This window comes from Xiphophorus maculatus, chromosome 12 (assembly GCF_002775205.1).
Source record: "Xiphophorus maculatus strain JP 163 A chromosome 12, X_maculatus-5.0-male, whole genome shotgun sequence".
Lineage (NCBI taxonomy): Eukaryota > Metazoa > Chordata > Actinopteri > Cyprinodontiformes > Poeciliidae > Xiphophorus > Xiphophorus maculatus.
Window position 1 is genome coordinate 9,120,697 of NC_036454.1, and position 115,546 is coordinate 9,236,242.

Genomic DNA, 115,546 nt, shown 5'->3' on the forward strand with positions numbered 1-115,546 from the left:
GGGGACAAAGAAGGAGAGGATAAACCAGGATGTCATTGACTAAGAATTGTCTCCAACTATGCGATTTAAGCTTGCAGCCAGGTGTACCTTAAGACGTAGATGTGCCCTTTAGACAGGAATGAGTAAGCTTTTAACTGACAAAGACCAGAAAGCATAATTCTTGATATTCTTTGACAGTTTCAACTGCTTCTCATGTCACAAAGCAACATTATTCTGCAAACAGATGACAACACAACTGTGGTGGGTATTCATCCTGAAAAAAGATCTGAGCAGTCACAAATTAAAAAGGGCAGATAAGAGCAGACACATACCTGTCGCCATGCTGAATGACTACACTGTCTGGTGGGTTTGTGTTTGTCCAGGTGGGTGAATATAAAGTCTAGGTGTGTGTGTGTTTAGTCTCTGGGTCAATATCAATGTCAATCCTTATCCCTGTGTAATCCAGGTCTCCTGATAACGTTTTTTTTCTTCTTTGCGTGTGCGTGTATGAATGTGAAAATGTGAACAACACACACACTTTATCCTCGTGTAATCCTCTGACCCTGATCAACAGAAATAGAAAGGGAAACTACAAGTGAGCCTGTGTGCACAAAACGTTTATTTTCACCTGTTGTATCTCTCTGTGAATGTGTTTCTGCAGTCAAGGACACAGATCAATCCAGATAAAAGACCTGACCGTGGGAAAAATCACTATGATACAATTAATGAACAGAAATCACAGACTTACTGGATCATTCGTAAGTAGTGGAAGCCGTCTTGATTGGCTTAGTTTTTTTTTCTCTCAGAAACCTAGGTAAGAAGAAGCTCTCTCTTTGGGTTTAATCTTTTTTGTTTATTTTCGTAAGTGGGATATTGAGCTCAGCAGAGCAGATTAAACTTTAATTCTCTTTCTTGCTTCATTTACTCCACTCTAATATGCTTTAAAATACAGCTCAATATCTTCTGCATTCACAGCAGAATAATCAAAAGTTCCCACTTTAAACTTCCCATACTATCTCGTTCTGTCTTCTCTCTCTCTCTCTCTCTCTCTCTCTCTTTCTTTCTTTTTAACAATTCTTTTATTATTTAAATAGTTTACAGTCATTTTTGCATGGAGCACTTTCACTTTATCATGTTAGACTCACCACTTTAAAACTCTTCCCAACATACCCAGCATCAAATCTGATCATATCTGGGTTTCTTCTGTGACATATTTAAGTTTTTAACTCAGCTTTGAGCTTTTTTCATTGTGATTTGATCCACTTTGTCATGACCTCCTTAAATGAAAATGTGAGTAAAGAAAGTAACATATTATATGTTTAAGGACTTCTTGCGTCTTTTATTAGGCACACCTTTCTAATAAAAGGTAGAACTGACCATTTCAAATCAAAGATTTTAGTCCATATTGATAAGATAGCTTCATATTGTCTCTGATTTGTCTCCTCTGCCTTCATGATGATCATCTCTGTCAACATGCCATCTGAAAGATAAACTATTTGATTGAGATCTGACTGTGGGGCCATTAGAGTACTGTGAGCTCAATGTCAAATTTAAGAAGTTGGAGATGATTTGAGCTTTGGGACATTGCATCGTCCTACTGGAAATAGCCAGAAGACGAACTGATTAAAGGGAGGATGTGGCTTTTAAAAGATGCTTAATTTGTACCAAGAGCTCCAAACTGTGCCAAGATAATATTCTCGACAACATTATGACACCAACATCATCCTGACATGTTGATAAAAGCCAGCATTATCCATATGTTCATGTTGCTTATGCCAGACTCTGAGCCTCCCAGTGACAACCAAGACTCATTAGAACAAGCAAAGTTTTTTTATTATTATTATTTGTCATTGTTCAATTTCACAGATCCTGTGTGAATTACAGCATCAGTTTCATGTCCTTAGCTGGGATGAAGGGCACCCAGTGTCCTCAATGTTTCACATGTTTTGTGTACGTAGATGTTACTTTTGACCACCTAATAGTTTCTCACTGGATATTTTCTCCTTTTCAAATCATTTTCTGTAAACCCAAGAGATGTTTGTTCATCACAATCCCAGCAGATTAATAGTTTGTGAAATATTCATACTGCCCATCTGGCACCATGTCTTGTTGAAAGTCACTTAAATCCTTCGTCTTCCATGTTCTAATGTTCAATTTAAAACCCAGTCATGTCTGGATGCCAAATGCATTTAGTTACTGCCATCTGATTGGCTGATTTGTTTATGTTAACATAACAGGCATTTAAACAGGTGGATCTAACTAAGTGGCCTGTGAGTGTATAATTTCTTTAGTGTGTCCCTTATTGTACATTACAAATAAAAAAAAATGACTGTCATTAAATTTCAAGACACATTTGTAAAAGTTGAAAAGCTGTATTTAATGTTTTCTTTTTACATTTAGTTTCATTTTAGTTGCTTACAAGGAACTGATGTCAACAGAACTCAGTTTTTCCGCCTTTCTGTAGCAGTTAGCTCAGAAAGCCATTTCAGTGGTGAGTTTCTGCAACACTGCCTTCTGTCCTTCCCCACCCTGCCAGTTCTTTTCCCATCTCATGTTCCTCTCAATCATCGATCCATCCGTGTTTCCATCTGTCTGCGTCAAACGCATCCAGCTGTATCTGTCTCACAATCAAACAGTAAATCTCTGAAGCCAGTGATCCGATTCTGACAAAACTCAAACTGCACCATATTTCTGTACTGAAATTTCAGGTGTACAAACTCAAAGCAGCTGTTGAGATACAAAGCTTTGCTTGATCACCCGAACCACACGGATTAAAAACTTCTTTGGAAAGTACAGTTCAAAGGTGCTTTTTGTGATGGTTGATGTTTTTGGTATCAGTTAGCCATTTTATGCATTAATAACTCTCTGATCTTTTATAGTATGTGTGTCTAAAAGCAGATTTAACCCTGCTATTTGCATTTTCTTCCTAAATATTTGTTTTATGGTTAGGGAACATTTCTTTGCAGGATTGTGCTAAAAATTTGGGGTAAGTACCTCCTTCAGTAACATTCATACAGATGAATTCTATGAAATATGACAGAATTTGACCCCACTGATCCAACCAAATTAGGTCTGAACAACCTCCTGCTGGTAGGTATTATTACAGTCATTTAATCACACAGTCTTGTGTTAGATTATGAGTAGATTGTGGGAAACAGGAGGGAAGTGAATCCAAATGGGCAAAATGCAGAATCTTCTACCTGAAAAGGGCATGAATTAATCAAAATACCAAAGGCAGGAAATAGCAAAAAAAAATAAATAAATAAACGAGCAGCTTCCTTGATATAACACAACAAGTTTAAAAAATAGCCAACTGTAATTGAATTTTAAAAAATAGTTTAAAGATACTGGACTTACTAAGTTGTTAAGTTTGAGAATCATGTTTTTTAGAGACTGTTTGTATGAATCATATATAAAATGACAAATGCTTCCACTTTAAATGATCTCTTTAAAATTTTGAGATAATTTTTGAGCTTTTCTTGAACCTAACTCCATTGGTAACTTTTAAACTGATGCCACTTCCGTGAGCAAGGAGGAAATTACACATTTGTGGCTGACATGTTCATACAATTCTTCAAGCTATTGCTTTTTCCAAACAGACACATTTTACTTTCACTGAGCTAATCCCAGCATGTGATGAAACTGCACGACAGCTTCTCCAGCACCTTTCAGCTGATGCATCTCCTGGCTTTCGTCTGCGAAAGACCAAATGCCTCAAGCGATTTAATTGGAAACATTAGAAAGTCAATAATGTCTCCTGGAGCTGAACCAGAGAATTTGTGCAAAGACACATATTTTACTCAAGTAATAAAAATCATGCTTCAGTAGTGAAGAGAAGAGAATTGGTTGTGTGGACAAAGAAAGAAGCCACCTACATTTGAGCAATCCCGCAGGAAGAAACAGCAGAGCAAAGAGAGCGAGACTGATTGACGGGTAGAATTGGAGGACTATAAAAATGTTCATGGCATTCAGCCTGGGTGGCTTACATGTGTGACTTCAGAAAAAAGCTTTATCTCTGTCAGTTTCAATTCTCTCTCTTCTTTGCCTTCTGTTTGGTTTGACTTCTAGTTTCTAAGCTCCTTGCCTTACCTGTCTCTAGCTGATTATTAGGAGTCCTTTCTTCCTCTATTGCACCCAATTTTCTTTTCTATCCCCCTTCGAAGTTTTCTGTTGCCCTCTGTTTTCCCTTTGTGGCAGTTTGATAAAGGAAGACAACCATGGAGGTGTTTGCATGTATTTGTTTATTTTTAGCTATTAAAACTCCTTCTGTTTCAGGCTGGAAATAGTGACACCCAACGTCCTGAGAACAGTTTCATTAAGAAGAAAATTGTATTTTGCGTTTATGTGGGGTATCAACGTTGTCTTCCACATGACATAAAAACTACAACAATGCCTTTATGAAGGCCCGAAGAACAATTTTTAATTTTTTTAAAAGTTAGATGTTAACGTTCATATGAAAAATCTACATGCTTTTGTCACAATCACTAATACTACCCACTTCTGTTTTTATGCAGAAAAGCAGGCATAAATATTTGGGGTCTTGCAAAGACCATAACTTAAACTCTGTGAAAATTTGTCTCGCTAAAACTCCAAACTTTAATGTACGTTAGTTGAATTTTAAAAAACAGATAAACACAAGTAGCAGATCATTTTTAAGGATATATACTTTATACATTTCTGAATTTTTGGTGGTGGCAGCATCATGCTGTATGGATGCAATTTTTCAGTAGCCTTCTAGCATGACAAGTCCCTGAACATACAGTCCAGTCAAAGCTACAGCGAAATTATTCTCATTAAAAGATAGCTGCATGTTAGGCTGACAAAGTCTAAATCTGTTCCTAAATCTAATTGTCTTTGGTGAGGCTTTAAGCATTAGTACTGGCAGTAAATCTTATTTCAGTCTCAGTTTGAGCCATTTTGCAGCTCGTTTATACCTCTGGATACTCAGACATTTAAATAATACATTTTTGCAACGCTGACTTCCCGAATCATTTTATGCAATTAAAGGCAAAACAGTGTGTAGAGGAAACAACTGCCCATTTTGCCCAAGCCGCGTCTTTGCAAAGTGGATTTTTTTGAAATCCTCCAAGATATTGCTCTGCAATCGATTTCAGGGTCAAGGGTTGAATGAAAAAGAGAGGAGAGAAGAGGAGGCAAAAAACAGGGTTTTAAGAAAGGCCTCAGGAGCAAACACAAAGGCTGCAGAGAAGAGACAAAAGGTAATGATGCTGGGAACTGGGGAGCGAGGAGTAAAGGCACTGGATGCAGACAGTCTAGTACATAACCAACACAAGCAAAACGTTATGTGGATCATTAAAACAGGCGTGTCATTAATCTGAGTGGTTTCAGTTTATTTTTGAAATTAGTACCATCTAAACTGAATGATCAGTCAAGTACAAAATTAAGCCATTATTGTATTTTTCTGCTTTTTTATGCCCTCTGGTTTAACCAATGAATATGACTGAGAGAAAAACAGCTTAAAAGGTTCTTATCACTGATGGTTATTTGTGAATTTGGCAAACACTTTAGCTTGTCACCAGTCGTTTTCACAAAGCACTCAACTCTGAAATCCAGACCCCCCGTCATTCTCTCTTTCTGCACTCCTTTTTTCTACAAAATGATAGCAACCAAGACTTCCAAATCCTTTCTATTTTTGTCTTTTTCTTTCCAAATCATATTGACTGACAGGTCTGAGCGTTCACACTTCCCTATAAAGGTTACAGGGATCTTCAAAACTGCCTAGTTTACTTTTTAAAGAGCCATCGATCAAAATGAGTGGCTTCCACGAGAAAGGACTCAACACTCACGCAGAGAAAACTTTTCCTGGATCAATCCACCTGTCTTTTATCTTCATCCCAAAGTTTCATCATGAACTGCAAACTTGAACAACACCAATCAGCCGGTATCAGTGTGAAGAGCACGGATTTGCTGATGTGTTAAAGGGATACTCCATTTACCATAAACTGGAACCAAACTGAAAATATTGATACAAACAGTTAAGAAAGTCTTGGTTAAAACTTCAAAACTAGCATTAATTAGCAAATACACAGGGAAGGAACTCCTAAGTCAAACTAGACCTCTACATATTCCTCAATTACAGAAAAATGTGTGTTTGGGGTTTAGCTTAAGGTGCAAAAACAAGAAGAAAGTTCTGCATGCCTTGGACCTTTTCTTCCTTTTTTGTCCTTGACATCATAGTAAGACGTCAAGTTTAGAGCTCCTTCAAAGTCAGCATAGAAACCAAATCTTCAAATTTCTGACCGATATTTCTGTTGTGATGTCTAAGATGGTTTAATGTCTGTTTTTACTTATTCTCTTGTTGTACAGCACTTTGATCAATCCCTCCCTTTTTTAGTATTCTTTATAAATACATATGATTTGATTAGGCTAAAACAAATTATCCAAATACTAATCCAGTTTATTTTCATTTAACCCAGAAAACTGTAGCCAATCAGTTAACTAAACGTGAGCTTACAATGGAATAGAAGTATTATACAGTATATAGATTATATATAATATAAAGAACAATAATTTTAATCTTTTTGCTTTCAGTTTTATAAGTCCTGTCTTAAACACCAATGCATGTAGTAACATGGGAACCTCCAACCTATGATCCTTTTGTTCATAAAAGAACCAATATTTATTTATTTAAACAGAACAAAATAACATCACGCATACTGTCAATGAAACATTGGTATGGGGATACGGTTTCATTTTACAGGACTCCTGTGAAAAATGTAATTAATTTGAAAATATGTTAGTGATGAACAGCAGAAAATCAGAAAATATTTGCATTCAAGCCACCTACCACAGAGTACTGTGACAATCAGAAAACAAGTGAATGCTATAAAATGCTCCCTGTATGTGAAATGTCAAAAATTCACATTTAAGTCAGGCACATTTCCAGTGACTGCCAGTTTTTTCTACTTTATACTAACCAATAATGTGGCAAACAAGCAAACCTGTTTCAGTTCATTCATCGGATCTCCAACCCATACCAAAAAAAAGGCTTTGAATAAATACATTTTCCTAGTGTAAAAAAATTAAACATCTATTAAAGAGAAACAACATTTAAAAAGCTATGACACATGTGATGTTGTAGATAATCACTAACAAAAACATTTACATGTACAGAAAAGCAGATCAATTTTGATCAAAACCATAGTGTCTTAAAAACATAGTCGTACCCATTAAAGTTTCACATTTGGTCACAATCTGACCATATCTTGATTCGGATGCGCTAAATCAAGAGAAAGTACCTTGTCATTCTGAAGTTCAAGAGAATACAGATGGTTTAAGTTATAGGACGATTCCCAAACCCACATGGCGGACAGTAAACAGGATGGAGCTAAAAACCCAACAATTCTGGAAGGAAATCTTAGGGGCAGCAAAATAGTGGCCTAGTCAAAGCACCAAACCTACATCCATTTGAGAATATGACAAGATTTCCATCAATTATGACCAAACTTCTGCTATTTTGTACATAACTGGTAATAAAGGTGCTAAACTGGTAGAAACGCACAACAAAAGGAGAACTTCCATATCAACATTGTAAAACAGGACAGTATTCAAGTAGGAAGAAACACTGAACCAACCGAGGTTAGCTATTAAAAATTAAATTAAAACAGATTTCAATGTAACCATATAAAGAGATGTGAAAAACAGGCAGTGCTGTGAGTGCATCCAGGATTCCTAATTATCTTTAGTAAACTTTGACATTTCATGCAAGATCCAAATAGAATCCCAACCTTTGGTTATGTTTAGACGGTTATATTTGAACGCATAATTATAAGCACAAGTTCATCTTCCAAAAATATACATTAGTCGTCTCATTAATATGCATATATACGCACAGACATACATCAATAAAGCAACGCACACCATACAACAATGATCTGCTGGCATGAAATGAAGCTTTATGAGTATTTTTCTGCACACCTTCCCAGATTGTATTCCTAAAGCTTCTCTGAAGCAGCATCAGGGGTAGAGATGAGAACTGCAGAGAGATGAGATTCTTTAAAGGATGATGAAAATCAAACTGTGAACGCAAACACTTAATGGTGCGCTTAAAAGTTTTCATAGCAAGCTTTACAGGATAAGCCGACTCACAAGCACTGCTGTGCACATCACATTACACCCAGAGTTTAATTTTGTTAACATTTATTTAAACAGCTTGACACACTATGAGCAGCAGCATAAAGACAGTATTTAAAGCTTGCCTATCAACCAGTGTACCTCACGGTGTAAAGTCTCCCTGCATTGTACCATCAGCTTATTACGCAATGATGTAATTCCCTATTATTTTAAAAACACTTGTTCCCATTTCTGCTAACCATAAATCCCAGAGTACCTCCATTTTCCACCATCCCTCCCTTTACCCAAGACAGTTTTATTAAAATTGATGTTTGTAGAGTCTCTCCTCAGTCATGTATGCTTAATAGTTTTGCAGCTCAGGAATGTTCTTGTAGAGGTCCAGTGAGTCAGGGTTGGAGAACGCTCCTCTCTGTGCAACCTCCCGACCAGCAATGATCTGCTTCACAGCAACCTCCACCTTCTTCCCGCTGATGGTGTACTGCCAAGAGGGGAAACAAAGGCTGTCATTCCAGCTGCAGCTGACTCCTGCTGTCTTTAAGACGATCTGATAGTTTTATACATATCTGACTGATATTCAAGATCTCTTACGGGAATGTCTTTTGTCTCCAGGAGCAAGGCGGGGATGTGTCGGGCAGACAAAGCTTTTCTGATGGCTCCTTTAATCTTTGTCACCAGCTCCGGATAGAAGGGCTTTCCAGGAGCCATCTTTAAGAACAAAATAACTCTTTCCTCTCCATCTGCATTGTACTGGGGCACACAAAGACTGTCTGACACTTCCTCGAAAGCCTCCACTGCAAGAAAGGAAAGCCAAGAAGAAGACGGAAAAACAAAAATGAGAAGAGCATATGCGAGACAGGAGGTGGGAAGAATTTCATTTTTAGACAATTGTTTTCTTTTGCTCCTAAGAACTAAAAGAGCATCTAAGCTAAATTATTATCATAACAATGATTTTGCCCTCCTTTTTGCCTCCGTCCTTAAAACTCACCGATGTTGTAGATCTCTGAGCTCCCAAAGCGAACTCCGTTGGGATTCAGTGTGCCATCGCTGCAGTACAATCACAGGTTTACTATGTGTACTATACATATACTACTACCAGAAAGAACAAAAAGTGAAATATGCAAAGCTAAAAGAAATTTTTTTCCACTAGCTTTATCTATATATAATTCAAAATAGTGCATTTTTCTAGTTATTTCCATAGCAGTAATGTCTCATAAAAAGTTAGAAATGGATAATTGCAGTGTTGATTATTGATAACGAAAAACTGTAATTGTTTTTTTTATAAAACATTGTAGTTTGAAATTTTTTCCTCACTGTTGGTTCCATGTGAGCACCAATAAACATCAATGAATTTAAAAATAATATTGAATGTGACTACAGTGACATTACACCAAATATGTCCTTCAATATGAATTAGAAATGTTGCCTTGTATTTGCTGTGAATTGGTTCTATTTAAATAACTTGAGTTGAATACAAACTAGTTGGAAAAGCATCAAAACCTGACTTTTTTCTCTGTAATTGATATAATACAAATAAAAACCTCTTCAGCTGCATTGCTTAAAAAAGAAATTAAGTAAAACTACAATGATAAAAAAAATTACTTGGTTTCAATATTTATTATAACTGATCTTCTGTGAGCAAAATGGTGAAACAGCTGACCTTCTCCCAAGCATGACGATGCCTCCTGTCTTTGGGTTGATTTTGCAATAATCTCCATGGGCCCACACACCTAATGCACAGCAACAATCAAAACCATTACTTTTACTATTACTTACTCTAAATTGTACATAAAAACTGATTATCTGACGTGGGTTTTCTTATTTGAATGTTTACTGTGCGTTTACCAGGAAATGTAGAAAAGTAAGCTTTGTGGTATTTGCTCCCATTCTCATCATTCCAGAAGTGAGTGGGTTGGCAGGGGATTGGCTTCAGGCAGACAAGTTCACCGCTCTCGCCCCAAACTGGCTTACCTGGTTATAACCAACACACGCAAAATCACATTTTTCATCAATAACATTTTATAGCTTATACTGCAGCAAACACTAAAGATAAATTTAACTGAGCAGTAATTAATAGTTGTGCACAGCAGCAGAATATGTCCAATACACCGCCTAGAACACTGTGTGATTCTACACAGCCCTAACCGCTCTGCAGGAGAGGGTTAAAGCCTTAAACACTGAGTGAAATAATCCCAGGCTGAACGGCTTCAAATGATCCCTCAGTCCACTTTCCTTTGAGGTGGCAGAAACAGCCTGCAGAAGGGAGCTGGGGAATGATGGGCTAAAATCAATGAAAAAATATAAAGGACTTTCAAAACTCCCAACAAACTACTACAAGAAAGAAAAAAAACTTGTTTTTGATACATTGCTATTAGAAATACTGTTTCCCAGTTATGTGTAATGGCATTTCTTCAGGGAAAGTTGATTTCACACTGCCTTATCTTTTATTAGTTGACATATACTTTCATAACTTATTAATCTATAATGAACATAAGGTTCTCCTCAAATTAAATCTTCTTAAAAATTTAGTTTGTTGTTGGGCTTCAAAAGCAAATTAGAAGTTCAAGGGCATCTCATGGGCAATAAATGTGCTTACTATTAATTTTTATCAATATTGCAGCTTTCCTACAATTTAACAGCTGCTAAACTTAGACTGAAGACTAAAAGAAAGGCATTAATTTACTGGGAGATTCTCCCACACCAAACACGTTCACATCGTCTTACCCTCAGGACTCCAGGCTTCCACAGCCATGCCGAGGTTTCTTGACTGGATCTCGCCCCGGTACACTGGAACCGTTGGGTTTTGGCCCATGAAACACGAAACTATATCAGTCCCACCTGGGGAGAATATAAGGACAAACAGCTGTTAATGAAAATTGCCACAACTTGTGTTTATTTTGTATTGGCAGATTCATTTCACTACTCGCCTTCTCAGTTTACACAGAATATTCTTCATATATGTTTTTTGACTGAACACAACTGTTTTATTGAGGCTCGGATTTAGGAAAGTCAAACTCTTGACCTTTCTTTATTGAAAGTTTTATGTTTTCTTAGCCATTATAATACCAACCTATCAGAGTTATTTCAAATCCAGTTCAAAGAGGCATGGAAGTGTATAAGTTGCTAATGGTCTGGAAATACTGAGTAAAAATTGCATAGTTTCACATGTTTGAAGTTTTTACAATGCAATTTCTATCCAATATGTGTACTGTGATCAAATTGCTTTGACTTAAAACAAAAGCTGAGGTTATTTCTAATCTCACAACACGGATTAGTAAACTATTAAAAGTGTTAGTGATAACATCATTAATTGGTATTTAGATTTAAATCATTAAATCATACATTTTCTATGTTTAGCTGGTGCTTCAAAGTGTACTCCACAGTAAATTATACCTTCTGCTCATCAAAGAGAAACAGAAGTCTAACAAGCTGATGGTAGCTGGTTAATTAGCTAAGCTTCCTGTAACCCCACCATAAGCTGCTTTATGGATATGCTGCTTGTAGCTTACAGGCTGCTTTAAAACAGGTTTACCTTAAGTTGCTATGTTATGATGATGGTGTTTTTGGAAATATTTTTTTTTAAATAATTTATGCAAGCAAGAAAAAAAAGCTTTCGTTCAGCCAGCTGACCGGCAATGTGTAGCAAGAGTGACCTGCTTGTGTCACTATATGCCTCAAGCAGGAATGAGAGAAAAAAAATCTTTCTCTGACATCTCCTCCCAGTAGCTTTGACTACAATTTTTTAGCACTTTTGAAACTAACTTTTTTTTTAGATTTTGGTGTAACTTGACACCAGTGACCGTCCCACAAACATCAAGTTAAATTAGTAATTTCATTTTTGAACTTTTGCTCCTGTTTGCAGCTCTGTTTCACACAAGCTACTGTACCTGAAACGCTCAGTGCTGCAGCTTACAGCAGCATCCCTGTGTCTCCAGAGACCACTGGGCCGTGGACATTACTTCAATTTGTCGTAGCATCTGTCTGGAACTGCTACCGCAAACTGGCGGTGTTAGCGCACTGCTCCACCTCCGCTGACCTATTTAGGAGTTCTCCTTTCCAACACCTTCCTAAGACTGTCATGATGACACACACACTCACATACATACACGTACCTATTTATCTCTTTCTACCCTCCAATCATCAACTATTCCTGACACACTCTATTCATCTCCCCTCCCATTGTTCGCTCTCTACCTCCCTGCGTCGCTCCTCTCTGTATCACAGGCTACATCCATCCATCTTGTACCCTCGCTCTCTGCCCTTCTACTGCTCCTCCCTCTCTTTCTCTTTCTCTTCCTTTTCTATCTGTTCTTTACACTCAGTCTCTGTGTCTGTCTGCCAGGTTCTTTATTGAGCTTTAATTGGCTCCCTGGAGAAAGAGGAAACATTGTCTTCTGATTACACACAAACACACTTAAAGTGGGAAGATAGACAATTATCTTATTGTTACTCTCATCTGCATAGGTGGGCACAAACATGCAAGCAAATACACAGAGAAGTATATTTAAAAGCAAAAGTCGCTGTGGCTTTCTTGGGATGCTTTCCGTGCCATTCCTTGTGCAAAGACCGTGCGTATCAACAAGAAGCTAGCTTGTCACATTGATCTTATGCTCCAAGCAGCACTCTTCAGTTGGTGTTTTTTCCACTATGAATGTGTGTGTATGTGGAGGTGTAAAGGCTTTGAACATCCTCTGGGACATTTCAGGGCCAGACAAAGCCGCCAACTGCCACAAACTAACGCATCAACCACCATATTTAATCTTCGGCTGCATTCATGGTTTTTTTTAAGTAGATTGTACAAAGAAAGCATATTGTGAAAGTCAGAGATTCAAACAACTTGCAGAAGCACGTAGTCCCCAAAGGAGATGGAGTAAGAGGGGAGCATAGAGGAGACATATGGACAGTCAGACGGAGGTACATTAGAATCCAGGGAATCCAGCAGTGACAGTGTTAAAACCACCTGGTGAGGAGAAAGCCACGTTCATGCTGGCATGGACACACACAAACACCCTAAAAAACACAGCATCTTTGAGGAAATGGTTCATAATGCAAATAAAATCTCCATAACCTTTAAACAACTGCGTGGAAAGTTTGTATATATATTCTGGAGTCGACACAGTGGCACAGGGTGAAATCTACACAGTGGCCCTTCACATATGCCACCAGGCAGTGGTCACAGTGGCACATATGCTGTGATAAGTCCTATCACACATGCGCACACACACACACACCAACGGAGTTGATGACCTCGGGGGTCAAGGTTAGGGCGGTTGGCAGCCAAGAGGGCTGCAGCCTGCTGATGCCCTTGGCGACAAGGGGACCAGCTTTTCCGACTAACAAACACACATTAACACAGAGAACAAAATCTCACTCTAAAATGATGAATCCACAATATTAATTGCCAGCATAACAATGTAGGTTGTGAAAAAATATTAAAACACTTTGATAAGAGCGGAAGTTTAGTCAAACAGGTCATTTTTCTAAGATAGCTTTAGGTCAAAAGACTGAACAGGCAGTTCAATTTCAGTTTAACCCTCTGTGTATAAAATGATTATGCATAATCAGACCTTTTTCATAAAACATAATTCATAACACCTTGCAAGTACTTTTTCAAGAAGGTTATCACATTTTACTGTTACAATGTCAAACAACAATATACATGTTTTGGTTCTCATGTGGTAGATCAACAGAAAGTCATAAATAATAGTTAAGTGGAAAGAAAGTGACTGTTTTTAAATAAAAAATCCTTAAAATCTTGTGTGGATTCCACCTTTTTTTTTCACCCTATTAACTATAAATATGTACAATTGAAACTGTCAAACTGTCTTTAGAAGCTGCTTAATTAGTAACATAAGGCCCATCATGAACACCAGTAGTTCACAAACGCATACTCTTACATTATTTACAGTGAAAATGAAGCATGAAGTAAGTAAAAAAAATCCATGTATAAACATGCTCCTTTCTCAATAATTACAAAATAAATATCATGGTCTATTTGTAAATTACTTAGAGTTAAATTTCAAGCAGGACTGTATCAAAAAACTTTCAACATCTCTTAGAGCACTTTTCAAATAATCAGGACAAAATGGAAAGAGCATGGCACTACTTGCAAACATACCATGACATGGTTGTCCATCTAAAATGACAGCAATAGGAGCATTATTTGCAGAAAAACAGCCAAAAAGCCCAATGCAACTTTAGAGAAGCTGATCTGCTCCTCAGGTTATAAGGCATCTAGTATTTGTCCATTTCACAAATCTGGTCTTCATGCAAGAGTGGTGAGATTGCTGGAAAGCTATAATAAATCTTATTTGCAGTTTGGCACAAGCCACGTCAGAGACACCAAACGAGGTGCTCTGGTTACACGAGAACAAATTTGAACTTTTTGGCTTAAAGGCAAAACAGCATGTGCTGCAGAGACACCCTGAACACACCACACTGTGAGGATGCTTTTCTTTAAACAGGACAGCATATTGAAAATGGTCGGATAAATACGTAGGCACACCAACAATTTTTTTTTTCTCAAATCTAGAAAAATATCCTTTACCTTTTACATTTCATCTACAGTTTATGTTTATTTCTTTTATTGAAACAGTTGAAGGAACCAAACCACAAAGTTTGCAAACCCAGCTTTAAAAAAGTGCTATTTTACCTGTGCCACTGAGAAGTCCAAATGTCTCAGGATTTTCCTCAAAAACAGTTAATAAATTACATAATAATTTAGCAAAATGGCTGCACAGTGGCGCAGTTAGTAGTACTGTTGCCTTGCAGCAAGAAGGTCCTGGGTTCGATTCCAGGCCGGGGTCTTTCTGCATGGAGTTTGCATGTTCTCTCTGCCAATCCTCAACATGATGTTGGTTTAGCAAGCTTGTGTAATGCATACTATATAACAAATGTGAATGTAAACAGTATGTAAAAAAAGTTGTGAAAAATAACTCCAGTCATTCTTGTTGTGTACAGTTCTGCTCTTTGCCTTTCAACATTTCCGTTTAATGATTGGCACTCAGGTCGACGCCCATGTCCACTCTCTCGTCTTGCATGTCAACGGGAGCTTGTGTGTTCGTCCGGGTGCATGTGAATATGTGCGTACATAAGTGTGGGTGTATATGCTGATGTGCATTCGATGTCAGTCACCCAGCCTCTGCTAAATGTTAAACGTTTCAGGACTAACTGAAACAGACAGATAGCATTCTATTGACCTGTCAAAATCACAAAGGAGGCTGAGAGAGGCTGTGTGTGAGTTTTTGGTGCATGACTATGCTGTGACGAAGACGCAGCTATATATATATTATCTTGCTGAAATTTTCTTTGTTTGCGCCAGCCCTTTGTGTTAGTGTCACATATGCTTTGTTGCTAATTTTGCATCACAAAAGAATGCTGAGCAGTGCTACAAACCAGTTTTTAGTTTTGAAACTGAGTTTATAACTTGAGATCAATCAGCTTCTTAAAGAAGGGAAATCTACGCCACCTTTAATCTGACCATCCTTCCTATTTAACAGTTCTTTAGAAGAATTCCACATTTTATTCTGACTACTTGCTTTGCTGCAGCTTTACAACTCACTTGAAAAAAAGTGGTGAATAAGCCGTATCCAACATATCAGCTTAATAAATTCTGATCCTGGAGGTTTCGCAAAAGCCCAAATTACTGAACATTAGAAATCTCTCAAGTGGAAGGTTTGAAATTAGGGGATGTTTTAATTCAACTTTTCTAAATTTTTCATTTCTGCCTAATGTTGGTTCTCGTCCAATGCCTCTGCAACACTTATTGAGACTCCTCACCAAAAGTCTAGCTCCTTATTTTCTGCTCGACAAGGCAGAAAAGGGGGTGAACCGGGTCTTTTGTGAGATTTTCACCTGCAATATACCTAAATCTTTGAATATTTGGCTGCAGTTATTAGAACTTGATAACCATTTCTTCTGTAGATCCTCAGAAGTTAATTTCTAATTTTCTTTCAGAGGCTTACAAATTATAGCCTATTACTCTTGTCAAATTGTATTTCAGTGCATGTTTGTCATATAAATGGCTGTTAAGAGATTCCAAACCAGAAGAATTCATGAATCTTTTTGTTCTCTTCAAGTTCAGCTTTTACTCATTACAGAAAGATGCCCACATCTTTATATGGTAACATACAGCTTGAATATTTTTAAACTGTATTTCAGCTATTTCACAGGTTTCAGTATCAGTGCCATCTGTGCCTTTTTGTTTATCTCTACAGATCCTGATACTCTGACCATGAAGAAAGATTTTACTGAACATGAAAGAATCTGACCCCATATGAAGACAGAAAGAGAAGTAGAGAGATGAGAAAAAGTAAAGAGGAGATGATTGAAAGACCACAGCTTGTTTTCTTTTTTGTGGAAAACTCAAATCTTCATATGTCTAACGTTAACATAGTTTGTTTACCTGAGATGGAGCCCAGCAGCACGGTGCTCTTGATGCAGCGATAGACGTAGTCGTAGCTCTGAGGTTTGAGTGGCGATCCAGTGGACAGTATGGTATGAAGAGACTGAAGGTCGTGCGATTCCGCTGAGCGAGAGGAAGGTTAAGTAAAAGAAAAAAGTAAGAAAACATTTTAATAACTGCTTCCGAATTAGTTGCTCTTTTAATTTTCAAACAGAATGAACACATTGGTACATTGTTTCCAAAATGTATGAGATTTGTAAGGTAATTTTACAGCATGTTAAGTAATGTGCAAAAGTTACATCACCTCATTTCTTCTCTTTCCAAAGACCCAAACTTTTGGTAACCTTTTAAAGTGGTGTTAATCAATAGATGTCCATACTTTCTGTAGGTCTTCTAAAACTTTCTGAATAACCCTTCTCAAGTTTTGTACCTGAATTATACAGTATATTCTTTGCTGCTGATACAGATTTTATAGATGGTATTCTGCATATCTTGGTTGTGACTAATGTTGTCCTTCTACCATGTTATCTATGTTAAAAAGTGGTAAAACAGCCTGATATTAGTAATCTTTAAACAATAATTTGTCTGTAATTTCTGCAATTAGCCGCCCTGAAGTTTAAATCTCAGCATCAGTCACACAACAATCTTCATCAGTTGGTCACTAAAAGATCACAAGTAGGTATTCAACCTTATACGGTAATTGATGGTGATGCTGTAAATGGGAGGTTATCAACTGCACATGATCACAGCAGGTGCAGTAAAATGTGTTTAGGTATGTAGTAATCGTAATTTCCAAATTAACCTGATTACAGCTTTGTAAAATTTCTTCTTTTTCACCCGTTACATTAAACCCCACCTACAGACTAATTTGCGTTTTTTGCAAAAAAAAAAAAACAAACAAAGGAAATTGAAATACTATTGTTGTGATGACAAAACAACTCCCAACTTCTGCTAACAATTTTCTGAAATAATTCTATGCTTTGTCTTGTGATCACTGCTGTAATTCACTTATCACAGTAGCAGCTGGATCAAAAAAGCAGATACAGTTGCAGGCGGCAATAATTTCAACCAAATTAGGAATCGGCACACAAAAAAGTGGGCAAGCACCTGCGAACAGCTGTGGCTCCTGGCACCCCAACATGTTGTGTTATTGCAGTTAGCCACCCTGCTGTGACAGAGCCTACAAGCCCCTATTTACTGAAACACACATGCACACACACTTTAGGTGTCATCCCCAGGATCTATGCACATGCTCTATGTCACCCACAGATGCCCAAACCACATGCCAATAACACCCTGTGAACCGAGAGGCTTCCAGCAACCGACCCTCACCCCACAAGTGTACACACACACACACACACACGCCTAGACACAGTGGGAACTTCTGCAACCCCCCACCATGCCTCCAGGTGTCCAGTCCAAATGTCAGCTCAGGAAAAAGGGCTTCTCCACTGGGGCAGTCAGTGAAGACGCTTCCTAAATCGAGCCCAGTCAAGTCATGCTTGCAAGCTACAAACACACACATACCCAATCTTAAACTCACACAGCTAGAAACATCTCCCTTTGCTTCCGTCTCTTACTAATAAGAATCCAAACACACACACTTGCATACACACCCCACACACATAAACAATGCCAGCTGGATCAAGTGGCTTGGGAAGGAGAAGGCAAAAAAAAAAGAAAGATTATGTCTTTCGGGACTTTAACACTTAAGTGCAAGACCAGTTCTGTAGCTCAAGCTACGTTAACCGGTTTCATTCGAAAAGATCTGAAGCTCCCTGTGTTTTGTCTCAGTTTTCTTCATTAGTCTGAAGTGAGGGTAGACAGTTTATCTACACAAATGACAGAGTCTGTTTCATGGATCAAAGAAAAACAAAGAAAAGTCTAATTAATAAACACTATTTATAACAACAGTTGCTATTTTTGAATACATAGAATCGTGACTAGAAAAAAAAAAGAGCCACAAAGATCAGTCACATTCTGAACTCTGAACAGCATTTAAATGAAAGGAGTTGAACTTCCCTGTTTTATTGAGGATTTATAAATATCAACTGCTCATATTAAAATCCCTGCTAATGTTCAGACAAATATTTTGAAATTGTGTTTTTCCGTTCAGTTAAAAATCTGTGAATGCAGCCCAAGTTTCGACGCTGCACCATTAAAACAAAATTCAATTCAATGAGTTTGAATAACTTTCTAACATTGCTATTTCCTCATATATTTCACAAATATCAAACTCCAGTGAAATTCTGTTGAGGTTTCATACATGAAGATCACCACAATATAGGGTGTAATTGTAATCTGGAAGGATAATAATACCGAGCTTTCTAACTTTTGACAAATGAAAATCTGGAAAATTTGTCAGTTTTTGTAGAATCACTTCTCTCTGCCATTACTGTTTTTCTTTAGGTCAACATTAGGAAGAATGGATTGAAAGAATCTCCGAACAGTAATAATTATTACTAGATATTGTATATTGGATTTAGGTCAAGACACTGGGCCATTCTAATCAACACTTATTCGTACAACATTCACAGACAAATCTGTTTTTGCATTTTTCTGTGTAACATAAATCCAAATTATTCCTGGAAATTCACCTACTTGCGGATTCAGGATGGATATTAAGACAATGTCCAGTGTTTATTTTTCCAGAACACATAAAACTTTCCATGGCTTAAGTACTGAAACTGTACTCTGATCTCACCACAGTGCTGTTTTTCCCATGGTTGACAGATGCTCTACACCCATTAGGTGACTTCTGAAAACAATTTGTTGTAATGGATTTTATTACAAATGCACAACACATTAGTCACATTAAATTAAAAGAAAATATACTGGAGTGAGTGGATTTAATGACTAAGAAAATGTGTAAAAGTTCAAGGGAATTCACATTTTTCCTAGCTACTCTTGGTAACTACTGCATTGGAACCGTTTTAGTCGACAAAAATAAACATAAATAAAATGTTCATTTTTCTCATAGTCATTTCATATTTCATTCTCTAAGAGTACATAAGTGGTTTTTTCTTAGAAGCTCTTTGGTATATCTATGTTTGTGTTTTCCCCTCAAAGTTAATGCATGTGTGTGTGCTGTGGATGGGTTACTCACAAGGTTTGAGGTTCTTCTCCTGCACCAAAGACAGCCACTTAGCCCCGGTGCCAAAGATGGTGATGCTAGAAATGAGAAAAGTGGACACAGACATGAATTGTTTGGGAAAAAAAGACAGAAAAATGAATAATTCCTCAATAGGTCATTGTAAAACACAGAAGATTAGTTTTCTGGGAAAAGAATAGATTCGCATCAGAGGTTTCAAGAATCTTCGTAACCATTTATAGCCTCCTAAATACATGTATTGTACTCTAAATTGTGAAGCACACATTGCTGGATAAATGAAGAACATTCCAGATGTTTTTCTGGAACCTTCTGCAAGAAAAAAAATGTACACACTCTCCTTTTTTGGACCATGCAATAACATGCCCAAAAAATTTAACACTCTCATATTATTATCTATTAACACCATTGAACACTTAAAAAAAACATTAGTAAAAGAAATTCAATTTATTTAAGATTTTGCACAAATTTTGGTTACAAATTTTATAATGGTAAAGAAATAGATAAATTAACCATTTTTAAAATAAAAGGAGCCAATGCCAGACCGCTGGAGTGACTGTGACATTGCTGCTTAGCCAAAACCGTGGTCCATTTATTGGTTCACTGAATCTGAGCTGAATGTAAATAAAAGCCTAAAAGGAGCAGAAGTTACTGAGCAGCCTTTGCCCTTAATCCCATCTGCTCCAATGGAGCTGCTCAGTTGCCTGTTGTACTTGGAAGCTCCCAGTGGAGAAGAATGAGTCACTGTGTAAATGTAAAGCAAGGTGATGCAGAAACACAACCCGTGTGCTCAGTTAAGCCTTGATAAAAAATGAGGAAAAGGGTGACTGGGAATTGACTTTCACCTGAGCAAACACAAAAAGACTTACAGAGTATTGGCCAGACAAGGAGGACAAAATGTCTCAATTTTAGATGCTCCGCTAGGAAAAGTATCGACAAAATGTTTGCACTTAACAATCGTGAAATTGAATGATTTCAGAAGTTTCCTTCTCGGTGAATGGAAGTCACCCTGGCAGCTGACAACAGTTGCACAACATGTGGAAGGCATGAGGAGGCGAAACGTCACTTTTCATTACAGGCGGTTTTAATTTTGGAACCAAACAAAAGGGCCTTTAAATGTCCCTGTGAATGGGAATATCTGCATTCTTGTCCTTTCAAGTTATTTTTGAAGTCTTAATCAATCAACTTGCCTCTTATCATTGTAATAGACAATTCTTCCAATGAAAAATAAACCCAAATTCTATCTGTATGTGGAAGACACAATCCTTTGGTGCTTTATTGATCAAATGGCCAAGAATCAGTTTGTGATGAAAGCTGTTATTTGTTCCATTTGTGGTTAATAGATGTGGCTGATGGGGTGAATGACCGGGGTGGGGGTGAGATGGGGTGAAGTGGTAAAGGTCCCAAGAAGAAACGTGTTGGATGGAATGAAGCCAGTGATGCGTCCACGTGTCTGATGCATTTACTCCTTGGTCATGTTGATTCTGATTAACTTCTCTATTGGCTACAGCCACAGGATGCCATTCTGAGCAATAATGCAGAAAATCTGGAGTAAAGTTCTTAAAAACTGAGAATTTGGAGACATTTTGCCAATTTGTATAACACCGTATACATGAAAGTTTGTAAATTTGCATAGTATTAACCCTTTTGATTTTTGTTTTCTTCTTTCAAGATAACAATAAGTTGTATAGTTAGGTTTCTGTTTGCTGTATGTGATTATCTGAATCAATTCCACTTCATTACAATTTTAATACATCTGAGTTAAATAAAACATAATGTACTTTCTGGTCTGAAGTTATACATATTCAAAAGGACAAAGGCCGACACTTACCATAATTCACTGATGTTTTTGAACAGTTTTGTGGTGGAGGGATTTTAAAACTTATTGAGAATGTATGTTGTGAGTGAATAAACTTGAATTTACTGAGTATTAATTATACATACTGGCCAAAATTTAACCATACACCCCAAATATACACATACATATTTTCAGATTAAACTTCATGAAATTAATCCAATTAATAAGGCATGATCCCTTTAGGACAGTTAGTACCTGATCTCCACATTTAGTTACAGCCATCTGATTCCACAGATGACGCTCCTCACCCAAATCTGTTTGTCATCTGCACACAAAGTCCATCTCTCTTTTATCCGTCATCCCTGACCCCCTATCTGCATCTGGATTTGTTCGTTGCTTGCTGCCATGGAAACAGCCCCGCCGCTCTGATTGGAGGCAGGTGGCCAGGTGCGGCTGCTAATTGGGTGTTTAAGATGGAGGGAGGAGGAGAAGCTGTGAGTCTTTGCCTCTGAGGGTTGTGTGACAGCATGACCCGACGTGTGCATTTCAAGAGGGACGTGTAACTGGAAGCTGCTAAATCAATAAGAGATGCTCAAAAGCAATCAGACACAAAAACACCTCAGAGCAATTATTGCATTATACGTCCCCGCTCCATGTCGTGATGCAGCAGCCGAAGCTCCACTTTTCATTGCGTCTATTCTAGACTACCTTTCTATTTGTTCTCTGGCAAGTAAGTCACTGGGGTATAAACAAGAGCCTTTGCTCTCTTTACAGGTGTCCCGGACAAAAAGGAACCACGCAAAACTGCTGCTTGGAGGAATACAGTTTTAAGATTAGCAAATATTTAAGCTGTTCTGAAAGCTAGAAAAAGTGTATCTTTTCATAATTTTAACACATGTTAATACTAATACAAATTTTAACCTAGTGGCAAATAGGCCAATTAGAGCCTTGCAATTATAGTGTCCTATTTTTAAGAAATTAGACATTTCGTTTAGATATTGCACACATTTATTTTTTCATTTTTCTTCCCAGTGTGGGTATACTGAACTCTATGACACAATAACTTAAACTTTACTAGTTCTTTGTCCTAAAGAAGAGCAATTGACATTTTACACTGTCAATAACTGAACAATGAATAAACTGTAGTTTCAGTCTTGTTAAAAATAATCTACTGCCACATCAGGATTTGACACAAATGGACAAGAGATTGAAGAGACAAGAAGATCCTCTGAGAACACAGAAGCTTCAAGAGGCACATTCACACATGGAACCTGTCAGAAATTAAATGCTGTAACCTTTTCTTTGCTACACACAGGAATACATTCAATTCTGTTTCCACTTTGGTCCAGCGGGATAGTTTCACTAAAATCTTTCCTATGTACACCTTGCTCATGGGAAGTTGTCAGTGCATTCAGATGTTCTATGCTTCACACTGTATCAAGAGATTGCACTCTCTGTCAGAGCATGGAGTGCCCTTCAAAATTACTGGCATCCCTGGAAGAGGTGTGTAAAACACCCTTAAAAATACTTTTTCATTGTAGTATTCCTAAAAATGTAAAAGACAGAAAATATGCCATTCAAGTAATGTTTTTTTTATCTTGTGGATGGCAAGGAAATCTCCAAAGCTCACTGTTAGAAAATTGCAGCACAGAGTGGTACTGAGGTCAACTAGCACAAATGGAAACATGTAAATATATTAATTAATGGGACCTTATGAGGAGCTGTATGCTTTAGTTTGATGAGACAAAAGTTGCAACAGATACTCCATAACAAATTATGAAATGTTTAAGGTGGCTTTTGGTTGTTTCATAATGTCTCCTGGGATTTTAACTGAAACTAAGAGCTTTTTTCTGACAAGTACTCCAGGTGAGTTGAAGAGACAGAGGCTCATGATGCCGTGATCCTGCATGGCATTGTAACCACTTTGAAGTGTCTCAAACATTTAAAATAAAAAACATGATGAACTCATCTTGTAAAGAAATTATGGATTGTCACTGGGTCTTTCAGCAGGATAATGATCAACACAGAAATCACCATAAAAATCTTTTATGGCTGCAAATAACTGTAGTTTTGACAGTGGCACAGGTGGAAAAAATAATAACTTAATTTGTTTTCTTAATTTAAAAAGTAAAATTACTTCAACCATAAGTTTGTACAAAAATTCTATGAGAAAAAACTGGAGATTACCAGGAATTTATTTGTAGATGATAGAACTTGAACTTTATGGCGTTCCTTGGTTAGGCTCTTTAGAGCTTCATTTCATGTAGTGATCAAAAATACCACCAATGCCAACCTTTCACTATGACTATTCTTTAACATTCTAACACAATACTGCATGAATCATTATCAATTTTTAGTCCGAAAAATATTTTAAAAGTAGCATTAAAAGTCAATAGCTCAAAAAATTGAGGCACGGGAGCAATTAAATTATTAGCATCACGCAAATGACTAACAAAATCCAAGGTGAGAGGCAAAGCCTAACAGTAGGTTTTACATTTTCCAGGTCTTTGACAGTTTCAGCTCCAATTAAAAAGTCCGACATCAGTTCAGAAGGAAAAACTGTAAAATTTATGGCAGTCTTCCCAGAGGGTTTTATTTTCCCCCCACTGCCTTCAGGTTCTAAAGAATATGTCTAAGGTAGCAATATCAGCACCTAATTGGTTCAGGTTTCTCACAATTTAAGGTATTATCCATCTTTCTGTCATACGAGTTGTTTTTTATTAAGCACTTCTGTATGGGCACTTTTGCTTAGTATATTCCAATCTGTTCATTCAAGTTTCCCCATTAAAAAAATTAAATGACATCATATTATAAATGCTCAACTCACTAAGAACATTTAAACAGACATCAGTAACTTTGGAATTTACTAATAGTTCCTGTCAAAGAATTTTGCAGGAGCAGTCTTTCTTTGCAGTTTTGAAACTTCCAGGGTGTCAAAATGTCCTTTCTATTATTCCCTTCCTTGCTGAAGGCAATGTGTCATCTGTAAAGATGTTTCACACAGGTATCACTGCGTTTAAGTCTCACTTTTGCTGACTGTGGTACTTTTTTGTAACATCTGCCTGACAGAGTGTGGACAGCAATGCACAGTCACAGTCATGGACTAAAATGACAAAATTCATTTTGTCATTTTAGTCATTTTGCTGCAAATATATGCTTCAGATATATTTGCTTAAGGACAAACCAAGTGCAGAAAGGAGTAAGGGCTGACAAGGCTTGCCGTGGACTTAATAATATTGGTTTGTTTTTATGAATTACTACTATCTCTAAAAAACTTTGTTCTTAAATATTGAATCTTTGGTTTTTCATTAGTCGAAGGAGCTGTTTTTTTTGTTGTAGAATGAATTGAAAACAACAATTAGGCTATATTATTGGTTTTTAAAATGCACAAAAAAATCTATTCATAATCCTTTTGTCACATTCCAACCAAATCTCATTGTATTTTATTGAGATTTTAAATGATAGACACAAACAAAGTGGTGCACAATTGTAAAGTGGAAGGAAAAAATAACACCCCCTCTTTGATACCCGAGAATCCCTAAACTGAATACCTTCAGCTGTAACTAAATTACTAAAGTGAGTCCACCTGCACGTAATTCAACCTTATTATAAACACAGTTTGTCTATTATGACCTGCTACTTGTTGGAAAATACAAGTGAATGGTAAATTAACCCTCACATTACCTTTAACACAACATTCTCATATGGTGATGGGTGGGATTGGAAAATCTAAGTTTGCTTTTGCTGAAAATTGCGATGTTGATACTAATTATGATTTTCAGATTATTTTCTTTCTTATCAATATCACAATTTCCTACTCCACTCTCTGATATTTGGTATCCAAGCTACTCAAAAGCAACATCAGGTGTCGGCACAAATAGCATACGGAATCCGTCAAACAGGCCATATTTATTACCAAAATGCACCACAGTTGAAATATATGACCTACCAAATATTGAATCCAAGCTCTCATTTGCAACTGGGACATTGTACACAAGACCAAAAACATACAACCAGAGCAAAACAGAAGGACTTATCCGAAAGTATATTCATGTTATAGAATGAGCCAGTCAAAGTCTAGACCTAAATTAAACTGAGAATCTGTAAAAAAATTTTTTTAAAAAAAGATGATGTTTATGAATGCTAACAATCCAATCAGAATAAGCTTGAGACATTTAGAATTAAACAAGAATTGTCATGTTACTTTGTAATTATGTACTGATTTGTGTTGGAGTTTGACATAAAACTGTAATAAAATACATTGAAGTTTATGGTAATAATGTGATAAAATGATAAAAAGTTATTCTGTGAGGCGCTATATTTAGGCAGTTAGATCACTGTGTCCCTCAGCAGCTTGAAGGAACAGGATACAACATAATCAGACTGACAATTTCACTAAATAAAAAAAACAAGAAGTTATCTTAAAAACTGCTCAGGGGCTTCATTTCACGAAGACAATTAAAAACACGGCTGCTAAAAGTATTTTGGCAGCAATCATCCAACTCCTTTACGACTTACATAAACCTTTCTAAAGTTTTAATTGGAAATGCTTAGAATGTACTCTGACAAAGCACACAATCTTAAAAACCCATAGTGAAGGAAAACATATGTTCATACTATTTGTCGTATACAAATTAAACCCATCATAGCACATTTCATCCAGCTCACACATCTACACACTTTAATAATTTTGCTCTTACAGATTGATGAATAGGATTTATAAAGTAGAGTTTATGGTATTGAAAGTGGGAATGGGAACAGCAAAAGGACATTTAGCAAAGACAAGATCTGTTGTAAATATTGTATGTGTTTTATTAAGGAAGGTGGTGTGTGAGAATATTTCTTTAGGAATGGAAAAAAGACTTAGACTTAGACTGACTTTATTGTCATTTTGCATGCACAGGGTGTATACAGAACGAAATTTCGTTGCATACGGCTCAGGACAGTGTTTTGAGGTTCCAATGTTGTGAGGTTACTCCAGAATAAAATAAAATAGCACTCCGAGATCACGTAAACACTCCAGAGTAGTCGTATTTATGAGTCCAAAATCACTTGATGATCGTAATTCCAGCAGACGCTGGCGATCATATACTAACTTACTGAGTGGATGCAAAGTTTGTAGCGTTTTAGGCGACGTATTTTGCTCAAATACTCGCAAGTTGTCGAGAGCCCACGCAGCCGCAGCCATTTTGGGCGCCGCCATCTTTATTATTAAAAAAAGGGGGGTTGTAAAGAAACTAGAGTTATTACAAATGTTTTTATACTGATCAGCAGAAGATTTGGCAACCAAACTTGCAGCCACATCTATTTTAAAAGTGGACCAAATCCATAATACATAAAGCTGAGCTCACTTAACTGAAGCATAGACATGATTTGGTTATTATGGTGTAACCTGGATGTTTTAAACTGCTAAACATCAAACTGTGGTTCCAACAGCTTAAGGACTCTTTAATGACAGAGTAGAAAGAGCGGAGATGACTGGGGTTATCTGCAGCTGTATGAAGCATGAAGTAATGCAGCACTGCTCTCCCACACCTGTTGCTATGCAGTGATGCTCAGCTGTCTGAATAAAGATCTCCACATTTAACCAGAGACAAATTTTACTATTTTTCAGTGGTGAAAAGCATGAACAGTCATGAACAGTTGCAGTGTGAAAGCAGAGTGAGCGGAACCCAGCACTGCTATAAAGGTATCACTGCTTTAAAAGTAGAGTTGAAAAAATGTGATTTGCATTTTCTGTTAAGCAACAGACTGCAGGCTAGTTTTCTGAGAAGATTTACTAACTAAAAGGCTAATATTTGCTTGTTATTGTAACACTCTGGAAGACTAGAGTAGCAAAAGAAGAAAAGATTCTGCACAGAATAAAAAGTACTACTAAATTCGGGTGTTTTGTCTATGTTTTTGATGTTGTCTGTATTTCAAAAACACACTAATGATGCCTAAACTGTCCTGTTCTTTACATTTAATTTTCAATACCCTCTTTCCTCCTATGTTCTTTTCCAATAAATGCTGAGTCAGTAAATGGAAAACAAAAGCTTACTAAGTAAATTTGATCTGCCATCTAAAAACCCATTAAACCCTGAAATCTTTATTCATGACCATCCTCCTGCATGCATGCGTGTACAAGTTCTCAATTAGATAAGCAGTTCATTGATTCTGTGGGTTTTTTTTTTTAAAAAAAAGCTCTCTCTATTTGTATATCTACATTTTCCTGCATCTCATTAATCAATAAACAGACATACTAATGTTTCAGACACTCTTTTATTAATCTTCACTTTCAACTTTTAGACATGACAGTGTTTTTAAAATGAAGAAAACAAGTTAATCACATTTAGGTGTTTATACCATCAAGCAAAGTCGGTATTACATTGACTGTATTGAATTTTCTCTTAAACTGCAGGAAAATTTTAATTTTAATTTGTTTGAAGACTCCAAGATTCTAACTGAAAAATAAAATCTAGCTTAAATGAACAATAATAGATTGTTATAGGACTATTTGATCAACTTAAGAACATATATATATATATTTTAATTATATAGAGTTGAAATTTAGGTATTAAGGAGTTTTATTTGTCTCAGCGCTTCAACACACATCTGTCTTTCTTTAATGCCATGGTCTCTTCTCTTTCCCATTTTGAAGAGTGGCTAAGGAAGAGAAATGGATCTGTGTGTTGTTGAAATAAGTATATTACAAGGAAAAAGGAAGTGCATGACATAAGATTAATTGACACTCCAACTTTAAAATATAAAGAATAAGTTAAATTTTAAACTATTTCATTTTTATTTATTTTTATAGGAATGTCAATTTCTATGTACTGATAATTTTGACACAGTGGGGTTTATTCCCCCCATCTGAAATAATGCACATAAATTAGAAGTTGTATTTTTTTAACTATTTATATTTGTAAGAATGTACGGTGACATTATTTTAAACCTGTTCATGTAATGTATGTTTACCAGGGACAGTAATAACTGTGGAGGATTGTTCTGTAGCAGGAATGAAAAACAACTATTGTTTTCCTCATTTGAAATCCATTTGCTTAATATTTTCACCAATAACATTCCCAAACCTCGCAGGGGACCGAAAACATTCAAATTACAATTTCAAAAGGAAACTTTATTTCTTTTCAATGTCAAACTCCTCTGTGTCCCTAAATGAAAAGGTAGCCCATTTGGAAAAAATCTGCAATAAAAAAAAACTCTCATCACTCCTAAGATGATTTCCTTCCCATAAACAACACAACATTCCTGGAACCTTGTTTTTCCTGAAGTCACTCTATCCATTTTGTATGTTTTTGTGCATGTGTGCGTTGCTAACTCACCCCAGCTTGTCCGTCAGGTTCCACAGCACATTGGCTGTTGGCATTAGCGGTGAACCATCGTACAAAACCACTGAGGCCCCCACTGCCAGAGCAGACACCAGCCAGTTCCACATCATCCAGCCGGTCTAAGAAAACACACATAGACACAGATCCATCCACACTGATAAGTTATCTGAAATAAACACTCCTTTTGTCATCAACATGGATAAATGGACGACTCCCGCAGACAGTGATTCGCATGATTGCGTTTCTCATTTGGCAGCATGCTGCGGTGCAGTTTTGGCGGCGCTCTCCGTTGGTACTAATAATGCGAATATTGATTCCACTTTGTGAAAAAGCATCTGCAGGGCTAAAACAGCGGCTTTAACAATACCAAGTAGTGGCGACACTTTTGATCAGACAGTTGATCTCTCTGTTGAAAGTAGGATAATCGTCAACCTCAAGCAGAAATCAAAGTTTTGTGGTGATTTGGGACTAGTAGACAAAATGAATTCTTCACAGCAAAAGCATGGAGACTCAATAATAGAGTTAATTGCTTCTAAAACTCAATAAAACAGAAGTTTATCATATGAAAACCTGTTTTTTGAAAGGGGAGGAAGAAAAGTTTACATATTTTAAACTTGTACATTTTATGGGCTGTGGGCCACACATTGAGATGTGAAACCAAACAATTCTCCACAAAAATCCAAATGTTATGCTTTTAATTTAAAGAAAACTTTGTTGTTTTTTTAAAGTTAACATCTTTTGTTTTCTGATTTTGTTGAGAGGTGCTAGATTGATCCAAGTTGCAGAGTTTTAACAAAACATGGACTGATGCATTTCCATACAGAAGATAAAGTGGAGTGATCAGTTTGTGGAAAACATAGGCAGCTTTGTTCTCAGGAATTACAACTTGAATTTGACTGACCCAAATAAAACATAACAATCATAAAATCTAAAGTTTGACATTTTTTCATCAACATATTAAATCAGTGGTGTCCAGGTTTGCTTATTTGGCTGGTAATCTCAAGTCCAAATGCCACATACAACAAATATACAAAAGAGTTTTAATAGTTTCAGAAGAACTTGTGAAATGTGACTGTTGTATTATTAGCGCTTCCACATCTGCCTACTTCTCCTCATCTTCCTCTGCTTCTTTTCAAAGTCCCACTCTAATATTGGAAGCAAAAACCTCCACTTACATCCCATGCATTGTTGGGACAGATTTGTCAGACTTCTCTGGCATAATTCTGCTGCAGAAATAAATCATAAAGTCTTGCATCTGGCGTCATATGGCGTGACATAATAGAATCAAGATTTTATATCAAGACTGCTCAGGATGATTTTTATCACAAAGTGTGTGACAGGCCTAAAGTCTAACTCGATTTTTTTATTTATTTTTTTGAAAAGAATTTTTGAAAAGAAAATTTCCTGAAGATGTATTCTCAGTTCCCCTGTCTGCTGAACACTGTTGTTAGGCTTCATGTGCACATCAATTCTGAATTGATGTGCAATTCAGAATTGAATTGCACATCAATTGAATGTGCAAAAGAATTGAAAAAGAAAAGCGTGGAAATGATTGTCTGGGCTAGCAGCATGAATCCTCCTCACAGATCTGCTGCAGTGAAAGTGGAGTGAAATGTGTCTAGATGTTATCATAAGATGTCACAAACTTTTATAGCCTTCAGAAACAAAAATATTTTTGTAGTGTAGAAAATAAATGTCTTCAAGTTGGCTCTAAAATGTTGAGGGATTTTAAGTGTATTAATTTCGACACAACTTACAGTAGTGTAGTAGATGATGACATCACTGGAGGTCATGTTGCCATGGAGAATGTGTTCTTTCAAGTGCTGGATGAGAGTGCCCTGAGGAGACAAGGAAATGAGTTAGTTTGCTAAAGAACATCATGTTTTCTTTGAACATAAGTTACCATTACCAATTTATCTATAAGACACTTTTAAAACAACAAGGTTAGCTTTACTGTAGGAAAAGAGAAAAAGATGCAGAAACAAAGATCAGAAATTTTATGGCTTTACAAACAGAACAGAAGATTAAAACAAAGAACAAATAAAGTTGGATCAAATAACAGAGCTCCATTTTTGTTAAACACAAGAGTCTTTAATCTACATACTGAATATACAAAACCCTATAATATTATTGGGACCCCCTGCAAAGATGTGTACAGCTTTAGTACAAAAATGAGATTTAAAGGCTTTTTAACCTCCTTTATTATCATTCCGCAAAGTTGTGGCAAAAAAAAACAAGTTGGGGTTGGGGCTGCAAAGCAGCATAGTTGGTAGCAATGTAGCCTTGCAGCAAAGGCTCCTGGGTTTGAATCCCGGCTGGGGTCTTTCTGAATGGAGTTTTCAAATTCTCCGTATGCATGCTTGGGTTCTCTCTGGGTACTCCGGCTTCTCCTCATAGTCCATCCCCATAGCTTCACTGTTAAGAACATTTTTCTCTCTAATTAGTGTGCCTGTATAACTAATGTATTGCAGGCTTTTCATACATCTTTACCAGGCGTGTCAGTACTTATTATGGGTGCTGCTTTTTCTGACAGTTTTTAATTAAATCTGTTAAAAACCATTTTAAAAAATAAAGATTTCTAGTAAAATTTGTAAATAATATTGTTCCTGTGTATCCCATTTGTCCAAATAGCCTCAGCCTACAGTCTAGGCTTTGTTTAACAAACCAAACTATTTTGTGGAAAGGTTCGGGTCTCCGACTCTTCACAGCTGGTTAGGTCATTATTGCTGGAGGAGAGTATAAACTGTTGTGAGCAGTTGTGCATTTTGGGTCTATGCTTCACACTTTTTTAACAGGTGCTTCACCTACATGTGTGTGTGCGATTTTGCACACACACTTTGGCGAGGCTCAGCTGCCATTCCCGCCGTTTGGTCTGTGCCATTTTGCCACTGACAGGATGTTAACAGAGCCGTAACAAAGCAGAAAGCAGAACAGTACCACGGCTAATTGGCTAAGGCAGTGAGGACTGCTATTGTCACAATACAAAATGTTTCCGGCAGCGCATTACGGTCCAATTATCATCCGGATGCAAAGAGGGAGGAAGCACAAAAGAAAGAGATGGGAGATGGGGACAAAGGGAGAAAAAAATGCTAGGGGAGAGAGAAGGGAAAATGTGTGGATAGGGAGGGAGAAAAATATCTAAAAAGTGAAGAGGTTTAGATTAAAAAAAAAACAATGGCAAAGTTGAAAAGACTGAAACAAAAAAAAATATTTTTTTAACTGCCTGAGCAGGAGTGCTTTAATTAAATATGAACAGTGTTATTTTCATGTAATAGTGTCCTTTTAAAATCTCATTTATCTGCCTCTTACAGGGAAAATTGTCATTCAACCATTCAACGGTCCTGGAACAAAGAACTATTGCTGCGCTCATGGAGTTCTGCTGCCATCTTGTGGCGATAGAAAATATGATAGAAAATTATTTTGTTTTAATCACAGCTGCTCTGTCGAAACAAAATGTAATCAGTCAGCAAAGCACAAAAATTTGGAGAGCTTAACTTCCATCAGTTGCTTAGAAAAAACTGTGTAGAGAGAAGCAAAAACCTTTTTGGATCATAAAAGTACTGAAGTAAACACTAATTAACTAAATAAAATATTCTTTAGCATCCAAAAACACAACCCTAATGTGTTAATTGTGTGTTGTGTGAAGTCAGTGTAGATACATCGACTTTAAAAAGACTGAATGAAAGTAAAAAATTGCAGTGCTGTGAACAAATATGTGCCCATTTTTGGATTTCTTACACTTTGTGTACAACATGTTTCACCCATCTAGCCATTATCTAAACTTGCAGCAGAGATTGCTGCCAATCTCCAGCAATCACTGGACAAGAGGCAGATACACCCTTGACAGGTCTGTAGTCCATCACAAGACAGAGATGTTTCACTCAAAATTAACTATTAAATCAGAAAAAAAAACTGACAATACATTTTTGTTTATTGGGCTGAGAAAAAGTCGCTCGAAGAGTCCAAATCAACCTGGCCATATGTTAAAAAAGTAATCATCTTCTTGCCTAATAATCTAATAAGTACCTGGGTGTTGACCTGAACAACAAACTGGACTGGAGTCACAACGCTCATGCACTTTACACTAAAAGTCAGAGCAGACTCCCGGTGTCTATTGGAATGCAGAAGGTACTCCTAAAGACCGTTTTTTGACTCTGTGGAGGCATCGGCAGTCTTCTACAGTGTAGTCTGTGAAGACAGTAGCTTAACTACAGCTGAGAGGATTAGATAAGCTCATCAGGAAGGCCAGCTTTGTGCTAGGATGCCTCCTGGATCCTGCACCAGTGGAGGGAGTCAGAGCAACTGAAATAACATCAATGATGTAGGAGAAAGTCTCACTGCTATGGATGAAGCTTTTTGCTGAACTGGAGACCTCATTCAGAAACAGACTCCTGCATCCCAGCAGCTGGAAGACTTTTCAACCATCACTGCTCTCAAGAAACTCAAACTCAGTACATGTTTACATTCCTGCTGTTATTTGTTTAAAATGTCTTAATTGTCTGTTGCTCCTTCCTATATGTTTTAAATCAGTCTACATAGTTGCACATTTATTGGATTTCAACATGCTATTTTTAATACCTGGCCAGTATAATTTCTCCAATGTTGTAAATTTAGCTTTTCTCTACAGTTTCTTATTCTTGTTTTTCACTTTGATGCTTATACACATAAATTTATCCACAGTGGTAAAATAAATATTTCTATTTTATAATTTTCTATCTAGACTGCGTCAAAATTTTCAGAAAAAATGCTATTTGCAAAGAGCCTTTTATATTATCATGAAGCAACTTTGATCCACTCTTTTGCTCATGCTTTTCTGAAGTGTTCTAATTAAGAAAAGTATAAATTGTGTATTTAAGGTCATACCAAGGCATCGCTATCAAATCAGGCTTTTAAAAGAGTTAAGATTTGTACGTCTTTAAGAGTGACAGATGTCAAAAATATTTTTTCTCAGAAATCTGTAAGTAAAAGGGAAAAAGCTCTAAAGTAAAAACATCACATTCAAAACTTTTTTAAGAAGATCCCTCTGATAACAAGTGTCTTGCTTTGCCATTAAGAGCCTCACTGGACTCAGGAGAAACACAAAATGAGCCACGATGCACATCTTTTTGCTAATTTACCATTTCCACAGGAGGTCACTTGTCGTCTGCATTACTACTGGCACAGGCAGCATTTTTTCCATCTTTCAATGCTGGTTTGTTTGCAAGATTAAGTCTGACATTTGAAAACCACAACAATTACATATGATAGTGGGTTGGGCACTGCATCGCAATGACAATAGTTAATTGTTCCCAGTCAGCGATCGACCATAGTTAGTCAAATTAAGAATTTAGGTTAGAAGGCGGTGGGTTAATTCTAAAAAGGATTTCAGACCCAAAGAATAGAGTGCTGCTGACATTGTTTTTTTTTAAACAAACAGGTAGAGAAGAATGTGCCAGTTATTAAATCAGCAGAAAGAGACGAAAATCCATAACAAAGGCCTTTCCAAGAGTCTAATTCAACATACACATCAAATGAAAAAAAAAAAGAAGCTATTTTGCTGATGTATAAAAAACATTACAGAAGCATTGTGGTTAAAAGTTGGATCTTATTTTCAGGAATAGACCAAACTGTTGTAGTTATAACCAACACAAATCAATTAAGATAGACAATTATGTTCCAACAGCTGAGATCATAATAAATAAACAAATACAAAAAAATCATTAGTATTTTAAACTGAAATTCAGACATCACAGGTTTCCAGGAGAAACTCTAAAAGCACAACAGTTTTTCAGCAAACAAGGCAAATAAAAACAGCCTGAGGCATTGACCAGTCAATCAATGCATGATGAATAGTTGTTTTTTGTTACATTCAGAGATGATTGATTCTTACCCCAGCTGAGTGGACCATACATTTAGGAGCTCCTGTAGTTCCAGAAGAGTACATGATAAACATAGGATGGTTAAAAGGAAGCTGTTCAAACTCCAGCTGAGGGAAATGGTCGCTGTCGCCACAACAGGATGCCAAAAAGTCCTCGAGGAATTCACTGTACATATAAGAAAACAAAAGGACGAAAGAAAAATTGCCACCTTATAACATACACACAAAAATATTACAAGCATCCTTCTTTTAAAAGAACAAACTAATTTAAAATTTCCAGAAAACTTTTTTTACACACACCTGTTGGGAATTTTGGAGAGGTCAGTCTCTTCCTTGGACAAAACGTAGGGAATTACAACCACTTTATTCAGGTCAGGTAAACCTGAAATGGCAAGAAAGAGGAACGGATTTTGATGCTTTTGTGTTCTCTACAAATACAAATGTTTGTCTAAAAAGCAAAAAAGCTAATGGATTTCCAAGAGGGAAGCATTTGTTGTTGTCATAAGATCTTCAATGGATAGAAAATAATTGCTTTATAATCAGCTATGTTAAATTCTGACCATTGATAAATCTCAGTTAAAGAAATGTATTCAAATCTGTTGGCTTTAACATGATTCTAAGTTTGTTTTACTCAAGAAAAAAAAGCAGAAATACTGGATTACTTGGAAACATACCTTTCACAACATTTCTCAGCTTTTCCATGTGGTCGTGTGTTTTGCCATTGTACACCACAGCAGCAACTGAGAAGATCAATTTGGGCTGAATTTGAGAAAATCTGTCAAGGACACCCTAGAAGGAAAAACGTAAAGAATTAAAACCAGTGAGTAAGGACAAATATTTGACTAAAATAACTTTTGATTCTGTGGAAATATTTATGAAGAAAAAAAATATGCAGGAAATAAAACTTAACATGTTTAGCCTAAGTTTTAAAACAATACTGTCAGTAAGCAACATGGTAAACAGAATCACAGATCGGTGCATGAAAGCAGTAATTTTCATCAGGATTGTAAAATGTAATTATCAGTCCAGCCTGAAGGGGCGTCAACAGCTCAGACACTATAAGCAGACTTAAAAAAACCTTAATATAGCACATTAAAATATTTTTGAAATCTACAACCATAGTTTAGAAACCAGGATAATGTTATGAGTTTTATAAACCTATCAGCAATATAAATTTAATATAAATAAATCCATCTAATCCTCACATTAACTCCAAAATCAACCGATGTGGAGCTCCAAATGGCGCCGATGCTGGCTGCTGCTAGCATGGCTTCCACTGCATGTATGCCATTGGGCAGGTAACCTGATGAAAAAGAAGATGGGGTGGGGGAAGGAGAGCAAATTAAGAAAAGTAAAACAATCATAGGAGCACTCCTTGCATCTGACATATTTTAGCAGTCAAAAACTTTAAACCAATGGATAAATTAACTTTCTGAAAACTAATGGGTGTGTTTTAAACCAAAAGATAATCACAGACAATTGAGTTTTAATGTAGACTTATCTCATTTACCTTCCACCTTACTGTGGTATTGACAAGATACCACAGGAGACAGTAAAAGTGTACGCCAAATCTTGAAGTTGCACACTACTAACTTCAAGATTTTTTTATTTATTTTGAATATGATGCATTCCTTGTTCCACACATGAACAAGGAATGCAAAAGACACATACAGTATTTTTGTACAATAATTTTAGCATGCTTGAAAAGGAGTAGGAAGAAGTAAGAAACTTATGAACTCCTACCCCATAAAGATTATTAGAAAAACTCAAGATTATAGAACATTGGAGAAATTATGGAGAACATACCTCAATTAATAAATACATAACTCATTTATTTATGTATTGAAAATAGAGACAAGGAGATGATAATATGTGACTTGAGGGATGAGTAAGAAAGTATGAGAGGTGTAATTCTTTATTTTTTAATGATGAAGTCTGTATCATGACTTCTTAAAGAGTTTTAGTTAGTCTTAGTTTAGTGTATTTCAAACATAATCAGAAAATAAAACAAAATGTAAAAAATCCTGACCAGGGCAATATTTCTATTTTTCCTCCATTAATACAAACAATAAGACATCAGCTGTCTAATGGAAAACAAAGAGTAGTAATGACAAATTCTTGTTGTGAACAAAGTTTATTTTCCATCTCAGTACAGCTTTATCATGTCTCTGCAAGATTCTCAATCACATTATATATGTAAGTAACACTGAAGCATTCAGGCAAATGTGCTGCACACACATTTGATCTGAAGTTTTATTTCACCGGAAGAGAGTCTAAACTTTATTATGTCATAAAAAGAATTAGACTACCCATGCTCAACATGGAAGCTCTTGAGCTACCTTTAAACAGAGGGCTGTCTCACTGATAACGTATATCTAATCCGACTGACTAAACCTATAACACAGCCAGTAGTTCCAATCTGAATGGTCAAAGGCAAACAGAAACTGCACTGTAACGTCTGATGAATCATGACTTATCAGCCACGTCTGCTTGCTGCGCAGACTCCTGCTGTAAGCAGGAAGCTCACTGAGGCAGGATGACACGTTGGGCTGACAGATCACCGCCCTGTTGCACTGGCTCCAATGGCTCATCTCATAAATTACCTTCTTACTGTTGAACAGGAAAAATTGCATCATGAATCCTGATCTCACTACAACAACATGCCTTTGTGGCTATTGTGATGAATCACTGTCTTGCTATGCTGTAAAAACAATGTTCATACATTGATGGGAAACCCTGGTTTAATTATTTACACATGCAAAATTTTCTAAAATCTAACATCTTCTAACTAGTGTTATAGTAATGCTTGTATTAATAGATGTTTTTTTGTAACAAAACTATGAAAAATATTATAATTTAGGGATACATTCAGATCCCAACAGCACAGAAAAACTTTAGCAGCATGTGACTTTACCTCTTATACACTTGAGTCCATGCACATCTTTCTTATTGGCACATAAGTACACTTTTGGCAAGTCTTTGTTTTAATTTTGACAATAAAAAACAAAATAAAATTAGATACTTTTTAGCCCTTATAATCTGTTTAGATCTAACCTAAACAAAGACAAATTAAAACAGATTTCAGCCTCTTATCTATCATTCTTTTGCTCTGTGATTGAAAGTTACTTATGTCTCACAATCAACTGAAAAGTCCCAAACAGCATGGGGTTGAAATTGAACCACCAATACAAAGCCCATGGTTCACCTCAGGAGATTGACACATATTAGTAAGCACTGTGACTTGTAACATTCCTGTCACACTATTATGTATCAGTCTTTTGTTCAAATGGAATTTGAAGACAAAATATCTTTCCTGCATCGCGTCTTACGTATTTGACGCTGTCGCTACACAATTTTATCACCAGGAATACCAGTATGACACAGACTTTTAGAAATGTTGAAAATGTCCATACAATTTGTATAATTTGTTGTTCAAGTCAAAGTTAGGGTTTTAATAAAGTTGTCGCAAGCTCATCGCTTGAGGAAACACAATTTTACATAATAAGTCTGCTAATATTGCTTGATTTGACATTTTTTTCACATTTTCATTGATAGAAAAACACTGAGGTTTAATAGTATTTCAATAACACAATCAAAAGGATTTGTACTATAAATTCCAAAGGAAAATAAATGGTTGTGTGTCAAAATAAGTTTTTCAACACTGTGTAGAGTTTTGTTAGGCATGAGAAGGAATGAAAAATGTCTATGACTGTGTGCGTGCGTTTGGCCAGCTTCTGTTATAAAGCAAAGCTGATTTCATCAGCTAAGTGCTTATATATCTTCTAGACTGCCGACATTGACAAGACATTAAAGATGCAATCTGGGGACAAGGACATCTCTGTGTCCAACACACATGCACCAAAGTGAGAGATGCAGATGGAGGAAAAGGAAAGTGTAACTTAGAGTCTTTTCATCTCCCTCTTTCTTTGTTGCTACAGTCCCACCACCCTTCCCATTTGTATAACAAAAACCAACATTCATACACACAGCTGACCAAGTCACATGATAACAACAGCTTCATAGGTTTTTAACATTTCAGAAGGTACATGTCAAATAGCTAACTTTAGTCAGAAGGTATTATTAAATATTTAGTTCAGATCTATCTGTAGTATAACCAACCATCCACAGGTTCAAGGGTGGTTGGTTTTGACCAATTGATTAACAATTGGTCAAAACTGTTGACCACATTTTTTGAGCAACAATTTTGTAAAAATGTTGTACCGTTTTATATTAAAGCTTGCAAAGCTGTTTTCTAGAGTCTGCTCATTATTTTGTTGACAAAATTAATCTGGCTTTTACTAACAAAATCATTTTCACACTTTGCAAAGAGAGTCTGTTTTGGCTGCAGTTTCCTGTCTGCCTGTGTGATGTCACCTCCACTGCACAATGTGCCCTAACAACTGTCCAAGTGGTAGATTACTGAGCAGAGAGCAGCTGAAACACTTCGACACACTTTAGAATACAAGTAATAAATTTTACTAGGCTGTGCAAAACACTACGTTTATGAAGCATAACAACTTCTAATCTTCACTTTGTCCACACGATTAACTGCTTTGAAATATATTACAACCAAGCTACCAACGAGTCACACCAACATGAAAAGTAAACATTCTAGTGTTAGCTTTGCACGTAATACCAACTGCTTTGCATAAAAATATTGCCAGGAAAAACAAGATACAAGATTTTAGACTGCAGCTGTATTTATTAAGTTATACCTTCAGAAAGAAAACTGTAGAATCCTGTTAGAATAAAATATCTATTCCTGTCAAAAAAAGGATGCTGCAGTGTTCAGAAGGAGTTAAATGGAACGCAATAACAACACTAATGTGCACTGAATATTGCTGATGAAATTTCTGTTAATTCTACTTTAATTTTAAAGTAGAATTGAATGCTTTAAAACATACAATTTAGCAACAAAAACCTATGGCACATTACTCAGATTGGTAAGAGAGACTAAATATCCCAAATGGGTTTTTTCTTGATTGCTGGAAAGTCATTATATCACTTAGAACTTGACTCCTTTACATATCTTAAAAGTTAAGATTTGAGAAAAATAATTTACCTGAAAACTTTCTTTATGGCACAACTTAAACAGAGCAATCCTCCAATGCCGACATATGAAAGATATCAGTTGATGATTGTTGTATGACATGTCTACTGTTGGTGCAGATTAGTTAAAAGTTCAATTCTTTCTCAAGTTAAAATTGAACTGAACTCATTTTAAATCTACTAACAACTTTTTATTAAGGGAATAGATATCAGAAAAAACTCAGTTGGCTAGAGAACCACATGTAAGTAATCAGGCTGAAAATCAACTTAATGTAAAATTTTGTACCATATTGAAAGCCGAACATTTAAATTATTCCACACTAGGGAAAGCTGACACAGATAATATGGACTAAAACATAGTGGGTGGTTTGTGTTGTTTTGCAAGCCACTGTCTCTAAGGCATGTTTAAATTTAATGGCAACATAAATTTTGATTTCATCATAATTTCATCATTGCACCTCACTAAACTTTGCATTTAGTGGAAAATGCTTCCCAAACAAATAAAATCTCCAGCTACAGAGTTGATATTCCATGTGTGAAATATATATTAGACACATTAATAGACCAATGCTGTTTCTATTAGTACTAATAAGTCCTAAAATGCAGAAATGGGTCTATGTCCCAACTTTTTGCAAATTAAAATAATGATTTCCAGTTTAATACTGGAGCATATTTAAGTGTTAAGTTTCCTGTCATAAATGTGTGCTTCTGTATGAATGTAGCTTAACAGGATGTGCTGAAGTAAAATACGCAGCCTCAGCCATCCCTCCTTGCACAAATATGAACTTTGAATAAATAGTGGCATTCATAGAAAGCTGCAGCCAGTGCCAAAAAAAAATCCACCCTCATTACAGGGAGTACATAAACACATATTGAACATTTAAAAAAAAAATACCTAACTCTTTTTGCAATGTGCAACAAAGGAATAAGAAGAGAATGTCAGCAGAGAGGTAAAAACTTATATGACCCAGAAAGTGCAAGTCACATACAATGCCCAACAATCCATATCACTTGAACAACTACAAAGTTCAATGATTGTGATTTTATATGATAAATCAACCTGTGTAATGGTGACAATTGGCAAAATGTAATGTTTTAATTGTTGATTTTTGTGTTTTTATGAAGTAAAGCACTTTTGCACTGCCTTGTGTGAAATATATATTAGACATTAGACATTTGCTGAAATGTCCTATAAAAATAAACTTGATTGGTTAGGCTTGATAAAGTAGAGCATAAGTGCAGGAAGTAAAATTATTCATGTTTTCAAATTTAATTAGAAAAATTAAAATGTCAATATGCATTTGTATTTAACCCTTTCACAGTAAATACTGCCTTTTGCTGCAAGTCTTTGCACATCGGGGCACTGAAAATTTGCTGATTTTTTTTTTTTTTTTTTTTTTACAAAATAGCTCCATCACATTGGATGCAGAAGATCTGCAAACATCAATTTGATCATGTGTTATCTGGTTGATGTGCAAAGTTGTTGTATTTTCTTGTATGTTCTTGTTTTCTTTCCATCTAAAAGACAGATGGTTACACGGACACTCACCTACAACCCTGTCTCCAGTCTGAATGCCCATCTTCCTCATAGCTGCAGCTAAGACTGCCACATCACGCCTCAGCTCCCCAAATGTTACCTTTACGATCTCCTCTTTCCCTTCCCCTGTTACACAGACACAGAAACAGAATTAATACATGAACAAAGAGACAGAAAAGTGCATACATTACAAATACCTTCAATACAACTGACCAATCTGATTGGATTAATTTAGGTTTTAAAAGCTGTTGTGAATAAGGGATTGCTAAATATTGTTACCCTGAAAGACATCTAAATGTCAAGACAGACACGATAGATAACACCAACACAGGAAAATATCAAATATAAACTGCAGGTGAATGATTATCTGGTAAGAACATCACAGCAGACAAGAAAACAGACCCTATCTCTCTATGTAATACCTTACTGACATTTACAGAGGCTCTAAAGCATCCTGACCAATGGGTATTTCTACAATTACATTACAGCTCCTCAGGAAGGCTGGGCATGTACAAAACACTCTCCAGAGAACACACACACACAAATAAAGAGAGACCTATCCATTAGTAAGTAACATTGAGAAGCAGGGAAAGGAGTAGCAGTTAATCTAATAACAAAATGACGTCAGAAGCACACCACCATACCAACTCAAGTGTTCCAGTGCACCCTCAACTCACTTCTTTCAAATCCAGCCTTCTTTCTTTCTCATGTAACATGATGCAGTGTTATTCAGCTTTGCTTTATACATCTACCTACTTGCAGCATAGAGAGCCACTTTGTCCTGGTTGGCATGCTTAAGCAGGTTCTCGGCGAAGTTGAGTCGGGCTCCTTTAAACCACTCTGGAACATCTGAGATCCGCTTGGATACGTCCACCACCTGGTACGACCGGCACAAAAAAACACAGGGGAAGAAAGAGTCAAAAACCGAATCATTTCAGTCTGTTCTGTCAAGTTTCTCTGACTCAGTAAACTCCCAAGTCAATATTCCAATTTTGCATATTAGCAAATTAGCTTCCTTTTCCAAAAAAAGGAAGCTAATTTAAACAAGCTGGACATTGTTGGACATTGTCCAAACAATAAACCATGTGGGTGGGGAACAGCCCCACCCACAGTGCATCACTGCTCCAAAATGACTCATTTACTGTCGTACCGTCCGGTCTTCCAGGATGAATATCAGAATTACTATATCGGGTAGAAAATGTGGTCATTTAGTGCAGGGTGACATAAAATCCATGTGTACAAAACAGGTGTGTCAATCCTGTGTTAGTTTATTGCCTTAAAGTCATGTCAGCATCCTGAAACTACAGATTATCAAGATAACTAAGTGCAATAGAGGGTAATAACGGGCATGGCTACTCTCACAATTAAGATCTGCATCAGAGACGTATGATGACTTAATTTTAATGTAGTTTAATATCTTATTATATGAAATACTGTAAGAGGAAAGTCTGCAAAGTCTGAAAATTGATTGCAGCTGTAATTTTCAAGAACTGAGAAGAATCTGAGATAATTTGACTTTTGTTTTATATTCAACTACTTTTCGGTTGTGCTTACCTCTTCATAGGGTTTGGAGCTGACAATGCCACAGAAGCGCCACACCTCTGCCCAGAACTCTGGATACGAGGCCACAGACCACTGGTAAAGGTCATTGTAGTTTGCTAGAATACACACAATTTGAACATATGATTCTTCTTGGAAACATACCACTCATCTGAACACAGTTACACATCAAATACCATTTCCTGAAACAGTCCTCAATGAAGTCAATGCTTGCAACAGGTCATGGGAGAAGTACAACAAAAAAAGTGGCAAAATTTTAAGAAAGTATTTATACTACTGACGAAACTATAACGAAGACGACCAACTCTCCTTTTTGTGACACTTTTCTTTACCACTACACAATGTCCCCATTCCTCGTTTCATGAACCTTAGCATCTCAGCTGCAAACAGTAAGGAAATGGATAACATATTACATCACCTGAGCAACATTTTCTACTAGTCGTTCTGGCATAAAAGTTTTCATGAAAAAAAAGCTTTCTCACAAAAACAAACAGGACTGCAACACTGGTGCAAGCCACAGTACTGACTGGAAAAATATTGAGCACGAAAAAGACGTTAATCATCATGGAGAACCAACATGCGCTAAGCCTACTCTTCAATTTAAGAGTCTTGTCTTTTAGTAGTGTAGATTAGATTAAAAGAAGGTTTTAATTTGCTAATTGCCTTTAACCAGTCAAAAAACTGGATTTATTTATGATTTCTAAATAAAGTTAACATATGCTCTTTAAAATAACTGAGTTCAAGTTCTATTACCTGAAAAAGGTCTTAATACATATATATTGGATTAGGATTTGCGCAAATTTCAATTTCTAATTGGCTTAAGCCAACAAACCAAGGGGTTGGTCATTTTGATTTTCAAAATATGAGTTTCTAGATACAGTTAAAAATTAAAGCCTCCCTCTTTAAAAAAAAATAAAATGTCCAGTAACTCATTGAAAATGTTAGTGGTTGTGGACTGCCTTTAGTACAACTCTGAGTCTAAAAGAAACACAGATTTTTGTGACAACCATTAGTAATGTAAATACAAACGAATTAACTGTCACTTAGAGCTGATACCCACAACTAGAAAATAAATTATTCAAGACAAGTACATCAATATTTACTTGAAACAAACACCTTAGAGGGAAGTAGAGTGGAAAACTTTAGAACTCCCTCTACAAACTGAGGAGGATGAACAAGAACAGAAACAAGTGCCTACTTACGTTCTGTTCCCTTTATCTCTGAAGCAGGAACTTTGATCTGGGTATGATATCAGACCCAATGTAGACATATTCCAGTTCCAAGTTTGAGAACAGTGAGAGAGGGATTTGATCATTTATGTCCTCAGTGACCAAGCTAACTAGGGCCAAGGTTTTCTCTGCATTTTGTTCTTTCAAAGACTGTAGTAACACATTAACTAAAACAAATTGCCCGTGTTTGTCTAAGACTTAATAAGATGTAAATGTGAAGCATTTCAATGGTTTTTAACTAGCTGCACACTGGTTGAGTTGCTAGCACTGTGCTTTGCACTAAGAAGGTTCAAAGTCTTTCTGCTTCGAGTTAGTTCTCTCCGGGTACTCTGGCTGCCTCACATCATCAAAAATATGACTTTTAGGTGGAGTTGCAACTTTGAAGAAATTATGTAGCACCAATTTAGATTACTTTGGTTTGGGAACCAAATTGTGTAGAGACATGCAATGAAACCCATCCGCTTTGTACAAAACAAAGCTTCATGTTATGAAAAGTTATCAAACATCACATTAATTTTATAAACTACAAAACGTTTAATAGATTCTTTTTGTTTAATGTTTATAATTTTCACCAATATTTGTGCCAAAGGTAAGTATTAAGATCTCTTTCAGCATCTCTCTTCGATAACAGCTTTCCATCCATTGTCTTCATCTCGTTTTTCTGCATTCCACAGAGCAGTGTCTGTTTTCACATAAACTATTGAAGCAGGCCACTGTCTTTCCTGTGGCTTCTTCAGCCTTGACAATCAGGCCAAGCTACTGTTATAAGCTGCTAGCAGCTACAACTAAAAAGGGGCGCGGCGAAGAGATTGGAAGCCCTGCTTAGCAACAGTCCTCTGATGCTGATTCTTCCAACCCATCTAGATTTGGCAACGTTGCACAGTCACGTAGGTCTAGATGTTGGATGAAACAATGCTAACAAGTAGACAGCGCCACTAACTATTTCTATTTTCTGCAACTCAGTCTGCAGCTTCGTAGGCTCAATGAAATCCGACTTAGACGGTCTCCAACACACCTGCTATGACCCTGGACCATTCGTCCTCCCTCCTCCCCACTCACCCAGATTAAGTCCGTAGTTCAAGTTGACCTGTATCCTAAACTTGTCCATCTGCGTGTTCCTCTTGGATTCCGGGTACCAGAGCACCTTGCTCTCCGTATCCATAATTTCCTCGCCCTTTCCTTCCGTGTCTTTGGACATCTTTGTTGAGTCCCTCTTTACTGGAGTCAAAACACCACGTAGTCCCGAGCTCCTCACAAACAGCTGACAGTTCCAGGAAGTGCGGTGAGGTATTTAATGGGCTCACCAGCTAGCTGCTTCGTTTGAATGGCTCCAGACTGCGGGAGTCAGCTAGATAACGCACAGTCAAAGGCAAAGCGTGAGGGGATGTCAATGTAGCTTCGAGACCACGCCCCCATCGTCATGACGTAGCCTGGCGTGCTGGGTGTTCAAGATCGAAAGTGTCTGAAACTGTTGCGTGTGATTTCAGAAGGATCTTCAGAAATCCTTAAAGCGACTGCGTGGTCAGAAAAGGTGAATGATGAAATATAACAGTTGCTATGCAGAAGGTTCGAATTTGGCCAAATAAAATGATCTCTCGTCCACTCAAATTACTGCAAGACCGATTAATGGAGGAAACTTCAACAAAATCAAAAAATATATACATCTTAAACTAGAATTTCGTGACACTTCAATTTAGTTTAATTCAATTTAGTAGTTTTCCCTGCACTGTGCTTTTTAATTTTATTTGAGTAATATTACTTGATGTGATGCTAGTCATTCTTACCTAAAAACCTCTCACTACTTTATCCACTTCAATGTACTTCACTGAATGACAAACACGCATGTTTTAATCGAAAAACATGGTTTCTGGTTTGTGAACAAGTTTCAGTGTTCTACTGTTGTTTTATTTTTATTTATTTTATTTACTGAGCCTGTTATGCTATTTGGAAATCAAATAAATATGAAGAAAAAGTACTGAAAGTTTATTGTTCTAATGTAAAATCATATTTAGTAAATTAGAATATACATTATCTGTTTTAAGTATTGGTTTCAAAGGTTGAATGTTGTAGAAAAGATTTGGACGTTTCATCTGCCAGTATTTGTTATTTTATAAGAATGTGATTAATGTTTCTAATAGTGCTATTATAAAAGTACCAAAACGTCCACATAGTTTTATATATTCACAAATTAGAACAAATTACACATGCCAGCCAAGTACTCAAAGTTGCCTTTGTACCAAAGACTTGTTTACTCTTCCTTGAATAAGAAAGGTTGCTGTAGCGATCTTGAATGTCACCCGCACGTGAACGCGCAGAAGTGATGATGTTGGTGAGCGCGCGGGAAACTTCCCCGGATCATTGATTGGTCCTTAGCAAACTGGTCCCACATCAGCCGACAGATCGCTCTATGCGCGGAGGCGTAACTCTAGCGTTGCACTGCTGTCTTTGCTCAAAGAAAAGCTGAAAGACGTGTTTTAACTGCAGCTTGTCAGTCAGAGACCTGGGACGAGGGATGAGCTTAGGGGTGTGACCAATCAGAAAGCGGAATAAATACCCTCCTCAATGCCTGTTGTTCATTTTATTCCTTTAATCAGGTTTTTTAAGAGTTACATAAGGGATGTTTTATCCAAACGTTGCTTCACTCGTAAATAAAGTCTCTTTCACCTGGTAGTTTTGCTTGATAGTTTCATTGGAAATCCTAAACAACTGATGGCTTTGTCTGTATAGCACACGTACCTCGACATGTGCATTCTTCCTAGTGAAAAGAAATGACTGAAATATTGTAAGAATTTAAATTTTTCTGACAGATGAACATGCTTTGATCTAAACCAAACTTCTGGTCACATGTTTCCACTGTCAATTCTTTTACAATGTCTTTTACAATGTCCAATACGTGTTGTTTTAGGGATTGCTTTGCTTCATCCAGTTTACCTAAGAAAACCATCCTGATAGCATTATTTTGCAACCATATGTCCCTGAACTCTGACCAGCTTAAGTGCTGCTGATGAGCATTTCCACATCATAACGTTTCACCACCATCTTCCGATATGTTCATGATGATGCGCGGTATTGTTTTCTGACACACACAACATTTTGTAGGCCAAAAATTTAAATTTTCTTTTCATCTGACCAGCGCAACTTCTTCCACCTTGTTCCCTTCAAAGCTTTTGGAAAGTTCTTAAATGGATGATGCTTTCTATTACCGATGGTTTTCTTCTTGCCACTCTTTATCAAGGCCATGCATGTGTGACTAATTATCAACAGATTCTTCTAATCAAACTGTGGCTCTCTGCATTCTTCTGTGTTTTAGGGTGTCATACACTTATTGAGGAAAACAAGGTTTATAGGGTCCATTGAGTCAACAACATAACCAAATGCATTGTGAGGAGCTTGTCTTACTCTTTTAACTCTTTTGGGATGTTTTTGTCATTCTTTGTTGTTGTTGTCAGCCCAAATGCAGAGATGAGGACAGCAGCAGTATTGTAGAAAAAAAACAAACAGATTTAACGAACCGAATTTTCTGGAGACAAAAAGAGGGAGGGACAAGAGAAGATCTATAATTTATTCTGGGAACTTTGATTACTGCATTCTAGAGAGAATGAGCAGATGAGAAACAATAGTCAAAGACTGAGACACTGAGGTAAAATTAGCAACACAGGAACAAAATGAAATATAATATGCTATAATGAAAGCAAAGCCATGAAACTAAACTAAAAGTCCAACAGATAAAAACAATGGCTTAATTATCTCAATATTTTGTTCATGGCATTTTCACGCTGTGGGGATGTTTAGCAGGGACAGAAAAACATTTCGGTTGATGGGAAGATGGATGAAAACATAACTGCACAGGATTGTTATCTTATAAACAAGTTTGCCAAAAAGGCAACTTTCCTCCTTATTTCTGCTGACTGTACATGGATATGGGCATTGCAATTATGTTTCTATTTCTTTCTAAGTGCAATTTGAATATGATTCTAGGTTATAGCCTCTGACTGGCTCGACCGGAGGGAACACATATAAATAACCAGAATAACTTGTTGACTGAGCCTCATACCGCTCCTGCCTCACAATGACAAACCCTTTCCAACTCGTTGAAAAAAAGAACACAATATGCAAAAAGAAAATGAATTATTGAAATGCTAAATACAAACGTTTCATATGGGGATGCTGACCATATAGGACTTCTTATTTATCATCGGAAAAATGTATTTAATGCTCTCAAGTCTTGAAACAAATCTTGCTCTGATGTCACTGAATGTGTTGCAGTTTATCACATGGATTTGTATGTTAAATAAAAATATCTACGTTTAAGTAGATATTACATGTCAGTTGTACAACACTGTTCACAATTTAAGATATGTCCTTATTGAATAAAGTAAATATTATAACTAAAGAGTTCTTCACAGACATACGTTGCTGTGAGGAAAATTGTATTTACTAAAGCAACAATGTAAATAAACTAATTCAGATTTACAACAACCCATTGCATGTGTTGACCTGACTAAACCTTGCTGCCTTTGATGTACTTCAGCTTTCGGCTCTTACTCCACCTTTATGTACTCCATAAATAGTAGACAACAATACACCACAGTTTATTGTTTGTCTGGGTAATGCTCTACCATACCAGCAACACAGGTATTCTGTCAACAAGCCCACTTTCCTGCTTTACAAACATTTTGACACATACCCAACAGAAGAGTTGTCATTACTTTTTTCAAGGAAACCACTACTTTAGCACATACTGAAATGGGAGGGTGAGGTTGTACCGTATCCATCCTGTAGATGGCAGCATTGCACATTAGATTGTGTGGTACGCAGTCCGATACTTTGAAATCCAAATGCATCCTAAATATATTTAAAAGGCAACAGAAAACCAGTCACCAAGCAGAACATAACATAACACAGAACTAATTCGAAATGGCAAAATGTGTTAAATAAAACTTTCTCAAAGCGTGTTTTGATTACTTCACACAGATTTTTCGAAAGTGTGGCAAAGTCGTTGGATTAACAATGGATTTTAAGTTTGGTTGAATTGGTTGCTCATTGTGGTTTTATTATATTCTTTAACTGAAATGTACATTATCTCTTACTGATAATAGACTGCAGCACTAAGAAATATCAAGACAACATCTAAAAACTGTTCCCTGGTAAGATAAAGTAAAAGCATACTGATAAATATTTCTTGAGGGATAAAAATACTAGCAATACATATCTGTGATACAGATATATAACCGACTAAACACTTACATATTTGTTTCTTATGGAGAACGTACCTCAATTAATAAATACGTAACTCATTTATTTATGTATTGAATTGTGCGGGTCTCCAAATCACATCTGACTGTCTGATTTTTTATTTTATTCCCCCCCATCGTGTTCTGAAAATAGTTTGATCACATTTACGATTTGCAATTTTTTTTGGTTTATTTATTATCTATTAAGATTTTAATTTAAACGAAGCACCTGATCCCACGCTGGCACAGGTCCTCGTCAGGTTTTTAAGTCACATGATCGAATCGTGTTTGACGTCATCTTCACTCTTCACGGAAGCAGTCGGCGCCGATATGATGGCTGCTTCGTCAGTTTAGCAGCAGAAAGAGGATGTCTGCTTTAGATGAAGGACTTGTATCCCCTGGGTATAACACCTTTCACTAACTGAATAGGCCGCTGGAGAGTGTTTCTGTTGAGCCAGCAAGAATTTCGGACGCTCATTTCTTGTTCAAGGGGCGGCCTGAAGACGGACGCCGGATAAAAAAAAATGTCCCTGTTTCAGTCGGCACTGGATTTCTTAGCCGGGCCCGGCTCGTCCGGAGGAGCCAGCCGGGACCAGAATGACTTCGTCGGACAAGTCGTTGAGCTCGGTGACATGAAGCTGAGGATAAAACGGGTGATTGCTGAAGGTGAGAACTTGCTCCAGAGCCACGGACCTGACTGTCACGGCTTGCAATCAGGCATGCTAGGTAGCTGAAGCTAGCTAACGAGCTAACAACGTCAGTTGAGTTGGTTAGCAAATGAAGCGCCGCGACTCACCTAGCAAACACCAGCAGATTATTTGGTTTCGATCAACTTTGCATTAATTGTTGAAATGTGGATATCGAAGGAAAACACATGTTAGTTTGATTTGTTCGTTTTCGTATCTTGAATGTCGCTGGATAACTTCGAGTCATGAACCTTGACATCTATTTACATGTTTTGGCAACACACTTTAAGTGTAGATGTGGCAGCAATAAAGTAACACAGATAACACTAGGTTTAGCACACTTCCTGATTATTAGATTTCAAAAATAACTCAAGCAATTTTCCATATTTGCTGGATTGTCTCGCCTAACCTTAAATGCAGACAGCGACTGTTGGGTTGCATTTGAAACGGGGGTTAAACGCCAAAAAAAGTCACGCAAAATTGAAGACTTTTATTTATCTCCAGGTGTTGTTTTCCGTTTCCCTTAACACAGATCTGTTTTATCCCCGTTTTAATATGCAGACTTAAGATGGGAGACATGTTGAAGCGTGGAGATTAGTGTGCTTTGATGTAAACAAATGTTTTCTGCAGTCTATAAGGGGGCCTTGCAGTTTCGAAAAGGGCCATTTTATGAGCATATAATTTTTTTTCTTACCACGCTGACCTTTTCAGATTGATAGAAATGTAACAACCTGATATTAACTGCCAATGAGACGTGCTTTTTGAACCGCAGTTTGTAAGGTGAATCTTGCAAACTGTTGTTTATAAGCAGTTTTATATCAATAAAATTAAATGCTGGCTCACATTTAGTTTCTGGAGTTGTCTTCCTTGTTGGTAATATTTCCAAACAGTCGTATTTGTTATTTTTTGTAAGTGAGGTGAAAGTATTGCAGCCTTTTTCAGCCAGCTAAATAAGAGTATGCAAAACTAGACTGCAGCACTTTCTCTGCCATCTCCTTCATAGAAATGAAGCTACAATGCAAAACATGCTGCGGTTTTGAATCCATGCATTTTTAAAAGCTTTGGAATGCTTGGATTCCACTAACTTTCCTATCACTTTCCTTAATGCAGTTGTTGACATAAAGTGTAAGTAGAGCTAAATAAATTGCTTAAATGCATTGGAATGTGCACCTTCCACTGTGACGCACCTTATTTAGCAATAAATGACTGATTTACTTTGTTTTAATATGTATGCAAATATGTATTTTTGATTTTTCTTTTTACACAACTTTTTGTATCCTCATCTGTAATGTAAGAAGTTAATAGTCTGTTAAGCCCTCTCATGGTTTCTCAAGATGAATTAGTCCCAGTTGAATTATAGTAGAATAAAACAAATTTTATTGATGAATGTTTTTGTATGCTTTTATTGCTCTTTAAAATTATGAATAGAAAAAAACAAAACAGAATCACGTTATTTCACATGTTATGACAACATAGACACAAAATGCTAGGATCAGTCAATGCATCTGACATTTACATGACAACAATGTTGTACTAATGTTACCAGACAGTCCAGTGCATTAACTGAGCCGGTCCTGGACGGCCCATCACAGGTTAAACAGGTTGAAGCCCAGATCGTTTTACATTATAACTCCCCCCCCCTTTCAGACTTGTGTCCTGCTGTCTGAAAGGTTTCTTTGTTGCTCTGCACTAAGATCTTTGGATGCTTATACAATAAATGGCTCCAACCAGATGATTTTTTTTTTATTTTCACCTATAAATTTGTTTATTTACAAATCTACAAAAGATTTAATTAAATTAATTTCAAAAGATCATTGAACAGAGAAGTCTTGCAGCTTAAATTGGAAAAAAGAAAAAATAGATTTTCCAAATTTCTGCCTTCTGTTGTTTAGGCCTGCGTTCCCACTGTGATGTAGCTACTTTCATTCCCACTACTAACAAATTGAAAAAAAAAAAAGGATGTTGCTCTTTATACCAACTATCAACTACATTTTAACACATTTTTAGTCCTGAGCTCAGAAATCAAGCAAGCTTGTTCTGTCCTGCTCATGTGAAAGAAGTCTGTGCGACTATCGGGTTACTGGGTTGAATCCCAAACAAGGTCACTGAATCAGGACTGGGATAATGAATTCGTCTTACACACACCTGAGCAGCAGTCATCCTTGGGTAAATAAATCGTTAAAGATTAGAGACGGGCAGCTGTTCCTTTAGTTTTTTTGCTGAGGAACTCAAGGCGGGTTGTTGATTTACTCATCGCTATGGTGACCGTACACTTCACTTGTTTGGATCGTTGAGATTTTCTTTTTTGTCTTCCAGCAGTACAGACTTTTACGTTTGGGATATGAATTTAACAGTTATTAAATTAAACAATTATAATGAGGATGTTTATTAAATTAAATTAAAAAACAAATTAATAAAAAATAATAGTAGTAATTTCAGTTAGAAGTAATTTTTATGATTTATTTTTAATATTTAGTTTTTTCAATGTAAACTATTGATTTTTTTCAAATCCTATCTGCCTTCCAGCATGCACTAAAATGAATTCAAACACACTTTTTTTTCTGTTTGCTGAACTCTAAATGTCCCACAGTTTTATTCTATGCAACCCATAATGGCATCCTGTCCTGCTGTATCCATTGGTGGCAGACAGATTATAGTAAAACATGATTTGAATACAGCCTCCAGCTTAGAGCTAAAAACTCCCTCTATGAAACTGAGTTCATTTATTTTTAGCAGGCCTTATCGTAGGCACTTGAGGTTTAAGATTAAGATGGTGCCAGAAAGTTTGCTGTGTTTGTTTTTCAGCAATTTGCTTCATTTCAAGCTAGTCTGGTGCAGCAGCTCATCATTCTACAGATAAGACTGTGGTTGTACCGTTCTAGACTAGACTAGTGTTTGTGGAGGATCAGTCGAGCAGATCGTCAGCTGAAGTTCTGAGTACTTTTTCTGATCATGAACTGCAAGGAACTGAACTCAGTCCACTGTGGAATCAACTATGTAGAAATGCTGTGCTGGATGAGTTTTCTTTGGTCCGTCACCATTTTAACTCTGGGAATAATCTAGTCAGAGCAAGTTAAACTTAAACACATGGAGCTTATTTTTGGACATTATTATGTTTGATTGCGTCAAGTATTATAGTTACAATACACGAAACATTGCAGATGCAAGTTATTTGTCTATGAATGCTACAGTAGAATCTAAATATGCTATTATCTCTTTATAATTTTGCTTAATAGTTTATTTTTTCTTTTAGGTGGATTTGCTTTTGTGTATGAAGCCCAGGACATGAGCAGTGGAAAGGACTATGCTCTGAAGGTAAGACGAGTTATCTTCAGGACTGAATATTTCAAACTGATTTGTTTTTAAATATCGCTAACATTAACATAGAAACAACTGTTTGAAATGAGTGATTCTGTAAGGCTCTCACTGGCTGATAGCAGCCGCTTTTATGATCTTCAGTTTATATCTGGAGATGAGATGATGATCAGCTCCTTAGAAAAAGAACTTACTTTTTAGCCTTTATTTTCCTTTCTGTTTTGAACCTTTTCCACTTTTAAATCCCTTGGATGTTTAAAAAGCTTCACCTGCTTTTTGAGATGTTAAAGAGAGTTCAGTGGTTTAAACTTCTTTTTCATATTATATTCTGTTAAATCTGCGCTGTAGACACTCTTATTCCTCTTTTAAGAGAATGCTGAAATTTTCCTTTGAAGTGTTCTTATGGGGAAAAATATCAAGTTCAAAGTTTTAGCCCACTGATTGAGCATTTTACAACACACTTTTAATACTAATGTCAATTCATGTGGTAAAGTCTACAGTGAGAGATTTTGTGGTCGATTTGAAATCAGTGATTCTGTAAATCTCTCAGTGGTTGATCCTGGCCGCTCAAATAATCTTCAGCTGTTTACATCTGGAGATGTGATGACGTTACAGTGTGTGTGAGAGGATTACGATACACAGCACTGAAGTTAAACAGAATTTCAGAACTTTGTTTTGGAATAACAGAACTGTTATTCCAAAACAAAGACAAAATTATGGCATAATTGATTTGTTAAGCTTTTACAGTGGCATCCAGCACTCCTACTCTGGTTAGTATTACTAATAAACAGCAATTTATTTGTGTTTTCTCTCTAGATATAGCAAAACCATGCCTTAGATGTTGGGATTTCAAAAAGATAGTAATATATAATGATAAAACAAAACTTTTTGTCTGCACTTTCTGAAAAGTATCTCTACAAATGATTTTTTTTGCATGTTTTTGTTTCAGAGGCTGCTGTCCAATGAGGAGGAAAAGAACAAGGAAATTATACAGGAAGTCTGCTTCATGGTATGATTGACCATACTCCATTTCTTTTAAGATTACATTGGAAATTTCTGCCTCAGTAGAGAGCAGATGTTGTCATGTGAAACAGCCAAGTTAAAATCAAACCCACATGTTTGAGGTTTGTGGAACAAGCTGGTTGTACAGAAATATCTGCTTATTTTATAGGCAAAGCCAGGTGTTACATTTACAATTCAAGAGTCAATACACAGTATTAATAGTAGTTGGTGGTAAGTCTAAAGGTGATTTATTTATTTTTTTCATGAGTGAGAAAAACTCCTAAAGCAATGTGCAATTTAAAATATGCAATTCTATTATTATTTGCATATTTAAAGTAAAAGGCTATTCCATCATATTTTGTTCCAGTTGGATACAAATCCATTGACCAAAATTTCCATTATTATTAAGCAACAGCTTACTAGTGAAAGTAAAACCTGTCATTGCAGTCCTTAAGGCACACTGCTCTGCATGTTTTAGATGTTTCCCTGCTTTGACACACCTGATGTCAGCCGATGGCTGATTGACAGACTGTCACTGAACTGCGATCATCTGAGTCTGGTGTGTTAAAACAGGGAAACATCTGAAACATGCAGAGTAGTACGCCTTGTGGACCAGGGTTAGAAAACGATATAATTATATATATATATAATTATATGTTTGATATGCAGTTGGAACCTAATAATTACCATAGAAAGATACTTTCTTTTACCTCTCTGGCATTAAATTAGTCTAAGTCTTTTCTATTTATTTATTTTGACTGAATGCTAGCATAATGAAACTCAGAGCCCAGGAGCTTATTGGTTAACCTTTGAGCCAAATGGAGGCACAGCTGTGGATATATTTTAAGGCATCAGCTCACATACAAACTTCCTCATGTGACTTTCTGTAAAAATAATAATTAAAAAAAGAGCCAAGATATCAGAAAGAGAACCTCTCTGAGCACCTCTCCAAATCTAAATCATCTTTCGGTCTGACTTCCAGCTGCCTGAATGTGCCATGTTCATCTGTTAAAACAACTACAAGTATAAACAGCATGGGAAAGTCCAGCCATCATGCCATTCACAAGACAAGCTCTGTGCCCCAGAGATGAGTGTGTTTTGTGGTGAAATGTGTGTATCAATTCCAAAACAAAAGGAAACCCTTTGTGAAGCTGCTGGCTGTAGACGAGTATCATTCTCCACAGTGAAACAAATAAAGACTAGTTTTTAAATGTTCTCAGGGACAGAGACCCTAGTCTTCAGAGTCATGTCCTGTGGTGTGATGAAATCAGAGCTATGTGGCCACACTGACTTCTGTTGCATTTGGAGAAATAAAAGAGCGAAGCTTGCATTCTTCAGAGCTCTATCCCAACTGGGTAGCATAGGGAGGGTAGCACAGCGATTTGTGGGGGTGTTTCTTTGAAGCAACATGTTACGACATCAGCCAGGAAGTAAAATTTTCATCCTGCCAAAGTAGGTGAGAATGGTTGTGTAATAGAGATAACAAAGCCCTCATTTCAGTTCCATAGATATTTTTTGTCAGAAATACAAAGGTATTTGTGAGAAATGTGGCCTACAGACCTGACTCAGTTGCACAAATTCTGTCGGAAAAATGGACTAAAATTTTGACAAACTATTGGGATAATCTTATTGATATCCAAAATGTTTGACCCAAATTATACAAATTTTTTCAAAAAGTCTACCAAAGATTAAGAAACAATTTACAAAGTTCTGAATGTGAAGACTATTAAAATTTAAAACTCTCACTGACATTAACCAAAACAGTATTTCTGGTGATACTGACTGACTTAAAACAAGGGACGTTTAGACCGATTTTAATGCCAAGCCTGGAAGAAATAAAATGTCTCTTTATACAGTGTGCTTAAAGATTTAGTTTTAACAGTTTAAATAATCAAATCTGAGAGCAGGCCTGACTTCACAGCTCTGTTTATTCTCTGATCTTTCACCCTCTGGCTTCTTCTAGAAAAAGTTATCAGGTCATCCAAACATGGTTCAGTTCTGCTCAGCTGCATCAATCAGTAAGGAGGAGTCGGACACTGGGCAGGCAGAGTTTCTGATCCTCACCGAGTTGTGTAAAGGTAAATACCGACTCCCACTTCTGCACACAGGCATTTTCGTAAGTGTTGGTACATCTTCCTCTGTCTGCCTCGTCATGTCGGGCTCTGGGGTTACTCATTCATCCAACATAGTTTTGTTAATTCGGGTGACGTTGCACTTTTTCAGGAACTCAGAAGGAACTGGTGATGAAAGTCTCCTTTTTTTGTGGCTTTTTCATTTCCTGTTCTGCTTCCTTTACTTCTGTTACAAATGCCCTAGTTTTCATTCAGCAGTTTTTTACAACTTTATTAGCCTGCACCTTCCTCTTTAAACAAAGAGTATGCATTAATATTCAGTTGTCTTTTTTCATACATTTTTCATAATGAACAAAGCAGAGATTTGCATCCAATATGATTTTGTTAGAAATGTACAAAAGAAGTCAAAATGAACTAAATTTGGTTTGAGTATTGTGTAACTATTCAGATTTCTTTATTCATTGGCTCATTTAAATCTTTCAAAACAGGTCAACTTCTTGATCAGCAGAAAATCAGAAAGAATATCCAGCTGCAATACCCGCATAAAGTCAAATTCTTGTTTACTAAATCTTATCCTTTGCAAAATAATAAAAAAAAAACTATAGCATATTTGAAATATGCAAAATTATTTTCTGTACTGTATCAAATACAGTGACTATATTGTAAGCTATTTTCAGTCAGACTAATCTGCAGACTTACTGTAACTGTAAGTATGTTCAAAAAATAAATATATATATATATATATATATATATATGTATATATATATATATATATATATATATATATTATATATATATGTATATAAGCACATCAATGAAACACCTTGATTCCACATAGCTCAGATTTTAGTCAAATGCAAAACCCTGTGATAGATTCCTCCCCATTTTCTATTCATTATGCAAAATAAATATTGAACGTATTTCCTTCTTTTAAACTACATACATTTTGAGAAAGCCCTAACCCAAGCTCTGATTTGAACATTCGTCTGAACCGTTAGTGTTAATAAACGGCTTGGTTTAAAATTGGAAATCATTATTTATATAAATATGTTTGCTCTGGCTCAGGTCAACTGGTGGACTTCATAAAGCGCGTTGAGCAGCGAGCTCCCATGTCATGTGACACTGTGCTGAAAATCTTCTACCAGGCGTGTCGAGCCGTGCAGCACATGCACAAACAGAAACCTCCGGTCATCCACAGAGACCTTAAGGTTGGTCGGCTCTGATGGCTGAAGGAAGAATGATTCTTTAAACGGGCGTAGAATGATGAGCCTGTTACTGTGCGGTGGAGCTGAATGAGACGGCCTCTGATGTGTTGCAGATTGAGAACCTCTTGATTAGTAACCAGGGCACCATCAAGCTGTGTGACTTTGGCAGCGCCACCACAGTGTCACATTATCCCGACTACAGCTGGTCTGCACAGAAGAGGTCCATGGTGGAGGATGAGGTACACACACACTTCTCTAAATAAAAAAGAAACACTGATCCGTTGGATACAAGCAGGAGTTACTGATGTTCTGTTCGTCCTCATTTCCACAACCTGTTCCTGTTGTCGAAGGTTCTGCTCACATAATGTGACAAAACTGCCCACTGCACATCCAAATTCTTCAAAGTTTTGTTTCATAGGAATCATTTTATGTTTACCAAGTATTGTGGTGCTATCAGGTTGAATCTCATTACTCATTGAACTAGTTTAAATTCTTAAAAACAAGACTATATACATGTGCTTTACATTTTTGCTCTTGTAAGTTTTTTTTAATAACACGAAGCAACATAATGAGCAAAATCTCATTTTTACTGGGTGCACTAATGCAGACTGTTTTTTTATTTTTTTATTTTGGCCTCTTTGAAGGAGCATTAATTGATAAATAATAAAAACATTATGCATTAACATGCATTTGTTAATCATATTTAGCAGCCATGTACAATCCTATTTTTCTTCCCCAGAGAAACACACAAAAAACAAGACGATTTATGCAGAACTATATTTTAATAACTTAATGTACCAAAGTGACAGTTTTAATACATGTTTCCTATGTATGTAAAAAACAAAAAAAGCTTGAATTAGGTGAAGCCTCCATTTATCTGATTCCAATGTATCTAGTGTCACACTGAAACTCTAGTAATGACATCTTGGTGTTAAATAGGAATCAGAAATGTTTGATTGAATTCACCAGAGGAAGCACAGATTGGTTACATTAAGGCTATTAATACCATAACCACACAGAAACATGCACAAAGACAAGAAATTGTAAATCTAATATTGTCTGCTAATCTTTCCAAACCATTGGTGGTAAATATATGCTAGCGCAAACAGCTTGTATGATGGAGTTGTAGATGAGAAATACCTAATTTTATCCTTTTCAAAAGTAAACAATAAGAAAATCTTGGTGAATTGGATTTAAAAAAAGTAGTTTTTACTAATTTATTGGAAAATATCTAAAAACAACGTGGCTGGTTTATATATGTGGTTGTATCTGAAATAATTTTACTTTTTTCCCTCTGCAGATTACAAGAAACACCACTCCAGCATACAGAACACCAGAGATGATCGACCTGTACTCTAACTTTCCCATCAACGAGAAACAGGACATCTGGGTCAGGACTTGGAAACTCCTTACTTTTTCTTTTTTTTGCTTCACTTTTTATTTGAAAGTAAATTGAATTCTGGATTTCCAGTTTGACCATCTGTTCTCCCATGCAGGCTCTTGGGTGCATCCTCTACCTGTTGTGTTTTAAGCAGCATCCTTTTGAGGACGGAGCCAAACTGCAGATAGTCAATGGAAAATACTCCATCCCACAGAATGACGCCAAATACACTGTGTTTTATGACCTTATACGTATGTACTGCTACTTGTTTGGTATTCTTAGTCTGTGTAATATTTACAGAGTAGAAATGTTTTTTTCCCTTCTTTTTTTAGTATATTTTTTCCTGCTCCATCTTTATACTCTTTTAATCCGTTTTCTTTTTAGGTTCCATGTTGAAGGTGAACCCTGATGAGAGGCTATCCATTACAGAGTTGGTCAACCAGCTGCAGGAGATTGCAGCCGCTCGTAATGTCAACCCCAAATCTCCAGTTACAGAAGTGAGTGTTAAAGTAGAAAGTAGATATCAATTGGTGTATTTTTGATAAATCGTCTTGATTGGCGGTAACACTTTATTTGGCGGGTTGCGAATAAGACTGTCATGACACTGTCATAAACATGACATAACACCTGTCGTGAACACGAGTAAGTCTTCATGAACATTTATGACTCTTGTCATAAAGTGTCATTTGGTAAATCATGACACTTTTAATACAAAGTTGACATTATTCAAAATATCTTTCTTATGACAACTTGACATTAACCAAGAAATCATGATCTGACATAAATTTGTTATAAAAGTGTTACTGATTAAACTTTAGCTTTAATAACATAAAGCTACATCATTTTTCAAGTTTAATCAGTAATACTTTTATAACAAATCAGATTATGATTTATTGGTTAATGTCAAGTTGTCATAACAAAGACATTTTGAATAATGTCAACTTTGTACTAAAAGTGTCATGATTTACCGAATGACACTTTATGACAACAGTCATATATATTCATGAAGACTTACTCATGTTCATGACAGGTGTTATGTCATGTTTATGACGGTGTCATGACAGTCTTATTCACAACTCGTCAAATAAAGTGTTACCTGATTGGCTAAGACTGCTCGTCTATCTGTAAGCCTGAAAGAGTCACCCGGCCCTTTCCGCTGTGTGCCTCTCAAATTGCTGATGCGGTTCCTTTTACTAAGTCTCTCATGCAACACACGCACTTTGTGGAGGCACAAAGGAGTCAGTTTTCTCCTTTTCTGGCTTCTTTCTTACTTGCGCCGACAGTTTCAAACAGGCTGACACTTGGAGGTTTTCATGAACTGAATTTGATCAGAAACATAGAATGATTGTAGTTTGTTTAGTGGCATTGTTGTTGTCAAGACAGAAAACATTTGATACTGGGAGCACAGTCAGTTTAAAATTTCAGTTTAATCTTGGGATTTTCAATTCAAATCCTTGTACTTACTGTGAAAGCTGATTTCAGTTTGAAATCTGCAGGTCTTACTGGGACTCATTCCTCCAACTTTTTGATCTGCAGTAATTCCCTCATTAGTGTTCAGTATCTTCCACTAAATCTTTGCTACAAAATAAATGACTAGTTTGGTTTTGGCCAGCAGCAAAGTAATTCTCCAAAAGTTCACCTGAATCTTCCTTTATGCATAAACCTGAATCCAGACCAGACTGAGTGTGTTTATGGGAGGTGAGGGGGGTGTCGGTGGATTTGGCGATCACTGATCTGATTAGGGCTAAGAAACGGTTTCCCTGCTGGACATAAGGAGATTACGATCCTCCTCCACTCTCCGCTGCAGTTCAGTGGAGACATATGGAGCGGCAGACTGAGCCGTAGCAGAGGGGAGACAATTAAGGAATAGAGGAGAGATGGAAACGCAGCGCTGTCGACTCACAGTGAAGAAAGGAGTGAATTCAAACTGCTTGCATTTTTAATTTGCTCAATATCGTTTTGCAGATACTTTTCAGAGCTCCTCATTTTTCATGATATCTTCAACTTTTCCTTCTCATTAAGCAGTTTTGGTCGCCAGTTTTGCAGTGTTTTTTACATCTTCATCATTCCTACAACAATGTTGAGTACGTATTACTGTTGGCGTCCAGTTTATGATGGCTATGAATGTCTGCAGCTGCTGGAGCAGAACGGAGGATTCGGAAACAACGGAGCGCAGCCACCCATGCAGATCCAAAGTGTCCATAACAATGCAGGTAAGTCTGATTAGTAATGTTGGGATCTCTGAAGATTACAGGTTTTTATGTTTTCACAGACTAGCAGAATATCCCTAATAAAAAAAGTAAAAAAGTGTTGCATGCAAACAAAGTGACAGATTACATGTCACTTTGCAAAGAGGGAGATGTTTAGGAAGCATGGCTACTAAGGCTTTAAGTGATGGTTTCTAACTTTGTGTCCCAGTATTCCTGGTAATCTACTGAATGTGTTGACGTTTCAGTGCGTATTCCATGAACTGTGAAAGCTGGCAGCTTTAGCTCAACTTTGTTAAAGGAAATGAACAAAAACACAGGCGAGAAAACAAAATGGATCAATTCAAAGCAATGTCGCAACCTAAGTCAAGATATTAAAATGCGGAACTTGGCATCACCAGTTTAGTTTTATTTTTCTACATTGAAGCTGGTTGATGCACGCTGCTGGTCAGCTCCTTTCAGCTGGCTGAAAGGAGGCAGCTGTACAATGGGGTTAGGAGGAACTCAGTCATTTTCAATATTTCCTGTTGCTAAAATAAAGTCATGGTGCAAAAACTGACAACCATTGCTTTTACTTAAAATTACAATTCTGTTAAGCATCTGACAGCAGTTCAGCTAACCTAGCAGATATACTGACTAAATGTGTAGTTATTACCACATCTGTAATAATCTTTTTTATTGTTTTCTAGATTGTAGGAATATTTGTTGCTAGACCATATTTTATGTTTTCTGTAAACAAGGCAATGATGTAAATTTTATATTTTTACTGAAGGTTTCTCATTCAGAGACACTCCAACTGACCCAGGCCTATGTGGAACAGTAATGGCTTTTCCCCTTTTTAGTGTAATTGCATGTATTTTAAGTCTATACTTATCTTGAATGCTAATACAGTATATATATATTTTTGCCATTAAGGCAGTTCTCAAATTTGAAAATCTTTCTGATGTTTGCATTTGAAATGATATAATTAAAACATAAGTAAGGACAAAATCCCTGTCCAAAATTATTTTCCCATTTCTCTACAGGAGGTATATTTGCCAAAACTACTGTAATGAGCTTATCTTTTTCAGCGAACACACACCCTTACACACACATGCAACCTCCTTGATACCTAATAAGAGGATTTCTGTGCCGCCCATCAACCATCTGTTGAAAAGCAGAGCGTGTTTGTTCTTTCCTTTGACGATTAGCTCCATCTGCATCTTACTGAAAAAACATCAAGAACCTGAATTATCACAGTATAAAACCAACAAATTTATCCAAGCTATTTTCTGGCTCTCTTTTATTGGACTACTCGGTGCTGTTAAAGGGACATGCGTGGCGTCTGTTACTCTACAAAAAGCACATTCACTTTTCTTCTTTCCCATGATGCTCAGGTGTGTATGATCCTGATCAAGCAGGAAGTGGCTTCCTGGACATCTTGAGGGGAGGAACAGAGCGCTTCCTGACCAACATTAAAGACACATCATCTAAGGTCATCCAATCAGTAGCCAGGTAAGGGGCTCCAGCTTTGTTGCTATGAGTGTCTTTATATTTTCTATTTGATTATTTATCATGAAAAGCTTTTTACATGTGAACTTTCTTACTTGGTATAACATATACAGTTCTTGCACTATCTGGGATTATATCAATAAAACTATAAATAAAACTATTTTCTGGAGGGGAAAGGGAATTCCAGGCTTTATTCAACCCATTGTTTAAAAATGGTATCTGTCTATCAGCATCATTTCATCCATCCTTCTATGTACCCACCCACCCAGATATGTTTTGTATGTACTTGTTGTATACTCTATATATACACAGTTAAAACTAGATATTTGCCTACACTGTATATTTTTTTCTCTTTCTTTCTGACAATAAATAAGCTCAAACATTTCCAGATTTAGGTCAGTTAGTCCATCGTTAACAATGATCATCATGGCCAAACGATCCATTTTAGTTTCATCGGACCACCAGACTCATCGCAGCAGAATTAAGGCATTTGTCTTGTACATTTTCATACAATATCCAACTCTGGATTTTTATTTTGCCATTATCCATTTCCTAAACACTCTTATCCCTGAAGGACTGAGAGGGAGGCTGGTGCCTATCTCCAGCTGTTATCATTTGTTTATTTTGCATTTAACGTAATGACTTTTTCCTTCCTGAGTGGCTTTCCACGTAAGGAAGGAACATTTAGTCCCTCAGCTGTCCAAATTTTTGTTTTCATATTTAGGATTGACAGGAGTTATTAGCATTACCTTGGCAGTGGTTGTACATATTACAGCCTCTGCCAAAAAAAAGCAAATGGCTAAATTTCACACTTGTTGCACAGCTTTGATCCTTCTATCAGTTATTTTTCCTCATCTGTTTGATCCATTCGTGTGATTGTTTTTGTTTATTTTTATTTTATGTTGTTTCTTTTTTCTGTCCCAATTCCTCATGGTTCCACTTTGTGTACATCTTCTAGCAGCCCGAGGTAAATATGGCTCGGTGAAGTTTGTCTTCTCATGCGTTGCCATTTGTGTCCCGTAGCATGTGTTTGATCTAGAGGATAAAACCTTTTACTAAAGCTTCTGCTGTTCTGTGTTCATCATCACAGCTTCATGATCCTAACATCACACACTCAATAAGTCAGCTGAGTGTTGCTGACAGATGGGTATTAATTTGGGATGAAATGATTGGAAAATAAAAATATATTTCAGCCATCTGCATTCTGTGTGATAAGATGTTGTTGCTCGATTAATTTAATTTTCCATGCTGTGCTGTAACTTAAAGGGTGTTTACCATATGGTATTTTTAAAACCTAAAGTTTTCTCATAGCTGCATCAATATTCGCCATAGTTTTTTGTAAATGAGGGAGCTTTGTTTTATAAGAACATATTGAAACGGCATTTAAAATATTTTTTTCCTGCCTTCCCGCTGTGAGCATTTAATTGCTGATATGACACCCCACTGTGTAAGAGTTGCTGTAAACCAGATTTTACTATTATTCTAAGATTGACAAACTGTTAACATTTTATTATAGGACTTAATGTGGCTAGTTTTATTAAAACAGAATTTATGTCTGTACAATTTTAGATAATTCAAGCCCTTACCATAACTGAGGTAACAACAGTAACCAAAAGGTTACTGTTTCCAAATCCAGCTTTTTCCAGAAGTTAAAAGCTCAAAATAATAAAACATGGCAGCCTTATTGTACTCTGCTCAAACTTCCTGAACAAGTTTATTTTAAAGCTTCACTGATGCTGAAAAATGACTCTCTTTGAGCCTCTTCCTTGCAGTGACAACTTGTTTGTTGCCTCCATGACCTTGTAATTCTTAGGTGTGGTGTGTTCACTGTTTGGAAAAAGATTTTAATTTTGAGTTTCCAAATGGCCAGTGACCAGCCAGAGCCAGTCGAGATGAAAGTGATCTAATATTGATCATCAATTGACTTCACAATGCCGTTCCTGCCGTGTCATCAGTTTTTCAGGCTTGTGAACAAACCAGAGTTTATTGTTATTATTAAGGATAACTAATTGCCAACATGGTGATTAGTTTTTACAATACAATGCCAATGCTACATTGTCCATCTCTACAGCAGGTGAAGGACTGAAGAGGAAAATAAAGAAGTCTTTTAGAGTTGGAATTCAGAAGGAATTAAGAAAGTGAGGACAAGTTTTCAATGAAAGAGAGAAAGTCAGGATATAACCAGGCATCTGACTGACTTCAAAAGAAAGTTAAAAAAAAAGTGAAACTAGCAATGAGTAAGAGAACCATCTATTATTAATAGTTTATCAAATGTAATAAAAAAATTAATTACATTCCATTTTCACTAACCTCCCAGTTCTGTTCTGTTGAAAAACCTTTAAAGGTGTTTCCCTTTTTTAAAGAGTGATTTAATGCAGAATGTCCATACATCTTTCATTGGAACGGTTGGCCACAAATGAATGCTTAAAATTTTGAATGAGCAAATATAAAACTGTAATAATGAGCTTTTTTTCACTCCACTGCTTACAGAGTAACGTTTTCACCATTCATGTGTCTTTAACCAGCATCCTGCTGTGCGTAATAATGCCATCCCATAATATTTACTTTAGTTGGAGTTGATGGCTTTGATACTTTTGCTTTCCGAACCATGATGCATTGCTTTTAATATGTTGCAGTGTGTTTGTAGATGCTGTAAGACTGTCTTAAAGCCTGGTGTGTAGTATAACAAAAACACTTATTCTGTTTGTGGTATTGAGTGTTTTGGCAAATGTTTGTGGTGCCTAGAAAATTCAGTTTATAATGAAGGAGGAATGTACCAATCAAACCGCTTTAATATGTTAGAAGCCATTAGAAAAAACAGTGATAGATGAATTTTACAAAAGAATTGTCTCTATTTGTTGATTTTTATTTGTTAGCCTTTAGTTTACCTACTAAATGACTGTGCTTTTACCAGGCATTAGTCAAGCAACTTTTTCTTTTATTGTTTGAAGTATTTTCTAACATGGATTTGTCCCTCCATATGCTCTGCCTCTTTTTTAAGTCTGCTTTTTGTTTTTCAGCTATGCCAAAGGAGACCTGGATATTTCTTACATCACCTCCAGAATAGCAGGTAGATCAAGTTTCCTCCGTAAAATATTTTTTTCAAGTTCTTTTGTTGTTCTTTTGAAAGTGATTCTGTTTAAGTAGATGTGATTAAGTTGAAGTGAACACACATTGTAGTGTCTCATGTTAAGACAAGTAAAATTTATTTTTGGGGTTACTGATCAGTTTGCTGTGTGTGTAGTGATGTCTTTTCCAGCAGAAGGGGTGGAGTCTGCGATAAAGAACAATATCGAAGACGTTCGTCTGTTCCTGGATTCACGTCACGCCGGCCACTACGCTGTGTACAACCTCTCTAGACGATCCTACAGGCCTTCACGGTTCCACAACAGGGTAAGAACAGTGTGTTTGTGAATATGATCCTGCATAATTGGTGCAGGGGAATGAGACGCAGCTGATTTCTTCAGCCAGTTGAACTGCATCTAAAAACTTCAGTCTCTTCATTGTCTCTCTTTGTCCCTTTTGTCCAGGTTTCAGAGTGTAACTGGCAGGTTCGCCGGGCTCCCAACCTTCGCAGTCTCTACAACGTCTGCAAGAACATGCATGTGTGGCTCAAACAGGACCAGAGGAACATCTGTATAGTGCACTGTATGGTTAGTAAGCCAGTCCTCCATTCATGCTCAAAAATGGAGGAGATCATTTTATGTAGGTTAATAAATGAAACTAGAAAATTTCTGAAGAAATTTAACCGGGGCCTGCCAAAGCGTGTCCGTCGGTATGGGCCCGGCGTTGTCATGCTAGAAATTAGCATCGATGCTAAAGAACGCTGCAATGTAATCAATAGCATGTGGAGAATCACAAGAACGTTAAGTAAGGTGGACGTGCACCATTCAGTATGATTTAAAATTTATCAAGGCTTTTATTTTGGAATTTTTGTTAAACTTCATTTGAAAGGGCCAAACTAATACCATGTATAACAGTCATTGGATAAAATCAGTTATATAATGCTCAAAAGAGCAATAATCTTATGTAAAAATTATCAAGGCTTTTATTTTGAAATTTTTGTTAAGCTTCATTTCAAAGGGCCAACCTAATCCCATGTATAACAGTCATTGGATAAAATCAGTTATATAATGCTCAAAAGAGCAATAATCTCATGTAAAAATTGTCAAGGCTTTTATTTTGAAATTTTTTGTTGAGCTTCATTTCAAAGGTCCAAACTAATCCCATGTATAACAGTCATTGGGTTAAATCAGTTATATAATGCTCAACAGAGCAATTACATGATGTAAAAATATTCAAGGCTTTTATTTTGAAATTTTCAGTATACTTCATTTTAAAGTTCCAAACTAATCCCATGTGTAACAGTTACTGAGTTAAATCAGTTATATACAGCCCATAGCAGCAAGTAGTTCTAAAGGCCAGTTCAGTCAACCTCTGTTTCAACTGAGTGTTCCACTATAGATAGAACTACAGTGATGCTTATTTGTAGTCCTAATCAGCAGCCAATAGCCTCTTGAGTTCCGTTGCTATGGTAAATAATTTTCTCAGCAAAGTGTGAGCTGTTAGTGAGAGAGGCTGGGGCAGACAATTCTCTGTTTGAGCCAGCCAGTTTTACCCAAAAAAAGCATTGGAAACAACTCCTTTCCATTCGGGAACCGTAATACATATTCAAAAACCGTTTGAAGCGTATGAGAGGGCTATGTGTCTTCTGCGATAGTCCCGAGATTCATGTCTCTACGTCACTCAGAGCATTTACAGCGATGAGAGAAAGAAATGGTTTGCCCAGATCTGAAATGTTTGAGAAATATATGGGAGAGAGCCTGAGACAGCCTCAGAAAATCCTGTCGCATGACTTTGCTCTGAAGCACCGTGACAGAAAACCGTACGGTCTAGATAAATTTCGAAAACATCTTACCGGAGCAGACATGCGTATCAATGTCAGGACCGATTTTGATACCAATCGTGCGATATTTGTGGGCGTGATGACGATTTCAAAATTATTTTGGGTTGAAAAATTGTCTTCATTTCTCACTCTAGCGGAGATCTAAAGGCCCTGACTCTCACTCTAATTTTAGGAAAAATGAAAAACTTTGGGTCGCTTAGAGACAAATTGTGGACAAACCGTAATTGGTATCGACGAGCCGTCTTCACTTTCGAAGAGATCACAGACATATCTACAAAATGAAATTTGAATGGCATTTCTACGTGAATTCGTGACGACACAGAAAATCCTCAAAAATAGGGTATTTGAAGGATTTTTCCCATTGACTTATAATGGGGTTTTTTTCGTAGTTTTTTGCGAATTATGTCGCCATGTTAACCCCGAATCCCACCAAAAGTAATAGCTCCAATGGCGTGAATTTTCTGCACGTTTTGATACCTCATTTGTAGGTGTGCACGCAGCGGTATGAGCCGCATTAACGGTTACGGATGAAAAATAAAGAATTGGGAGAATAGTAATAGGTTCCTGCCATTGCTTTGCATGGCAGGCCCCAACTATAATTTATAAGATTATGAACACATTGATTATTTGTGTTTGTGCATAACTGCATCCTAAAAACTTGCTACTCATACAATTATTGGTTAATTATAAAAGTTATTTATTCGTCAACATCAACCCCAACTGTGTTTGAGACGAAACGTGCCAAGTGTGTGATTGATCTGCATTACTAGTAAGGCTGCTGTCAGCTGCTGTTCTTTTAATTGTTTTGATTGTTTGTTTTTTTCTAGGATGGCCGAGCAGCATCAGCAGTGGCAGTTTGCTCTTTCCTGTGTTTCTGTCGCCTCTTCACTACAGCTGAGGCTGCTGTCTACATGTTCTCTATGAAACGCTGCCCGCCTGGAATATCTCCCTCACACAAAAGGTACGAAGCCCAGTGTGCAGAAAATGTTGCGTTGGTTTCCTCTCAAATTGTGAAATTTCTCTAGATTGATTTTTATATACCAACATTTTTTTTTATCTGTTTCACAAAATGATGGGAGTGCTCTTGAATGTTGCTTTTTGGTTTTAGGTACATAGAGTATATGTGCGACATGATGGCAGAGGAGCCCATAATCCCTCACAGCAAGCCTGTAGTTATTCACTCTATCGTCATGACACCGGTGCCGTTGTTCAACAAGCAGCGCAACGGGTGCAGGCCATTCTGCGAAGTCTATGTCGGAGACGAGAGGGTCCTCACCACTTCACAGGAGTACGACAGGATGAAGTATGATTGACCTGTAATGTTTTTTGCTGTTTAACCGATATAAAGCGGCATAGCTTTTTTATTCAGTTATTGTCTCTTTTTTTTTCTCCCCCAAGGGATTTTAAGATGGAAGATGGCAGAGCAGAGATTCCCCTCAATGTTACAGTTCAAGGAGATGTACTTGTGGTGATCTATCATGCTAGATCTACACTGGGTGGCCGTCTCCAGGCAAAGGTACAGGCATATACGAGTGTTACCAGGATTTTGACTTCCATTTTATCAATACTTTATCTAATTATCTAATTAAAAAAAACTGTTCTGCCCAAAAGACTGCCTTTCTGATGTCAAAAATCTTTTCCAGATGGCATCAATGAAAATGTTTCAGATCCAGTTTCACACAGGCTTTATCCCAAGAAACGCAACTACTGTCAAGTTTGCTAAGTATGTAAAAATGTCTGCTAATTAATATCAATACAAACTGGAATATTGTTACTCAAATGAAAATGACTTTTTACTATTTGCAGGAGAGCTAAAACTCAAGTTTGTTAGTCTTTTTTTTTCTATAACATTTTCCTCCACTTGTTCTTTTTCTGTCAGGTATGATTTGGACGCCTGTGACATCCAGGAGAAATACCCAGACTTGTTCCAGGTTAATCTTGATATTGAAGTGGAACCCAGAGACAGACCCAGCAACAAGTCCCCTCCATGGGACAGCTTCCAGACCAAGGGCCTCAACCCCAAAATACTCTTCTCGTCTCGTGATGAGCAGCAGGAAATCCTCAGCAAGTTTGGTAGGTTCTGGATTTGATTTACTTATCGTACCTTCTGTAGAGTCTTGAAAAACAGTAAGATACCTTTGACAATAGTTTGTCCCTTACAACCTCAGACTTTATTGTGATGGAGCAACACAAAAGAGCATATGATTCAGAAATGGGTAGAAAATAATAGGATGAAAATGTTTGGTTGAATTTATATTCAGTTCCCTAGCCCAAAAGAAAATGCAGCATAATGTAAGAGCCTAGCATGGTCTGGTGTGAATGTCTGTGTAAATATAACTGGAAACATTCCCACTTGTTTTGAGTTAATAACCTGATTAGTTTGATATTTAACTTTTCTTGCAATATTATATTATTGGATTTTGAGTTCTCATTTTTATAAGCAATAATCATCAAAAAGTACAATAAATTAAGCCTTGAAATAATTATCTCAGTGTGGTGAATCTAAGTTAATCAGATTTTCACCTTCTGAAATGTCAAAAAATATTGAACTTTTTCATGATAATTCTTTTAGATGTAACTGTTTTTTTATAGTTGTTTTTATCTGCAAAGTGAAAACCTCTCCTCAGTGTGTTTAAATAGTGTCACTTTTTGCTTGTTCTTCATGCATATTATGACCTATTAGTATGTACTTATCAGGACAATAAAATATATTTTTAATAGGATTTTCAACCATTTTTGTTACAGTAAAAGTACAGATGAAACTCTCGTATCACAATGTGTTTCACTGTGTATCCACGCAAACCTTCCATTAGAACCTGTTTCATTTCTATTATCTGGATGTGTGACCACCACAGGTAAGCCCGAGCTTCCCCGTCAGCCTGGTTCCTCTGCGTTTTATGAGTCGGAGTCGCCTCCACCGGCTCAGACCCCAGATGGCGCCAACGTCACCGAATCAGAAGCTTCTGTCAGCAATGACGCCAACTCTAGCAACTTCTTCCAGACACTAGATTGGGAAGGTAAATTTACTCTTTTATAATTCACTGAAGTTGAAATGTTAATATTTTGAATCTGTTTTTTTCTTTTTTCAAAGAGGGAAAAGCCTCTGATTTTTGTTTCTTGTCTTAGCTATGAACCATTTCAAACACTGTATTACCAAACTTTTTCCATAAATTAAAAGCATTTTGATACTTAAAACTTTTAAAATTTGCTCTCATTTCTTCCTTGTGCACTCAGACATTCAGAGCCCTCATGATGCCACAGACAGCATAGGAGGAGGATCCATGAACGACCAGGAGGATCTGAGTGATCAGTCAGAGGGGGAGTCTTACTCCGCTCCCAGTGGGGAAGCTTTATCCCGTGACCTCAGTGAACAACTGTTCGATACTGATTTCCAGGTGGAGAACTTACTTTGCTAAAATAACACTTAAGGCTTCGTTTTAATGTGCTCTGACAGTGCTGTTAAAAGTCCAGTGATTTAATTTCTTACTTCTCACCAGACCCCCCCTCCAGCACCCGAGGACTCTGCTCGAAGCGACACCGCTGATCTCCTAGGATTGAACTCTGACCCCGAACAGCCTGCCTCATCTGCTGTTTCCTCTGGTGCTTCTAACCAGGGCGAACTGAAAGCCGCCTCCAGCAACAGCGATCTCCTCAATGACTTGTTTGCACCCCCTGCTGGTCAGACAGGAGCAGTGCAGGAAGATCTGTTCTTTAGCGAGCCAACCAGTGGAGCCACACCTGACTCAAAACGTGAGGAGTGGGACTTTGTAATGCTGGATGCATTATTCCAAAACTTTCTCTTTAACTTTAATGTGATTTTCATCTGATCATGAATGTTTTGCAGCCATGGGCGACCTGTTTGATCCATTCGGGATGGGGTCCGGTTCTGGCGTTGGTTCCAGCGTGGGCTCTTCTCGCCAAGCCTCCGGACCTGACCTGTTTGGAGACTTGTTGGGCTCTGACAGTTCAGCGACCAGCGGATTCAGCTCTGCTCACAGTACCACCACCCCTGCATCTAACACCAGCCTCTTCAACCTCAGTGAGTTCATTATTAGCAGAGTGTTCATACCACTTTAACTTTTTCACATTTTGTCATGTTACAGCCTCAAACGTCAGCATTTTAGTGAGTTTTTCATTGATGGGTCAAGACTAAAGTAGTGCATAACTACGAAGAACTGGGAAATAAAGCATGTTTTGTTAAATTTCTGCTTCTGGTCGTCATGTCAACCAATTCTCCTACCAGAGCTGTGGATCTCTGCAGCTCTTGCAAAGTCATGGGCCTGCCTTTGTTTAATAAACTCCTTTCCACAGTGTGGATCTTTTTACTTTTGTTTTATCAAACAGTTTTTGTGAAAAAGTTAAGCCGTGTTTTTTCTTTTGATTTTGTAATTCGATGCCCTACTATCAGTCGGTGACATAAAACCCCCATGTAATTTGTGTTCAAGACATATCAATACTTGTTCAAAGTGGGGGTGGATTAGAAATGTATTCTCATTTTGTGCTACTATTGCAAAAGCAATGTAAATGATTGTAAAAAAAAACCTACTTGTTCATCATTAGGTAATATTATGACTGTGACTGCATGGCACATTCATAGCGCCACAAACTCAAATAGGCTTCTTCAGGACACCATTTAACTGCACATAGTAACTAAAAATAAATATATTCCCAAATATACAGAAATTTTTGATGCTCTCGTCAAACAAAAAAATGTATAAAGTAGTACAAATAATATATCAGTCAGTTTTTTGAACATTAAAATTGATCAAGTCAACAAAATCAAAGAAACTTCCTGCTATATCTTGGTACGGTAGTAATTAGGGACACCTGGTCTTCACAGATAAGCTAGCGAAAGACGGCCCTAAGATGACGTCCTCAGCCAGCCAACCGGACCTGCTGGGTGGGTGGGACAGCTGGGCGGCTAAGACCACACCTGACATCACCACCAGCACAAACAAACCCAGTTATACCAACACAGGTGGGTAGAGGAATATTTTTCACCAAATGGTATGATGCTTGTGTTGTTTGTTTGATGGCATATCAGGTTTGTTAATGGCTTTACCAAATGTGAGTCTGACTCATATTCTAACTTTAATTGCAGCTTCTGGTGTGTCATCCATGTCGAAGGCCAAGTCTCAGACCTTTGATCCTTTTGCAGACCTTGGGTCCCTGGGATCCAATTTACCAGGTGAGTTTTTGTCTTTTACAGTGTTGCATGTTGATTTAACAAGCAGTGACCCCAACATGTGGAAAAACATCAACTTGAATCTCTTAACTTCCCAAAGTAAGTGTGATATTTATTCTTTTTCTTGCAGGCTCTTCAAGTAGTAACTTTTCAGGGGCTTCATTCAGCACAAAGACGCCGTCTTCCTCCACTTCTTCCTCTGCGAAGCCTCAAGCCCAAGCCTGGCAGTCAGGAAGACCAGCCGCAGCGCAGACCAAACCGTGGATGTCTGGACCTGGATCAACACCTAAAGCATCTTCAGCATCTCAGCCTGCAAGCACACAGCCCTCTAAACCCAACTACAACCTCAACTTCTCTAGTGTCATTGGTGGGAGGGAGGAAAGAGGGGTCCGCGGGCCTGGATTTGGTAAGAGAAGCCTGGGGAAAGGATTTGAGGTTTTTCTGCAGCAGAAATGCTTCTCATTGACAAGTTTCAGATTTAGCCCTTAACCGGTGTTGTTGTTTTACCGTAGGCCCCAAACCAAAGGTGAAAGAGGATGATTTTGAGGAGCTTCTGTCCACTCAGGGTTTTGCTTCCAAGCCTGATAGAAAGGGACCAAGGACCATCGCTGAAATGAGGAAGCAAGAGATTGCGAAAGACATGGATCCTCTGAAGTTACAGGTAACAAGATGAATATAATACATGTGCAACTCAAAAACACTGTACGCTTATTATGTCTCAAAACTATTTATATTCCCTGAATTTGTTCACAAATTTTTAAGATTACAGCCAATCCCTGAATGTGTGTAAAGGGACTGCATTGTGTAAAATTGTCTTTTTTGAGCTTTATATTTGTTTGTTCTCTTTGTTCTCTAGCAAACCTCAGAATTATTGACATTTTCATTTATTTTCCACTTTCCAGATTTTGGAATGGATTGAAGGGAAGGAGCGAAACATCAGAGCGCTGCTTTCAACTCTGCATACAGTGTTGTGGGAGGGGGAAACGCGCTGGAAGCCTGTGGGCATGGCGGACCTCGTGACCCCTGACCAGGTCAAGAAATTCTACAGGAAGGCAGTGTTGGTCGTCCATCCAGATAAGGTACAGCTTCAAAATCCTGCACATGTTGTAGTCTGGCGCTCAGATCTTCAGTCATTAATGCTGCCTCTGTCCACGCAGGCCACCGGTCAGCCGTACGAACAGTACGCCAAGATGATCTTCATGGAACTGAATGACGCCTGGTCAGAGTTTGAAAACCAGGGATCCAAAGCTCTTTTCTGAAACACCGGCCTGGACCACTACTAAACCAGACCAGACGTGCACTGGGCTGGATTTGGCCCAACCAAACGAGGGTTTGACTGGGCCAGATTGGACAGGGCTGAGCCCACATTGGGCCATAAAGGGTGCCGAGCCTCTGAGAGGTGTCCTCTCTTCCCCTTCTTCCTTCTTTACTTTCTTGTGTATCTACAGCTACAAGAAAAGACCTTCTTGCCTCACTGTAATGAAAATACTTCTAATTCTTGTTCTTACACAGAGGGTTTAATAAACATTGAGATGGTTTTTAAACGCACTGCCTACCTGTGTGACTGCCTGAGTGGTGCTGCAAACATTGGGAGGAGGGAATAACTGACAATTGGGCCAAAAACTAAAGATATCGTTTAATTTTAGGAATCGACACTGAGAAAATTCTGACCTATTTTGGTAATTGGTGGTACTAAATTTCCTTTGTGCTTTGCACGTTTGCAGCCAGTCTTGTAGTTTACTGGCAAATAAAAGGGATTATGGCTGTAAATTGTTAAGCATGGCAGCCGACTTGAAAGTTTGCAAAATACCATGATGTTGAGACTTGCTTCTTCAAAAAATGGGAACATTTCCAAACAGAAATTGAAAGAGATAACCGAAAAAGACTTTATGAATTCCTTTGCTGCTCTGTTATGGGTCACAACTTGAATTTTCTCGAGCCAGTAAGTCAAGAGAATTTACCTGCTGAACACTACTTGTGCTGCTTTATACCTGTTATTGCTGCAGCAGATCAAAGTTAAAAATGATGATGATAATAAAAAAAGTGCAGCCCTCAAACTTGTTTTGGAGTTCCTGCATTAATCCAGTCAGGCAGTCTGTTTGGTTTTTTTTGAAGTGCTCTTTGACTTCCACCTTTTCAGTGTACACTATGTAGCAAACTGCATGCTATCCTCCATCAAACCTCTAAGCAACAGCAGGTGGATGTCTTCGATTCCTAACCCGGGATGTCTGAATGAGCAGTTTTCTTCATTGAAGTGCTTTTTTTTTTCTTGTAGCAGCGACAGGAAAGATGCTACCAGCGTGATTGTACCTGGTGACAGACCTCTCAGTCCATGAGTTTAAGCTCCTCTGTAATCATCATCCATTTTTGTCACTTACGCTCCACCCATCTTTAACACAGTTTACAGAAAACTAAAGTTCAGAAAATTGAAGGATTGAAAAGAAAATGTGATGGTCTGTTCTGGTTTTATAGGGTGGGGTGATTGTTTTCTCACTCTTTGTATGACACTGTTGGTTAAAATATCCTTTCTTTGTAAATATAAGAATATTATCATCCATCAAGTGGCTTTGTAAAGATTCCAGCTGGGGGGTTATCTTGATAAGCCTCAGGCTGGACTGTGTGAATGTTTTTGTGTGTGCTGACAAATAATGCAGCTTTACAGGGCATCATGCTCTTTTGCTGATTATCACTTTTTTTTTTTCTTTAAAAAAAATTTCTGAAATCTTTCCAACTATTTTTCCATTCACATTTTACCTCATGGACCAATCAAATCTCCTCTTTTTTTATTTATTGTAGTGTTTTATGAAAGCTTTTGGGGAAGATGTATGCATTATACATAATAATGGCACAAGTGGAAAATTCAAATGAATGGAAAGTTTTGAACTCAAATGGGACAGTTGTTTGGTCACAGTATGCCGCTGTTTTCATTCCAAAGCATCACATGTTAATATGAATGTGCTTTTATACATGTATAAAAGTCTGTTATATGTCTGTTATTTCTCTAGATCTGTAACTATACTTTTGGGTATTCAGTCCGTTTATGTCACAAATGCATTTTCTCCTTTAAATTCAGAGGTGAAAGTGTTGCTTCTGTTTTCTTTCTAATATTTTGTAAAAAGAAAATGGAGAAAAAAAGTCCCCAAACAAAGGGCCTGCAAACTTAAATAAAAATATAACTGATGCTTGAAATTCAGTTTTTTTGTTGTTGTTTTGACACTCTGACAACATAAAGCTGAAAAGTGGCAACAATAAACCAACTCACTGGCAGTGTTTACCAAATTACATCATGCTAATATGAATGTAAATTTAAATGTATAAAGAGGAAATAAAAAAAATCTTTTGATCTGGGACATTTATGCATTGTCTTTCTTTTACTAAAAATATGCCTTCAAATTCACTCTGTAAACATGTTGTATCTCCAGTTGCACAGGTAATGATATATCAGTGCAATTATCTTTTCTTAAGATAAGTAAAGAGTTTTTTTGGTGGGGAGAAGGTTTGGGGACAGTTGTCACCAAATATCAGTATCTTATCTGTTGGTAACACTTGTCTGGGTAACCTCTTGTTGGACAGAAAACATACAAATCAGCACATTAAAGTTTCAAATGAGAGTAGAATACACAAAGTTTCATACAATGTTTGTAGGCAGAGACGTGCTTCTTAAATGGTTGGTTGAGGTTAAGCTAGCAAGCCAACATCAAATCACTGAGTTATAACTTTTATTTCACAGATCAAGACAGCCCAACAATAACTCATAATGTACCAATTTTAACACAATTGTGTATGCATTACTCTGTGTATACAAAATGAATTATGAAATTCATTTTGATATTCAATGTTCTGTTCAATATCAAAGCTTGCTCTTTACAATGTAGCTTTGTAACATTAACAGTGGCACTTTGTCAAGACAGTGAACAATGGTAAACAGAAAAGGAAATGAATTTGTGAATTTTTGAAGTATGGTTCTATTAAAGGATATGAGCAGGAAATGAATTGCCCAAAGAAGACGATTCTTTTGCCATCTTTGTTTAGTGTAAACCCAAATTAGTTGCTCTCCAAGCTAAAGCTAACAGCTAGTTCAATAGTGGCCTACACCAAGGTGAAGTTCTGCTTTAAATCATTGACTTGGTTCACATTTGGCAGTTGTTTACACAAAGCCTGCTGTAAACAACTGCAAAAATTGAGGTGGGAAGTGATGCTTCACCAAATCCTTGGATGTACTATAGTCATGTTTCATGTACAGTCATGAAACATGACTATAGTAATGTTTTAAGTTAAGAACAAATCTTAAAACAATCCTGTTTTTTTCACACATTGTCTCATTCTATACTGTTATGACAGTATAGAATGAGACAAATATGTTAAAAATATGTTTTTAATAAAGTTACCCCAGTTTTAATTTTATTGGAAGGTTTATGTTTTGAAAAGAGAGTGGTAAGCTAAACAGGTGACATTCAAAAAACAGCAAAAAACAACACATCTCTGTCCAATAAACAAACTACAGACCCAATTATCAATGCTACAAGTCTACTGATATGCATAAAGTCTATGCACTGTGGAGAAAGATATTCTGGGAGACAGAAGATGCAAAAATATTTCTGCTGCTGATTGTCATGCCTTCAGCACCTTCTCCTGAACTACTATAGTCAAACTCATTTATACGTGATTTTGTTGCATAGCAAAGTATTTAAAAGAACCAAAGATGCTTTTCTTCATAGGTCTCAGCTGCTGTCGTGAGAGAAGCCATTTCTGCATGTTCACATCTGGTTTGATGTTTCAGCAGAGTACAGGACAGGAAAAGGCACTTCAAAGTGTGGATGCCCACTTCGATTTCCTGCCTGTTCTGCCTTAAGCCTTAAAAAATGAAAAGGTCTGGTTGACTCCCTGGAAAGCTTTGAGTCCTCCAACGGGAATCTGAAAGAGACAAAAGTTACAGGAGCATCATCATTAGTGAATAACTACAAATAAAGACAGAAAGGTGTTTTGAAAGATTTATTTCATACTTTTAGAGTCTTACACATAGAAAAAAGGTCCTCTGAGCTGTGTGCCTTGGCTTTAACCCTCAATGGAGACCTCAGGAACAATGTTTCCATTCTGTGTTATTTCCACTGAAAGCTCCTGCACCCATAGAGAATAAATTAATTTTGGTGAGCATGCTGTAAAACACAAATACAGAAAAATACATAAAGCCTTTTCCTCACTGTCTGAAGTTAAATCAGATTTTGTATTAGATCAGTTAGAATTACTGGTAACACTTTATTTGACAGGGTGTGGATAAGGCTAACATGACACTGTCATATACATGAAGGGGTCTTTATGAATGTTGTCATCAAGTGTCATTTGGTAAATAATGGCACTTTTAATGCAAAGTTGCTCTAAAACTTGCCTTGAAAGTAAATTAAAAGGGCCAACTTTGGATTGAAGTGTAATTATTTAGAAAATAATGCAAAGTTGGCACTTTTAATGGACTTTCAAAGCAGCTTTTAGAGCAACTTTGCATTAAAAGTGTCATCATTTACTGAATAACACTTCATGACACCTGATGAAGGTGGCACTTTCAAGAATCTGGAAACTGTTAGCAAGGATGAACCAGAATTATGCACAAATTTACTTACCACTCCACCAAGCTGCACAGCCTCAACAGGAAGCTGTCCCTGACATGGAACATCACAGTCTCCAGATTTCGCTTCTTCTGACAACACATCCAGACACTTTTGGTTGGCAGCAACAATCTAGAAAAGAAAGGAAACATGAAGTCCACGGACAAAGTGAGAACTTGACCATTTACACTTATTCTTCAAATTTACCTCCTTAAAAATGTGTTCTGTTTTTGTTCCACTTAAATGTTTCCAATCAGCAAACACATTTTAATTTTCTAAAAAGAGAGTAAATACAAGAACCCTTTCTTAAATGATGATTTAATTTTTTAAACTCCAATAATCCATTTTTACCGGTTCCTGCATTGATGTGGAGGAACTATTGACCACCCTTCTTTGCAAAATTGTTTCAGTTAATTCACATTTTATAGTTTTAAGCCACGGTGTCTCATGAGATTTAAGTCCACTGCAAAATTGTCTTGTTTTTTGGGGTGCACTTTCTGCTGCTTCTCCTGTCTCATTGTGCTGATGTAATTTCACGTTAACTTGTTTAAGTGGCTTGTGTAATGAGACTTGCATGTTTTTTTGATTGGGGCATAATGTGTTGCTTTCTGAGTTGTTGTTTTTTTTTTACCCTTCTTCATGTTTAAAGTCTGGTTCTGTTTTTGTAATTTCTCAATTCTACTAATTTGACATTAATCAAGCCAGTGTGTGGCTCATAAATGTAAGTAGTCATAGATAATAAAAAATTTAACAAGACGTGTAATTAGATTTTTATGCAGGGCCACATTAATTAGATTTGCTGTTTCTTAATAAATAAAATTCTCTTTTTTTAAAATTCTTATTTGTAGCTCATCTAACAAAATAAAATTGGTAGATGATATGAAACATTTAAGTGTGGACAAAAAACAACAAATATTTGTTTTCTTCTGGCATTGTGGAACAAATGATTAAGTGTATTGCTGCAGTAGGAGTAAATGAAACATTAGCATATTTTCATATATATATAAATGTTGCAGTGTCCACCTCCCCTGCAGGAGCAGCAGACTCTGTTTCAGGATGTGCAGGAGTAGCTTCTGTTTGGGTGATAAAAGTGTCCCCTGTTCCCTTAGCTTCCTGAATGTCAAAAAAGAAGAAAATGCATTTAAAAAAAGGAGAAAGAACAGGTCACAAAATGTCCAGCTGATAAGTTAACCTTGACATAAAAGTAGGGATCTACTGAGCAAGAAGCCCATTGTATTTGTCTTTTTTGAACTTTTAGATGAGTTTTAGACTCTTTTTGCTTTGCTTTTGTTTATTACAATTTTTATCTAACTATGAAAAACAATAAGAAGCTCCCCAGATATCAGACCACGAATAGCTGAAATTGTAAGTAATAGTAAAATAAACAAGGCTGTAAATGTTCTACTGCAGTTTTCCGAACATATTGTTATAAACATACCGCCCAGGAACTACTATTCCAAAATCTTTCCAGTTATTCATGACCAACAAGCATAAAGTAAAGAGGATTTTGTACAAATCCCACCTGCTGCACAACAGCAGATGTTGAAACATCCTTCGCTGTTGACACAGATTCAGTAACAGCTAATTGTTGGAGCAGCAGGTCAGCAGTTCCCTGAGTGACAGAAGGAAAACATGAGAAAGGATTGTTTCCTATCTTCAAAACTATACAGCAATCAAAAACCAGTTGATTGTAATTTCATTGATTACCAAATACAATAGAACAGAATGAAATGGTGTTTCCATGATGTAACACTTTTTAGTTGAAAAATCATTTAAAAAATAAGCACAAATAAACAAAAACATAAGTGTGGTAATAGTGCATTTCATTATTTTAACAGTTTGAGGCAGTCGGTATGTAGCAGTCTGATTCTTCAGGTTTTGTTGCTTTGGATGTGATGGTATGAATACAGTTTTGTGCTAATATTGTAAACCTCAATTGTCCAAGCTCACAGCCTTTAAGGGGATCCGGTCGCCAAGGTGATGGAGATGTTAGTTCAGATATTGACTGATTGTAGACTTTAAAAGTCGGGAGGTCAGTAACCAAGCTCAGTGATGCCATAAAATTAGCAGCTCAGACATAAAAACAATATAATTACTATCAAATTAACATTTCTTGACATATGTTGTTAATAAACTCTTGGTTATACCTCTGTTTGTTCAACAACAGGAGGGTCAGCTTCATCCAGAGGAGCTTCAGTGATTGTATGTAGTACCTGATGAGATAAAAGGCTGACATGTTACAATTTAACAAAGCAACTGCATTTAGTAAAGTGTAATTATTAATATCTACATAATGTTATTGTTGTTTCTTAAAGTGGAGTAAATAATAAGGTTCTTACTGCTGGGATTTCCACAGGTGGGCCAAGAGCATCCTGATGTAGTCAGACAAAACACAGATAAGTCTATTGTTGACTTTGAGGAAGTAGTTACGCTGACATAAAGAAACACTACACAATGAATTAATTATATAAGATTTAGATGAAATTATTAACCTCTATGGCTGCAACAGACTGGACACTGAGTGCAGCTGAGTCTTCCAGTTTTTCCTCCCCATCCTCAGGTGGCTCTGCAGGCTCCAGTGTTTCTATGACAACTTCCACCTCTGATCCAGTATCAGATTCTGTTTTTTCTGCAGCATGTTCTACGTCAGCAGGACTTTGGTCACTGGTAAGATCTTCTACCACCGGTTCTTCAGCTTGTTCCTTAACCGACTCTAATATGGTTACTTCTTCAGTGATGGACACTTCTAGTTCCTCCTTGGTCTCAGTGTCTTCTTCTGCCAGGGTCACATCTTTCTCAGAGTCTGCCTCGCAGACATCCTGGGTCTGCAAAGTTACGACACAAAACATGCAACATTAATCTAGAGAACAAAAAGGGTCCCAAGGAATACTGACTTTTTGTTATAGACATAATTGGATTATATTGCACTACCAGAACTTCTGGGGTCATAAAAAACGTACCTGACCCATCTCTGTCTGTGTGTCTTCATTGTCTTCTGTCTAGATAAAATACAAAATACACTTTTAGTTAAAATACACTTTTATAATAAGATGGTTACATATATGAATAAATCCATCAACAGATTCACAGATGAAAAACACACAATTTAAAACAATTGAGTATGTGCTCAGGAAGATCCAACTAAACAGACTCACATTAAAAACTTTATGAATTTACACCACCTTCACAGCTATTTTATAGTAATAGAGACTTTTTAGTAGCACTTCTAACACTTATCTAGTTGTTCATGCTGATTTATTGGTCACCTTGTAAAAGAAAAGTGCCAGATTACTGAATTAAGATCATACTACAGCAACATCTTGTCTTGTTTTTCAACCATTTTGTTATAGACTTACTGCTGTGTTGTTCAATTTTATTTATGCTTTACCTTTGTTATTCTATTTCTGTTTCTGTCATGCTTGCTGTATATTAGATTAGTCTTTCCTTAGCTGTTTATTTACTTATGTTTAGATCTCAATGTAATTTTTCATCCTTTTGCATTTAGTTTATTCTTTAATTGCCAGACGTATGTTTCGCTCTTTCCAGGATATTATTACTCCTCCTCTCTCCCTCAACTTACCTCTCTTGTCTCCACCCTCAGCTGCACCCTCTTACTAATCAGTCATCTGTCACTTGTTAGTAATCAAACTCTTCAGTATTGAATCTTCCCTCTCTCTTTCACTTCTTAATGGATTCTTTTGTTTGGTCTCCTGCTTATACTCCTTGTCCTCTAATTTGATCCTGTAGTGTCTGATCACTGTGGGACTCTTTGTAAATGTATATTAATATTAAAAAAACTTTACCTTCCATCTCCTTTTGTGCATAAACTACAATATCACTACAACTTTAGCTTCTACTCATATAACCTCACATTTGACTCTAGTACACACTTTGCAAAGCAGAGGACTTCATAATCATCTTAGTGACTGCAAGGTGTCCGTGTTCTGTGGATCGTAACCAAGCAGATATCTATTCCAGCATTATGCTCTACAGTTGGCATGTGCTCTCCCAGAGGTCTTGTTGCTTATATACTTGCAACTTACTTTGTTGCCATATTCTTTTTAGAGAAAAGTTTTTCCCATAATAACAATTCCAAACAAGATATACTTTCTCAGTCTTTTTCTGAATATATTGCCCTGAAACTCAAAATGTAGCACGCTGCACATGCAACACTAACCCAATTAGAGTATTGGATTTGATTTTGGAATTCCTTTGAGAAATTAAAGGTGAATTTGCTTGGAGGGCGAAAAAAAAAGCCTGTCTATCAAGTTGATTGGCAGAAACAATTGTTCCCCTATGATTACTGCTGACTTCTTTCCGCCTTGGCATTGAGTTAAAACACACCTGTTTGCTCCACAGCAGTGAACTGCCAAAACTCCTACTCCTGAAAAGATCCTTACACATACTGAAGATAAATTTAAAAATTGTTTCTTTAGGCAGCACCCGGTTGAAACCTTCACTCTGAAGTCCTGTGGAAGCAGCAAAGAGTCTTTTGCATGACTTTAGCTGTTACAAGGGTTGTCTGATTTGAGATTTGCTTTACAATGTTTACTTAAAACAAAAAGAAATGTAAAATGTAGAACACAGTATTTTAAACCATTAAGAATTTGTGGTTCTTTAGGAGGAGCTGACTTATAAAAGGCCTCAGGTTGGCGTCAGTTTAAAGGTGTCAAAACCTGCTTCACTCAGGTGCTCACCTGCCTAATCTGCCTCTGGCTTAAAACAAGAAGACATATGGTTGATTCAAGTTACAGTCAGGGGCAAAGCAAAGTGTTTTAGGTAAAAATGAAAGTTTAAATTAGATTTACTTCAGCTTCTACAGCAACCACGACTGGAGCCTCATCTGGGGTTGTAACCTGTGAAGAAGAAGAGGTTAAAAATGTTATTCTTACGTCAACAAAACAAAAAAACACCTAAAGATAAAGAGTGCTTCTTAACAAGCATGTCAAGCTGTTCACCAAAACTGCCTCATTCTCTGCAGCTTACCTCTTGCCTAAAAATTGAAAGGTCAAGCTTTAGGAGGGACACACACTGGACTTTTAAAAATGTACCCAAAGCAAAACGGGCTTCTAAACATTTTGTCAGCCTGGAGGCATTTAACAGAAAATAAATATCCCAGTGAGAGCCTGATCAGGTTTTCTGTGGCCATACCAGGAAATGCATGCCAGAAGTAGCTTGTAAACTTGGGCTCACAGTTCTGCAGTAATGCAAACAGCCAGTGAACTTTTTCTTTAGGTGCTTTGTGTGTGATCAGCGCAACAGTTTGGAAAAAGGGGAGGAACGTCCTACGACCTACATGAAAATCTCGCAACCAACTGGATTGTTGGAAGCAGTTACTCCCTCTCTTCACTCCTTGGTATTTTTCAAGTCAGATCTTTAAAACTGTCTTTGCCATCAACTCAGTTTTTCCATTTCAATAATCTTACAGCATATGTTATCCTCATTCATCATTCTGCATGATCACATGACGACCTAGATATGCTGTAATGTACAATTTTTAAGATTTTTAAAAGTGTGAAATGCAGAAATCCAAAACATTTCTGGCACAACTTACTGAGAGGATTGGTCTATTAATAAAGTTATTTTTCTGCACTTCAAGTGTTGCTGCTCTCTTCACCTTAGGGATGTGTTAAATGCACCCCAGGGTTTGCCAAGCTAAATCTGTAAATTACTTTTAATTAAGTCTCAAATTTTAACATTTGTTCATTAATTGCTTCCTCCATCACACCACTTCTTTTATTTCAAGACTACTACTTTTATTTTAGGTTTTATTTTCGCTCTTTGTTAAAACACAAATGTCACCGACTCCCAAGAAACTACAATAAACCAACTTCAGCTGAGGAATTGTGCTCTATGACAGAACTGCAAAGACCTTAAGCCAGGTTAAGAAACAGCCCTGTCGGAAATATTTAAAATCAGAAAAAGCCTCCGATCCAAATCTCAGAAAAAAAAATCCTTCTGAATCTAGTCTAGTAGTTTCTTTGGGGCATCAAAAATAAAATATTTGTGGTAGTTAATTACTTCCAGCTCAGTTGTCATGAACAGTAATACGAGGTGGCTTAAAAATAGGGATATTCGAAGTTTGCTAATAAAGGTTATTGTAAAGAGTGCTTGAAAGCGCTAATGGTAAGGAACCAAGAGTGGAAAAGAAGTAGAGCCAAGAGTCAGAGCTAATAAAAAACAAAACAAGAAGATAAACCTACATTTAAATACCTCAAAAATATTAAGCAAGTCAATCTTGCTTTATAAACTATATTATTGACTAACCAAGTTCTAAAATTGTATCAATAATGATCTTAAGAGGGAATTAGAAATCCTTAGATTTAACTTTCTTTTTACTTGCAGAAACCCATCTGACCTCCACAGAACAAAAATAGGCAACATCTTCTTAAATTCTTAGCATTTTTACAAGAATATGAGACATTTTTAATATCAAGATAGTTGATAAATTCTATTCCAAACAGAGTCTGGAGAATGTAACCCACTGAGGTACCTGGTGTTTTTTTTAGAGAGTACTAACAAAAAATTGCCAGATGAGAAGAGAAGCCAGCCAGGCCTTTCAATTTCCTAATAGCCGTCACCTAAATGATCACTGGGGCGGCATCCACTGTGCAGCCAAGTGTGTTGAGCCATACTGGCAATCACAGAGAGATGCTCATGAATATTGAAAACCTTCATACTCTGATGATAAATAATTTAGCATTACCTTGTGCCAGTTCTTTTTCTAAATGTAGGACAAGTTTACTGTACGAAATATCCTCCAAGTTGTCATGTACAAAGACCAGCTTTCATCAAATCATTTAAATCTGCAAGTAAAGTCCTTCTCCAGAAAAAAGGACCTAGAAAGCAAAATGAACTTACAGTTAAGATAAAGAGAACTCCAGCTAAAATGTTAATCCAAGATATAGGTAATATGATGAACAGAGAGCAAAAGGGAAGGAAGAAAGTGATAAGGTGATCTTTAAGTCAGTTTTAGAGATCCTGCTAAACATGCACTCTATGCAAAGCTATAGCTGAATCCCTCCAGCTACTATAACTAGAGGAACACTATGTTCTGATCTACAGTAGATACACACGCAGCCTCTGTGAAATTTGTCCCAAACTGAAACTGTCAGGAGTAGCTTTAAACAAAGTTTGAAAAGAGAGGGAAGAATTATTTTAACTTTAAGACGGATGTAAAGATGACGTTGCCGAATATGGGAGTGAAGGATGCAGGCAAATAGAGAATAGCAGTGAGAGACCAAACTAGGGAGGAGTGGCGAACAGAAGTATGATAGGAAAAAGAGGTACAAAATGTTCAGCTCAAGCACAAGCTCCATCTTTAGCTGCTTCAGGCAGCAGCGAACAGAAACACCCGACTCAGCAGCTGTGTCTAATCAAGAAGAGGCGTATGCTCACCTGAAACTCAGCGGCTTCTAGATAGAATCAGTTTTGTCTCACCAATTTATGTCTGTGCTGATTCTGCATTAAGCTTGTTCTCTGAGTAAACTTTGGCAAAGTGCCTTATGGGGATATTTTTGTCCAAAAATGTAATGTCCGAAATATAGGTCAAATTGGAATTACCCTCTGGAATTAATAAAGTTTTTGTAAATGGAGTTTGAAAATCTCAGAAACTGTCAAAACTTCTGCAATTGGGAAGATGATTTGTGACTTATTAGTACATCTGTTGAAAATAATTTGTGTCTGTAGAAATTATTTGAATTTGTGATTCATCTTTGTTCTGTTTGTCAAGACACAAAGTTGCATCTGTTTTTGAAGCATCTGCCTTCTGCATGTTAATAATGAGTTTGAGATTTTTAAATAAACTTAAACTGATCAGACAGGAACCAATCAAACTGGTCAATTAGAAGACTGATTGTTTTGTTGTATTAAAAAATAAATTATGTCAAACATACCATTATTGGCCACGTCATCAGGAACGCCATTTTGTTGACACAAATAGCAAATCAACCAATCACAACAGTAACTACATCCTACGACTACTACTTCCTGAAGCCTAAATTTAACATCGGAACGGGGAAAGGAAAGGGATTTAACTAATCTCTTGGGTTTACAGAAAATGGTTCAGTAAATAAAATCTAATCTGCAAGCAGCAGTTCTGTTGACATCAGAGGTTAGAAGATGTGCATGCTGCTTCGATACAGCAAAGCAGAAAAGAAATGATAGCTCAAACAAAGTTACAGCCATGGTGAGGTGAATATCAGCTTTGAACACAAAGAATGTTATGATTTAAAATTAAATAACAGAAAAACGATTGACAGTAACAAAGAAGAAGAATGTGTTTAAAATGTTTAAACTCTGCAAACCCCCTTTTTACAAGATGACAGAGGAAACACAAAAGTTTACTGTATCTAGTATCAGTAATTTATATTTTTTTATTGAAAACCTGCAGGTATGATTTAGCCGATAAATCCAGAACACGCTTCCTGCAACTGGGTAAAAATAAAACTCCTTCACACCCTTCTTGTCTATATGTCAAAAAGCAAAATATACATCTGCCTCTCATTCACTCATGAACAATTTTCATTTTAAAGTCACTGATTCTGCCTATTAAGTGGTGAAAACACCGTTCACTGCTGCAAGCTGCAAACCTCTCCTTTATTTTCCGCCTGTTTCCTAAATGGAACATGTTGTTCTCCCTGCTTCACAGCCTCCATCATCTGCCTCCCTCCTCCACTGACCCTGCTGCTGCACATTTGCCCTCTCATATTCCATAAACTCCAAAATTTATAAAAACAATCCTTAGAGCATGCATGTGATAAAGCTTGTGTGCAGTAAATGCCACAAAAGACCCAAAAGATACAGATACATCCTAAATCTGATGTAACTTCAAAGTCCATCAGTTTCTCTTTGGTATTTTGTTGTTTACCATCCATCTTCTTTTCTGCCCTCACATTTCATAGTGACAGGCATATCGTATAGGCATTAATCTTATCAATGTGTTAATCTTATTGGTTTGGTTGGAGTTCAGTATCTTAACAAGAAACAAAAATGATGATAAAAGAGCAGCTAAAGTACAGAGAAAAACTTTCAAAGACTTTCAGAAAGTCTTGAGACCTGTTAATCAAGACAGTTTTGAGAGAAAAACAAGTCAAGCTTCTTTGCAAGCAAAATGCAATAAGTGCCAAAGCAAAACAGAACAAAAAGAAAGTAAATTGACAGAAAGCTGGCCTGACTATAATGCACCAGGAACATAATAACTGTCTATGTGTTAACACAAACTAGCTGACATTCAGTCAAAAATAACAAACAAAGTCATTACAGAGGAAGGATGGCAAAAGTATGTGAATGCACATCTGTCCCGACTGGTTCCTAAATTTGGCTACTATTACATCTTGATGCCAACCATCAGGCACACAACACTCAAAAACTATTTCTTATCAAACTGTCAGGTGCTGCTAATGGTTTCTAATGCATCTCCATGCTCTGTAAGATGCTCCAGTAACTGCAAGTAGAACACCCTTAGAGAGTCTCCTCTAGACGTAAAAGTTTCTTGCAAATCGAATCACTTTAATAAATGGAACTGCTATTCATTTGTACCAAGTTATGTGCAAATCGGACCATTCCTTCAGAACATGTAGATGAAAAAAGAAATGATTTAATTACCTCAGAGACACTCTCTGTTTCAGAAACAGGAACCTCAGCCTCTTTCGCCAGATCAGTTTCAACTGTAGAGGGTTCTGCTGGAGGAATACTTTCAACTGCTGCTTCTTTGGCGACACGTGCTGGACCTTCAACTTCATCCCCCACTCTGGATTCCAGCTCCACAGTAGCCTGCTCCAACAGCACACCATCATCTGCTGCAGCTACCTCAACCACGAAGGCCTCTGCTGCTTCTTCTTTCACAACAGGCTGTGGTTCAAATTTTGGAGGTTCCACTGCAGGGGCAGAAATGGGAATGACCTGTGGGGGCTTTTCTCGAGTGGGTGGTGAAATTTTAGCTGCTTTTTTGGGAGTTGCTGTAGGGGGCGCACTAATGGCAATCCCTGAGTTGGATTTGATTGGTGGATTGGCTGCATACTGCTCCTCAAGTGCTCTCCTCTGGGCTTGCTGCAACAAGGAAAAACAGAAAAAAATAAAATCACACATCAATGTTAACCACTAATGACTCAATACCAAACAAGCATGCTTAAGATGAGTTTTGATCTTTATCGGAACAGATATATTCATTTTTATGCATTTGATAATGATGTAGCTATATAACTATCCTTATATACTTGACTAACTATTAAACTATTTCACATTTTGTCATGTTACAACCACAAAATCCAATCAATTCATTGGGATTGTAGGTGATGAACTAATACGAAGAACATGAAAACTGTGATAAAGAAACAAAATCATAGTTTTCAAAATTCTGACAACTCTAAATAAAATCCACTGCAACTAATTGTCTCCAGATATTTAGTAAATGTAGTCTGCTTGTGTGTAATTTACAGTAGTCTCAGAATAAATCAGAGAACATTACTGATCAAAAAGAGCCATGCATGCCAAGGAACAGATAGGCCAGGAATGAAAATGTGTACAAGTTTAAAACAGAGTCGGTCATAAAACAATTTCCAAACAATTATTTGATGCCTTTATCAATAATTTATGTGAAAATAGAAAGAGTGTAACTGCAAATATACCAAGACATGACTGTCCACCTAAAATGACCGGCAAGCAATAATAAAGCATTTATTAAAATAGCATTCAAGAGGTTCACAGTAAATACTGAGGACCTGCAACCTGTCAACAGCACAACTGTGAATCTGTCACACATAATCCCAATAAAACCCAGTAAAGTTTACAGTTGTAATGTAATGATATGGAAAACATTACTGTTTTTGCAAGGTGTTTCTAATGACAGATAGACATAAGGCCTGATACAATACCTCATGGGATTTTAACTGGTTTTTACTTTTAAATGCCGTTAAAAAGCTTGATGTTATTGGCAAACTGTAGCTCATCCTAGCGCCTACAGGAATACCAGACATGCCATACTTGCCAGGTTCAACATATTTTTCAGCTTTGGACAAAACCCCCTCGAGCTTTAGTGGAGATTTTAGGAGGGCAGACCACTGGAGGGAGGGGGCAACTGGGACTGGACCCAACAAGGCTAGTTAGATAATGGGAGCTAATTAGTTGAATCAGAACAGTCCTGACAGGTCTGGTGAAGCGGGAAAAGAAACCGTACGAGTCAGCAGCACTGATGGGTGCCCCGCGGGCCAGACAGTGGGTCTAATCACTTCATAATCAGGTTAGAATCACTCCCCAAAAATGCTTTTGTTAGGCCAACAGCCAGCTTTGCATTGCTAGACCTGTGGTGCAAGCCAAAAGTGCCTGGGTGTGTGTGGGGGTGTACTGTATATGTCCTGTCCGTCCAAACACCATCAAAACAAGGCCTCTGTTGCTGATGTCCATACAAAACTTGATATTTAGCAGCCCACACTTCCCTGGGCACAGGAGAAAGACAATTTATAAAGAACCAAATTTAGAGAACAGAAATAGACACACATCAGTCAGGGTTCTGATTTCTCTAAGGCGACTAGTGATAACACAAAACTGAAGTGACTTAAGGAGACCATTTTATCTAACTGTCAATAGTGGACTCTGAAAACCAATGAGATTATGCACATTCCAACCTGGCAAAACCTTTGCAGGCCATTCCTACAGTCAACACATCATCAAAACCAGCCCTGTGATGCTGAGAGGAGCAGACTCCAGCTAAAGATGGCAGATTTGGGCAACAGAGCTTATCTGGGTTGTCTCACCTGCTGGAAAGCCTGGTAAAACATCTGTGGTTTATTCTTTTACTTAACAGAGAGAATACACATTGATAACAATTAAAAACATGACCTAGAGTTAGCTAACGGTTATTCTTTGTCTGTTGTCCATAGACAGGTTTCACAGGTTCTAACTGGTGATTGGCAAGGTCAATTAATGAAAAAAAGAGATTGTTTTCCAAATCATTAAATGAACCAAAGTAAATAACTGTAAACCAAACATCAACAAACAGCATGTACATTTTTGGGGTTTATTAACAGCCAGTGGCTGCTTTGAAGCATACATAAGGATAATCTTATAATTTCTTCATTTTCCGATGGAATCCAAATTACCTCTATGAAGGAAACTGCAACACATTTGTTTCTTACCTAAGGGTAATAGATCCCAAAAAAACAAAAAAGGGAAAATCTTATTGCCCCCCCCCCCCCCCCCCCCCCCCAAAAAAAAACAGATTAGTGCATCTCTAGTACAAAATCCAAAAATCTAATTCTGACATTTAAAAGGCTTCTAAATCAAGTGTGAAACATTGTAATTAGTTAAAGAAATGTCTTTATAATTACATTACAGACAGGATAAACTGCATAAAGGAGTGAAAAATGTTATGATACCAAAAGACCAGTTGGTACAAACAAAACTGGTTTTAATAGTTTCTTTAATTAATGATGCAAAATTGTTTAATTTGATATTTACAGCAGAGTGGATTCCAGTCCACTGCTGCTTTTACAAAAAATTATGTATACAAAAACTTTTCCTTTGGGTAATAACAGTCTCTTCTCTCATTTCTTTAGATTATAAAAAGTTATTTTGTTGGTTACAAAATTGGTAAATATTTTTCATAACAATGAACAATAGTGAATGTAAAGGAAAACGCTAAATGTTTGCATATAAAAAGATTTTCATGGTTTCAAAGTAAACCTTTGCCCTTCACGAAAATGGAGCTTCTGTGTTACTTTCTCGCTCACACAGATCTCCACTCTGCCACACCCACTCATTTCCTTTGAGCGTTCCGTGTTCAAAAATAGTTTTACCCCAGACACAAGAGAAATAGAAAAGGAGATGGAACCGTATAAATTAGTGAGTTACTTATATTAAGACAACAATATGAGTTCTGTGTTGGGTTGTTGCTGATTTTTCTGTAATTTATTCTTTCTCACGTGTTTTAGAAAGTGCTGTCCAGTTGTAAAATAAAACAAAATATATAATAGTTGAATTATGTTAATCTCTCTCGTGACTTTGAAAATGTCAAGAAGTAATCTCCCCATCTTAAACAAAATGGTTGAATATGGCTATATTAGATTTTGAAAAATAAAATCTACTTAGGTTAAGTGTGGTTATCTTTTGGTTCAGTGAAATTTAAGCATATACATTTTAGTTTTTTCCACCTCTACCTTCTTTCTGCAGTTTTATGCTAAACCCGAACCTCAAAATAAGCCGTCAAACAGTCAGCATTGTTTGTGTTTTCATTTGCTTATAATAAAAAATTTCACGAGAAGACACAAAGAAACGCACAGTGTCACTACTCTTGCAGAGTAGATCTGTTTTGCTAACAATAAAAAGTGCGCCTGTCACCACTCACCACCCTCCTCATGCGTCGCTTGTTCTTCTTCCTCTTGCTTGGCATTTTGGGCGCGCTGCTGGAAAAACTCAAAAAGACTGAAAGGAGTGAAACGGGCAGCAAGGCAGAGAGAGCAATGTGGATGTCTATAAAGCCTCCTATTTCCCCCCTTTTACCTTTGCGCCGAACCTATAGGCGGACTGGGATGGAAGATGGGAGGGGGGCGTGTAGAGGCAGAGAGCGACAGCAAAAAGACGCGCGCATGCGCTCCGCTGCTGTGTCACATGGCTGGATGAGCGCTGGACGACCTATCTAGATTTTGGACGGTAAGTTACGTTATGTAAGAGCTCCATCAAAGCACAGAGAGAACGACAGAGAGGTCTACTGGCTTGGGACGCTTTTTGGCTCACGTTTTAGGTCTTCTGGTGCATTGATGTTTTGTCAGCCACGCTCAGTCAGAATCATGAGAAGACATTAACTAAACACAGTCCTCCAGAGAAATTAGAATGTGCAACTACAAACAGAGTTTTGAATGGATTGAAATCATAAAGCAAAAGAATAGAAGGCATTGTTTGATGCTGGGAACACAAAGAGAGAAAACTCGCCCGCTGGACTCCAGAAGCTGTGAGGACCCATTGTCTGAAACTTCTTGGGCAGCAGGGAATGTATGCTTATTACATGAAATGAATGCTCTTTTGTGTTGGCCACATTTAATGGCTTTTACTTAAAAGCCCTAAAATAAACGTATTTTGTATTGCAGTTATAATCTTTCTCTAAGAAAAATTCAAAATCTGACTTTTAATCAAAGTATAGGGTATACAGGGTGTTCAATTATTAGAACAATCCCTAATAAAATTTATGTAATACAAGCTTATTTTATTTACACTTTTTAAAAAATGGATGACTGTTGCTTCACCAAGCTTTTCTCATCTGGATAAAGACCCAGTTTTCTACCAGTACACTGAAAATTGGTCATCAGCAGGATAAAAGTCTGATTATGGCCAAAGCAACACAGATCTATACTGGCAGAGCCAAAACTCTATCAAGGTTTGATAGCTAGAATTTTCACTCTGACTTTATGCAACTGCAATAGAAGACTATTTTATCTGAAAGTTTTTTTTTTACACATCTTTACCGAGAGCATAGATAAACAATAAATTTGTGGATTCTTTATTTCCCAGGTGTTGTTGGACATAGTCATTTGACATTTATACCGTGTGGCAGTTTTGCCTGTGGGCTGGAAACTTAATTTTCTCCTTCAATGTCATTGAATGCGTATCAGTTATGTGCAGTGACTCCAACCTGAAGCTTCAGTTCAGGATGAACATTATGATCACTGGCTAATTGAAGAATAAATACATTTTTGCCCTGTCTATTTTCTCTATTGGCTTTCTCTATTACAACTACAACGATTATAATAAAGTTGGTCCTATTACTCTGGCTTATATTTTAAGTTTTGCTTTATGTTGTATATATGTAAAATGTTATCTATGCAAATTCAGTCAATGTTTTGAAACATGCACCAAGCTTTTGTGGATTTCCTCTTTCTTATTGATTCAGAAATGTATATCTGGCCTTTACAGATTCACGTAGATTCATTTCTTATGTTTTGTGATGCAGTTACATGTTTTCGTGTCATTTAAAGTATGCAAATGTAACCGGTCTGCAGTTCACCTCAAAATGCTGACGTGGATTGTTTTCTTTGTTAGGACGTGATCAATCATCGTTGTTGGCTGTATTTTACTCAGCAGATGACATGTCAACTTTGAATACTTTAAAAAAGGAAAAACTTCAGATTACTTGTCAAAGTTTACTAAGCTTTCTGCATATTCCAACAAGGCTTAGTTTAGTCCTGTACCTCAGTCGTGTGAGCACACATCGACATGAAGCATAGAGAAAAGAAATCAGTTCAGCAGGTTTGTCAGGTTACATGGCCAAAGGGTTAAATGCTATGAAATCAAACAGCTAAAACAGAAGAGAAGCACAACAAAAGGCTTTAACAACAATTAAATAAGGTGGCATGGCAATAAAAGTTTGATGTACTTCTAAAGCTTAACTGTTTATGATTATTTGTGATGGCAATTTACAAAAGTGAGTGAGTGCTTTAGTTCAGAAATTTGCATGAATCTTGTCTTGTTCATTAGTAGATACTGTAGATCATAGAATATATGTGCTGGCAGGGCCAATGCTGAGTGATTTATCTTTTTATTTATGCATAAGTCTAGTGAAATGATGTGACTGCTGTCATATCAGAAACCTTTCAGCATTTAGAGGACATTTAAAATAAAACAAACAGTTTCTAGAAATAACTGGATGGCTCTGGCAGACGGTGGGCACCCAACCTGCCTGATTACTTGTGATAGAATGTGCACTGAAGCTGTCATAAGGTTAAAAGTCATTATTTTAAATAGAAGAAATGTTGTCTGCCAAGTAACACCCATCCATGGTGACCTCCTCTGTCACATCAATCAGACACACATCCTGGGACAAAGCCACCATTAAAAACTGGGATGTTTAAACATCTTTCCATAACCAATCAAACTCCTTGGACCTTTTCACGTTTTGTCATGTTACAACCTCAAATTTCAATGTATTTCAATGACATTTTACATCATGGAGTTGCATGAAGTTGTGCATACTTTTAAATAATATTATAAATGATTTTTTTTTTGGGGGGGGGAGCAGTAAAAACACAGTTTAGCACTCACTAATGAGTAGCAATGTATCACTTAGCTATGCTTTTCTGTGTTATTTGTTCCTTTACTTGTAGCTTGTATAATGTCGCTCTTGGAAATATTAATTTAAATATGGTGCAAAAATACTGTGTCTATTGTAAAGAGCCAACTATTACTCAATATTTTATCATCAACAAGGAAGTTTAATAGCAGCAAGATAATATGAATCCAGTCCACTCCCACAGCTCATTATTTTAATGTTTATACTTATTTTTTTATTAGTGGCACAGTAGCCATCCACACACAGTGTTGCATGCATGTGTAAAGAGTCACAGCTCTTTGGTGATACGAGCCAGACAAATATCACAGAGAAGTGAAAGACTTGCTGAGCACGTCATCTTCTGGAGTAAAACCAGGTATTAATATCACTAACCATGAATAAAGTTTGCTGCGCCACCACTTGTCAAAGTGCAGATTAACACACTTAAACAAAATACTCCCTGAATATTTTCAGAAACTCTCTTGACCTCTTGTACTCACCGTAACTGCACACACCGTACACAGACAAAAGTCAAATCCCATTCATTCCTTTTTATATTGTCCTGTCTTCTGTTTGTCGACTCGGCCTCAGGCTTATTTCTGCCTCTAAATCTGTTCCAGGATCCAGCATGTGAAGTTCAGACCATCTGAGTGAGAATATGTTAGGGACTCAGCAAGACTTCTCCACCTTAAAGAAGAAATTAATTTCAAACTTTGTTTTTGACATATGTTCCTAAAATGTAAATTTTACACCATTAAATAATTTTGAATGTTAACAGTTTGCTTGCTTTCAGATTTTGTGACTTTAAAACCCACAAACTTGGGAAAATGTATTTGTTATGTATAGAGTGAAGGGAAAACCATGCAAGATGTTCTGAGTGTTTTACAAATAAAATCTGAAGTTTGTCTTTCTTTCACGTGTTTGCAGCGCCTCCTAGAGGGTATGTGGCAAACTCCATGTAACGTCTTATAGATTTCTTTCAACAAGTCAAAGATCTTGTTATCTTTGCTCCTAGACCAAATTTGGAGTAGCCCAGCTATTCTCCCACCTGAGCTGTGGATCCCTGCAAATCCTCCAGAGTTTCCATGAGCCTCTTTATTTTTTCTCTGACTAAGGCTCTCCTGGTCTGTCAGTTTATGTAATTGAAAAATCTCTTTCTGAGATATTTAAGGCATTGTGGTACTATTTAATTTTTTATTTAACTACTTTTTTCTTCACAGCCGTCCCTGAACTTTCTGCTGTGTTTTTTGGTCTTCATGATTCTGTTTGTTCACTAATATTTTGTACGAACCTCTGAGGGGGTCAATACACACGCACACCTGAAATGTAAAACATTTTTAACTTATGCCTCCTCTATCTATCTCATAAAGTCTTATTCAAATAAAGTTTATGTTTGGAATGTGACAAAATGTTTAAAATTTTAAGGTGTATGAATACATTTGAACTTTCAAATTGTAATTTTTCTTTTTTGTTACCATACATATGAAACCAGTCTGTTACCCAACCTTACAGCAAGCCACCCCAAATAGTGTTAAAAGGTTTAATTGGTTAAATCAATACATGGTGATTTACTCTAAAATGGGGTTATAAATAAAACTAACGAATTAAGAGTGTAAGGAGAAACCAAGAAAGAGAGAAATGGAACTGAAAGGAGAATAATTAAGAGTATCAGAATGAAGTGGGAGATAACATTTTGTAAGTAAAAATATGCTCTGTAACAAAAGAATTATGATGATGTCTCCACGTTAACGGTTGTCTTGTGTTCTTAGATCCAAGAACAGCTATAAAAAAAAACAATCTTGAAGAAGGCAAACTTTACAGGGTAAGGATCTTGTTTCCACTCCAGGAACCTTGTAATTCTCAGGCTCCTCTCCTGTGGAGACATTTTTCAATATTTAAAACCAGCCTTAAAACGTTCCTTTCTAATAAAGCTCATAGTTAACAACAGAGGAATGTTTGCCTGGTAGTTGATGGGGGAGTAGACGGAGGTAGAGTGTAGGGCCTGATTTGGTGGGAGAGAATGCAATGCTCTGCTTCTCTCATGCCTCATTGTGAGGGGTTAGGTTATCCTGAGCTGTTTCTGTAGACATGCTGCTGGGCTTAGGCTGCTAGAGAATAAAATTATTACTTTTCCTCACTCTTCTGCTTTCGCTTTCCACTACTCTAAAATTTGCAATATTTGCTGTTAATTCAGCCGTTAACTTTATATTTTCTGTAAGTTTTTTATTTCACTCCATAGTAGCTTCATCTACTGTGGTGTTTTGTTTGGCATAAGCAGAGATAATGCTGAAAAAAAACTAAACCCTCTTCTTCTCCTGCTGTTCACTTTTTTACTTTTTATTACAGTACTGCTACATCAGTTATTCTACTAGATTTTTATACATCTTTCCCAGGGATCCCAACAAATGTGGAGGGTGCTGTAGATAAAATTCTGCTTTTTAGCTCATCTGATGTACTAATGTACTATGCAGATTATTGTATATGGTTCATTTGAGTGGTTTATTTGAACTTTCAAACCTTATTATTCAAGCAGATTACAAAATCAAAATATATAATGCAATTTACAAGTCAGATGATTTAAGTTTAACGCCATTTTCAACCAAGTTGCTGCAAAAACCTCCATATCACTTTTCTGAATCACATTTTTCTCCTGATAACCTCTGACACATTTCAGCAATAAACGGTTAATAGTACGGAACCAAATGTCCATACAAGGCAGGGTTTGGTCCGATCATGTGTTCCTGCTAGGATCATGTTCCCTGTGCAGAGAGTGACTCACAGCAGCCATATAAACAATTTAAATGCAAAAGCTATATTTATCCTTATCATACAGAGCACGCACACCTATCAAGAGATAAGATTGTCATATAGTGACAGATTTCAAATGAGGATTGTTGAGAAAGGCAGGTGTAAATGGTATGAAATAGAGAACTGCCTGAAAGGTGTTTTTAGAAAACTGATGATTTTAACAAAGAGAGAATTTTAAACATTTATTTTTGCTGTTAATGATGCGATTCAATAAAAAAATGGCTAGTATGTGCATGTACTGCCATCTGGTGTCCAGTTTGAACCAAACAACCACAACCTCCACATTTTGTGTATGTAGAAAGAGTTCAGTTTCAGTTACACAAATTTTTTTTTTTACTCCTTTTTGCCTGAACATTTTAGGCGCTGGCAGCCCTGTGAACTTCCTTTTGAAGAGAACTGGCCATATTATAACGATTTCTTTAATATAACAAGTGTATTTAAAAGTGCGTAGACACACTATGCAGCAGTCCAAAACCCTTTTTTCATGTTAGAGCTTAAAAAAATAAAAATAAATAAAAAACACTGACCTTTTTTTGTAATCGGAATAGAAATGAAGAAGTTCTTTCAAATTTGATTCACACAATATGTTCTGGTTTAACTCACCTTCGAAAAGATAGGCAATTTTTCTGAGTAAAACAAAAGCTGCACATACAAAACATATCAACATGTATTTCATTGTACAAAAGCGAAATAAAGAGGTGTATGTATTTACAATACTGTATTTTTAAATGCTGGTGAGGAGTTTACATATCAACATCATGATTTATTCACATAGAAAAAAGACATCGGAAATACTGAAGGATTTGCAACTCTTATCTTATGGAAATATTTTTTATAGTAGACAAAAATCTGTCCTCTGTGCAGCAGAGGATTTGAGTAGACCAGCTACAATAAATATTACTTATATTTTTATCCTATGGTAAACGTCTTGCCATATTTTAAATTTTGCTATACAATTCTTAAAGCAATATGTAAAAAACTTAAACAGAAACAGCTTGTTTTACTGAAAGACTTTTTCACATTTTCTTAAGCTTAAACTACAAACTTTAACATTATATTGGGGTTGTACATGACAGACCAGGATAAAGTTGTTCATAAGTAAGAATTATAAAGAACAACAATTCCTTTAATTTTTTTTTACAAGTAGCAATGGCATGCACCGCCCCTTTTTGAGACAAAAATTCTCTTAATTTGTAGTTAAATTTTATAAGTGTAGGATTTTATCACAGTATAGAGGCAGAATGGCCCTATACTATACCACAACCTAAATCCAACAGAAAATATGTGGAAAAACTTGGAAATTGATATTTGCAATCAGTCAGATTGGACCATCTCCATCTAGTTTGTCTGAGATTCACAGAGTATCCAAAGGCATATGGGCAAAAATGTCTTCAGATATGCCAAGCTGGAAATCGGAAAGACCAGCAGCTGTAATATTAGCAAAAGATGGTTCTGCAAAGAGTCATCTCAGCTTGACTGAATATACACACCACCCATTTTAAAATCTAATTTGTCACATACTTCAAAAACCACTTCAAACCCATTTCCACGTCGCTTACTCCATTCATCCATTGGATAGAAGTTGAAGATTTTTCTGCAAGGCACTGTGTCTCCTTTTGAAGCTGCACTTTCATCATCCACCAGGATAAAATTAAATTAGTACCAAAAAATGTAGCTTAAATTATCTGTGCACATATTTGTGAATTGAACCAGATGGATGAACATTTCACTCATGAAAACCAAATGACATAATTTTCAGTTTATCACTGTGTTTTTGCTACATACAAGCAAATTGAAAAAATATTTTTGTTCAAAATCCATCATTAAAACATCACAATGCCAACAAGAAGTGTGTCAGTTTGGGAAAACGGGCTTTTGATTGCAGGAAGAAACACTCTAACCCATAATGTTAGGCACAAACTAAAACAAAGTCTTGAAAAGATTATGAACTCCAACAATACTTATAATGTTTAGTTTTCCTATAAAGAGCTGGGCTGTTACTTTATTAAATAAATTTAAAATAATAAGGTAAACTGAAAGCAGAATGAGCAAATGTCTCATAATGACACAAAAATAAAATAGAAAAACAAAAATGCAAACATTATAAACTGTAGGAAGGCAACACACAATTGTCCATGATCATCAGGGTGAAGCTTCTGCTTTATTCAGTCCATGCAGAGGCGGTCCTAGCCTGTTTGGCACCCTGGGCAAACCACTGTACCAGCGCACCCCCCGTCCCCCCACATTGGGGTTATTGACCGGCGGGGTTGGCGGGTGGTTGGCAGTGAGGATCTATTGACATTCAGATCCTCTGGTTGAGATCAGGGTGGGAGGGAGAAGAAACGGGATTACTCGGGAGTGGCGGGGCTGGCGGAGGCAGGGGACACCCAAGCTGCTCCCCCACAAGATGATGCCCTGGGCTGTTGCCAATGTCGCCCATATCCACGGTTGTATGAGTAGGTGGTTGTGTGATTAAAAAGTCTGGAATGTTTTGTTCTGTGTAAGGAGGTGGGAGATCATCTGGTTTAATTCCCAACTGAAACATAAAAAAATAAAGAAAACCAAAGAATTACAAATTAAATCTGGAAATGAATCAAACAAAGTTGGCATTTGCAGTTAAAACATGTCATTAACTAATGGATTGTTAGAATTACCTCATTATAAGATGGCGGGGGCTCATAGCGCAGGGTGGTACTGTATCTTGGTGGAGTGAGCTCGCCGCTCTCATCACTGTCCCGCCGTGAGTGATTTCGAGGGAAGGGGATGAAGTATATGGAGCGCATCTGGCTCCTCTGCTCGCTGTGAAGTTGTGCTTCCCTCTCTATCTGCTCCTCTCTCAAACGGGCGCATGATCTGCAGAAGCTGGTGCAGAACAGGATGGAAAGGCCAAAGCCCAGGAAGCCCAGGAAGATCCTTAAGAGAAAGGTGAAGAAACGAGCAAAAGAAACAGAAGATTATGACCGGGGAATTATTTTGATAACAGCTATCAAACTCTCTTCCCTCTCTCCCCCCATGTTTGTACTCAAACCCAGGCTACTTGTGTGTTTTCTGCTGAACAGGTTTCCTCCTCCCCTGCACTGGAGAAGAAGCTACAGAATTCTGAAGATATTACTTACAATGGTTCATATGGATGCCTTCACAAGGAATAGTGAAGTACTGTCAAAGGGAAACACACACACTGCACACTGTCCCAAATGAACACTTTCTGGCAGTGTAATATGACCGTGGACATATTGGACATAAGTCCAATATGTGTCTGTGTCTCCAAGAGAACAGCAACTGGTTTTCTATTTACCACTCAGGCCCAGAAACATCTGGATATTTTAATATGTAGGAGACAAATCAAATAAAACTGGGAGAAAAAGGCTCCTAAGTGTTTTGTAGATATTTAGTATAGTTCATACTTGCAATCAATTGATGATGACATTCTTTGCAAGGCAGTGATATAATTTGGGGGTCTCAGTCATTCATTTGAGCCTTTTCCTACAATAGTTTGATAAAGTAAATCCTAAAAAACTAAATAATTGGGTGTGAAATATTGAATTAATGACAATGGGCTGAAACTGCTGCTTGGGATGTTGGTGTCAGATCATGATGTGATTTTTATTGTTATTATTATTATTATTATTGTTATTTTTAGCCAGGGAGGATAAGAGTTGGCAAACCTAAACAATTATTAGTAATTTAATGTATTTATTTCTGCCTCTGGGAATAGTTTTGATGCTGTGTGGAGTAAATAAAATTCCTACACAGGGGAGGAGGAATATATTTTTTTGATATTCATTGCAGTTTTTTGCTACACAACATTTCAGCTCTTAAAAAAAGAGTGGTTCAAATAAGTCTATAAGAGCCTATGATTATTCTGACATTTATGCACATAATGCCTGTTTTTTGTACAAACAACCCAAAGTAGAGATGAATGGAGATGATTCTTACTCTAGATAAGGAAAGGAGTTTATCATTCTGTGGGTGGGAGGATCTCACAGGATGGATCAGAATGGAAATGGAGCCACGAACAACAGAATGAACCTAAAGAGCAAACATGATTTAAGAAATTTTATTGCAAATGACATGATGAAGTGATTTCATAACAATGACAACCAGTTACAGATTTCTAGAAGATTTTCATCTTTCGCCAAGATCAATAAAAACACACTTTGTACTCACGAACCCATAAATGTTTTGTCCCAGACACGCTGATGCAAGAGGGTTTTATTGCCCATCAATACTGAACAAAAAGATATGGCTGTCGTACGGAGACTAATTTCTTCCCAGAAACAGCCTGCCCTGTGGTGACCGCAAACTGTTAACAGTTATTTAAAGTGGCGGAACTGGTTGGTATTACGTAAAAATACAGTGATGATAAAAGTTTATCATCACTGTATTCCCACATGTTTCATGTCTGCACTGAGAAAACTGACATAATAACTTGAAAGGAGTTCAGGCAGTGTCAGGGAAACAGAATCAAAACTATCGTACAGCAATTTACATTTGGCAGAACCTCTGCTTAGATGATACTCTGATACAAAATAAACAATCTTTGAAGACTGAAATAATTTCAAACAACTTTTGAGTCAAAGTTGAAAAGTCTACATTGTTTTTTTTTTGCTTGTTTTTTTAAATTATTGCATATAGTTATTTGTACTCATTCCCCTCACACAATCAGTGAATCGAGTGAGTGGTTTAATCTCAGTATAAATATGGTTGTTCTGTCTCAGTTTTTTTTAACAGAACAATAGGAGAAAAAAACATTATCATCATTAGTTTGTAGAACTACATCCCAAAATATTAAAAATATCACAGGGAACTAAAAAGGCTATTCACCAATTACTATTTATTATTATTATTATTATTATTATTATTATTATTATTATTATTATTATTATTATTATTATTATTATTATTATTATTATTATTATTATTATTATTATTTTCATTCCACTTCACTATGCACCACCTTGAGTGAGCCTGTGACATAAAATCTCATTCATTTGTAGGAGGTGAGATGTGACAGCTGAGAAAAAGCTAATGAAGACCTTTATGAGGTACTGCTAGCTTTGCTAAGCAATAAATCCTGATTTTAGTTGTCATTAAAATGTATAACATAAAGGTATTTTTTAGTCAATAAAAATGCCTTGTTTTCAATTGAGATTTTATCAGCTCTGTAGGTTAGCTTTGTGATTATGACAGATTTTGACTAAACTTCAGTTTTTTTGACAACGTCAAAAAAATGGCAGAGAAAAAAAAAAAACAAAGAAACTTCTTAGTTTGTGGCCGACACCAATATCACTGGTTTCAACAAGTTATTACATTTTGAGAAAAACTCAATTTTAACAAGCTGAGAATGCATTTAACAAAAGTGGATGTACAAAACAGAAAAAGAAATCACATAAAGGAAAGGAGAGGTCAAAACTAACAGCACCGGATCATTGAGCACATAGAAACCGCAGCAAAGTCAGTAAATACTCACTAAACAAACAGACTTCTACGATACGGTCCATTTGACAACAATTCAGATTAAATGCGATCAAATTCTTGTTTTGAAAGACGTTTCGAGTCTAAAAAAAGTGGCAAAAAAAGGTGAGGTTCAGGATCTTACCTTTACGTGATGTGTCTTTCCCAGGTGTGGAGCTGAAAGAACAAATTCACTGGAGCGGAGTGCAGTTTTTATTGTGGGTGTGCTGACCAGGGGTTAGAGTGCGTGCGTGCGGGTGTGTGTGTGTGTGTGTGTGTGTATGTTCTGTGTGTGCTCATGCATGAGAGCAAGGGCAAAGCCCACAATGTTTATCTGCCACTAAAATGCATTCAGAAATCACTCTCCTTAGCTGGTCAACCACCAAAAGCCTCACCAAAGGCCTAAATATAGGTTATCATGTAAAACATGCACACATTTTGTGTGATCTGTGTGAGATTGACGTTGTGTTTTATTACTCTGTAACAAATGGTTCCTCGTGAAAATTTATGGCACTGTTATGAGATTTGAAGGAGCAGCCGTGCTTTTCCAGACAAACTGATAGCTAAAGTAGTTTAGAAAGAGTTCAGGATAACAGTTAGCTTCCCGCCACGCAGTTTGAGTCCTCAGTGCCAACATTTCATGTTCCCTCTGTGTTCACAAAAGGTCATTATTTGACCTGCAAAGACAAAGTTGTTTCATTCTGTATCTCTCACAGCAAACAACTACCTTTTGAAAACGGACAAAGTTTGAGCTATTTATGGAAATCACACTGATGCTAAACTCAGTTAAAATAAGCCTGATGTACAAAGCTATAAAGAGAGTCTGAAATTTAGACTTTCTTTAAATGACAGTAACCTGAGTAAATTAAAGTTTAATAATAAAAAAACAAAAATAAATACATTATCTTATTTATTATTGCAAAGTAAGAATCTAAATCCAGATTCATCTGAAGTAATTATTCTCCTACCTAAAGTGGCACTGCCACTAAGTCTTTGCAGTAGCAGACAATGAGAGTTTTACATTGCTGTGGTGAAATTTTGCCCCTCTCACTTTTGCACACTTGTTTTCATATAACCACAACAAAATATTTTTAAAATATAAATAACCTATTTAAGGTCATACCACATATTTAAGTGTGGACCTTGATCAATAATTCCCAAAATATACTGCTCAAAAAAATAAAGGGAACACTTTAAGTGTTAAACACCTGTTTAAGTGTTCCCTTTATTTTTTTGAGCAGTGTATTTATGCATCTCTGGACCAACCAGAGCTGGACCTTATGGTTTTCAGAATTTTCTGCAAGTGAGAATAATTCATGGTTCCATCAGAGGGCAAGTCATGCAGTCGTTCAGGTCCTGCAGCAACAAAGCAATGTGAAAAAAAAAGTTTCATTTCATCAGGTTATGTTTGTCTGACATTACAATTACTTTGATTATCTGGAACGTATGGGGCAAATAATTTCTCAGAGCACTATGTTACACCACTGCTAAAAGGTTGCAAAAGACAAAAACATCCTTGAGAGGGCATCTTTGTTAAGAATGCAAATGAAAATTCATTCTTTGTTTTTTTTTACATAGAAGTACATTGTTTTGCATGAGCCAAGCACACCCAGCAGTGATAGGAATGACATTATCTTTTCCCCCGTGTCTGTTTGTTCTTCTCTGAGCTGCAGAGGACATTAAATCATTATGATCAGAGCAGCAGTCCGAAAGAAAAGCAAATCAAAACAGCAGTGAAGAGCGCAAATGTGCACAAGTGACTGGCATAAAACAAGAAAGCTGTAATGAATAAATTTTGACCTCACAGACCAGTAAACTGTCTCACAGTGAGGGAAAAACTCCTGCTTGCCGCTTAGAGAAGTGCAAGGATACAAAGGTTGCATCCATGTAGCTGTCTGGAAGAGAACATACAAAGTTTAAGTAATTACTAATAATAAAAGAGCTCTTTGCTCTTTGACTGCAGGTTAATCATGGTTCATGGCTTTCAATTAGATAAAATAGTTCAGAAAAGGCTGAGCCATCTCCATAGTTACAGTGACTTACATTCAATATACGGTACTTTTTATTGTGGTTTTATGTGGAAAACTAATTGAGGACATGCCTGAGTAGTGGAAGGAAAAAGATGCATAACTCTCAATTTTTTTATGGAGAAATTTAAGATATTAGGTTGTAAAACAATATACCTTACTATCTGAAAATTTAAAGATTGTGCCACAGCTGCAAACCTACTAAGATATGACTATCAACCAAAGTAGACAGGCCAAGTGTTGAGAGGCTGGCTTGTCAAGGACGTGCCACAGATTTAAGGCTCCTGGTTGCTCTGGGGTGAGAGACCCACAGTTCACATGGAAGAACATATAGGAAGAAAATCATTCTTTTTTCATAAACCTGGCTTGAAGAAATTGTTGAAAGAAGTTCAAAAGAATTCCCTTTAGCAGTGAAGGACAATAGGAAGATGGATGATGCTACATTCATGGAGAAACAGAGGCAAAAAGGGACTTGATGCTCAGATAGAGGCTCATCTTTCATCAGGAAGTTCAAGTATACAATATGGCAATACAACAGTTTACATCAAACCATATTTGTGTTTGATTGGCATAGTCAAAGTCCAGACTTAAATCATAATGAATATATGTAAACTAAATTGAAATGAATAGAGGAGGACAGGGCAAAGGACAACCAAAGATGAAACACTTTATTTTTTCCAAATTTCTTTCAATAAACATTTTCGCCACCTGACAAAACAAAATAACATTATGAAGCCAAAGTGACGTGAACTTCACAGTCTTTCCCGTAAATGAGAGCATGTCTACAACACATTTGACAACTACTGCCAAGAGGATCTTCACCTATTCCCACTTTTTAAAAAAAAAACAAAAAAACAAACTCATCAACTGTCATTTATTTTCCCCATTCTGTTTACCAATACACAATTTTAAAAAACCCATCATTTTAGTCTCTCCTAAATAATCATATACAATCTTCATCCTTTTCACTTCTCTTTTGTGTTGGGCTGCTAGTGAAAAACTATCTGGTAGTAAAATACCTTACAATAAAGGATTTGTTGAACGGTGCATTTCTTATAACACATTATTTACAACATGTTGTAAGAGTTGCATCTTCAGTAATGCATCTTCAATCCAAATTTATTTTATAAAAGCACAACTTTACAGCAGTTAAAAACAAATCCCACCAACGACCTGACATAAGCTCACACTTACACACCAAAACACACACTCAAAATCAATTCAGGCAACACAGAGAAGAAATATTCAGGCACAGTTTTTACAGTACCTTTAATTGTTAAGTTATAAACTGTTTTTTCTTAAGTATGGTGAATGTTTTAAGAAACATTTTTCTTCCTCAAAGTAAATGACTTTATATTTGGTGGGTCTGGAATTAAAATACAACTTGTGCATTTTTAGATGTGCTGTAGAGAAGCTTAAAACAAAGTTATTGTATGATTTGAGAAAGAAGGAAAACTATCTCAGTATATTTGATTAAACTAATCACATTTTCAAAAATAAAGAATTTTGTCAGCGTTTTAGTGCAAAATGTTTACAGACATGAAATTGATTTCATGTCAGTAACGACATGAAAACATGTCGTGCTCCAATTACAACCAGTTAGTTGTGCACTAACCGGTTTGTGCACAACTTTCCAGTGGAAAAGCACCTTTTGTCTACTCCTTAATCTGGGCTACTTTTTACAAATCCAGATAATGGAAGAGCTCCAGTCAGGACCTGATGGTGGAGGTTTGAAGAACCAACTGAGCTCCCTAAAATATCTTAATAAATTTTTTTTTTATCCGGTTTCATCTCTGGAAAGAGAAACCACAATCTGCTTGAACAGTGGAGTAAAACAAACAAATAAACAAAAACTGCTCCCCTAGCTCTATAAGTCTTCATGAGGTGGTCTGTGTTGGTGCTTGTTCAGCCAGGCCTCTAGCAGAGGAAAGTTGGCGTCTGTCCAGCGGATGTTATCCTCAATGGTCTCGTAGGTCTGCTGGATGCACCTCATTTTTGACCCAGTTTCCTCTGTCAGCGAGTCAAAGAAGCTCCGTATCTAAGGGAAAGGAACAGGTGAAAGACTTACAGGAAGTACACATTTCTAAAAATACAAACTTTCCTCTCATTAGTTAAAAAAAAAAGTAAGAAACCTTGACATAAAAAAGTAAATAAATATGTTTCTTAAAAATCAACTGAAATAAATATTTACCTCCTGGAGCATCTCCCTGGTAGAGTATTGGTTGGTCACACCAAGCACCATGTATGATACAGAGTGAGAGCCAAGGTCAAACCTGTTTCAAAAAGGCAATTATATGCAGTCATTATCAACATTTAGAAGCTCTATTTAAATTAACCAGGAGTAAAAAAATTTTAATAAAAATGCAGTAAAATTATTTTTTTTTATACCAACATGACTGTCTAGATAAACGGTACAATATACAACAAGAATGAAACAAATTCAGAAAAATTCAGTCACAAATTCAGTCTCATGATCGAGGCAACTACTTATTTCTGTTTTTTTTATTTATTTTAAATCATGAGTAGTGAAGAGTAAAGTGCTCTGACTTCTTGATCATTGTGTGCCAGTTAGCGCGGAGAAAGTCCCAGGCCAGTTTGTAACCATGAGGATTCTTTCCAACAGAGACGACCACATCTGGGAGGTCCTGGGTCTTCATCACCTCTCCTATCAAACTCTGCTCCATCATCCTTGAGATGGAAAACAAGGAAAAGATTTTGAAGAAGAGTGGAATAAATTCTTTTGCTTTAACAAATATTAACTGCTGCTCACCACTTGAGCTTGTCCTTCAGATAGGTGACAGTCATCGCAGACTTTATGCGGCTCTTGACAGACATCTGCAGAGAAGTGCGGTATTTCTCAAAGAGGAAGTCCCACCCCTCTGGTGCTCGTGCTCCAATCACAAACACAGCCATAGTGATATCAACAGGGAGGCTACGAGAAGAGGGATGGATTTTACTATTTAAAACATTGTTTGGTAGTGTTCATTCTTTATCTTCAAATGCTTAAAAATGCCTGACCTCATGGTGCCATCTGAATCCTTCCACTGGTTAAAGAGCTTGGTGGCTTTGGCTACACATGGAGGATGATTCCTGACGCAAGCAAACAGCAGCAGGTAACTCCTCAGCACTCGCTCAGACACCGAACCGGAGTCACTCCATTCTTGACGATCAATCAGATCCCGGAAAAGATCCACAATGTAACCCTGAGGCACAACAAACGGAGTGTGAAAGGTCAATGTGCCATGCAGTCTGCTAGGCTATGCTCACATCGGATTAAGACTGACCTATAATCTCCAGGATCACTGCAAATATGGAAAACCTAATATTTGTGTGACAGATTTGCTACTCAGCCAACTGGATTTTCTGCTGCTTTTTTCTACTCCTTTCTAGCCCATCCAAACGATGGATGGCCAAGCACATCGATAATTGCCTGTGTTGGTTAAGATATCAATACAAGTACCTCAACTGCTCTGGGATGTTTTCCTCAAATCTGCATAAATTCCCAATATAAATTTGTGGTTTTTGCACCTCGACCATCATTTTCAGACTTGCTTTAGGGCAGGGGTGTCAAACTCAAGTCCTCAAGGGTCACTGTCCTGCAGTTTTTAGATGTACCAGAGGTGCAAAACACTGGAATGAAATGGCTTAATTACCTCCTTCTTGTGTAGATCAGTTCTCCAGAGCCTTGCTAATGACCTAATTATTCTATTCAGGTGTGGTGCAGCAGAGGCACATCTAAAAGTTGCAGGCCAGCGGCCTTTGAGGACTGGAGTTTGAGATCCCTGATCTAAAAGTTTCAGGACAGTGGCCCTCCAGGACTGGAGTTTGACACCTGTGCTTTAGGGGAACACACCATCAGTATACTCACCACTCTATCAGATGCAGTTGAAAGCATTTTCTCATTGTGCTTTTTTAATGCTTCACACAGCTGAGCATGCTATACTGTGCAATAACTTTACTATGGCCACAGCACTCTGTGTTCTCATCTTTACAGGTGCATTCAGGAAGAACTGTGCTTATGAATCCAAAATCTGCATGTTTTTTGAAGTCTAATTTTTTTGTACTATATTCATAATATGTTTATTTTTAACTAGCTTGTCTACAGCAATAGTTTAATTATTTTACAAACCCTATGTGATTTTCCTTGCATTTTTTTCTTCTCTCTATTTATTGTGAATATGATGCCAGAGCTTCTTTTTGACATAATGATGAATACATTTCACATTTTATAAGCAGCCAGAAACACTCAAAATCCCTCTGTCTCCCAGTGACAGGAATGTATGCACAGTTTGGAGGTGTGTGTACATTTCCCTTGCTTGGAATTTTACTTAACAGGGTATGATGCATATACCAATCTTTATGTATAAGGTCCCTATTGTTTAATTCTGAGTTGTTTCTTCAGCTACTGGGTCGTTTTGTTGTAGATAGATTGGTGAACCCCCGCACCCAAGGCATCCGAATGCCAAAGGTTACAAAAAATTAGGTTACTTGGAGTGATGTCAGTGGTGTCAGAGACATGGCAGGAGGCCAGCGTGGCCGCTCCTTTAAGTTCTCTGGTGATCAATCAGTGCATTTGCAGTGGGCCACATGTCATGGATAAGAAACCACTGCTGCTGCTATCAGACTCCTTTACACTGAGGAACTCATTCAACCTTAGGGTGTGCACTGCATTCTTGGTACACTTTAGAAGACCAGATGGTTTTTGAGAGGACTAGCTGATTTTTAGTGTCGTGGTGTGGTCTTAGTCTGGTGCAAAGGGGTCCTTTAACTGTAACTCAACATTTTATGTACTTGTTTTTTATTCAAGCTGACACAAAAATACGTTTGGTTCCAGGCATATTATAAAAGTCATCTTACTTTCATCTGATTTTCCAGAACTGTCATGTCTCTCTTCTCCATCAGTTTGTAAAGAGGCACAAGCTCTCCGAAGCCCTGGGTCACAGCCATGATCTGAGTCTCTTTGGAAAGATACAGAGACAGATCCAGGGCCGTATCCAGCCTCACCTTCCCGACACTGAAACACGCACAGGAGAACATATACATTATACATTCCCACTGAACTGATATACAAGTCTACAATTGTTTTGTTCTATTTCACCAATAAGTTTATGTTTCAGATAAATGTTATTTATCTTAAGTGTACGCATGATTAAAATATAACCAATTTTTGCTTTGCATTACTAAACCCAAATATTCTAACACCACACTAAATTGTTCCAGAGTGAGACAGACCTGACCAGCTGGAAGACGTTCTGGATGAGGCTGGCCCGGTCGTTCCCAGAGAGAGCCGTGTGGTTGTACTGCAGCAGTTTGATGATGGAGTTCCAACCTTCACCAGCATAGTGGACCATGTAATAGCCACTCATGTTGACATTAAACTTCACCCAGTCCACTTCCTCCGGCAGGTAGAGCACATCTATGTACATGGCAAGGAGCACAACCACAGTTTAACTGATGTGAAGTTTTTGCACATGGATGATGAGTATAAATTTAAACCTCACCAGTCTTTGTCTTGAGAAGGAAACGATGAACTGTGTTGGAAGCACTGGTCATGTACGTTAGTGGAATCTGCCACAGGAATCTGCCACATAACGCAAATGAAAACAAGAACCATTAAATAAAGAACCAGAACTCTGAGGATTTAATACAATATAATAGTGTTAAACCATCATTTAAAGAAGGAATGTCAGCAAACTCTAATAATGTATATTTATGTGTTTCATGTCTATTACCCTTCAGTGAGCGAGGGATCATCTGTCCTCAGGAAGCGCTCCTGACTGAGTCTGACCTCCCGACCTTTGACCTCTACTGTGACCAGTGGGAAGCCCTCCTGCAGTGTCCAGGTGTCCATGATAGTCTTGACATCAAGCTCATCATCAGAGTACCACTTCTAAACATGGACGACCACATATCACATTTAGATGCCTGATGAATTACTTCAATTCTTTAATATAACTCACAACATACTTCTTATATCTACATTCAAATCAGTACTTAAAATATTTATAATAACTGGAATTATGAGAAATAAGGCTTGATGAGAGAACCAAGTATATCTATCTAATATGAATGTTATTATGAAAAACTGGGTGTTTTCTCAACACGGTTACCCAATAGAGTAAATGTTTTTGAAATTTTCAGAATGAGAATAAACATCTGCAATTAAATATTAACCAATTTGAGGCATTCTGAACATCTTTAGCAGGAAAACCAGGAATGATGGATTTATTCTGTTGCTCTGTAGAACCAAGCAGCAAAACTCACAGAGGATCCAGGCTGGAGTTTGCGTTTAGAGCAAAATTCTGTGTGTTTCAGTCGACCTTCATCCAGAGCATCTGAGCTGCAGATCTGGTGGACATTTAACAGAGAATAAAAACACACATCAGAAAAGACAACATCAAAATAACAGCAAGAATAAAAAAGAAATTAAAAAGACATTTCTCAGACTGCATGAAGAATGACAACTAATGCTAAAGTGTTCAACTCATCCACTGGTTGACGCCAAATTTTAATGTGGTATTTATATAGTAACAAAGTTTGCTTAGAGATGAATTAAAGACGACAAACGCAGTCAGGATCCGATTTTAACTCACATCAGTCAGGCTCTCCCACAGGTGGCTGTTCACAGTGTTCTGGTAGCTGTAGCGCTTCAGGTATCGGATGATACCGATCTCAAAAACTTCAGGGCTCAGGAAGTCCCGCAGCATGTTCAGGATACATGCCCCCTGAAAACGTACAAGCACAAACACAGTTAGCAAGAAAATAAGCCATTCAATGTGGATAATGTCAAGTTAAGTTATTTCACGTGTCCTTAAACTAGAGATGTATCAACTGAAGTTATGTGGCATATTTCTGATCTCTGGTTTTTGCAATGATTTGACCATCCAGGACATATTTGGATTGCTTTTTAGTATTTAGAAGACAACATTATGTCATTGATACTTTTTAAAACAAAGACAAATTTTTACAGAGCTGAAATTTAAACTGGCTGTAGCGTCTTATATTTGGGTTTAACATGGTTAGCTAGCATTACAAAAACAGTGAGTAGATTCTAGTAAATGTGGATCCTTTCCTGGACTCTGAGATTCCCATAATACCATCAGCCTTTTCCAAGACAAACATAAGAGACAAGGGTGGAAATCTCAAAAAGACAAAACAAAGTAACTCTGCAATACTACTTTCAACCTGCTTATTCTGAAAGTTTTTTTTTCTTGCAGCCTTTATTTTCCTCAGACATGTCTTGACACATTGTTGAAAATACAGCTTCCATTTAAAAGAGTCCTCTTACCTCATTAAAGTATTCACTTATCATGTAAAATTTTAGTCAGTTAAGTCAGCAGACTTAAAACAATTTTTAAAAAAATCAGCTGATCTGTCCAGATCTTCATTAATAACGTTCTAGCACCTTGTATAATCACAACCCACAATATCTAATGCTTAAATCTTTCAGAATACACCACTGACCTTGTCATAAGACACATCATCAAACATCTCCTGGATCTGTGTGGGGTTTTCCACTGGTGTGGAAACTGGATGAGACGAGCTCAGAGAGTCTACCTCCATTGCCTCAAAACACTTGCCCAAGAAGAAGTCATCCTAAGATAAAGACAGCATGGAGAAATTTAGTTTGAATTAAACTTGAAGAAACAGAAACAGAAGAAGGTAAAAGATACAATAAGTTTTCTAAGTTGGGATCTCACCACATGAAGCTCTGGGTAGGTAATGTCGAGGGAAATGAACTCCATGAACTTAGCAAAACCTTCATTTAGCCACAAGTCATTCCACCACTCCATTGTCACCAGGTTTCCAAACCACTGGATAAAACAGTGAAAGGGTTAAAACTGATTTAATTCACCCGTAACCTCTTGAGGAGCAATAAAGACTCAAAGTTAACACATACCTGATGAGCGAGCTCATGGGCAATGACCTTGGTGATGCCCAGTTTGTCAGAGGCAGAGGACCTGTCAGGATCAAAGAGAAGGCCAGTCTCTCTGTAGGTGGTCAGACCCCAGTTCTCCATTGCGCCAGACTGGAAGTCCGGGATAGCAGCCAGGTCTGCAGGGAACCACATAAAGCAGGAATCAAATGTGGAACATTCCCCTGCTGACAAATTGATGCTTAATTCTATCTAAATTAGTTTTAACATTTATAATGATTCCTGGCAGCATTGATATATTCTAAAGATGGATTCATCCTAGAATTAGCTGACATGCACCAGAGACCAAATAACAATGTACAATGTGTTTTCACTAACCCTGTTTGGGAAGTGGATATGGGATATCAAAGTAATCATCATAGAAGTCTAACAACTTCACTGCAGCATCCAATGCAAAGGCCGTCTGATCGATCTTCTCTGGTACAGCATAGACAGAGATCTAAAGGCAATCAAAGTAAAATAAATTATTACAAAACTGTTTGAGTGCAATAAAATATGAAACAACTTGGCCAGCACCATGAATGAAGTCTCACCTTAACTCCATGCTTAGTTGTTTTGCTCACAGACAGGAAGTCAGAGACGATGTAAGCCACCAGGTAAGTGCTCATCTTTACGGTTGTGTCGAAGTGATCCTCAAGCAAACCGCCTGGCAACTCCACTGTTTTAACCTGCGAATAGAAAAAATCTCTGCTTTTATTTTACAGTTGGTCATGTTACAGACACAAAATGTCATGCATTTTCTTTGTAACCTTTCTAACTTAGTAATACATTTTTAATAAGCAAAAATTAGGAAAGTGTGACATGCATTTGTATTTGGCTGCCTTGAGTCAATACTTATACACATCTAAACAACTCAATTATATCTCTGGCTGTATGTTATGATTTGTCGTCCTACTGATAGCTGGACCTCCATCTCTAATGTCAAAACTCAGGGTAGACGGTTACTTAACTCCATCAATTTTCTAGGTAACTGAAAAACGTCACTGATCCTGCTGATGCATGCCTACAGTATGATTTTGTCACATGTCACAGTGGGGAAGGTGTGTTCAGTGTGAAGTGCAGTGATAGTTTACCACTACATGTTGCATTGTGCATGTAGTCAAAATTAATAAATAAATATATTTTGGTCTTGTCTTTCATTTTGTTTCTTGCCTATGTTGCTTATGGAAAACAGAAAATTAGACTTCTTAAAGATGTTTTTTTTTTTTAAAACAATTTTCTTGTCCCTCCTTCTCCTGATATGTTCATACTCACCTTGGGCATGTTGGAAATGGCAATGTGGCGTGGCTCACGGATGATCCGTATGGTGAAGTTGGCTTTGAAGGCAGGCTCATCAAAACAGGGGAAGGCTCCACGAGCGAAGGTCGCCTCAAACTGTGTAGATGCTATGGCCCTGAGAGATACACGGGTAAAATATACACAACCTTTTTATTTTCAATTTCAGAGTTTTATTCAAAGATTGGCAAGAGCCAACTGGAAGTGTCAGTAATGGTTGAAGATCATATTTTGTGACCTTACCGAACCTCCCCGCTGCTCGTACGGTAGCTGCCTTTGTAGAAACCATGGAAGCTGTCAGATAAGTTTGCAGCAAACTCCAGCTGGACCTCATACTTTCTGCCCTTGGTCAGAACTGATTCAGACAGCAAAGCAAGCTGATGGGATCGAGGGTACTCCAGCACCCGTAGAGGCCGGACACCCTCAGGTGCCAAGAGAACCACGTTGGATATGTGCATTTGCTTGGCATGGAGGATAACGATGCTGGTGTCTTCTTTCACATCCAGACTGATGCGAACCACCCCGGTGAAATCCAGGGAGGTGAGGTTTGGGTGTATGGTCAAGTCATAGTGCAAGGGGCTGATGGTTACGGGAAGCCTCATGCGGTCCCAAGGGAAGGGTTCACCGTTGGTGGCTACAGGAAGCTCTTTGGCTTGATCTTGATTTGGGATTTGAGCTCCAGATGAGGGATGAATAGAAACAAAGAGCACCAGCAGGAGGGGAAACATGGTGGCAAGGACAACAGGAAATCCTTTCACCTAGAATAGTATTAAAAAGAGCAAACATGCAGAATTTAGTTTAAATTCATAATTATTTCGCAAAGTAAATTACCACAGTTGAGCAGTTTAATCAAATAACTGCAACACAAGCACATTCACGGACAATAGCAGGGAAGACATGAGCACAACAGTTTCGATTTTACCAAAACCTTCATTCATTTGTAGACGCCAAACAACTAGAAGAATATATATTTCACATAAAGCAAGAACTTGTATGATCTTACAGCTCCAATATTGATCATTATTAAATTTAAAAATGTAACATTCTTCCACCTTACCGTTTCGCCTTCTCCTCGCTGTTTGTCAAGAGTGAAAGTGAAACAAAAGCTGGAGGAGGAATTATATGCAGGGCAGGAAACGGCGGAGAGCTGTCAGCAGTTAGTTCCGTGTCACAAACTGAGAAGCATCTTCGGTTTTTAAAATGCAATGCTTTCCCACCTCTGTAATTCAAACCAACACAGCCCAGAAACTGCGGGGCATGACAACAACCCGCCTAGTTTTATCTCATTAAAACCTTCACAATAAATAAACGTGGGCTAAAACTTACTGAATCATTGCATTAAAGTCCCTAAAGATACCAACGGAAACACGAGCATAATTTTCACCGGGACACTCTGGGAAAGGACCAGGAAGTCCAACGTATTTATGACTAAACTAATTCAGACCAGCAGAGGGAGACATTGCTTAATTTTAAAAGGAGTCAAAAGACGCAAATTCCTCTCGCCAGAAAAAAATCTACAGATAAGTGAAAACTAAAAAGTATCTTATAACTTATAACCATTTAAATAAGCAAACCTAAATATGACTAAATACACTTGATATTCAGTGGAATGAGGAAACTTGTATTAATTTATTATATAATTTAGAAGGACTCCAAATCAGTCAGTCTCTTAAATAAGACAATGCACCAAACTGAGTATTTTTCTAGTAGGAGAAAACAAGTCCATTACTTATTCCTACAGGAGACATTTTAGGAGACATGGCAGCCTGTACAATGTTTTAGCTT

General features: G+C 37.1%; 4 protein-coding genes across 6 annotated transcripts; 1 reads left to right on the forward strand and 3 right to left on the reverse strand.

Moving 5' to 3' along the window:
* Nucleotides 1-6,591: 6,591 nt before the first annotated feature.
* Nucleotides 6,592-45,335, reverse strand: aacs (acetoacetyl-CoA synthetase). Its single transcript, XM_005800980.2, has 18 exons — nt 45,001-45,335; nt 42,707-42,810; nt 41,909-42,029; nt 41,165-41,278; nt 35,772-35,869; nt 35,241-35,355; nt 34,867-34,948; nt 34,579-34,732; nt 30,467-30,547; nt 28,704-28,828; nt 19,581-19,645; nt 16,475-16,597; nt 10,795-10,908; nt 9,916-10,041; nt 9,731-9,800; nt 9,059-9,117; nt 8,662-8,864; nt 6,592-8,551 (listed from the first exon to the last, which is right to left on the reverse strand). The coding sequence occupies exons 1-18, from the start codon at nt 45,137-45,139 to the stop codon at nt 8,414-8,416; spliced, it is 2,031 nt and encodes a 676-aa protein (XP_005801037.1). The 5' UTR covers nt 45,140-45,335; the 3' UTR covers nt 6,592-8,413.
* Nucleotides 45,336-49,467: 4,132 nt separating this feature from the next.
* gak (cyclin G associated kinase) lies at nt 49,468-75,411 on the forward strand. 2 transcript variants are annotated; one of them, XM_014469495.2, is made up of 30 exons: nt 49,468-49,841; nt 53,115-53,176; nt 54,126-54,185; nt 56,142-56,256; nt 57,316-57,458; nt 57,569-57,694; nt 58,756-58,845; nt 58,952-59,087; nt 59,221-59,333; nt 60,971-61,049; nt 62,420-62,537; nt 63,493-63,501; nt 65,555-65,604; nt 65,779-65,927; nt 66,065-66,187; nt 68,268-68,401; nt 68,549-68,743; nt 68,839-68,956; nt 69,084-69,163; nt 69,320-69,513; nt 70,296-70,457; nt 70,675-70,835; nt 70,938-71,190; nt 71,285-71,479; nt 72,281-72,418; nt 72,542-72,628; nt 72,756-73,031; nt 73,138-73,286; nt 73,528-73,704; nt 73,783-75,411. In XM_014469495.2, exons 1-30 carry the CDS (start codon nt 49,700-49,702, stop codon nt 73,882-73,884), a joined length of 3,936 nt encoding a protein of 1,311 aa, XP_014324981.1. In that variant the 5' UTR covers nt 49,468-49,699; the 3' UTR covers nt 73,885-75,411. The 2 variants fall into 2 exon arrangements, with proteins under 2 accessions (XP_014324981.1, XP_023199509.1); XM_023343741.1 differs by lacking the exon at nt 63,493-63,501.
* Nucleotides 75,412-76,327: 916 nt separating this feature from the next.
* Nucleotides 76,328-91,835, reverse strand: LOC111610257 (fibrous sheath CABYR-binding protein-like). 2 transcript variants are annotated; one of them, XR_002753549.1, is made up of 12 exons: nt 91,568-91,835; nt 87,832-88,275; nt 83,034-83,081; nt 81,186-81,224; nt 80,718-81,050; nt 80,565-80,597; nt 80,373-80,438; nt 79,748-79,837; nt 79,249-79,338; nt 78,241-78,357; nt 77,629-77,743; nt 76,328-77,539 (listed from the first exon to the last, which is right to left on the reverse strand). XR_002753549.1 is itself a non-coding variant. In XM_023343012.1 (12 exons), exons 1-11 carry the CDS (start codon nt 91,610-91,612, stop codon nt 77,681-77,683), a joined length of 1,368 nt encoding a protein of 455 aa, XP_023198780.1. In that variant the 5' UTR covers nt 91,613-91,833; the 3' UTR covers nt 76,328-77,539; nt 77,643-77,680. The 2 variants fall into 2 exon arrangements, 1 of the variants encoding a protein (XP_023198780.1); XM_023343012.1 differs by having other exon boundaries at nt 77,643-77,743; nt 91,568-91,833.
* Nucleotides 91,836-105,200: 13,365 nt separating this feature from the next.
* On the reverse strand, nt 105,201-115,145 carry LOC102227485 (endoplasmic reticulum aminopeptidase 1-like). The gene is made up of 19 exons (XM_023344188.1): nt 114,819-115,145; nt 114,005-114,519; nt 113,741-113,879; nt 113,020-113,154; nt 112,805-112,925; nt 112,451-112,605; nt 112,251-112,364; nt 112,015-112,146; nt 111,144-111,275; nt 110,815-110,898; nt 110,283-110,440; nt 110,052-110,131; nt 109,783-109,966; nt 109,408-109,564; nt 107,569-107,753; nt 107,321-107,482; nt 107,098-107,238; nt 106,742-106,823; nt 105,201-106,588 (listed from the first exon to the last, which is right to left on the reverse strand). Exons 2-19 carry the CDS (start codon nt 114,487-114,489, stop codon nt 106,418-106,420), a joined length of 2,817 nt encoding a protein of 938 aa, XP_023199956.1. The 5' UTR covers nt 114,490-114,519; nt 114,819-115,145; the 3' UTR covers nt 105,201-106,417.
* Nucleotides 115,146-115,546: the final 401 nt, after the last annotated feature.

Bases quoted from the DNA above. Each gene is read 5' to 3' on its own strand.
- aacs (XM_005800980.2), bottom strand. From the start codon at position 45,139: ATGTCCAAAGACACGGAAGGAAAGGGCGAGGAAATTATGGATACGGAG. The intron at 34,949-35,240 runs GTATGTTTCCAA...TTGCCATTTCAG, and splicing joins GCTGAGAAATGTTGTGAAAG to GTTTACCTGACCTGAATAAA. The intron at 10,042-10,794 runs GTAAGACGATGT...GGTTATAACCAG, and splicing joins GGAAGCCTGGAGTCCTGAGG to GTAAGCCAGTTTGGGGCGAG.
- gak (XM_014469495.2), top strand. From the start codon at position 49,700: ATGTCCCTGTTTCAGTCGGCACTGGATTTCTTAGCCGGGCCCGGCTCG. The intron at 53,177-54,125 runs GTAAGACGAGTT...TTTTTGTTTCAG, and splicing joins GAAAGGACTATGCTCTGAAG to AGGCTGCTGTCCAATGAGGA. The intron at 68,744-68,838 runs GTATGATTGACC...TTCTCCCCCAAG, and splicing joins CAGGAGTACGACAGGATGAA to GGATTTTAAGATGGAAGATG.
- LOC111610257 (XM_023343012.1), bottom strand. From the start codon at position 91,612: ATGCCAAGCAAGAGGAAGAAGAACAAGCGACGCATGAGGAGGGTG. The intron at 88,276-91,567 runs GTGAGTGGTGAC...TCCTTGTTGCAG, and splicing joins AGCGACGCATGAGGAGGGTG to CAAGCCCAGAGGAGAGCACT. The intron at 81,051-81,185 runs GTACGTTTTTTA...GTAACTTTGCAG, and splicing joins CACAGACAGAGATGGGTCAG to ACCCAGGATGTCTGCGAGGC.
- LOC102227485 (XM_023344188.1), bottom strand. From the start codon at position 114,489: ATGTTTCCCCTCCTGCTGGTGCTCTTTGTTTCTATTCATCCCTCATCT. The intron at 113,155-113,740 runs GTGAGTATGAAC...TTCTATTCGCAG, and splicing joins CCATTTCCAACATGCCCAAG to GTTAAAACAGTGGAGTTGCC. The intron at 112,606-112,804 runs GTTAGTGAAAAC...GGTTCCCTGCAG, and splicing joins ATATCCACTTCCCAAACAGG to ACCTGGCTGCTATCCCGGAC.